This window comes from Panthera onca, chromosome E1, assembly GCF_046562875.1.
Source record: "Panthera onca isolate mPanOnc1 chromosome E1, mPanOnc1 haplotype 2, whole genome shotgun sequence".
In the NCBI taxonomy this organism is placed as follows: domain Eukaryota; kingdom Metazoa; phylum Chordata; class Mammalia; order Carnivora; family Felidae; genus Panthera; species Panthera onca.
In genome coordinates, this window is record NC_138352.1 from 55,578,536 (window position 1) to 55,707,527 (window position 128,992).

At 40.4% G+C, this 128,992-nt stretch overlaps 3 protein-coding genes and 1 pseudogene across 6 annotated transcripts in view; 2 read left to right on the forward strand and 2 right to left on the reverse strand.

Moving 5' to 3' along the window:
- GRB7 (growth factor receptor bound protein 7) overlaps positions 1-7,476 on the forward strand; it is a 9,597-nt gene extending 2,121 nt beyond the window's left edge. The window contains exons 2-15 of one of the 2 annotated variants that reach the window (XM_060646176.3): positions 2,084-2,240; positions 2,353-2,506; positions 2,702-2,858; positions 2,986-3,107; positions 3,199-3,276; positions 3,545-3,682; positions 4,024-4,134; positions 4,326-4,424; positions 4,669-4,749; positions 4,829-4,945; positions 5,131-5,185; positions 5,313-5,400; positions 5,506-5,599; positions 5,782-7,473. In XM_060646176.3, the coding sequence (XP_060502159.1) occupies positions 2,089-2,240; positions 2,353-2,506; positions 2,702-2,858; positions 2,986-3,107; positions 3,199-3,276; positions 3,545-3,682; positions 4,024-4,134; positions 4,326-4,424; positions 4,669-4,749; positions 4,829-4,945; positions 5,131-5,185; positions 5,313-5,400; positions 5,506-5,599; positions 5,782-5,928 (1,593 nt within the window). In that variant the 5' untranslated portion in view covers positions 2,084-2,088 and the 3' untranslated portion in view covers positions 5,929-7,473. Of the gene's footprint in view, positions 1-2,083; positions 2,241-2,352; positions 2,507-2,701; positions 2,859-2,985; positions 3,108-3,198; positions 3,277-3,544; positions 3,683-4,023; positions 4,135-4,325; positions 4,425-4,668; positions 4,750-4,828; positions 4,946-5,130; positions 5,186-5,312; positions 5,401-5,505; positions 5,600-5,781 lie in introns of both variants that reach the window. The other variant, XM_060646178.3, reaches the window with a different exon arrangement.
- Positions 7,477-14,865: 7,389 nt separating this feature from the next.
- On the reverse strand, positions 14,866-109,902 carry IKZF3 (IKAROS family zinc finger 3). Of its 2 annotated transcripts, XM_060646179.3 has the most exons (8): positions 109,693-109,902; positions 84,440-84,493; positions 81,953-82,054; positions 46,876-47,136; positions 45,794-45,961; positions 43,699-43,815; positions 34,071-34,187; positions 14,866-22,408 (listed from the first exon to the last, which is right to left on the reverse strand). In XM_060646179.3, exons 1-8 carry the CDS (start codon positions 109,697-109,699, stop codon positions 21,705-21,707), a joined length of 1,530 nt encoding a protein of 509 aa, XP_060502162.1. In that variant the 5' UTR covers positions 109,700-109,902; the 3' UTR covers positions 14,866-21,704. The 2 variants fall into 2 exon arrangements, with proteins under 2 accessions (XP_060502162.1, XP_060502165.1); XM_060646182.2 differs by lacking the exons at positions 43,699-43,815; positions 45,794-45,961; positions 46,876-47,136; ... (1 more) ...; positions 84,440-84,493; positions 109,693-109,902 and adding an exon at positions 34,303-34,557.
- Positions 98,519-103,349, reverse strand: LOC132687715 (ATP synthase F(0) complex subunit j, mitochondrial pseudogene; annotated as a pseudogene).
- Positions 109,903-113,495: 3,593 nt separating the features above from the next.
- On the forward strand, positions 113,496-121,689 carry ZPBP2 (zona pellucida binding protein 2). 2 transcript variants are annotated; one of them, XM_060646183.2, is made up of 8 exons: positions 113,496-113,720; positions 113,864-113,929; positions 115,063-115,188; positions 116,396-116,557; positions 117,137-117,355; positions 117,997-118,079; positions 119,781-119,961; positions 120,510-121,689. In XM_060646183.2, exons 1-8 carry the CDS (start codon positions 113,672-113,674, stop codon positions 120,602-120,604), a joined length of 981 nt encoding a protein of 326 aa, XP_060502166.1. In that variant the 5' UTR covers positions 113,496-113,671; the 3' UTR covers positions 120,605-121,689. The 2 variants fall into 2 exon arrangements, with proteins under 2 accessions (XP_060502166.1, XP_060502167.1); XM_060646184.3 differs by having other exon boundaries at positions 113,496-113,706.
- The last annotated feature ends 7,303 nt before the right edge of the window (positions 121,690-128,992 follow it).

Sequence of the window (128,992 nt, forward strand, 5' to 3'; positions counted from 1 at the left end):
TCTATCTAATCTGATTCTGATTTAGATCTTCTCCCCTTTCCCGGTCCAAACACTGCCCTGATTCCTCTTCCCTGGGGTGGAGGAGGACCCCAGTTTTGGTCTCTGATATCCTGTCTGGCTTCCCTGCACACCCCCCTCCCCCAGTCTCCCTCTCCCTGGAGTGAAGTCACCAGGGCTGATTGCCAGAGGATAAACGGGATGGGAGTGGGGACACTGCGTTTTGTTGTTGATGTTCTGGTGTCTGTTGATGTTCACTGGTGGGTGTGTTTTACCCTTCCCTGCAGGACCCTGAGCCCCCTCCCTGTCTCTCCCTCCAACCTTGCTTTTTCTGCCTGTCTGTGTCTGTCCTCTTGGGTGTCTTGACTTTCTACTTCTGCTCCTGTAGTACCCTTCCAGCCAGGACACCCTGAAGAGTGTGTCAGGAGGACCCTCATCCCCCAGGGTTGATGTAGAGGAGTCCTCTGAGCCACTGAGTCCTGGGTTCCAGGGGTGGGCAGCAGCATCAGAATGAAAGCCTGGTAGGCCCCAGCCAGGATAGAGAGCACTTCGTGGTTTCTTTGTGGTGAGTGAGGGCATCAGTGGAGGTCAGCTCCACTCCAGATGGGCCTTTGAAATCCAGGCCGGGCCTTTTTTCTCTCCTTGGGGGAGGGGGCTCCTGGGCTGGGTGGTGGCTACCAGATTGGGGGCTGACTTTGAGTCCCACCTGGACTGGAGGTGGGCCAAGGGTGGGGAGGAGAAAATGATGTCAGAGGAGCTGCAGGCCAGGCAGCTTCTTTCTCCCCCATCCTGTCCCTGCCCTGTGCCTCCCCCATTCCTCCTAGGCTGGTAGGTTGGGGGCGGGAGTGGAGGGAGGTGGGCAGAGGCAGGGTTGTTTGTGTTTCTCCTAAGCCAGGAAGTTGTGCAGATGAGTCAAGGTTGAATAGAGAGCCCCAGGCAGTGCTGTCCCGCCCCACCCTGACTCACCTGTCCCCCACATCCCCTCACTTAAGAGTCTGGGACCTACCCCATCCTGGAGGGTCAATGCCAGGTGCCCCCAGCAGCCCAACAGCGCTGGCCTAGGTCTCAGGTGCTCCCAGGTCCTCACCCAGCCAAAGGGGTCTTTCTTCCTGTGGAGGAGGAGCCCGTGCTGCCTCTGCCCCCGGTGGGCATTTTTGCCCCAGCTCTCCTGTCCTTACTTGTCTCAGGTACCTGTGCAGCACCTGTGGGTGATAAGACATGGGTAAGACCCTGGCCTTGTCTAGCAGTGCCAGGCGTCTTCAGACCAGTGGGTGGGTAAGACAGGTGCACGTAATTGGCACAGAGTCCCCAGCACAGTGCAGAGAGGGAGACCTTCAGTCTGAAGGTGGAAAATCCAGGAAGGCTGCTCAGAGGAGGGAGCTCTGGCATTGGGGCTTCAAGAAAGTTGGGCGGGAGGAGGAATCTGGGGAGGGCACACAAGGTTTGGGGGCTGCTGGGGCCAGGGCCCCCAGGTTAGTCCTGTCCTCACTGCAGCTGAGCCTGCCTCCCGCCCTCCTGGTTCCTATCCTGGCCCACCTCCTTCTCCCCTTCTGTGCATCACTCAGCACTTGGGCAGGCGTTGCCACAACAGGCTCTGGCAACCAGGTCTGGCAACAAAGCACTGGAAAAACCTGGGGCAGAGCCCGGAGGAGCTGAGTGCCCTGTGCTCAGAGCATGCTCAGAGACTGAAAGTCTGAGCCTCGAACAGTCTGTGGGTTATGGAGTCTGTTGCCCCATGGTGGCGGAGTGGGACCCTCTTAGCTCTTCCCCTGGGCAACCTGGGGCTAAAAGAAGGGCACTGGACTTGGAGTCCAAACACCAGGTTTTACTCCCTGACTCACCTGCGATGGGAGCAAGAATGCTTCCTTCTCAGGGACCTGAAGTCCCTTTTTGTAAATGGATTCACTCTACCCTTCCCCAGAGGCTCCAGAGAAACTCCAGTTAGAGGGAGAGCAATGAGGTGCTGTGCAAACTCTGAGGGGCCCCTTGGCAGCTGTGTGAAGTCAGGAGGTCTGGGTCCTCTTGGCCCCTCTTCCCAGGACAAGGGGTCAAGATCAGCCACTTCCAGCCCCCTCTTCTCCCTCAGATGTTATGGAGCTGGGTCTGTCTCCACCTCATCTCAGCAGCTCCCCAGAAGATCTGTACCTGACCCCTGGGACCCCTCCTGGGACTCCCCCGCCTCCCGATGCCCCTCTGCCTGGGGAGGTGAAGAGGTCCCAGCCTCTGCCCATTCCAACCAGCAGGTACGATGGGGTGATGGAGCTGAGGAGGGGCTGGTGGTGGGGAGGCGGTCAGCGCTGGGGTGAGACAGAAGCTTGCAGTCAACTCTTCTCCGCCCCTTACCTTGGGCCACAGGAATCTTCTTCGAGAGGAGGAGCTGCGGACAAGCTCTCTACCCTCCATCCCCAACCCCTTCCCTGAGCTCTGCAGTCCTCCTTCACAGACCCCCATTCTCGGGGGGCCCTCCAGTGCAAGGGGGCTGCTCCCTCGAGACGCCAGCCGCCCCCATGTGAGTTGTCTTGGGAGAGAGAAGGCAGGGATATGGGGATGCTGTGGATATGAGGGTGGACATGAGGGTGGATATGGTGCCACTTCCGTGGAGGCTGGGGAATTTGATCAGGAATCCCTGCAGGTGTAGCAGCAGCAGAAGGGAAATAACCACCCTTTGCCCTTCCTCAAGTCATCTGCAATTCCCGGGGCACAGGTAGTAAAGGTGTACAGTGAAGATGGGGCTTGCCGGTCTGTGGAGGTGGCGGCAGGTGCCACGGCTCGCTACGTGTGTGAAATGCTGGTGCAGCGGGCTCACGCCCTGAGCGATGAAAACTGGGGGCTGGTGGAGTGCCATCCCCATCTGGCGCTGGGTGAGTTGGGGTGGAGGGGGCTGCCTGGGTAGGGAGGCAAATGCTTCACACGTTGGGCTGGGCAGGTGGCTCATCTGGGAGGCCTGGCAGGTCTCCGCTGAGCCCTGCTTTTTGCCCTTGACACCAGAGCGGGGCTTGGAGGACCACGAGTCAGTGGTGGAAGTGCAGGCTGCCTGGCCCATTGGTGGAGACAGCCGCTTTGTCTTCCGGAAGAACTTCGCCAAGTATGAACTGTTCAAGAGCTCCCCAGTGAGTGTGGGTGAAGGGGGTCTGGGCATTGGGATACCGTGATCCCCAACCTGGGCCCTCAATCCCTGGCTCCTGACTCGTTTCCCCCCAGCACTCCCTGTTCCCGGAAAAGATGGTCTCCAGCTGTCTGGATGCACACACAGGCATATCCCATGAAGACCTCATCCAGGTAAAGGGATATTCCCAGTCATGATTCCTGTCGCTTTTTGACCCTTAAGCATTGTGCCTTCCCTGTGTGTGGTGGAGGGCTTAGCACGGTCCTAAACGACCGGACAAGTTACTTTTCCTGGCTGAGCGTCAGGTTTCTGCATCTGGTAAATGGGACGGTAAATCTATGTGGATCACCTTCTCTTATGAAGGCCTTTGTGTATGTGTGTGTGTATCTCCCTGTCTCCCTCTTGGCGTCTCACGCTCTTCCTGCTCTCTTCTGGCCTCAGAACTTCCTGAATGCAGGCAGCTTCCCAGAGATCCAGGGCTTCCTGCAGCTTCGAGGATCAGGACGGAAGCTTTGGAAACGTTTCTTCTGCTTCCTGCGCCGGTCTGGCCTCTATTACTCCACCAAGGGCACCTCCAAGGTGAGGTCTTGAAGGTTGACAGCCCCAGCCCCTAGGGTATCCCATTCCTGGTCCTTCTAGGAGTTGTCCCTTCCCTGTTGGAACTCCTGGACCTTTCTTCCCCTGGACCCTGAGACCCTCAGCTGCTCCTCTTTCCCTCCTAGCTTACCTACCCCAGGAAGTAGTGGTGGGAAAGGCAGGTGAAACTAAGTTCGAGCCCTGGCTCTGCTTCTGTTTGCTGTGTGACCTGAGGCACTTCTCTGCTCCTCTCTGGTCCTGACATCTCCCCAGCTGGCTTACTGGGACAATAATAGGGGGACAGGGTCTGCCTGTTACAAGTCCTGTCTACCCGTGCTGCACAGGATCCAAGGCACCTGCAGTATGTAGCAGATGTGAACGAGTCCAACGTGTACGTGGTGACCCAGGGCCGCAAGCTCTATGGGATGCCCACGGACTTCGGCTTCTGTATCAAGGTAAAGACCCTGGCCTGGCCTGGGAGGCAACGGGAGCTGCTCAGGCCCTGGGATCTTACCTAGGGCTTTTGAGCTCCCATCTGGGACACCCAGACTCCTCCCCCTGCCCTCTGCCCTGTGTCCTGCACTACAGAGACAGATATCTGGCCCTAATGGCAGATATGGGACCAGCTGGTTTCCTCTCTCTACAGCCAAATAAACTTCGAAATGGCCACAAGGGGCTTCGGGTCTTCTGCAGCGAGGATGAGCAGAGCCGCACCTGCTGGTTAGCAGCTTTCCGCCTCTTCAAGGTGAGACCCTGGGAGTGGCATGGGGGCATGAGTGAGGAATTATAACTCTGCCCCCAGGAATGAGGGGGCATCATAGCCTTGCTCTGTTAGTATGTTGGGTCCAAGGCTGGAGTCCTCACTCCGGCTTCAGAAAGCTCCTTATCCAGGGCAGAGATGCAGTCTTGCCCTTGGAGAGTTCTGGTGTGTGTGGGTTTCACAGCCCAGCTGCCAGCACCTGCTTGACCTTTCTCTCTCCAACCCGCAGTATGGGGTGCAGCTGTATAAGAATTATCAGCAGGCACAGTCTCGCCACCTGCGTCCGTCCTGTGTGGGCTCCCCACCTTTGGTGAGTGTACACAGGGGGGTTAGCTGGGGGTGGGTGCCCTGACCCCGTCTGACCCCTCTCCATCCTATCCCATCTACAGAGGAGTGTCTCTGATAACACCCTGGTGGCCATGGACTTCTCTGGCCATGCTGGGCGTGTCATCGAGAACCCCCGGGAAGCTCTGAGTGCAGCCCTGGAGGAGGCCCAGGCCTGGAGGGTGAGGGGCCTGTACCCATTTGCATGTTTATACTGGGAACCTTCTCTCCACGTGGGTTTCCATGGTGTGGGAGGAAGAGTGGGGTAAGGCGGGCCGCCAGGTGCGGAAAGGGTCTCTATGTTCTCGAGGTGCCGGGTGATACCTCAGTCACGCCCTGATCCCCTGTGTCCCCCACTGCTCTGCAGAAGAACCATCGTCTCAGCCTGCCCACCCCAGGCTCAGGCACGAGCCTCAGTGCAGGTGGGTGAGCACCCGGCGTCCCCAGGGGTGGGGGCTGCCGTGGCTTCTCTGAGCATTCCTGGTGGGGGAGGTTAGTGTGGGGACCTCCTCCCCAGAGTGACGGCCCATCTGCCTCCCCCAACTCCAGCCATCCACCGCACCCAACCCTGGTTCCATGGACGCATCTCCCGAGAGGAGAGCCAGCGGCTCATCGGGCAGCAGGGCCTGGTGGACGGGTAAGGGGCAGGGCTGAGCAGGCCAACAGACCCAGGGACAGGAGAGGCCCCGTGTCCAGGCGGCAGCTGTGTATCCTCGGGTAATGTTGCCCTGTCTCCTGGCAGCCTGTTCCTTGTTCGAGAGAGTCAACGGAACCCACAAGGCTTTGTCCTCTCTCTGTGCCACCTGCAGAAGGTCAAACATTATCTCATCCTCCCGGTGAGTAATCCCTGTCTCCTCACCAGGCCCCCTCGAGAAGCTCCCCGGCCCGCAGTGTATCTGGGGCCTCCCGCTCTCTCCTTTGCCCCTGCACAAGCACTGGGGACCTTGGCCCTGACCAGGAGGGATCCCCTCGAGTCCCTCCCTGACCTTCCGCCCCGCCCCCTGTGGCCGTCCCCCAGAGCGAGGAGGAGGGCCGCCTCTACTTCAGCATGGATGACGGCCAGACTCGCTTCACGGACCTGCTGCAGCTTGTGCAGTTCCACCAGCTGAACCGTGGCATCCTGCCATGCTTGCTGCGCCACTGCTGTACCCGCGTGGCCCTCTGACGGCCCCAGAAGCAGGCATGGGTCTCAGCCTGTTCCAGGCTGGCCACTGCCCCCGATGCTCACAGGGTGGACTTGGAGGGGGCAGAAGGTGGGGACAGGCTCATGAACTGGAGGGCTCCCCTACTCCAGAGGGTCTTCTCCTCAGCCCCTCTGCCTCCCTCAGGCAGAAAGTGCTCCTCACCCACTCCACCCCCGACCTGTCTCCTCAAGAGAAGGCACTTGGGGTGGCCCTCCCCTTCACGGAACTCCTGGGCACTGCCCTGGGCAGGGCATTTTGGGAGAAATGGGGTAGCCCAGGTGGTCTTATGCCCCACACTTTGTACAGACTGAGAGGCCAGTTGATCTGCTATGTTTTATACTAGTGACAATAAAGATTATTTTTTGATACATCTATGAGTTCTGTCTGGTAAGACCTGGCTAGCTGGAGTAGAGAAGGGGAGTGGGAGAAGAGGGCACCAGGCCTTGGCAAATGTGTCCGATGGATCCTGGCCAGGTACCCTCCAGCCTGGATGTTTCTTTTCTTTCTTTCTTTCTTCCTCTCTCTCTCTTCCTTGCAGAGAGGGAGAGAGAGGGGGACAGAAGATCCGAAGAGGGCTCCATGTGGGGCTTGAACTCATGAACTGCAAGACTATGACCTGAGCTGAAGTCCGATGCTCAACCGACTGAGCCACCCAGGCACCCCCAGCCTGGATGCTTCTTGAGGGCAGGGTGGTCTTGGTCATCTGAGGATCTCCAGTGTCCAGCACGGAGCCTGGTCCATAGTGGGTGCCTAGTAACTTCTTGTTTAATAAATGAATGTATAAGGGAATGTCATCCAGGTGAGATCTCCTGACAGGACCTAAAGCTGTGGGGGTAACTCAAACAGGCCTGGGAGCTGGAGTGGACTCTCATAGCATGTATCCTCTGCAAGTCCTGGGCCCACTGCTGGGATGAGTCCTGACAGTTAATGAGTCTACAACCCCTACTTGGACACGTGGCCCATCATCTCTCCCAAGTCCCCATGCCCCCATGGTCAACCCCTCTCCCTCCTGCTTTCTGTCCTTACAGTTCTGTTCCTTCCAGAAAGTCATATAATGGGTACACTACAACACTCAGCCCTCTGAGTCTGTCTTCCCCCTCTAACCCATCCTCCAACATCCAGAGTGATCTTTCCAAAATACAAGTCCAGATGGATCCTGCAGGGTCTGGCCTCTCCCCACTGCCCATGCTGGTCTGTTTTTGTCTAAAGAGTTTTGTCTAAGAGGGAATTTTATAGTCTTAGCTCTTATGTGACAGGAAAGCTTTATAACTCTGTCAAACTGGCAACACCCGAATCTGCCACTTGATTTTTAAATCACAAAGAGACCCTCTTTTCAGACACATGAACTCCGACTAGACATTATTTTTGCCAAAAAATAAAACCGCAGTCTCGGGGCGCCTGGGTGGCTCAGTCGGTTAAGCATCCAACTTCGGCTCAGGTCATGATCTTGCAGTCCGTGAGTTCGAGCCCCACGTCGGGCTCTGTGCTGACAGCTCAGAGCCTGGAGCCTGTTTCAGATTCTGTGTCTCCCTCTCTCTCTGCCCCTCCCCTGCTCATGCTCTGTCTCTCTCTGTCTCAAAAATAAACGTTAACAAAAATTTAAAAGAAAAACAAAAAACCGCAGTCTCATCCTTTGGATCCAGCTACTAATTCATCGGAAATATGGAGGACAGAGGGACGTGTGAAATTACACATGGGGATACAAATACCCAAATCAAGACTAGGAAACTACAGAATAGACAACCCAGTTTCTTCCACAATAGCAAAATTACAAGAAAAGATGGGGAATCTCTAGCTCTCAAGAAATGTAGACATATGTCAACTAGATGTTATGGGCTGACCTTATTTGATTCAAATCCAAACTAGCTAACTGTAAAAACATTTATGAGCAATTGGGGGAAATTTGAGCTCCGGTGAGATGTTTGATGATATTAGGGAATTATGGTTAACTTTTCAAGGGGCGATAACCGTATTGTGTGTGTGTGTGCGTGTGTATGTGTGTGCGTTTAAGTCGTCATCTTTGAGAGAGTCGTTCTGAAGTATTTACAGGTAAAATGATGTCTTAGCTTTGTTTTTAAAATAACTCCAAGGTTAGGGGAGAGGGTGTGAGTATAGTCATGGGTTAACCATGAGTTGATAATAGTTGAAGCTGGGTGATGGGTACATGGGGATTCATTAAATTCTCTAAATCTGTGTAAGCCTGAAAATTCTGTAATAAAAATTTTTAAGTTTTATTTTATTATTTATTTTGAGAGAGAGAGAATCCTAAGTCCCTGATGCAGGTGTGGGGCTAGAACCCACAAACCGTGAGATCACGACCTGAGTCGAAACCAAAGAGTCAGACAATCCACTGAGCCACCCAGGTGCCAACCCCTGCAGATTTTTTTAAAAGGAGAACCTGGGGCGCCTGGGTGGCTCAGTCGGTTGAGCGGCCGACTTCGGCTCAGGTCATGATCTCATGGTCCGTGAGTTCAAGCCCCACGTCGGGCTCTGTGCTGACAGCTCAGAGCCTGGAGCCTGTTTCAGATTCTGTGTCTCCCTCTCTCTCTGACCCTCCCCCGTTCATGCTCTGTCTCTCTCTGTCTCAAAAATAAACGTTAAACGGAGAACCTCTCCTCAAATCTTTGAGATGGGGCACGAGATGGTGGGATCCTGTTTTGCTGGTGAGGAAATTGACGGTTCAGTGAGGAGACCTGCCCCAAGTCACAGGGAGAGAGCCAGGAGATCACCTCAGGTCTGAATACAGGTCTGGGCTGTTCTGCTAGCCCTGCATGGCTGACTTCCAGGTGGGATTCCCAAATGGCCAGTGGGGGGTGGGAATGTCCTCTCCTGAAGAGCCCTTTCCTTCTCTGCAGCCCTGGTCTCTGGTGAGCAGGTTGTCCTGAAGTGACCTTGAGAAGGACCAGCCACCATAGCCAGCCCTTGGGCCAGGTTTGGCAGCCCCAGCAGCCACTTGTGACCGAGGCACCTTGGCTAATCCCAGGCTGGGGAGCCAGGCCTGTCAGACAGAGGTGGGTAGAAAGTCCTCATCCACCCTGTGGCCTGGAACCTTCCGGGGATCTACCCCGAAGAAATTACTGCAGTCAAGGCATGAGAGGGGTGCAGGTTTTGTTTCTTTTTAGCGGGAACCAGAGCAACCTGCTGTGTGCTGCCTGCCATGGATGGCTTCCAGAACCATCCCAGCACTGGCTGCCCCTCGGTCCTGAGCTGACTGGTGCTGGACGTGTGACTGGCCAGGAATGCCCAGGGTCACTTCTAAGGTGTGGGTGCTAGGGGTCCGTGCTGGGGTGGGAGTAAAGGGACCAGAATAAGTCACTTCTTAAGCATGTCCAGGGATTTAGGCTATATAAAAACAGGACCCAGTGTCTCCTCATAGTCTGAGGCACCAGGCAGCGGCCAGTGCCCTTCTCTGTCAGTCAGCTAATCGGAGTATGTGCGACAGATATCATTCTCACTTTACAAATGGGAAACTGAGGCTCAAAGCGAGGACCCACCTGAGGTCCTACATGGAGTTAGAGACAGAGGTCAGACTCAGCCCAGCTTGCAAGTGGTAGAACATAGCCCTTCTCTGCCCTTTGTTCTCTGTCCCCTCCGTTGTCGGTGCTGGCCACTAGGAAGGATCTGGGCCATCGGGGACCTTTCGAGGTGGCAGCTGGCTTGACCCTGAGCTGGATACTGGAAATCAGCAGCGGAACATCCTTGCTGGGTGGCTGAGCTCTCTGGCTTCTTGGAGGAAAGGCAGCAGCTGAGAGTGTGGGGGACAAGGGCCCCTCAAGATCAGCTTGCAGAGGGACCCAGGGCAAGATTCCCCAGCTCTGAAGACATGGGAAGAATGCTGTTCTCCTGCCAAAAGAGGCTGAAGCATGAGCCACAGAGGCCAGACAGCACAAGGGAATTCCAAGGATAGCTGCAGTGCGGTTAGAGGAGGCTTGTGGCTATGAGGAAGACTGGGCTGGTGGGAGGGAGGCAGGGGCACCGTGGAGAAGGTAGAGGCTGGCACCTCAGATACGGTCTTTTCCACATCGAGTTATTGGGTTTGATTATAAAAAGTATATGTGCCTATGAAAAAACATTTCAGAAATTACAAAGAGCCTCTGTAAAAGAAAAGGAAATTCCCTGTAATCTCCCTATGCTGAGGAGGACTCAGGCATTGAGAGAGGGCAATGGAGGGCCCACATCCAGGGGGCTGGCTCTAAATGGCCTATAGTACATCATAGACACCAGCTCCTGGGGCTAGTATGGCTGGTGTGGGCCTGGTGCCAGGGTATAGCTGTCTTTGGCAGCACCATGGGCCTGGAGGAGGGTGTGGCCACAGGGTTGACCTCCCTGCTTGGTCAAGCATGGAGGTCAGGGAGGGCTACTGCCAACTTTCTGGACTTGGGAACAGGTGGGCATGAGTCTAGGAAAGTCCACCTCCCATAGGCTGCCCTACGTGGGACATCCAAACAACGTTCTGGACAATTTATGCTCTCCCTGCTCCCCAGACATCCTGTTCAATGAAACCTGCACTGCCTCCAAGTTCATGGGTGGAGGCCCTCCTGGTGCCAGTAGAGGGTTCAACATTGGGTCAGTGATCCTGCCTGGCTCCTTCCTTGTGCCCATGCCAGGCACCCTGAGGAGGGAGGGAGGGAAGAATAAAAGGAGACAGGCAGGGGAGACCACGGCCATTCAGAGGATCCTTTCTTCCAAACTGTCTACATAAGCAGTTTACTACTGGCTTCCTGCTTCCAAGGGTTGCAGCAGGAATTGGGGGGCAGGTTGGGGTGGGGTTGGGGAGAGCATTGATTGCCTTTATATCTGGGAATTCCGCTTCATGGTGTATTTGGATAAAAGGCTTCCATTACTGTGTGACTGACTTGGTCTAGCAGAGAGGTCAGGGGTTGGTGGATCCAACTTGCACGGAGGTAAGGTCTGCGGCAGAGTCTGCTTTCCTGTCCTGCACTGTTGGACGGAACCCTAGCTTTGGGGCTGGGGAGTGAGGTGTGCAGTGTGGCCTCTTAGGACAGAGGATTCTGAGCTTCCAGCAGGGGTAGGGAGTTGAGAGAGGAGGGAAAAGACATTGGGATCTTGGGGAAGTTGGATGTTGCAACTGGAGGCTGGAGTCTACAGCCACAGGATGGGAGATCCTGGGGACGGAGGGGTTCTCCATGATCTCCATACAGGAAGGAGTGTTAGGAAGCGTGGGTGCTGTCTGGGCTGAGAAGGGTTGTGTTTTACCGGGCATTACTGAGGTCTGAAATTCAGTCCCATGTGGGTTGACCTGTCCCAAGGACGTATTCCTCTGCATCTACCTGCGCACCCCGAGCCGTGAGTTAGATTCAGGACGTGACAGCAGTGGGTATTCCTAGCAGACACTACTCCATTTTCCAAAAGATTCCAGGGGATCTCCTTTCTCCCAGCCCTCTTAACACCCATCAGTCCCGATACGGGTTCCCACCTTTTGGTTCTCTACTTCCAAGCTGAGCCACCGCGTCCCACACTTCTAAGGGATGAGCTGGGGGGTGCGGAGGGGCCGCTGCACGAGTAAGGCGAGGCCTGAGTCGGACGAGGCAGGAGTCAGAGTGAGAATCCAGCAGTCGCTCTGGCACCGCAGCACAGGAGGAAGGTGATCTGGACCCGCCGCCTGCCCTTTGGCTCCCTTCTCCTCGCCCCCCCTCCCCACCCCCGCCCCCAACGACGCGGCCTGCGCGTGGTTGCTGGGCTGGAGGGCGTCGAGCAGTCGGGGAGCTGCGGTCGCGGGGAAAGGCCGGCCCGCTTCGCCAGGGGGCGCGCTTCGGGGCCGCTGAGTACGCTTCGGTCTCTGGAACCCCTGGAGGAGGCTCGCGTGGCGCCACAGCAGTGGGCCCATCCGTCGCGGGGCCCGGGGTTAGTTTGTTCTTCGCTGCGAGTTGGTGGGCTGCGTGGGGGCCTCAGGACGCCAGGCGTGGAGGGAGGTCTGAGCGTCGCAGCCAAGCCTCGCGGGGCCTCCGCGGCCAAGGCCAGGCAGGACCTCGGGGGCGCGGCAGGCCCAGTGCTCCCGCTCCCTGGGACCCGCGCCCCCGCCTTCCGACGGCGCCCGAGCCGCTCAGCCGCGCGGCGGCAGTGACACCCAGCGGCCGTGGCGGGGAGTGCAGGCGCCGCCGCTCCGCTCGCGCTGTTCAAGTCCGCGCCTCTCGAGGTTCCTACTCGTGGTTACGCTCGGGCACCCCCGGGAGAGAAGGCCGCGCTCTGCAGACTGCCCCGCGGGGCACTTCCCCTCCCCCTCCCCCAGTTTCCTCCGCGGCAGTCGCCCGAGAGCTGGGAGATCCTGCCGGGCTGCAGTGCCCGGAAGGGCGGGGCGGGGCGCAGCGGCGGCGCTGGGCTGTGACCCCGAGCAGTTTCACTTCTGGATCCTACCCCGGTGTGATGGAAGAGCATCTGGGGTGGGGGTGGAGGGGGGACACACAGGCGTGCCGAGGGCTGGCGCTCGGGACCCCGGGGGAGGGATGACTTTTTACTCCCGGGGTGTCACGCGCCCCGTGCCTCCCTGCATTTTCCACCCCCACGCCATGGGTTCCACTCCGCTGTCTCCGGAGCTGCGGCTCCTCCCCAGCAGCCGCCGCCTCCGCGGGGGCTGCCGACCCCCGGAGAGGCCCCGAGCGGCGTGGGCGGCAGGAGGAGCGAGCTGTGAAGCCGCAGGCAGGGGGTTAGGCTGCGGGCTGCTGAGACGCCGGAGCTGTTTCTCAGAAGTGCAGCTGCCCCTCCCCTCACACCCCCCTCAGCTCCCACCTCGAGCCGCACGGCACCTCTTCCCCCTCCGCCTGGCCTTCGCTTTCCTCACCTGGGCACCCCCAACCCGGGAATCTGGTGTGGAGTCCACACAGAATTAAGAGAAACTGAGAGAGGACGGGACCGGGAGTTCAGACCCAGCCTCGGTGCCCATATTCAGAGGCTACAACTCCACTGTCACCTCCTCGTCCCCCACACTCCTGTGGGCCAGGATTGGAATTTCATAGAATGGTTTAGAAAGTGATCGTTTGGGAAAATCATAGGCCGCCATAACCCTAGCTCCAGCGCCGAACCTCCCTGTGAATACCTGAGGTGTGGTGGGGAGAAAAGGAAGAGGGCACGGTACCCCCTTTCTTTCCTCTTGTTTCTCGAGTTAGAGGAAGGGCCTGGCCAGAACAATGGGGCTGAGGCCAGACTCGGTCTCAGCTGGAAGGAACTTCAGAGATTCAGTTCCAGGGAAAAATGAAGGCCCAGAGAGGGAAAGCAAAATGCCCAGGTTCACCCAGAGAGTGGCAGAGCTGGGGTTGGACCGCAGGAGTCCAAGTACTCAGCTGGAGTCTGCACCAGGCTGCCATTTGCTTTACTGACATTTCAGAGCTTTGCTCTATTCATTGACTCTGTTTCCCCCTTCACCCCCCTCATCCAGGAGTCTAGGGAGGGTGGTAGGCTCTGTGAGTGACAGGGAGGCAGAGAGACAAATTCCAGTGGGGGTGGGATGGGGAGTGACCTGGTGGAAGGACAAGGCTGGGGAAGAGGTGGCATCTGCCCGCCCCTAGTTCCCACCAGCCACCCCCAGGGCTGTGGTTTATTTGACTAGGCAGCTCTTCTGGGCCAGGGGGCCTGGGGGGGCGGGGGGGAGGCGAGGTGATGGGAAAAGACTGCTCTGGGCTTCCTGCCCCACCAGTCCTGGGGAAGGGGGGCAGTTTACATCACCCACAGGCCCTCTAACCTCCATACTTTCCACTGCAGTGCTCTTTCCTTGGGTATGTTCGTGTTATTCTGGGGGAAGGTCTGTTATTTGGGGGGAAGGGAGGCAGCTGCCTACTTCACAGGTCAAGACAGAGTTAAAAACAAAACCGCAGCAAATTCAACGCCCCGTGTCCTTCAGGGACTTTCCATGACACCTTCCTTCCCCCTCTCCCCCAAGCCAGGGAGTACCTCCCCAGAGGGCCTCCCACCCCAGGTGCAGTGGCTTTTGGCTTTTATGCAAACAACTGTCTGACCGGGAATGCTCTGCAGCCAGAATTTGTGTCCTGGGCCCAATGTGCTCCTCCACCATCCCTCACCATTCCTGGCCTTCCCAGAGATCTCATCTCCACTTTTGCTCAAACTTTGGGTGCTAGGGAATGAGAGGCGAGGGGAGAGACACAGGTCCTTGTGCCCTTGCCTGCCCTTGGATGGCAGTTGCCTGCAGGTGGAAGTTTGGGCACCGCAGGCAGTGTGAATGGCCTGGTTGTGTTGAGTGATGGGGGAGGGGAAGGAGGCAGGTGCAGGTGTGGGGTGGCCTCCTCTGCCAGGCCTACCACCCTCTAAAGTGTCACATCAGTTCCAAGAATTAGGAAAGGACACTGTCCTTAGGCTGGAAGCCAATCCAGCCCCAAGCCCAGCACCAGCCAGCCTCACAGCTCTCTCCACTGCTCACTGGCAAATGGGATGGGGTCTCCTGGTCTCCCTTTCTCTCTGAGCTGCTCGCTTTGGGAAGGCAGTGGGGAGGAAAAGGCCACATACCACTCAGTTACCCAGAGGCCACTTTTCAAAGTACTTAATGTAATAATACAAAGGCGGGCTGTGACACAATTCCTCTCTCCCTTCCCTTAGCGCTGAGAGTGCAAAACCTGCTGGAGATCTTCCAGCAGTCTGGTGCTGTAGGGAAGGAGATGGTGCTGAGCGTAGAGACAGAGGAAGCTGCCCCCAACCTGGCCCCACCTTTGCTGATCCTAAATTTCAGAAATGGCTTCTTTCTGCCTCTCTCACAGAGGAGGGGAAAAGGAAGGCGTTTTGGAAGAGGTTGAGCAGAACACCAGATGACCTCCCAGTCTCTTTTCTGATATTTTCTAAGAGAGACCAGAAGATATCAAGACCAGGCGAAAGCTGAAAAATGTCTGTGCCATTCTCCTAGGACTTTCTCCCCAGCACCTTAGGTTTGGGCCTCCAAGTATCTTAAGACTATTTTTTTTAAATTTTTTAAAATTTATTTTTGAGACAGAGAGAGACAGAGCATGAATGGGGGGAGGGTCAGAGAGAGAGGGAGACACAGAATCAGAAGCAGGCTCCAGGTTCTGAGCTGTCAGCACAGAGCCCGACGTGGGGCTTGAACCCACGGACCGTGAGATCACGACCTGAGCTGAAGTCGGACACTTAACCGACTGAGCCACCCAGGCGCCCCTCTTAAGACTATTTTTAAATGCAGCTGGGGCGCCTGGCTGACTCAGTCGGGGGAACATGAGACTCTTGATCTTGGGGTTGTAAGTTTGAGCCCCATGTTGGGTGTAGGGATTACTTAAAAATAAAATCTTAGGGCACCTGGGTGGCTTAGTTGGTTAAGAATTGGACTCTTGATTTGGGCTCAGGTCATGAGCTCATGGTTCGTGGGTTCAAGCCCTGAGTCAGGCTCTGTGCTGACAGTGTGGAGCCTGCTTGGGATTCTCTCTCTCTCTCTGAAAATAATAAATAAGACTTAAAAAAATAAATAAAACCTAAAAAAAAGTAAGTGTGGCTGAGTTAGTGACTTCACTTGAACTTCCTGAGGTGGATGTTTCTGAGACCCTAGCAGTGAAAAAGCCAGGGCTTGCCTATCTTCTAGAAAGAACCCATGCTGGGAACAAGGGCAGAGCAGTGTCTTGGCACTGGGAGACACTGCAGTGTTGAGCCAGCCAAATCCAGGCCCCAACTTCCTTGGGTCCCCTTAGTGAACTAAGGGCTGGTGGAATGAGAACCCCAGTATAGGGGTATGGGGGCCAGCAACAGGATGCCAATGGCAGGCTCAGGAAGGCATCAGAGTAGATGTCTTATTTCAGTGATAATTTCATTCACCTTGGTACTTAGACTTAAGAAATAGCCACAGGGACTAAATTAAGAAAACAGTCCTAGAGGCAGAATTAAGTTCTTCCATTTTCTGACAGCTATAAATGATAGGCATGCACAATGACTAATTTTAAACACACCAGTATATATTTTTTTATTTTTCAGTGTAAAAATCAAACATGATATAGAAATCTTGAAAACTATCAGCAGGTTTTTTTTTTGTTTGTTTGTTTTTTTGTGTTTTTTTTTTGTGTTTTTTTTTTGTTGTTTTTTTTTTATGTGATGCACTCATTATGGTTCTGGCAAGGTTAGCATTGTTACATTTCAGAAGCTGACTTTCTTTAAACAGTCGTTACAGAGGAATAGGGCACCTTACGATGCTCTAAAATAGTTGGACTCTGGGTAAAACTTGAGAGAAGTTAAGAGAGAAGGTCACTGCTGGGCAGGGAGGGCATTTCTGAGAAACCCAGAGAGAATGCTATGAGCACAGGCCGTGTCGAAACCACTCAGCAAGGGCTCCCTCCCTTCCTCCTGGGGGGAAGGCCACTTTGAACCCCCAAACCAGGTTCCCTTCTTCCCCTGTCATTCTGCAGACAAGGGTCATCCACAGACCACATGTGTGGTGGCTTTGGCAACCAGAAATTAAAAATAACCTATGGTTTTTCCAGTAGCCAAAATGATCCCTCACCAAAGCTCATAGACTGAGAACCTGAGCATGCAAAACCACAGTCTGGGTGAAGGGATGTCTGCTTTTCAAATGACCTGCTAATTCTTTGCAACCCACAGTAATTTGGTTTCTGTGAACCCACAGAAGCAGGCCCACCAACAAGGGTTTTTGTCTGCTAACCTGGAAAAGTCCTTGTATAAATGAGTCACTGACAATGGGATCATTTTCAAGGCTGCTCCATTTTCTTACTATGTTAAAATGTTTGTTCTCAGTCTTTTTATGAGAGGAAGAAGAAAAGCAGCTTCAGAATCTGAAGCTAGGCCCCACAGAGGTGTGGCACAGGCTTGGGAGAAGGGGGGTTACATTATGGGACTGCTCTCCAGGCTTTCTAGAGTAGGGTCAATAGGGAGATGGATAGTGAGGAGCATTTGAGGAAACTCTAAGTTACTTGGGGAGTTAATAGTCAAGAGCTCATGAGACAGGGAGGGAGCAAAGCCATTCTACTTTCCTGGCTGCAGTGCCGTGAAATGTCTGTAGCATGTGGTTAACTCATATTGGTTTTAATATTCAGCATATTCTTTACTCTTATGAATTAAAATAGCATGAAGGAGACTGTGCTAGAGATCACATGCCTCCACTGACTACTGAATGACTGAACTGTGGTCCTAGTATGGCCTTGGAATATCTCCATGTCTTTAAATCCACATACAGTACACGTAGTGGAAAATTTGTAACCATCCAACATAATCCCCCCCCCCAAAAAAAACAGTAACATCACCCCATAAACAAAATTACATAAAACTTCATAACATCCTTGGGAGGTAGATATTCTGTCCTTACATTTTTTAATCAAAACATTAACATTCCGTTTTCAAAGAACAGCTCAATCAATATGAATATTCAGCAGTCCACTCTTGTAATATTTGGAGGAAACTTGCATTCAACTTTTTCAAAGTGCAAAGACCTGTTTATCATGTTGATGGCATGGTGGGGTACACACTATCTACAGTTGGGGTGAATGGAGCTACAGTCTTGTATTCTGAGCTCACACAAGTCTAAAGCCTACACTTCTTTTCCAGGCTCTTCTGAGTCCACGGTCTTTAGAGGCAGTGCCCAGCCCTGGGTTCACTGATTATTTGCAGAACCAGTCAGTCCTTTATCTTTAGAGAACAGCATCCTTTTCCTAGAGTGGCCCAGTTCTAGCCTTTGGTTTCAGGCCAAAATTGTCTTCTTCACAGGCACTGAAGTCTCAAATCCATTCTGCTTTTCTGAACTCTGCTTATAGAGAGTTCTCTGAACTGTACTGTCTGAACCTAAAAAATTAGCTCCCAATTCTTTAAAGGAGAAGTATCGCCGTATATCTCTTCTGCACAACTGGATGCTACTTCCTAGGGCAAAATTTTTATCACTCCCCTTTCTTTCTCTTCTTGAGCTCATAAATCTCAATTCCAAGCCCTTGTGAAAGAGGTTGGCTATCTCTGAGGATTCAAATGTTGAGGGGCCTGGAGTTTCCAAATCTCCACTGGAGACCAACAGACCTGTTCTCTGTGGGGGTACATTTTAAAGTTAGGACTCTAAGCATTTAACATTTCATTACGGTCTTACTGTGCCTGTGCTGGGATATTTATCAGCAGTATTGCTTTTTCCCTTAAAACACATTAAACCTCACATTTATCAGAGGGGAAAAAGCAGAGGAGGAGAATAAGAATAGTGATACAGAGACTACTAGGAAAAACTTCACGTCAGTGTGAGATTTGTTCGTAACACAGTGTTTCAACTAAGCAAAATTCTGTGTTTTCAGACCTTTTTCTTTGCAAAAGAAATCTGAGGTCATATTATATCTGGGCCACCACTATGAGTATGGGCCTAGCAAATGTTAAGCACTGCATTTGAAAGGTGAGAAATTTTGTCACTGACAAAATCAGAAGCTGAGTCAGGAACAGCTCAAAATAGGTAACAAGGCATAAGATTAGTTAGCTTATCTGTGTCAAGGCAAATATCTTTTGGGGAGAATGACTTAAAGAATCTAAAGACTGGTAGATTTATTTATTTAAAAAAAATTTTAAGTTTATTTATTTATTTCAAGAGAGACGGAGAGAATGAGCATGGGAGGGGCAGAGAGAGGGAGAGAAAGATCCCAAGCAGGCTGTCAGTGTGGAGCCTGATGCGGGGCTTGAACTCACAAACTGCAAGACCATGACCTGAGCCGAAACCGAGGGTTGGATGCTCAATTGACTGAGCCACTCAGGTGCCCCAAGACTGATAGATTTATTAATGTCTTTTTGTCCTTGGTGATGGTGGTGGAGGGTAATGGGGGAGATACTTCTGTTTAGTTCTATGTCCTTAGGAAATACCTGTGCAATGATTCAAGTGGTGGTAAGGAACATCTGGAGAGCCAGTTCTCTTCCTTTTCCGCCTCACCCCAATTCTGTCACCTTGGCTGCAAGGGAACTTTCCATGGGGTTGGCTCTTCCTCAGATTGTGGCCTCCTGGGTGTGTGGTGGGAAATGAAGATGAGCGAAGACCCACAACGTTCATGTTCAGAGGGACTCTGGCTGGGAAAGGAGATCTCACTGTCCAACATGGTTGAACGTGAATCCTGATTCTGCCCTTCTCACTAAGCAATCTTGCTAAGATTCTCCTTTACCCTCTTTACCAGCAAGCGGTGGGCAGGGACATTAATTGGTATAAGGAGTGCCTACAGAAGGAAATATTCACCTGTGTGGTGACAACCACTACTACATATTAACTGGTTCGACTTTAAGATTTAAGAATATGCAGTTTGTACATGCAAATTTTCTCTGGACTTGGTGTGTCCCAATCTAGGCCCAGAATGCTACAGTGAAAGTAGCATTTCTGAGTGGCCACCCCACTCAGAAGACTGACCTCAGAAGAATAGAAATCATTTAGAAAATCTATTAGTCACAGGGAAAATGAGGGTCATATCTACACAAAAGTCCCTAGGTTAGTGGGATGGGCCTCTTTCACTCTTAAGGTGCAAGAGTTGGCTTCTGCAGAAGGACTTTCCCACTAATCTGGTGGAAATGCCCGCTTTCCCAAGCTTTCTCTCCTACTAATTCTTGCTTCCAAATATTCTTTCTTTTGTCCCCTGAAGAGCCAACAGGATGTGCGGCATTTCAAGAGTATAATAAGCAGCTCCTCGGCCACAACGGGTGTAAGCAACCTGGCGTAGCTTGGGGTCTAGGATTACGGAAACATAGTGAAGACTACGCACTGAAATACGTCTAGTCTTTTAGCTGAAATCTCAGACATGTTGGGACTGTTACCATGGAATTTCACAAAGTCTTTTTTTTTTCCTGAGACAGACGCCATGCTACAAAGAAGGATAAGCCATTTGTGCAGTCTGAGGTGGAACATTTTAATTACTGGCAGCACATAAATTAGTTGAGTTGAAGTCTAATGCCTAAGCCCTTTCGAAATATCAAGGCAGATACATAAAACACTAATCTACCAGGAATTGGGGACTCCTGGCTCTGGTAGAAAGGTGCACAAAGCTGACTCTTAATGTGTAACTAGGCTCCATGAAGTTGTCCCTGGAAGCAGAATTTATTTTCGCTAACACCAGTTCTTAAAAAGGAGAGAGAGAGAAAAAAAAGGCTTTGGCAAGCAGATGCAGGTGCCACTTTGTGTATATACTTTGGGGCAAGATCAAAATACCTTCCTGTTTTTTGTTCCTCCCCACCATCCTCTTCACATTCACAACTCAGTGGTTAAAGGAAAAATTTAACAACACTACCATTTTCACACCAAAGCAATGTGAAACAGATATTCATATACATACTCTCTTGCTTAATACCCATGCATTAAGAGGTCTAAAAAGTAACTGTGGTTACAGCATAATCGCATACATTTAAAGCTGGAAGGGACCTTAGAGAATGTATAAACCCAACTGTTACTTTATGGTTGAAGAAACTTAGTTTTAAGAGTTAAGTGATTTGCCCAAAGTCATACAGCTAATTAGCAGCCAATATGGAATTCACAAACAGATTTCGTGACCCCTATTGCAATACTAATTTTACAATTATCCCTGAACTTTCCCTTGATAGCATATTTCCCATAACAGATGACAAAGCTGACCGATACATGTGCAGAATCAAGATCTTTCAGGAGTTTTCGTGGCATACAGCAGCTCCACTTAAAATGGAGAGAGAAACCCACCCTGCTTGATCAAGGAGAACCTGTCAGCAGAGTTGCCCCCTCCTCACCCCATCAGGAAGCTCGTCAAAGACCCAAACAACACACATGACATCTGTCCCTGATTCCTCTCCTGTGGGGAGGGGGAGACTAAGTCACTCATTTTGGATTCTTTGGTGGTTTTTTGTCAAAAAAAGAAATCATTGGTAAGTGTCTGTACACTAATGCTCCATGAAGGAGACCAAGAACTTTTAGGTAACTACCCATCCCCCTCACTGCCCCATGGTGCTTCTGAACCATTTCCCCCTCAGAGCCCAGTTCTGCCAGTCTTGATCATAGGAAATGGATGCCATCGTCCAAAGCCGACAACTTCCTGGAGTTTCAATGATGGTCTATGTTTAAAGCCATCTGTTCTTCTGATATAGAATTTCTCCTATTCATGACTGGTTTAAACCAAAGCAACTTTTAATTGATGATGGGAAGGTTAAAGGGTAGAAGCAGAAGTATCATTGGATGACTTGATTTTTTTCCCCTTGTGTGCTAAGAAATGGGTCTGCTGCCTAGAGACTTCAGTCTTCAGTTACTGGTAACAGATACTTGTTTTATGACTGTTCTTTTCCTTACCATTATAGTATAATTTGGGATGAGGAGACTATATCCTAGACTTTCAGCCTGTGTTAAGTACAGAAGGGCATGGCTTCCGAGCCAGGTTAGCTGGTGAGCTCTTCTTCTTCGTGGACCTAGGCAGATGACCAAAATGCTTTTCCACATATGGCTGATGTATCTATGTATCTCAGAAAGAATGTCTCTTGCAGCACAACTGGGGGATTCTTTTGAATGGCAACAAACTCCAAGGACTGCTTGTTCCATTGCTGCAAAAGATAATGACCAAATACTTCACTGGCTTTTAAATATCATAAAAATTCAAGTCCCTAATGAGAAAACAAAGGTTTAACAAAAATGATAACACGATATTATCTGCAAATAATTTCTGAATGAAGACAGCATTTCCCTGTTGCCCATGTGAACATGACTCTTTGGACACTAAAAATGGTATGGAAGGGAGTTTGGAAATGAGTTTGGAGAATAATTCGTTAGGTGGGGTATCGGTTTTTACAAATTATGTTGAATGCTCAGGCGTAAATCATCTTGGAGACCAGATGTTCACTTCAGCATGGCTCTGTGCTCTCCTCTGGCTATGTGAGATGAGAACTCATACCGATCATGGCTTCGATATCCACACATGTTACACTCAAAAGGGTCACGAAAGCCATGGCAACCCATGTGAATAGTGAACATCACATAATCCAGGAAGAGGACTCGACAGTGGTCACATCGATACACATCCATCACCTCCCCTTCTTTGTTGATCACTTTGATGGAGTCTCTTGGACAGATGGGTGGGGGCTTGAGGAGTTCATAAGAGCGGGGGATTTCCTTCAGAAGTGGCATCCCATTGCGGACCCGGGGAGGGACCATGTGATTTTGCTGGTAGATGTGATTCTGGCGTTCTTCATGGTTGCTATCAGTGTCTGTGGAGTCATGGCCACTATTGTTGGGGGAGAGGCCTCTTTCAGAAGGCAGGCTCTTCTCTGGCAGGTGTATATTCTTCTTTTCCAGGTCCTGGGGGCCACCATTTGGCATCTCCGCACGGGTGAGGGCTATGGGATACATGCTGCTGATAACTGGAACCATCTCAGAGGTGGGAGCAGGTGGTGTCTGGACTAAGGGGCGCAGGGCTTCTGCACCGAGATAGCTGATGGCATTATTGATGGCTTGGTCCATCATCCGGGTCTGTATCATCTCACTCTCTTTCTCGTACATATAGCCGGGATTATAGTTGACATCAAAACAGTGGCGCTTCTCACCTAGAACAAGTGAAAGAAATAATTACAAGAGGAAGAACACACGGGCAGAGAGTTTGTAAAATGATTCTCCAGAGTCCTTGAAAAGGGAGGAAGGATGTGCCACCTGCTCAAGAACACCCAGCCCTGGGGCGCCTGGGCGGCTCAGTTAGTTAAGCGTCTGACTTTGGCAGGTCATGATCTCACGATTTGTGGGTTCGAGCCCTGCATCAGGCTCTGTGCTCACAGCTCAGAGCCTGGACCTTACTTTAGATACTGTGTCTCCTTCTCTTTCTGCTCCTCCCCCACTCACGCTCGTCTCTCTCTCTCAAAAATAAATAAACATTAAAAAAAAAAAAAAAAAAGAACGCCCAGGCAGAATGGCTCCAATGGGTGCTGAAGTCTCAAGGGACAGTGGCTGACAGTACATGTTTGGACAGTCAAAATAAATTAAGCAGGCAGACAAAAGGGAGTGTCAGAGATGTCATTAAGTTGAGGCTACAACGTGAACTGTTTCCACTGCTCACATCAGAGGGGACACTGGAGAAAAGGAGAGAAAAAGAAGCAAGAGGACACTGGGGCAGGGTTCACGGGAGGCTGGGGAGCTACCACTGTGCAGGAGCATGGCACTTCTACTGTTCCTGGACTCTCAACCCAATCAATTCCCAAACTCTTATTTTGCTTGTAATACTAGAGAGCCAGGGGAATGGAAGTGCTGCAAACAGCGGGGATGCTCAGCAACTAGCCTCTGCAGCTTTTTAAATAGCTACAGGGGCAGAAAAAGTAGCCCCCAAACCTCCAACTTACCACTCCCCAAACAAATTGTCACCAGACTGAGATTTAAGTAAATGAACTTCAAATGTAGAAAGTTTTAGAAAAGCTTTCTTGATGAAAGATCACAGTCTTTATTCCTTTCATAAAGTATGTCATGCTTTTGTTTGAAAAAAAAATGTATCATTGATACACAGGTGATCATTAGGACCTATCTCACACTTAACTGAAAAATGTATTTGTGGTCACCCTGTCCTACTGCTCCTGTCAAACTGCTGAGAAATTCTGAAAACAGAGTTTAGCCACCTTTGGGGTGTGGGTGTTGTGTGTTAGAAAATAGAGGCTCTCTGGCCACAGGGAAGGCAGGAGCAGGGTCTGCAGTGATGGCAGATGTGCTCAGTGGTGAGTGGCTGGTAGAGGGAAGAGAGAACGGGTGGATGTGTCAAGCACTGAAAGTGAGGCTAAGGTATTGCTGCTGCTTTTTTATTTTGTAGACACTAGATTCTGGGGGGATATGCTGAACCAGATCCTCTCTTCCGTAACATTCCCTAGGCATGTTATGGTTCCAAAGCTTGTCCCTGCCATACAGTAAAGGGTCCAATAGTGAAAGAATTCAAGAAAACATAAGAATTGGAAGAACTGGTTTCTGTTTTTGAGCTGTCTCCAAACTAGTGGGAGAGAAACAAGACCTGTATGCATGGAAGCAGAGAAAAATAAATGTTAGAAGTCATGAAAGGACAGCTCTGCTCTATGGAGGTCTTTGATTTTATTCTAAATGCCATGCTTAAGGCAGTTAAGTAGGGGAGTACATGTCTTCTGTAAAAAGAATTATAAGGCAAGGGTAAGGCAGTCTGGTAGAAATTGTATATTTAAGTGTTAAGGGAATGAAAAACATTCAAGAGTACCTGGGGCAGCGAAAGCTTTCTTGGAAAACCCAGATTTTGAGAAGGGTCTTGATGAACTGGTATGACGTAGCTTTTCAGAGAGGTTGACGAGACATCCTAATTGAGGGAGGAGCATGACAGAAGGCAGAGAAGTGGGACTACACAGGACACAAGCAGGGAAGAGTAAGAGAGTATGGCTGTAGCTCTCCTTCAGGAAGAATGAAATACAGCATTTCTGAAACTTCACTTATTCCCTCACGTTCTGCAATACTGGCACCTCAGGGTGGTGTGGTGGTTGAGTGCCTGGGCAATAGGGCCAGATGAGACTGGATCTGATGCTGGCTCATCAGTTACCCATTGTGTGACCTTGGGCAAGTTACTTAACATGTCTATGGCTCCATGTCCTCATGTATAATGGGGATAATAATTGTATCTGCCACCCAGGGTCACTGGGAAGTGCTTAGAAAAATGCCTAGTACATAGAAAGCACTTGGTAAATGTTAGGATTTTTTGTTTTGTTGGAATCAGCTTGCCTTTTCTTTCTCTGTTTTTTTGTTTTTTGTTTTTTTTTTTTTTTTTTGCTAAAATGAATTTTCTTTTAAAAAATGTTTATTTATTTTGAAAGGGAGAGTGTGTGTGCCCGTGTGCCAGTGGGGGAGGGACAGAGAGAGAGAGAGAGAGAGAGAGAGAGAGAGAGAATCCCAAGCAGGCTCTGCTCTAGAAGCATGGAGCCTGATGTGGGGTTCTATCTCATGAACCTGAGATAATGACCCAAGCCGAAATCAAGAGTTGAATGTCTAACTGACCAAGTCACCTGGGTGCCCTGAGTTTGCTTCTTCTTTCTTTCTTTTTTTAATGTTTATTTACCTTTTTTTTTTTAATGTTTATTCATTTTTGAAAGACAGAGACAGAGCACAAGCAGGGGTGGGGTGGGGTGGAGAGAGAGGGGGACACAGAATCCTAAGTAGGCTCCAGGCTCCGAGCTGTCAGCACAGAGCCTGACGCAGGGCTTGAACCCACGAACCGCGAGATCATGACCTGAGCCGAAGTCGGACACTCAACTGACTGAGCCACCCAGGCGCCCCTATGTTTATTTACCTTTTGAGAGAGAGAGAGAGAGAGAAAGAGAGAGAAAGAGAGAGAAGCAGGCGAGGGGCAGAGAGACAGAGACACAGAATCCAAAGCAGGCTCCAGCTATCTGAGCTATCAGTACAGAACGCAACGCAGGGCTCAAAAACACGAACCGTGAGATCATGGCCTGAGCCTAAGTCTGACACTTAACTGATGGAGCCACCCAGGCACCCCGCAAGTTTGCTTTTTAAGTAAACTTTATATTACTAACACAAATGGAAAACCAGAATCACTTACCGCAAATAGAAGGTAGTTATGAAAAATAAAGACAATGAAATAGAGCAATTTACTTAAGTTTTGATCAGATACTGTGACTACTTGGAAACAAAGATCCCCTCTCTCTGCTAAAAACAGAGATTGGCAAGTGTGAGATTAGTATTAATGAAATCTAACATCAAATTAAGTCTAAACCTTTTTCCTTTGGTATAATCAAGAAGATTGAGAGAGAACTAAAAAACAAAATAATTTTCTTGCCCCATGGGCCTCCTGGCATTTTGCATTCCACATTTGGGGAGATACTGAAAAAAGATAACACATGGTGAAACCAAACGATGGGCATTCTGAAATTGGATTTGGATTTGAACAAAGAACAAACTGCCACATGCCCTTGAGCAAGGGAGGCTTGGGTCAAAATTTTATTTTCAGGATATTAATGGAACAGCAAAGTGTAAGATAGACCAGAACAGTGAGAAATGGGAGCCAGAAAGAGCAGCTAGAAGATCTAATGGAATCAGATGGATTTGTCCTGCATCCCCACTACCTTAAGGCCAACATGATAGTTTCTAGACAAATACCTGAGAGAAAAAATATGCAAAGAAAAACACCCTGCTTTGGCAACTCAATAAAAAGCAACAGAAAAGTAGACCTTTGCCAAAGTCATCAGCGGTTCTTATTTTCAGCTTCCAGATTGAATATATCTTTGATCAAAGCTGTTTGAAAGAATGAGGCTGAGAACATGAAAGCCAGCTAAGGTCACAAATATTCATTCTCCTGAACGTGACACAGAAATGATGAACTTTGGTTTCCTGGCCTTTTCAAGGTCATCGATGATTTTCCAGTGTGGCTGGTTCTACTCAACTCCCCAGATACCAGGGGTCTGTGAGAACCTTTTTATCTTTTCACCTAACAGAGAGGTTCCAGAAAGTTTCCGGGGTGGGGTAGGCACATCATAAACTCTGCTTTTATCCTTTCTCCCAAGAGTTCGCTTTACTGAACTAGGCCTACGGTTTCAGAGTCTATACCACCTGCAGCACATGTCAGAAAACAGCTGAGTGCTAAAGTTGTAAGAGGCAAAACAGTAAGAGGGAAATAAACCCTTGGATGAGTGGAAATATGTGACTGAGTTCTGTGGTTAACACAGACCATTGTTCATTGTGAAGATGGGAGAGCCTCAGATCTTCACGTGCACGCAACCTACAATCATCAGATCCCCTCATCTCTGAGTTACGGTAACTTGAGTAGTGCAGATGATTATCAGTCACCTGTAGACACGATGACTCAATGTGTATGAAACTCAGAAGGGGTAAGCTACAGTAATTGAAAAGCCAACAGCTCACGTTTCTTTAGTAACATACTCATAAAAAAGGTTAGTCAAACCACAAGAGTGTAACTTCTCCCAAACCTGCACGGAGCCTCTAGTCCAGCTTGTAGTCAAAATCGTACCACACCTTTGAATGATTAATGATAGCAGCTTCAGGCTGAATTAGAGGTTTCCTTCTGATGAAAGTACAAATGGCAGCAACAAGTTCTGAGTTTAGGAACCAAGGCTGCCTGGTTGGGCCATTACTTACCCGTGTTTCCTTTTAAAGGTGTCAATCCCTCAATCCCTACCATCTAGGCTTTGGTAACTCTAAACTGAGCAACTGCCTGACCTGAACTGCTGCGATGAATTGCTGCGATGTGGTGAGGGCATATGTTGTTGGCTTCTAAGTGCCAACTTGAAAGTACAGACAGAATCACAGCCTAGAGCTAAAAGGGACCTTAGCTGAGCACACGGCTGAGACCTCTGCCTTTGGGGCCAAGCAATACCCACCACCCTAATCTGTTTACTTCTGGGTTTTTTTTTTATTTTTTTTTAAATATTTTTATTTATTTTTGAGACAGAGAGAGACAGAGTATGAGCAGGGGAGGGGCAGAGAGAGAGGAAGACACAGAATCTGAAGCAGGCTCCAGGCTCCGAGCTGTCAGCACAGAGCCCGACGCGGGGCTTGAATCCAAGAACCGTGAGATCATGACCTGAGCCGAAGTCGGACGCTTAACCGACTGATCCACCCAGGCACCCCTACTTCTGGGTTTTATACTTCACACTACCTAGCACTGTGCCTTATATATAATACTAAAAGGAATAGCTACTATTTATTGAGCCCTTACTATATACCCAGTGCTGTCCTAGGTACTTTTTGTATATTGTCTCATTTGCCTAAGGTGAATTAGCGTCTCTTAGTCAGATGAAGAACCTAACCTACAAACAGGTTAATTTGCTAAGGTCGGTTAGTCAGTAAATGGAGAACTAGGATGCAATCTAAGGGCCTAAATATATCTGTCCATGAGCATTAACTGCTGTTTCCTGGATGCTACCTTGCCCATGGCTGCACAATCCCACCATGGACAGTGACTTCAGATTCTCTGCTGGGGTGGTTCCCAGAAGCAGTGGACCAGCAACTGTGCTTTATTCCAAATGGACCAGCAACGTGCATTCAAGAAATATCTATGATGCACAGAATTGTTGTGATATCTGTAAGTGCTTAAAAGAGTGCCTGGCAAATGTAAACACTTAATAAGTGGTAGATCATTTATTATTATTACTATTATTATTAGCCTCACACCATGTTACGTGCTTTGAGGAATATAAACATAATTGCAATCCAATAGGAAATGTAGCATTTATGCAATTTCATTACAAATCAGTACGCCTAATACAAAGCATACAGTAGTCAAGAGAGTAAAGAGAATAATATGGACAGCTTCTCAAATATGTCATGTAATGTGAGACAAATATTAATCTATTCTTTATTTAAAAAAAATTTTAAATGTTTATTTATTTTTGAGAGAGAGAGAGAGACAGAGACAGAGACAGAGCACAAGTGGGGAAAGGGCAGAGAGAGAGGGTGACACAGAATCTGAAGCAGGCTCCAGGCTCTGAGCTATCAGCACAGAGTCTGATGTGAGGCTCAAACTCAAGGACTGAGAGATCATGACCTGAGCCAAAGTCAGATGCTTAACTGATTGAGCCACTCAGGCGCCTCTGTTCTTTAAAGTCTCCTTGTTATCTGAGGTGGTGGCAGTGATTGTGGTGAAGACAGTTCTATATAGCACCAAACTGTTTAAGCTTGCCTTGAGTGCAGGGGGAGAACAGAGTAAAGAGAGGACTCAGGAGACTATGCGAATGTAGACGATGTGTGTGCTTTTTTGTTGTTGTTGTTTATTTATTTATTTTGAGAGAGAGAGCACCACGCAAGTGAGAGTACAAGAGTGGGGGACAGACAGAGGGAAAATCCCAAGCAGACTCAGCACTGACAACAGTAAGCCCAATGAGGGGCTTGATCTCAAGAACCAAGAGATCATGCATGACCTGAGCCAAAATCAGAAACTTAACCGACTGAACCACCCAGGCACCTCCTGACCATGTGTACTTCTTTTATTTATTTATTTATTTATTTATTTATTTATTTATTTATTTTTAACATTTATTTATTATTGAGAGACAGAGAGACACAGAGCGTGAGCAGGGGAGGGGTAGAGAGAGAGGGAGACACAGAATCCGAAGCAGGCTCCAGGCTCTGAGCTGTCAGCACAGAGCCCGATGTGGGGCTTGAACTCATAAACTGTGAGATCATGACCTGGGCCAAAATGAGATGCTTAACCAACTGAGCCACCCAGGCGCCCTCTGACCATGTGTACTTCTAAAGGCAGATGTGAGTGATGGTATTCCAGACAGACAGCATGGACAGAACCATTACATATAAGAGGGAAAGTATTACACAGAAGTGGAAGTAGTTCACTGTGGCTGAATTAAAAGATTACTTGGCTGAAATGATAAAATGAGAAAAGGTAACTTGGAGACAGATTGTGCTAGGCTCAGAACACCTGGGTGGTTCAGATTTTATTCCATTGGGAAGCCACTGAAAGGTTTTTTTGAAGATGGGGGGGATGATTTGAACTTTAGAAAAATAACACATTTCTACTATTATAGTAATCATGAGGGGTGATGTGAAATATTCAGGTTTTCTTTTGAAGTTTCTTCAAGTCACTGAAATGTATTTGCCACTACCTTCATACCATATCCCATGCGTATTATCGTTTACTCTTACTGCAAGTACATGTCAAAAAAAGGGAGGGGGGCAGGTAAGTAGGGTAAATGGAATATCTGATGAGATGATGGCTCTGATCTCAATCTAAATGAGACCAAAGTGACTAACATTTCTTCCAGGAGGAGGAAAGCAGTGGGGAGCCACAGAACAGGCAAGAAGGGGAGCAAACAGAGAGAGAGAGTGATGGGGGTGGCACCCCCCATGGGGGTGACAGCTGGAGACTGTTTTGTTGTTGCAGAAGCCTTGTCCTCTGTGAGAGGTACTACTGGATGTCATCAGTCCTGATGGAGTCACCAGGGGAAGACTTCTTTTCTCAAGAAAACACACCCTCGAGGGAGAATGATTGCCCTTCTTCAGGGACTTTTTCTTCCACCAGCTTTCAATGACTACACTCCCCACTGTCCAAAGCCCTGGTGTAGCACACATGACATGCACTGCTCCGGTTAACCTCCCAAGGAAGGAAGGCCTTGGACTGCAGCATGTTTTAGGCCTTGCCCTGACCCTGCTCTGTCACCTGCTAGTTGCATCTCGCCATCTCTCCAATTTTTCCTCCTCTGGTGAAAGAACTCGCTACGTGTTCCTGATATCCCTTCAAGCCCTAAAATGCTACGATTTTATAATGTTTACAGGATTATAGATTTCAGCCCTTTGGGAAGAGGTGGGAGAAGATACTTTTTGCTGTTAGAAACGAGTTTTCAAACTGCTTCCTGTCGCTCTGTTAACCAAAGCAGACAATTTCTCATTAGTTACTTCACAAGGAGAATCGATGGTGTTTGTTGAAGTGTCAAAACCTCACCAGAATGTTTACCGCGGCTGAGTGAGATCTGTTTTCATGTTCTTTTCAACATGAAAACTTCCTTTAATAAAGTAATACATAAAATTAAAAATAATAAGGAGATGCTATGGTAACCACTTTGGTCGGAATAACACATCTGTTTTTGGAGAAAGAATGAAAATCAGAAAAAGAAATATGCAGAAATGTAGTCATTTTCCTCCTCCCTCCAGGAGAGAAATCTGGCCTCTATTTTGAGCCAAGTATTTGAAGATGGCCTAGTTAGAAGTCTATTCAAACAAGTTTATAACAGGAGAATAAGATGCAGAGAAAGGACAACTCTTAAAAGGGTTAGGTGCTAAAAGTGAGGCCTTCGTGTCCTTCGAAAAGAGCAACTAAGAATTATTTTGATGATGTAAAGATGCTGATTTCTAATGAATGTGTGTTGATTTATGTCCTATCTTACGGAAAGTGAAATAAAACATCTTAGAGAATTAGGAAAGAAATTATTTTATTTTTCTCCTATGTAGGCAATTTAATTTTACTCCTATGCTTCAATACAGGCATGCTTTGTGTTTCCTTTAAAAAAATTTTTTTAATGTTTATCTATTTTTGAGAGAGAGAGAGAGAGAGAGAGACAGAGCATGAGCAAGGGAGGGGCAGAGAGAGAGGGAGACACAGAATCTGAAGCAGGCTCCAGGCTCCGAGCTGTCAGCACAGAGCCTCATGTGGGGCTCAAGCTCACGGACAGCGAGATCGTGACCTGAGCGGAAGTCGGACGCTTAACCAACTGAACTACCCAAGTACCTCCTTTGTGTTTCTAAATGCACCTGAGCTTAACCCAATCTGTCCCTCTTCCTCAGTTAATCTCTAATTGATGGAAGATGCTACCTACTGGTGATTATCTCTAGCCTGTTGGGAAAGTAACAGGCTGACCTGATGGTATAACTTCACCTTAACCCTCACAGTTCAAGAGGTCAAGGAAGCAAAGGTTGGTCTGAGTGCTGTGCAACTGTCAGCAAGGATTAAAGGGAGTGACTCATTCTTCCTTCACACTTTACCCTTTGCCATTTCCCTGGCAGCTGAATCTTTTCAGAAAATGGTGCCTTGGAGAGGAAATACAGGAGACAGAAGAGAAGAGGAGAGAAAATATTAGCCCCGATGTTTTGTAGCTCTTCATCTCATACACTGCAGTATCAAATGTTCCTTTTCTCTCCCCGATATTACTGTTTTCTATCAAAAAGGTCGATTCCATTAAATGATTCAATAAATAAAGGAAACCCTTTATTTAAAAATAATCTCTAAAAGGAAGAGATACAAGCTAATGCTAGAAGATTAGAACAGGGCTTAGGAACAAGAACATCATGGATATGGCAGGAGCACTATCCCCATTTCCTGATGAAAGAGCCAAAGAAGTAGCAATGCCCTCAGTAAGATATATGAATGTTGGCCAAATGCAGCTGTTTGATAGATTCTCAGATTTAACCACACCTTCCTAAAAAAAAAAAAAAAAAAACTAAAATATCTGATATGGTTTATAACATAAATACCTTGTCTGTACAGCCTTGAGAAAACAGTTACCTGAAGTTACACATACGGGTTTATAAACACAAAGTGGTATTCATAATTGCAGCCTTTGCTAATTCATCTCACTGACTTGTAGAATGATAGAGCTGGGAGGGACCTTCCCGATCACTTCATCACCTATTCAGTCTCCTCATTTCACAGATGAATAAACAGAGGCCCAGAAAGGTTATGTGATTTGTCTGAACACACAGAGTTAAGAAATGACTGAGCTAGAATCGGAACCTGGGTGATTTGGCTTCAAATCCAGTGTTCTTCCTACTGCACAACATACCACAATTTACCAAACAAAATTTCCCCCAGTTATTCAGGGCCTTGAAGTTGCTGCCTCAGCTCAAATCAAGAGCTAACTCTACTGGGTTTCCTGATGCCAGCATAGAGAGAACATGATGGTTCAGAAGATGAGAGAAATCAGCACCTACAAGCATCTCTCATGAGTCTGGAAATGAAGGAGTGGAAATCCTCTGGTCACAAGGGTAACAAATGGAACAGATCCCTGATGTAATAAGTAGAGTGGCATGGAAGTGAACACAGGAAATGTGTTTTCTTAAACCCATGAAGATAACAAAGCAACTTTTATTATATTTTTTATTATATTAAGTAGGGTTTTGGCTCAACTATTGCTATACGGCAGCTATACTAAGCACCTTCTCTCATATTTTAGTTGTCTTAGACCAAAACGCATTGACTATAATTGGATTGAAATTGCATCACTTCACATTTTTTTCCTTGCCCATTTCTCTCCATGTCCCTCTCCACATCAAGTACGGCCATTTCTAGAGTCAAAACTTTCCCCAAAATAAATTACAAGGTAAATTACACTCATAGAATAACAACTATACTCTCCCTTTGTTCTGACTCCAGTCAGAACTTCTTCACAGGAGTCAAGCTCAAAAGATATATGAGCAATGTCTTAAGATTGAGCCGTGGAATCACAATTGATCCACTGCTCCTAAACTCCACATGGATGTCACTGCATGCCCCTTGACATTTCTCACCAGGGAGGGGGGAAATGGTAATGGGGGTTGGGGGGGGGGGGGGAATGTGTCTTTCTAAACTGAAATGCACCAACTTTAGTCTGACACATTCTTAAAGTGATTAAAAGAGGATACAAAAACTTCTCAGCTAATCAAAATAAAATAAAGAAGGCATAAGTACCTAAATAAGCATAAATACAAAGCTAGGTAATTTTGAAACACATTAGTTCTTTCAATAAATCTCTATAATTCACATAAAATATCTGCCTGTAAAAAAATGACCTAGACCATAATAAAATTTAACCAGATTTAAAAACCAGGTAGGTACGTAATATCTGTAAAAGCTATTGGGAAGATTAAGCACAAAAGAACTGTAGTGAGAAATCAATAGCAGCAAGTAGCTTTGGAAAAACAGAATGACAGTCCTCTAAAATTTTACTGGTGTTGAGGGAGGTCTATTTTCGTGTGACAACTATTTTTGTTCAGTATCACTGAATTTCAATTTATAGCAAAACTGATACATTCAATTCAGCTGCCCTCTTCACAAATACAAATCTATTTTAAATACCATGGTCACATTTATGTAAACATCTGGGAGAGTTGGGCAAAACATCTCTGCTGTTCAGCAGTCCTAACACTTTAATGAACATAATTATTTTTTAGCCATCTCATTCTGCTCCATTGTTTGACAATGTGAAAACCAATGGCATAAAAATTAACTCCTGTAAGACAAATGATTGAATCCAGCCTAGTTATTTAAATCCATGTTCTCCCAACCACATTCTCTCAAAGCCAGTCCTCAATCAAATTCAAGAAAGAATGGCAGTAAGTTTTAGAGCATGAAAAAAAGTTTGGGCACAATTACAGAACCAACTTGTAAAATATAACTACAAAAGGTTACAGAAATGCTATTTCAAACATCTTACTGGTGTCAATTGCACAAACTTTGTCATGCAACATATGTCATTCGGAATAAAGAGGAAGGAACAGCATTTTTAACACCAACTCCATTTAGGAAATTGGATATCAAATACTTCCATCTTCAGGAGTTAAGATTATTCAGTTAAAATATCTTATTCTATTTGCCCGAGGTATCAGAATGAAGCATGAAGAATAAAAAGTGTACAATGGAAAACCAATTACCTTATTTTAACAGTGATTAAGCTAGGAAGGGCCTGTGTAATATATAAGCATCCTACGTTATCTCATTTAAACTATCTGCTAACAACAGCAGGAAAAAAAGGGTTGTATTCTTACCAATGAATTTCTGAGGCATTGAGCTTTTTCGTTTTGCCACATTGCTTGCTAATCTGTCCAGAACGAGAGCTCTTTCACTTCCCATCTCTGCTTTGATGTGTCTTGCCTCCGCACTTGCTGGTTTGGAAAAATGTAAAAAGAAGAGGGAAAAGAACACGGTGGTAAATGAGGGAGAAAAGGAAATAAACTGGAAGGAAAAGTATCAGACATCTGATGCACACTCTGTTGTTACCTGTTATTACTGCTCAGATTCTTGCCCGGGGTACCTGCTGTGGTCAGTGAAGCCAGCACCAGGGCACGTTCAAATCTTGCAGTCTTATGCTGAGATGGGAAAGCCCGACCCATCCCCAACCAGTATCTTCATTAGCAAGAGGAAGTATTAAATAAACAGCCTGGACGTGGTTGGTTGCAAAAAGATAGATAGATGGAGATCTTCTAACCCCCGATCAGCCTTCTTTCTGATTCTGAGTAACTGCGTGTGACACCTGCAGACTGATATAATTCTTCTAAACAACTTAAAAAAAAAAAAAGTATGGTGCCCCAGATTTACTGTTCTGTTTATGTTAATAGCACTTTTGAAAATAGATACACTTACCCAGACAGCAAGAAATCTACTCAGTGATTTGTGTATTGTAATTCTGAGTGGTTTTCTTTTTTCTTTCCTTTCCTTTTCTTTTTTTCCAGCATGTTCCTTTCAGTTCCTATCTCTTAAATTCTATTTCTCTGGGCTCTGCATTATCTGTTTCATATGCTCCTCACATTTCAAAATTGTCTCAGAATTTCCCTGAGCAACACTTCTGTCTTGAAATTAAAGAGCAATTTGTATAATGCATCTTTATTATATTTCTAATGAACAATGTAAATAAAAACTGCCTAAGAATATGGTCTAGTTGTTAATCCACGAATAGACCCCTAAATGGTGCAGGCCTGTGGTTCTCAGACCTGCCTGAACATTAGAATCAGCTGAAGAGAATGTAGGACACACCTATGTCCAGCTTCCCCTTCAGATCCTAAAATCAGGATCTCTGGTGTAGGCACCTAGGCAACAGTATTTTTAAAGCTCTTCAGATGATTTTAAAATTCAGCCAGAATTGAAAACCATTAGAATATATAGATAGTACTAACATCTAATCGATTAAATAGTAAATTGGAATAAGTATAGTATAATTTGCCCTGGTATAGCAGGTAGTACTCAATAACAGTCTGTATCTAAAGTTCAAAGAGATACCAGCTGATCTAGATGTAAGGCTTTACACTTTAGCAAACGATGCTAGCCCAAGCTACAGATCAGAAAACTTTTCTGTAAAGGGCCAGATAGTAAATATTTTCAACTTTGTGGGACACATCTAGTCTCTGTTCCATATTCTTTGATTTTTCCTCCAACCCATCACCCTTTAAAAATGTAAAAACCTCGTACACAAACAGTCTGCTGGCTACATTTGGCTCATGGGTCACAGTTTGTTCACTCCTGTCCTCCATAATCATATTGTGTTACTACAAACATTCCTCTCTGTTTTATCACAAGCATTTCAGGAGGTCCAAACTAAAATGATGTATCCATACATTTCTAATGTCTCTAAGAAAGAAGAAATTGAAATTAGTTTAAGAGACTAGAGTAAAAAGCAAGTGATGGCTGCAGAATGGATTTTTTTCTTCTCAAATATATGCACAGATTTAGGGATGGTCAGTGCTCATTCCGTAGTTGAAGAGTTTGCTGTGTGAACAGATTCTAATATACAGAAATAATGTCACATATTCCATGGTCTCTCAGACATTCAGTACCACAAATTGGTATGCCCAGAGAGAAGAAAATTGGCCACCTCTGCAAGTAAACAAAAGAGAAAAACCTCCAGGGCAGGACTGTCAATTATGGTCAGGGCAAGAAAACTAAAGTCAAATTAGAAAAAGAGAATTCAAAATACAAAATATGTTTCATTGTATTATTAGCATGTCTTAGTTTTTGGTTGCCAGTCATTACACAATAAATTATAAAGCTCACGGTTTTTAAAATTCAGGAATAAAATGGAATCTGGCTCCAAAAAGGATTAAGAGAAGAGGATGATAACCATACTTACTAGACTTTGTGAGTTTCTTGTCAAATATAATTATATGCTCCAAAGAAATAAGTCCCAGTCTCTGGTTTAAGCTATTAACAACACTCTATGTGTCAATGAAAACAGTAAGGGTCAGAATAAGGGGCCTGGGCAGCTTTGGGGCTGGTGGTAAAGCACTGTCACTTTGGCTGGCTGGCCATTGTAAATAATGGGTACTTCAGCAACAGGACACGTTGCTATTGAGTGAAGTGGGTCAAATTCTGTCCAGCACAGGGACAGGTTTAAATGACCAAACAGGAAACTATTATATATATTATTTCCTTTCACACAAACCACCACCAGATGTGGCACTACCCCGAGCCCCAAGAGCAAAGAGATGAAAGACAAAGGCCCGGGATTTGAAATCAGTTCCTGAGGCTGTTATAAGGAGGCTTTTTCTTAGAAACAGCTAAGGGTGCTTTGACTGGGAACATTCATTGTGGTTTGAGCAACTTTGGGAGGATTAAATCCACACCCTGCCCTCTCCCTACCCCCAACTGTGTATTATTATCAGAAAGATTTAAAGCGAAAGGAGAATGAAAAACAGTCCTGTGGGAATTTTTAATTCCACCCCATTTTACCCCTATTTGTATTGGTATCTTCAGTCACTCTTCTAATGGGCCAATCATGTCCCAGAGATCTTGTGCCTTCAGCCCCAGGACTCACCCCAAGCATTATGTTGCCAGCCTAGTTTTCCCATTGAGCTCTCAGTAGTCACTGTCTACATTTTACCAAGTCACTATCAATTACCACAAGCAACTTTCTGAGGACACATACTCAATATCTTCTATATTTGGGAGGATGCTAGAGCGGGGATACATGACCTAAATAATGTAATGAGGGCATGTCACTAAATGGCAACCTTCCGAGATAACATCATCTTTTATCCCTGGTTACTCACCAAGCTCCTCTTGACAGTCATTTCTAGATAACTCTTACTCTGTAAACCAGTGGCCAAATGCCTGACATTTAAAAAGATAACATTCTGAAGTGTGTGGATGGACAGATAATTGGGGACATGGGTGGAGACTTTCCCATTCCCACAATAGAGTGAAAGAAATCCTCTGAAGCGAATCGAGAGGGCTTCTGTCCCCCTAAGCCCCTCTCTGGCTTGTTCACTCAAAATAGCAACTCCAAGATCCCAACCGTCACCAGACATGTGAACACGCTCTAGAGATTATGTTCATCTTTACTGAGTTAACCATTGTCAAATCGGCAAGTTAGGCAAAGGCTAACGCTTCAATTCAACGTGCTGCACTCTTTCTTCCCAAACTGCAGGTCTTTTGCCTTGCAGTTATCGGTCAGCTGCTGTCTGCTCTTTAATACACAAAGAAATGCTCTGCAGTTAGAGGATCTCTTTGGGATTACGAGGAGTTTAGGCAGTACACTGAAAAGCAAACAAAGAGGACCACTGGCTTTTGGTCCTCTGCTTCAACTTGAAGACCCAACTGTCTACTTATAGAGTCTAGACTTGTTATCTTGCCACATCATGTCTCAAAAATGTAAGTGGAGGGAAACCAGTTTGGCAAGATAGTAAGGGGACAAGATAATGGGTTTAAATGATGAAATAGGAAATCCGTTCCTGGGTGGTGTTTGGCAGTTTAATGTTGCAAGGGGTGGGTGCGGGGAATACGGGATAGTGGCAAAAAGCAATTTACACACTTGGTTCATGAGTGAGCATAGGGGTAGGGCTGTAATTCTGGATCAATTCCCCTTCATGTCACTTGCCTACTACATAGTGGCTATACCAATTTTCATTAGCAAAATGATTTTAAAGACATGTTGAAAAAAATATTAAAACTAATATGAAGTCATAATTACAGAACAGGTTTCTACCTTTAATCGCCACACAAGTCTTAATTGTCTGTCTTTCAGTTAACTATTTTCATGATGCAATTTCTATCTCAAAGTGATTGCAGATTTAACTGTGTAATTGGTTGTGTTTTTGTGTTTGTTCCAAATCTGTCATTTGATCTTGAAGTGTTAAATGGAACTCAAATAAGAGGCATTGCTTCCTGTCTCTTCTCTGGTGTGGTCAGTAAGTAGCTAATGGACAGTGGAACAAAGGGGTGTTATTGTGTAACGAGAATTGTCTAACAAAAGATTGCTATCAAAGACTGAGGCAGGTTCTAACAAAAAAAGCTACATAAAATTGTTGCCTTTTTGAGCAAGTAGAATGAATACTACCTGTGAGATAGTATCACTTTTTAAGAAGAAAAATCAGTTGGGAAAATCAACTTTTAAAACATTTAAACTTTTTCTTTGGTCTGCTCCTTGGGAAAAATATAAGTTTATTCTAAAATTCTCATGCTTGTATTGGCTCAGCTGAAACAATGAGAGTGAAGATAAAAGGTTGTGACTCCCAGATTCATAAATAAATATAATTATTCAATTACTTTAAAAATCTTGTTATTGCTAGAACTCATTGTCATACAAAAATATGTCCTGCTCCAAGTACTCATAATCTGTGTGAAATGAGGCTAAATGAATCTCTATGCCAGCTGTTAGTCCCTTTCTGGGATAAGAATCAAGCTAATGAGAAAATGAAATCCGTGTTCTTCTCTATTTTTTTCATAAACATTCCATTAAGACAGCAGAATTGGATTATCTTGATGATGTCACTCATGAGGTCTGGAGTAAAAACTTGGCCTGAAGTAGCTGTATCACATGTACCTCTCTTAGACCTTTGTATTATATTAATAGATCAAATGCCCATTGCCTTGTTGGATTGTGATTTCTCCAAGGATAGGGGCTAAACTTTCATTCATTTTTACAAACAACTCTGCCACAGTTCTGGCACCTAGAGAATCTAACAAATGCTATCTGAGTAATAATAATAATAATAAGAAGAAGAAGAAGAACTGATTAGTGAGGCCAGAAGTCCTATTTCCCAACACAACATTCTTTTGCAAACTGGTCTCCAGTCCAAGGTCTTTTTATCTGTTCTGCTTCCATAAAGACCTGCTTCCTGATGGGAGCAGGTCTGTCTCAAAGCTTGGGTCTTAGACTAGGCTGCACTTCAATTTACACTAAGCACTTAATGGGGGCGCCTGGGTGGTTCAATAGGTTAAGCATCCAACTCTTGATTTTGGCTCAGGTCATGATCTCACGGTTCATGAGATCAAGCCCTGCATTGGGCTCTGTGCTGATAGTGTGGAGCCTGCTTAGGATTCTCTACCTCTCTCTCTGTTCCTCCCCCACTCACACTCTCTTTTGCTCTCAAAATAAATAAATAAACTTAAAAAAAATAAGTACTTGATGAATAAATGCTATACCCACAGTAGCACATTACTATCATTACTTTAAAAACTAGGGATGAAGGGATAAGATATACCACTGGTGATAGTATGTTGGTTAGGCTCAGAATGGAACATGATATCCAGACTGGGACTCCCAATTTTAAGAAGGAAACAAAAATGGAAACCATATAGGGAGCAGTGGCAGTAATTAAAGTTTGGTATGGCACCTGGGTGGCTCAGTCAGTTAAGCATCCAACTCTTGATTTCAGCTCAGGTCATGATCTCATGGTCATGGGATGCCCAGCATAGAGCCTGCTTAAGATTCTCTCTCCCTCTCTCTCTCTCTCTCTCTCACACACACTCTCTCAGGGTGCCTGGGTGGTTTAGTAGGTTAAGCGTCTGACTTTGGCTCAGATCATGATCTTGTAGTCTGTGAATTCAAGCCCCACATCAGGCTCTTGTGCTGACAGCTCAGAGCCTGGAGCCTGCTTCAGATTCTGTGTCTCCCTCTCTCCGCCCCTCCCCTGCTCATGCTCTTTCTCTCTCTCTCTCTCTCTCTCTCTCAAAAATAAATAAACATAAAAAAAATTTTTTTAAAGATTCTCTCTCTCTGTCTGTCCCTTCCCCCCTTGTACTCTCTCTCTCAACACCCCCCCCCCAAAAAAAAAAAGATTGGCTTGTATGGATAAACATTCTTTATGTTTTTGGGGGCACCTGGCTGGCTCACTCAGAAGAGCCAATGACCCTTGGTCTTAGGGTCATGGATTTGAGGCCCATGTTGGGTGTAGAGATTACTAAAAAAAAATAAATAAATAAACTTAAAAAAAATAAATTTTTTTTAATGTTTACATTTTGGAATTCAGGAAAAATCATGGGAACTATTTGAAATATAAAAGAGAATAATATATTGACTGACATGCAGTATTTATTATACTTGATTAAACTGACTTTAAACATTTTGTAACATGAAACCACCATTACAACATACTTGTTTTAAACAACAACAACAAAAATTAAAACTTGCTGACTCAGTTAACCCTTTATTTATTTGTTTATTTTTACTGAAACTTAAAGTATGTTGCATGCATCCATCAAACCACCCTATGAAATGCAAATTAACTCAACTTCTGTATTTCAGCATTTCCTGAATCACCTTAAGCCACTGAAGACAGCTAAAATATTTCTTTGATACTTTCCTAATTTGAAATTCCTAAAAATGATTGTGGATATGGGAAATAAGATGGTAACCTTACTTTAAAATCCATAATTTTGAACTTGCTACTCATAGGGGACAGTGTACTGACTTTTCCCCTACTTCCAAGAGAATCAAGACATACATACATGCATATGTGTGTGTCTACTCATATGTGTGTTACCATATTTCTTTCACTAACCAGATAATGTATAACCTTAAAAATAGCTAATCAAGCCATATTTTCCCAAAGTGGAAAAAAAACAAATGTCTATTAACTGATCAATAGATTTGTATTTTAAATGCAGTAAATCCATATAATGGAATATTATTTGGCCATAAAAAAGGAACGAAGTGCTGATACATGCTAAACATGGATGAGCCCTGAAAACATTATGCTAAGTGAAAGAAGCTAGACATAAAAGGCCGTGTATTATATGATTCTAATTATGTGAAATATTCAGAATAGGCAAACCCATAAAGACAGAAAGTAGATCAGTGGGTGCCAGGGGCTAAAGAGAGGGGGAAGAGGGAATGACTGCTAATGGGTACAAGGTTTCTTTTGAGAGTGATGAAAATGTTATGGAATTAGTGGTGATGGTTGTATAACTTTGTGAATATGTTAAAAACTACTGAATTGCACACTTTAATTTTTTAATGTTTATTTATATTTAAGAGAAAGAGAAAGAGAGAGAGAGTGAGTGTGTGTGTGTGTGTGTGTGTGCGCACGCGCAGGGGGTAGGAGGGGCAGAGAGACGGAGACAGAATCCAAAGCAGGCTCCAGGCTCTGAGCTGTCAGCACAGAGCCTGATATGGGGCTTGAACTCACAAGCTGTGAGATCATGACCTGAGCTGAAGTCAGATGCTTACCTGACTGAGCCACCCAGGCGCCCCTGAACTGTACACTTTAAAAGGTGACTTTTATGGTAAGTGAATTATATTGCAATGAATTTTTGAAAATAAAAAATATATTTAACCATGGGAACATGAGAAGTCCTAGTGATTTTTAAGCAAGTCACTGAATTTTTGATGAGTTTCAATATCCTCATGTCTAAAATGAGATGGTAGGACTAGATGCTCTCTTTAACCTTCTAGCTTTAAATACAATAATTCTATTTGGAATACAATTGGTGTTGATAACTTGGGAATGTCTCACAGTTAAGAGTACTGTCTGTTGCAAACATTTCTCTTTAGAAATAAGGAGGAAATCCAACTCCTTGATAAAACCAAAGATGCCATCAGGATAAAAAGCAGAAGCGTGCAAACCAACGGAATTCAGTTGGCCAGTTCCTAACACTGTAAAATAGGCTTTATCTAAAACAAAAGTTTCCTCTCACTCAAAATAGGTACAGCTAAGCTACTTATGATTTCCACTCCATTTCCCATTATTTCTGTCATACTTTTGTAATCTTTCTGCTTTAGAACCTTCAAACCACTCAACTGCACCTACTGCTGTCAAACAGCAAATCCCCTCAGGGTTTGATACTCTGAATATGCAACTGGTTCAAGTAATCGAATGAAAATGTCAGACAACCCAAGCTGCAGAACCAGGATGATGGTCAACTGGATGGGACAAAGGACAACTGCAGAGATGTGACACAAAGAAGTTTCATGCTATTTCAACTGAAGAATGAAAAGGAAATAAAACCATAATTGATATATGGAAAGGCATCTAGTATTTCAACCAATTTCTCCTAGGCATATAATTCAAAACACTAAATAAAATGTGAAACTCCCAAAGGCAAAGATAAGCATCACAGTAAATCATAGGAGTAGACAAATATATGATTTTGGGGCCTTGGACAAAGAAAATCCTTGTAGTTTTAACTGACTCTGCCCTAGCCATTCCTCAACCCACTCTACTCTCAATTGCTTTTTCAGTTAATGGCAACTGCATTCTTTTTTTTTTAATGTTTATTTATTTTTGAGAGAGAGAGAGAGAGGCAGAACATGAGTGGGGTAAGGGCAGGCTCCAGGCTCTGAGCTGTCAGCACAGAGCCTGACACAGGACTTGAACCTATGAACTGTGAGACCATGACCTGAGCTGAAGTTGGACACTTAACCAGCTGAGCCACCCAGGTGCCCCATGCAACTGCATTCTTCATCACATCCCACATCAATCTGTTAGGAAATCCTGTTGGCTCCACCTTTAAAGTATATATAGAATTAGAACATTTCTCACCACCTCTACCGCTACCAAGACACAATTTTCTCCTGCTTGAATTATTACGATGGCTTCCTAGCTGGACTCTCAAACAATTCCCAATTTTGCTGCAAATACAATCTATTCTCAATAGCAAGTAGAGTGATTTTTTTTTAATGAGAAAAGTGTCACCTTTCAGTTCAAAATGTTTTGAAGATCTTGAATTTCATTCAGAGTAAAAGTCAGCCTTTATAGTAGCCCACAAAGCTTGATAAGATCTGGTTTCCCATTTCCTTTCTGGCCACATGTTCTATTACCCACTCTGCTCCAGAGACACAGGACTATTTATACTTTGTCAAACTCAAGCCCCAGGGCCTTTGCACTTGCTATTTCCTCCTTATCTGCAGGGCTTTCTCTTTGTCCCTTTAAGCCTGTTAAAATGTCAGCTCCCTGACTCAGGTTCTGCCCCCAGTAGCTGCTTCATTTTTCTTCTTCTTTTCTTTTCTTTTTTCTTCTTTCCCTTTCCTTTCCTTTCCTTTTCTTCCATCCTTTCTTTTTTAAAGTTTATTTATTTATTTTGGGAGAGGGAGTGTGAGCAGAGGAGGGGCAGAGAGACGGGGGGAGAGAGAATCCCAAGCAGGCTCTGTGCTGTGGGGCTCATTCCCAAGAACCATGAGACCATGACCTGAGCTGAAGTCAAGAGTTGGATGCCTAGTCTACTGAGCCACCTAGGTACCTCCTTGCTTCATTTTTCTTAATAATACTTAACTATCTTCTAAGAAACGGTATATGTTACTTATTTACTTTGCTTATGGTCTGCCTTTCTCCACTGAAGTATAAACTGTGAGGGCAGATGTTTGTTTGTTTGTTTGTTTGCTTGTTTTACTTACTACTATATCCCACCACCTAGAAGAGCAGATGCTCACTACATGCAGATAGAACGAGTGTTGCATGAACTCACCGGTCTCACCCAGGTCCGTGCTCTGAAGAAATGTACGGCAGCGCTCCTTGTGCTCCTCAAGGGAACTTCTCTGCTTGTAGCTCCTTCCACAAAACTCACATTTATAGGGTTTCTCGACTATAAGGAGAGCACAAGGGGCACTCAGTGACCCTCACGGTTACAGAATAAATGATGTCTTGGGGTACTGTGCAAACTATCCTTTAGGAATGAGACTGCTGAGAGAAGCCAGGGTATTTGGATATTTTTGCATCTATACTACTTTTAAATTTAATAAAGTAAAATCAGGTTATGGTCACATTAGAGTTTTCTTCGGAAGGACAGCCTCCTTTCACAAATGAAAGGATTTGGATATAATGACTATCGCTGAGCATGGTGTTTTGGCTCCAGATCCAATCTCGTTTCTTTAGGAAAATATATAGGGCCTTTTTATTCTTCAAGGAGGTTTGTGTGGCTTAAAAATGAAACAGAAAGAGATTCCTTATTTTGTGACATCCATCTGGCTTGTAAGTAAAGAATGCTGGGAGTTAGCCATTCAGCCAGTTGATGGCCTTTTCAGAGCACTGACATATTTGGATAAATTTAGCTTATCCTTGCCAAGTGGCTATAGTGAAATCTGGGCTAAATCAATAAAAACTGAGCTAACTGAAGATATTTTTGAATAATAGAAATAAGAATGAATTACAAAAATGACTTTATCTTAATTTCTGAGATAAAGCAAACTTTCCTCAACAGTTCATCCGTAAAATTCAAGCCACCTTTGTCCTCCCAACTCCTCCAAGTGCTTTATTGCTTAAAATATGTAAGTAATAATTTCAACTGTGCAGGGCTGGTTTTTCTGATTTGTGGATAAAGCGTACCCTAAGAATTTGTCAGAGTTTTAGGAACTGAGACTTTTATTTTTTAATCCTCTTGCTCTGTTTAAAACAGAGTCTTTGGGACATAAAGCACTAAACAATCCCTCTGGAATCCCAAATTAAAATGAATGCAGGTTTGCTAGGGCTAAAATTGTTTTAAGTGTTCTGCATAAATTGGGGTCGTCTAGAATCTATCTCAAAAATGACCACTGTATTTGGATCTTACTTGAAAAAAGCAATAGACAAGACTGTTCTAATTTTTTGGATTAAACTCATCTTTAATTCATTACTTTGAATGATGAGCTGTAAATGAAACCTTTCTTTTGCCACTTAATATCTCTCATGGTGGGTTTCGCTGGGGCTGATTTGTTTAATCCTTAGTCTCTGAATTGTGACCAGTTGTGGGTTTGGGGCTGGGTTTTAGTCAAAGCAGTACGTGGATTGACATAAAAACAAACCTTTTTTTTTTTTTTCAATTAAAAGTTTGCCAGATAACATCAAGAACATGAGGTCCCAAATTTGAAAATAAACTCAGTTTTAGTTTTCTAGGAGGGAAATTCTAAATGTTGAAAAAAAATTTATTATCTTGCTTGGTTAAAATAAAATGTGAAAACATTAAGATAGAACATAGTTATTTGTTTTTTTTTAATTCTGCTCATCTTCTAGAGATTAAAAATAAATAGGCTGATCAAGAAAAAAGTCAGGTTTAAGAAATTTACCCCATGTACACCTAAAACTAATACAATGTCACATTGTCAGTTATATCCCAATTAAAAAATTTTTAGCCCAGAATGGCCAAAAGAAACCATCTGACAATTAATTACACTCAGTTTGCAAACTGTACATCATTTGCTTGTCCAGACTTCTGAATGAAAAGTGTGTGCATGTGTTTCTTAGGAAAATAATCTCTTAATAAAGTTTACCATAAGAAAATACCAATGACTATAATTTTTTCACAAAATTTTAAAAGGCATTTTTATAGGGCAGGCTCTTCCTGTCTGACTGTGTTGTTCTCTAAGGGAACAAGGATGGTGAGGAGATGATCATCTCCATTGAGCCAGACGGAGAGCAATTAATGCCTTAATGGAAGTGTAATTAGCCCTAGAGGTCTCTGCTGTTGTAACCCTTCAGGAACAGGAATGACGGATTAAAACCTCCATACTTAACTCTTTCTAGTTTCCTCAATGGGCACTGAGAAACACAAATTTACTAGATATGGAATGCTCATTGCTCTCACTTACCAGAATGTGTCCTAAGGTGACCTGTGAGTGCGTCTCTTCTCTGGCATGCGTAGTTGCAGAGGTGACACTTAAAAGGTTTTTCCCCTGTGTGCAGTTTAATGTGGCGGAGGAGGTTACCTTTCTGAGTAAAAGATGCCCCACACTGATTACACTGGAATGGGCGTTCACCTTTAAAAAGGACAAAAAGGAGACTTCTGATCACCCAGCAAGTGGCAAAGCATATGCACAGATTAGACGCCTATGGCAAAAGCTCATCTTTTAGACAATATCTGTTCATATCATATTGGGATCAGCTGGGAACTATATTTCAAGGCAAGCATACAACTTACTTCTAGAATTTTCTCTGTAGAAGAGAAAAAGCATTCATCTAGTAAGGCTATTTTAGGTATCATCTTGTCTTGGATCAGAGTGGGGGGGTTGGGGGGGGGAGAAAGATAGCTCTAGAAGTGCTTTCTAGATGTAAATTTGTAACATTACTTAGCATTCTATTTGAATATAATCTCAATCTGAAAAAAAGAATCACATACTCAAACTCTAATAAGGTATTGAGGGCCATAAATACCTCTTTTTTAAAATTTCATATCAAATGTCAGATGGAATCTATTGGGCTCAATGGGACTGTTGTGTTTGTATGCAGTTCTATAGACTGGCTGTTTATTTGTCTGAAGATAAAAATTTTAAACTGATAATAAAAACTATATCCTTTCATCTATCAAATTTGAACCCGATATAATAAGGAGGTCTGCTTTTCAAAAAGTTATGCAAAAATGTATGAAAGATGCTTAAGAAGCATATCACAAAATTCAACTCCTACTTATTAGCTGAAGAAAAATATTTGGCTGACCTAGAACACTGTGCTTACTATAGTGTTTTTATTCATGGCATATGCAATGTTTGCCAAATGCATAGTAAAGCAGGAATGAAAATCACTGGGTAAATGAAAATGCAGAGAGGGGGAGGTACATCAGTATTATAGCAAAAATCAATGAAAGTAATCAAAAGTCCCAAATTCCACCATTTCATTTCTCACATGGCTGCATTAGGACAGTTTTCAGAAGAATGGATGAAGGAAACTTATTTACCAGTATGGCTCCGCTTATGAACCATTAAGACATTGAAGCTAATGCAGGAGAGTCCACACACATCGCAGTTCATCTTGCCACTGGTTGGCCTGCTACTATCATACGAGACAACATGTCTTTCCAACTTAATGTTTTCATATTCATTATATTCTCTCGAAAAGCTGTATGGAATTTCAGGCTCTTCTGCATTTCCCATGGGCTCTGGCTTTAAAATATTCTCATCCCTTTCACTGTATTCATCTTTCACTTTCATTGAATCATCTGCAGGCAGGAAAATGCAAGGAATGAACAATGATTGTATTTGGAGCTATCAAAGCAGCTCAAAGAGAGAGACCCACAACTGACAATCAAATACCAAATGAAGTTAACATAATATTGTACATCTACAAAATAAGAAAGCACCATTAGGATGATCACTCATTATCTGAATTCAGAACCACAGTCAGGGGGAAACACACACACACACACACACACACACACGTGACAATGACTTGCACCATCCAGAAAATGAGACAGAATAGATTTAGCTGTCACTGCTCAAAGCGGCCATGAAAAAAACATTTTGAGCAACTCTTCTCCAGTACCAGGGGAGAAGAAAGGTTCTCAGTCTTAGTACCTTTTTTGGTGGCCGCAGTTAAAAGGTAAGGTGATGGAGCTCTTTGGTTTCAAAAAGAAAATACTGTTTCAGTCCTTCAAATGCATTCAATTTAAGCCACTAAGAGTGAGAGTTGAATAGTTGTTATGGTTTTTCTGATTTTAAGCCATGCTTTGCCTCTTCCCCTTCCATGTATATGCACTGCTAAAAAGAGTCTTATCTCTGTTTCTCTTGGAACTGATAAAGAAACAACATTGAATATAGAGGAAGCTGGCAGTACTAGTGAAATACTGTTGAGAAAGATAAAAGGAGAAGTAATTCTTTAACATAATCTTCTAAGGAGTCACTTTCATTGACACAGGTAAATAGAGCTCAACCTAAACAAGGGAAAAGGCACCTGTACCCATGTTAGGGAGGATGAAACTCAAGATCCTGGAACTGTATAGAACTGGAGAGGAGAGGAGGGACTGGCCCAAAAGAATTTGCTAACCAGGCAGTCTCTTAAAAAGAGTTGCCACACTCTTGAGTTGAAGAGCATAAGAAGTGAAGAAGGCAAATATATGTAGTGACACTGATAACACCTAAATATTTGCCTGATATTAATCTTAATAAACATTTGCAAGGGACTTTTCATATATAAGATAAACTGCTTACTTTTCCCAACATTTGTTCTTAGAAATTGGAAGTTATGCTTCCTCATGAGGAATTATAAGTCAATGGAATTTTAGGGCTGGAAGGGAATTTAGGGATCATCTAATCCAACCCCCTTTTGTTCTTCAGATAAGGAAATCTGACACCAGAGATATTTTCAGTGATTTGTCCAAGGTTACACAGCCACTTAATAGCAGAGGTGTGATTAGAATGCTGAACGTGGATTTGACCTCACACACTAGATGTAGAAAGTCTAAGTGGCTTCTTACTAACATATTCCACTCTCTCATCAATGGTGAAGACATTAAAAACCAAAACACTCTGAAGAAAAGATATTTTAAAAAAACTGCATCCCTTCCAAAAAAACACCAGTGAGTGCAGAGCTCCTGTTGCCACACAGGAGGAAGTACAACTGCAGCTGTGCCTGGCTTGCTACCTTCAACTCGAGTTTCAATTTTCACTTCTATCAAGGTTACCTTTTATCTATATTAACTGTGTTTGCTTAATAGAGCAAGACAGGGCCTAACCACCAACCGAGGAGCCATTGCTGCAACACTGTTCCTCTGCTTCTCACCACAGTTCATGGTTCATAGCCTTTCACTCTTTGGTTAGAAGAGATGCAAGGCTATAGGATCAGTCAAACATTTTTCAAATTTGTCCATTCTGTACATCTGGGTCATACATGAATCCATATCCATTTCCACATGGAAAGAGGTTCATTCCCTTCTTTCTCTGGATAGGTCTCACCTGCTTTCAGATGGAATTGGTTTGCTCAAGTGGTTTTGCTTTTTAAAAAAAAATTTTTTTTAAGAGAAGGATGCACCTGAGGCTTGTACCCTCCTCCCTTCCTCCATCACTCCAGCTGTGGGTGATATCCCACCAAAGCTTGAGTGCTCTTCAGTTTGCATGTAGGCGTTTAAAAGAACCTCAACGGAAAACTTCAGCTACTGAAAACCAAAAACAGCAGATAGGGGCCCGCAGAAAAAGATCCTTTTCATTTTGGTTATAAAATGTTAATATGAGCAAACTTGAGCCATTCCATGGTCAGTGACAATTAAAAACTAGGAAGATAAATGTGTTGGGTCTTTCTGAAAATGGCAGGACAAAAGAGAGTTGCTACTTCCCTCAGGACTTTGGCTTTAATGGGCTTGATCTAGAACTCAATACCACACCAACCTGGCCCAAGGGAAAAATCTTGGCTTTGGTCCCTTAGGATTTAGCTGTAGAACAAGGAAGATGGTATTTGAGACCCAGAGCCCTAAGGGAAAGCATAAGAGACTCATGGACAGAGTATTAGGAAAGTCCGTTGGACTTAATGGACCAAGAGTTCCTGGTACAGTTGTTGGTTTGCCTTGGAACTCGTACTTCTTTTCTTTTCTTTTCTTTTCTTTTCTTTTCTTTTCTTTTCCTTTCTTTTCCTTTTCTTTCTTTCTTTCTTTCTTTCTTTCTTTCTTTCTTTCTTTCTTTCTTTCTTTCTTTCGAGAGAGAACAAGCTGGGTAGGGGCAGAGAGACAGGATGAGAGAGAGAATCCCAAGCAGGTTCCACACTGTCAGTGCAGAGCCCAACACAGGGCTCAGTCTCATGAACCTGAGCCAAAATCAAGAGTCAGATGCTCAACCACTTTGAGCCACCCGGGCAGCCCAGGAGAGTTACTACTTTTAGATGAAAGACCTGAATGGCCTCTCTGCATGGTTACTGGGATCAACAATTCATCATGATTTACCATGTAAAGATACACAGAATTGAACACTAGAAAACATTAGTATCTAAGATATGAATGGGATTTCTGAGACATTATTGGGTTTAGAACCCAGCCTCCAAATACAGTCCACCAAAACGACTGGCACAGACACTTGTCTGCTCTAATGAAGAGATTCATTCCATCTCTTGGGAGGAAGATTTATTGCAGAAGAAAGGGGAGCATTCTGCTACTTAGTATCCTTTGAAAATATTAAAATCATGTCTAAAATCAAACTTGTCTAAAATCAATCATGTTTAAAATCATCTTTGAACCCAAGCTTGCTTCTAATTTATGACTTTGTTATATTTCCAAATGGCATCTTCCTTCTTCCAGCTTCCAAGTCTTAAAAATGGAATCCTTTTTCTTTCAGTCTCCACATCAATTCAGTCTGCAAGACCTATAGATTCTATGTCCTCAGGCTCTCTGGATGCTAATTCCTCTTTTCCATTCGCAGTGCAATTTAGTTTAGCCTCTCATCCTCTCTCAATACTCCTTTTTAGACAAATTTACTACAAAGTATGCTATGCTTTCTGCCTGTATATTCTCAAAATTGATGTAAAATTGCCTCTAACTGGGTTTCCGCTTCCATAATTCACTGATTCTACTCCCCTGAAGATCATCAATAATGTCCTGATTCCTAAATCCACTGGCCTTTTGTGTGCCATTCTCCCCAGCTTTTCTGTAGCCCTTGACACTATTGACCACCATTTGCTTCTATACTATTTGTTCAGTGAAACCGTAACTTCTTTCCTTACCTTTCTGCTGTGTTTTTTTTTCTAGCTCTTTTCCTTCCCTCTGCCTCATAAATACCGCCCATAATGTTGTTTTTTCTTCCCTTTACATCCCCTCCCCTGTGGCAATTTCACCTACTATTCAGGCTTCAACTAGTACTTTCTGTGATTAACTCCCAAATATATATATCTCCAGGTGTAATCTTTCTCTCCCCTTTCAGTCCTCTAACCTATAAGGCCTCCTAAGTATCTTTCCAGTTACTTAGGCTAGACTCCTTACAGACATATTTCCTTCCTCTTGTTTGTACCCCACATTTAATCATCCCTTGGTTCTATTTTTGTATCCTCTCTCCAGTTCTGTTTCTCCTCCCCACTATTGTGCATTCCTAGTATCCTGAATCTCAGGAACTTAATGCTCTCCACTTTGTTCTCCTTGCCTCCTTTCTCTCTTCTTTCCAGTTCATCCTATACACTACCACCACATTATTCTTCCTCAACTATAGCTCTGGTCATATCATGGCCACGTGAAAATTCTTCAATACTATACTGCCAACAAAATAAAGTCCAAACTCAGAAAGAATCTAAAGGGGCTTTCAGTATCTGGCTCCACCCCATCTTTGTAATGTTGATTTTGAATACTCAGGTATCTTTAACCAAACTAAACAACTTCTAAGTATTCTTGCTTTTATTATTTCCACTGCTTACATACAAGATCTTTCCCTAATGTTGTCATGGGTGGGTCCAAATCCTACAGATCCTTTAAAGCCAAAACTAGTATGCCATCTCCCCCCTGACACACACACACACACACACACACACACACACACACACACACACTCACACACTGATCCTCACCCCACTCCCAGCTGCAAAATAATCTGTTCCTTCTTTCTCTGAATTATTTATAAATTTACTTCATCTCCCATGTGGTCATGTAAGCTATCTGAGGTCAGAAGTTACACAGGTTTGTTTTTTTTAACTCAGTATCCCCTGTGACACTGCTTAACTTGTATCTGCTGATACAAGACTGTGTGGTTTTAACATAGAAATTTTGGGGGTCTACTAATTTGATGTGGAGACTGGAAATATGCATTAAAAATATGCTCCGTGGGTAAATCTTTTTTTAAAAGTTAATTTATTTTTTATTTTGAGAGAGAGAGAGTGCATGTGCAGCCCAACATGGGGTTCCATCTCATGAACAGGTCAGATCATGACCTGAGCCAAAATCAAAAGTCTGACGCCCAACCGACTGAGCCACCCAGGTGCCCCAGTAAATATCATCATCATCATCATTATTATGATTATTATTTGAGAGAGAGAGAGCACCCACAAGATGGGGAGAGGGGCAGAGGGAAAGAGAGAGAATCTGAAGCAGGCTCCACACTCATCTTGGAGCCTGATGCAGGGTTTGATCCCACAACCCTGGGATCATGACCTGAGCTGAAATTGAGTCTAACGCTTAACCGACTGAATCACCCAGGCGCCCCTAGCTCTTTGGGTAGTAGATCTTGTATACAATGGAGTTTGAGAACTGCCACTCTCTAGTTTGACACAGTATTCTGCATAAAGTACATACATAATAAATACTTAGTACATGAATATACCACTGCATTAGCCTCCTAAATGGCCCACAGTATATGTGACCTCTATTTTATACTATATCTTATTTCCAGATTAATCAACCTGTAGCACTAAAAATCTTTTTCAAAAACTTTCTATGATTTCATTCTATTTCTAGAACAAAGTCTAAACTCCTTAGCAAGACCATCAAGGGCCTATCCAGAACCTGCCCTGAGCCTTCCCAATCATCTCATTTCTCACTAGTCCTCTTGAATCAACACTTTTTCTAGACTAGAGCCTTGCTACTCAAAATGAAGTCCTTGGATCAGCAGTTCCAGCATCCCCAGGGAGCTTATTAGAAATGCAGACTCTCAGGTCTCACCCCAGACTTACTGGATCAAAATTTGCATTTTAACAAAATCCTCAAGGATTCCTATGCACATTAAAGTTTGAGAAGTATAGCAGCAATCTAATTGCAGTTTTCCAAGCCTCTTCTCTAGTCTTTTCCATACCTAACATGCCCTTCTCTGACATCAACGTTCTATTCAAACTTCCAGATGCTATTTAAATGCCATTTCTTCCATGCAGTCTTCCTTGACACTCTAAAGTAGAAAAAAATTCTCTTGTTTCTGTGCTTTCTCATATACCTACCTCACTCTCCCTTATATTTAGCATATCAATAAGCCTGTACAGATTCACCTTAATATAGGTGATATGTTCATAAAGTGTTGCATGTAAAACCAATAATATTGTTCCACTGATTTAAATTATACATCCAGAGATGTTTCTCTTCATTTTTCTATGATTTTCAGTTGTCAGTAACTGGCAACATGTGAACTGTTAGTGAAAGCAGAAAATCTTTAAAAAAAAATTTTTTTAATGTTTATTTATTTTTGAGAGAGAGAGAGAGAGAGAGAGTGAGTGGGGAGGGGCAGAGAGAGAGGGAGACACAGAATTCAAAGCAGGGTACAGGCTCTAAGCTGTCAGCACAGAACCCGATGCGGGTTCTGAATCTATGAACTGCGAGATCATGACCTGAGCCAAAGTTGGATGCTTAACCAACTGAGCCACCCAGGGGCCCCTAAAAGTAGAAAATATTAAAGATCTGGCAAGAAATACTTAAATACAGTGAAGAACTGTCCAACAATATCCGAAAGGTTTTGTAAAGTGAATAAACCTTTTGTAATGTGAATAATTTCATATCTTACTTTTGTAAATTCCAGTTTCCTATCATATGTATCAGGTTTCTTAGACACACAACTTAAATTGCCACTTAAAATACTATCAAGGGGCCCCTGAGTGGCTCAGTCGGTTGAGCGCCTGACTTTGGCTCAGGTCATGATCTCACAGCTCTGTGGGTTCGAGCCCCACATCGGGCTCTGTGCGGACGGCTCAGGGCCTGGAGCCTGCTTCAGATTCTGTGTCTCCTTCTCTCTGCCCCTAACCCACTTGCATTCTGTCTCTGTCTCTCTCAAAAATAAATAAACATTTAAAAAAATTAAAAAAAAATACTATCAAGAATCTTCACAGGCACTAGCAATATTTTATTTCTTAATTCAGGTGGTGGGTCCATGTAGTCTTGTTTTGTAGTTATTCTTTCAACTATACATGTAATTATATTTGCCTTTCTGTGTGTATGATATATTTCATAGTAAAAAATGTTAAAGGCTTCCTGAGTAAATTTTTTATAAGTGAACTTGTGGAGAAGAGAACATACCAAACCACAAATTGCTGATAAAGGTAATTGCTTAACATTCCCAGAGGGGGGAAAAATATGTCTAAATTGAATCTAACCCATAGAAAATTAGATTAAACTGAACTTCTTCCTAAAGGAGATACTCTGGGGTACAATTGCTCCCATCTTTGTCTATGTTATGGAGGCCTCTTAGGAAGATGACATACACTAACACACACACACACACACACACGCACACACACACACACCCCAGAGAGAATTTTGTAGGCTGAAGAGAACAAAGGCTTGGCTCACTGGGGCTGATGCACATGGTTTCATTTCCTGGGGTGATGGTTATCACATGAAAGGCTTGCACTCCAGAGTAGACATTTTTGGTTTCACCTGAGACACTGCAAAAACAATGGGTCTTGGAAAGGATCCAACATCTAAATCCTTCAGGGGCAATAGCACTCTCAGCCAACTGTGCCTCAGTTTGTTTTTACAGGCACATAAAATGCTCAGTTGGAGAGAAGAACCTATCAAAGATGGCAAATGGAACAGGCAACTTGGATGTCTTAGATAGCACGTTAGTAGGAATTTCCCAGTGCAGAAAGGGGGTTCTGAGTTTCCACTCTGAATTATGGATCTCAGAATCCAACTCAAAGAAGGACAAAGCTTGGAGTAATAGCCTTAAGTTTTCCAGAGATATTGCGGGAAGGGGCAAAACAAGATAGAGGCTCTTGAACAGGGAAGACACAAAAGGGTGATGTTGTTTAAGTGTTTTACAAGGATTAGGGGTCATAACCATGAAATCCTCAGCACATGCAAAAGTCAACTGGATAACAAAGAAGCTTAATCATCTTAATGTGGCATTTTAATGATGCCACTGATTTGCTATGCCAATTCAGAGATAATGAGGCCCTAATGCTACAGATGTTCAGCCAGGCTAAAAGAAAGGGGGGGTGGGCTTTTCTAGCATGCCATTTTCTAACTATCCAATTAAACAAATTGTGAAAGCATCTAAATAGTTTACCAGGTTTTGACAGCTGTTAATAGGATTTAGAAGCTTGAAGCACTAAAGAGCAAAACGGGAGATATATGTATTGTAGGTATTTAGCCTACAGAATTTGTTGCTACCATCCAATACAACAGAAATAGATCAACTAAAACAGTTTTCCTTATAAAATTAATATCTCTACTCCTTTCCTACAATGGTCTCTTTGTATCAGAAACAAGAACACTGAAATCATGGGTCATTTTCATTTTCTAATTTACATTTTTATTTGTAAAGTGAGGAGGGAGGAAAACCAATGTTATTTTGCCAACTAAAGAATACTAAGTTCTAGTATTTGCTAACCAGTAAAATTATAAAGCTTCAATGAAAGCAAAAGTTTTGGTCATTGATTTATAGGATCTATTATGTTTTCCTTTTTTTCTTCTTTTAAAATTTAAAATGATAGACATCTATTAATTTTTAAAACACCTATTTTAAAATTAGGAAAAAACTGGAAAAGGTGAACCAGATGGCTAAGAGATGAAATATTATATCTTAATAGCAGCAAAATAAGAGATAAGCAGTTTGGCTAATATTTGGTTTGGTTAAAGTTTTCATTAAAACATATTCTTATCAGACTTAAATCTGCCCTTAAAAAAATCTCAACTGTAGGGGCACCTGGATGGCTCAGTCAGTTAAACGTCTGACTCTTGATTTCAGCTCAGGTCATGATCGAGCTCCGAGTCAGGCTCTGTGGTGAGTGTGAAACCTACTTGGAATTCTCTCTCTGTCCCTCCCCTGCTCGTTCTCTCTCTCTCTCTCTCTCTCTCTCTCTCTCTCTCTCTCTCTCTCTCTCTCTTTCTCTTCCTCTCCCTCTCTCTCTCAAAAATAAATTAATGAACATTTAAAAAAATCTAAACTGGTAATTGCTAAATCATGTCGCTTCTTATTCAAAAACTTTAGCATGAAAACATGAAGGAGGTTTCTGTTGCAAAGGAACCATTCTCCACTTAACTAATGATGTTAATCTTTGTCTTATTATCTGACTATCAAATAGCTCATTCATTGCCATAATAAAACTAATTTTGTTTAATAATTTCAATGTGATGCTTTGCTTCCCTATCAGAACAAGAGATTTATTACTTTTAACAGGAATATACTACATATCAGTGGTAGGTGAGGTTCCAGCTGCTCAGTGGGCTAAATTTACTCTTCAGATGTCTTCATCTACAGTTGTGAGGATTGAAGAACATGGTGTGTGAAAGTTCCTTCTAAACTATAAAGCAGTATACAAATATAGTGGCTTTTTCATTTCTCTCTAACTATGAACTTTTCTATTGATCATTTAACCTATGTATTATTTTATATTTCTATTTCTGAGAAGTAACTACTATCCATTGAAAAATAAAGAATGAAAATATATCTAAAAAGATTGAGGTTTGGAGCGCTTGGGTGGCTCAGTTAGTTGAGCAGCCAACTTTTGATTTCAGCTCAGGTCATGATCTCATAGTTTGGGAGCCTGCTTGGGATTTTCTCTCCCTCACTCTCTGCCTCTCCCCATCTCATGTGCTTGCTTTCTCTCTCTCACTCTCTCTCTCAAAATAAATAAATAAGTTTAAAAAATATATTTAGAAAATAAAGAGGTTGAGGTTTAAGATGTTGCCCAATCAGAGATTGTTTACCTAGTAGACATTTCATTAATAAATACAGAAGAAAAATCTTTCTTTTCATTTATAATTCCTTTGTATAGAATATTCACTCTTTTTTGAGTGCAATTAAAACATTTAAAGCATATTAAAATAGAATACTTAGAAAAATTAAAAAATTATCGTCCAAATACAGTTAAATTGGCTAAAAATAACCTGACTGACACAACACTAAACTGAGGATCACAGGTAAAGAAAGGAATGAAAATGCCTCCACATTCACTACAGAAGTTCCTGGTATGCATAGTATGTGTTGTGTTACATGACAGTTAACATGTTTATTTCCCATATAGATTAGGAGTATCTTCAAGGCAGGGGTCAGGTTTTAATATTTAATAATATTTGTGTCCCCAGAAGCTTTCAGAGGGCTCACTTACTCTAGGTATTGAATGAATAAATGAATGGATGAATGAACTCTTTGGGCAGCCTGAACCAATTTAAGAGGAAGGGGGGCACCTGGGTGGCTCAGTCGGTTAAGCGTCCATCTCATGATTTTGCCTCAGGTCGTGATCTCCAGGTTCATGAGTTTGAGCTCCCCATCAGGTTCTGTGCAAGGACCACACAGGCCTGCTTGGGATTCTCCCTCTCTCTCTGCCCCTCCCCTGTTTGTACTCTCTCTGTCTCTCTCAAAATAAATAAACTTAAACAAGATGACGAAGAAGAAGGCGGCCAGGAAGGGAAGAAGGAATAAGCCACTTTGCTGTACCACTCCCTAATTTGTCTACAACACTCTGAAGCTGAGACGTGGTAAGCAGAATTTCTCCTCATGATACATTAGAAAAACACCCAAGCCCCACAGTGATAGATAACCAGTTCTCCAGTTGACTTCTTTGCTCATGGTGGTCAGCCTTTTGTCTCCCCTATTCCCTCACTTTGGAACAGGATGTCATCCTTTGGAATAGTATGACCAGTCCCTGCTTTTTTTTTTTTTTTTTTTAAGTTTATTTATTTATTTTGAGAGGGAGAGAGAAAGTGAATGTGGCAGTAGGGGAGGGGCAGAGAGAGAGGGAGAGAGATTGAATCCCAAGCAGGCTCTGTACTGTCAGCATGGAACGCTATGCGGAGTTCAAACTCATGAACTGAGAGATCATGACCTGAGCTGAAATCAAGAAATACTTAACTCACTGAGTCACCCAGGCACTGCCCCCCCCCCCCCCCCCCCCCCCCCCCCGCCCAGTCCCTGCTTCTTAAACCTCTTCCCTGAGCTCTATTCCTGCCTGATTCTATTCTACCTCACTTATTTGTTTCTTCAGTCTACTCCTTTTTCTTGGTCTCCTAGGTGTCAGTGGTCTCCTGGGGCCTGTTTCTTTAACCTTTTGTTTTTTCACTTTACATATTCTCCTAATCCAACCTTCTGTTGTGGATGACCCCCACATCTCTATTTCTAGCCCAGTTTTCCCTGCTCAGCCCAACAGGTACTTCCAATTACTTCTTAGATTTCTTCTACTTGTTCCACACTCAACAAGTTGCAACCTAGCTCATTATTTCTCTCTTTTTGACTTTCCTTCCAAATCTGCTCCCGCTATACTAGTCCCTGTTTTCCCCTTTACCTAGTGGCTGCTCATTGTCAATGTCTGTATATTATTCCACTAACAAACTTAACATGTAGCACTGTGCCAGGAACACAGTTTAGCTTAGTTACTGCTTACCAAATGAACAGAAGAAAGGAAGGAAAGAAGGCAAGAAGGAAGGAAGGGGTGAACAATTATTCTGTTCTTTGCTTCAAGTACAAAACTAAGGTTGGAGACGTTTTTTAAAAATTGCGCAGATTGTAATTTTGCCTAAGGTTAGCATGTTAGGCCACAGCAGAGGAAAACAACAAATTGTATTTCTAACTTATGGTATACCAACCAGACCCAAAGGATTTAAAGCATTCTTGAAAGAGAAGAAAATGAGTATATGGATTAAGAATTAGAGGATTCTTGCTCTTTTTAACATTATATTGATTAAAACAAAATACATATAAAATAAAATTTACTATCTGCTACATATTATTTGGACTTTTCTTCCTCTCTGCTTCCTCCATTCTCTCTGGTTTTCAAATAATGGAATTAGAGCACTAAGATACAAGGAAAAACTCAGCACTGACTTGTCCTAGGTGAATGTACAATGCTAAAAGCACATAAGGGAATAAGCTATCTTGTCACTGGAACATGCTTGTCCCTGGGGGTAAAGTATAACAACTGCTTAACAGCTGCCCAGTAACACACTTCAAGACTGCAAGCAAAGATCTATTGTTGCTCTACCAGAAACAGTGGAGGGTATAATGTCTGGCAGAATAAAACCAGGATGGAATCTAGCTGTAAACTGGAGTACAAGTCTTTTTCTACTTCAAAAGACAACCTCCAATGATAATGAATAGAGAGGTTTTTATTAACAGTATTCAAATAGCACCGGAGTGGGTACTGATAATTATAAGGAAAAGACAATAGGGTATTTCCCTCTTATGTTGCCCACTAAAAATGATTTGAATGTATTTTTTTTTAAAGTTCTGATGAAAGAGAAAAGGCTTTGGAGTAGACAAAATCTAGGTTCAAGCTGTACTCTACTTGTGTGATCTCAGCAAGTCGCTTGATTTCTGTAAATTTTCTCACTTGTACAATGATGATATTATCTACACCTAACAGGGCTGTTACTGTAATTACATTAGGCAAAATAATGTATATAAAGGCCTAGCATAGTAGCTGACACATAATATCTTTGTGACCTTGAGTTAGGCAAAGATTTCTTAGATATGATACCAAAAGCATGATTCATTAAAAAAATTTTTTTTTAACATTTATTTATTTATTTTTGAGAGACAGAGACAGAGTGTGAGTGGGAAAAGAGGCAGAGAGAGGGAGACAGAATCCAAAGCAGGCTCCAGGCTCTGACCTGTCAGCATAAAGCCCGACGTGAGGCTCAAACCCATGAACTGTGAGATCATGACCTGAGCTGAAGTCAGATGCATAACCGACTGAGCCACCCAGGCGCCCTCCTAAAAGCATGATTCATAAATGAAAACATCTTATAATTCAATAGTAAGCCAAATAATCCAATTAAAAATGTGAAAAATATTTGAATTAACATTTCACCAAAGAAATTATACAAATGAACAATCAGCAAATGAAATGATGTTCAGCATCATTAGTAATTAGAGGCATGCAAATTAAAAGTACAATGAAATGCCACTTCATACCCACTACAATGGCTGTGATCAAAAAGACAGCTATGAGTGTTGGTAAGGATATGGAGAATATGCACTCATAATATGCTGCTGGTGGGAATGTAAAATGGCACAGCCATTTGGGAAAAATTTGGCTGTGTAATAGATAGCCTTCTGAAATGGTTCCAAATAATCTCTGACTCCTAGTATTCATATCCTTTTATAATCTCCTCCCCTTGAATGTGGATTGGACCTAGGTGATTTGCTTCTAGTTAAAAGAACATGGCAAAAACGATGGGAAATCACTTCTGTTGTTAGATTATAAAAACCTATGATTTCCATCCTGTTCTCACTCTCTCTCAGGTGCTTCTCATGTGCTTCTCTGATGAAGTAAGCTAGAGAGCCTATGTGGTGAAGAACTGAAGGCTATTTCTAGCCAACCTACAGTGAGGAAACAAGGCCCAGTCCAAGAACCCTCAAGGAACTGAATCCTGACAATTACACGAATGAGTTTGGAATTTGATCCTTCCCTAGTCAAGCCTGCAGATGAAACCACAGTCTAGGTCAATACCTTGATTGCAGCTTTGAAAGAAACAGAGAATCCAAATAAACTGTGCCTGTATTTCTGAGATAATAAATTTGTATTGCTTTAGGCTGCTAAGGTTTGGGGTAATTTGTTACATAGCAATAGATAACTAATACAGACATTTCTTATAAAATTAAACATAAATTTATCATACAACCCAGCAATTTGACTCCTAGGTATCTACCCAAAAGAAATGAAAACATAAGTCTGCACAAAGACTTGTACACAAACATTCATAGCAGGATTATTCATGAGCCAAAAAATGGAAACAGTCAGAAGGTCTACCAATTGGTGAATTAATAAACAAAATGTATTTCATCAATAAAATAGAATATTATTCAGAAATAAAAAGAAACAAAGTACTAAAACATGCAATAATACAGATAAAGTTAAAAAAAAAAAAAAGAAACACATTTGGCTCAGGTCAATGTCTCACTCTTTGTGAGTTGAGCCCTGCATCAGGCTCTGCCCTGACAGCGCGAAGTCTGCTTGGGATTCTCTCTCTCTCTCCCTCTTTCTGCCTTTCTCTTTCTCTCTCTCAAAATAAATAAACATTAAAAAAAAAAATTATGCTAAGTGAAAGAAGCCAGAAGCAAAAGACTACATATTGTATTATTCCTTTTATATGAGATGTCCAGAAATGGTAAATCTATATAGAGACAGAAATCAGATTATTACTTGTCTTGGGCTGGGAATGGGGATTCACTGCAAACAGGTACCAGGGATTTTTTTAGGATGATAGAAATGTTCCAAAACATGGTGCTAGTTGCACAACTCTATAAATTTACTAAAAATCATTGACTTGAACACTTAAATGTATGTAAATTAAAAGCTTTTAGGGGCACCTGGGTGGCTCATTCTGCTGAGAGTCTGACTTCAGCTCAGGTTATGATCTCATGGTTCGTGAGTTCAAGCCCCATGTCAGGCTCTGTGCTGACAGGTTAGAGCTTTCTTTGGATTTTCTGTCTCCCTCTCTCTTTGTCCCTCCCTCCTCTTGCACTTTCTCTCTCTCTCTCTCAAACATAAATAAACATTTTTAAAAAAGCTATTTAAAAAAACTCTATAAGAATTAAAAAAAAAAAAACTAACCTGACAACTAATATCTAGCTACACGGATACTGATTCTGTCTCAAGAAGGTAGAGTTTAGCTACTTATTTACCAACTATTACAGGAAGCATTGTGACAAGTGTAGCTTTTGACCTACGATTAATCCCATATGACAAATCCTTATGAAACTAACTTTAACTCCTTTTGTTCCTGTGTAACTAATGTCATGACCTTCTCAAATAAATTAATAAGTATTGTGTTAAAAAAACACCAGGTGCATCTGTTACTTGGCAGTAGGAAAGAAAACTAAAGTAACTGTAAGAGTTGGCTTCATAAGACATTTCCCATACTTAATTATTTTATAACCAACCAGGTTGATAATATTTTATTATTAACTTCAGAGAATACCTAAGTAACACCGATTTTTGCTAAGTTGTGCTAAAATCCATAAATATCCAGATTTTCTAATTATATTACTTCCTTGTCACATTTTGTGCTTTTATGTCTTTTTTTGCTTTCATGTCTTACTTTCTATTCTGTTAGTAATTTAGTGTGCCTTACTAGGCTATGATTATTAATTAATTAATGAGGACTATCCCTGACCTACAAGTCAGCAGTGGTATAAAAGCCCATGGGGAAGCTCTCTGAGGGTTTACCCAGTGATGTGAGAGTTTAATTCTCCCATAAGAAAAGAAGAAAATAAATATTTTTTCCATATAGTCTCAGAGACAGAACCAGTACAACCTAAAGGACTAGAACCAGAAAACCAAGATGATTGTAATGAACAGTTCATAACAAAATTCCAGAAATAGTCCTGGGCTCCAAACAATGAAAAGAGGTAATAAACGTATAGTAAGTTGTGTCCAAGTTTGGGTGGATGAGAAGTATAGCCATAAGCTTAGACTGCCTTAAAAGAACCTAATAAAGAGGCTTTCCTATTGTCTCTAGGGCTGCCATGAACTTCCTTGAGGGGTAACAAAGGGTAACAAAGGCATGACTGGGATTTCTGCTTCTGTAGACACAGGTGCAAGAAAGCCTCGTTCTAACAAATCTTGTCAATGTTTTTAATGCCACCAGACTGACTAATATAGTGAAATATCTACCACAATCCCATTTTTACTTATTCAGCTGACATAATTAACAAATCTATTAAGGGTAAGGTCACAAATTATTTTTAATTATTAAACCATCAGTCTCCATATGTTACTGTTTAGACAGCATCACCCCCTGCAGAATAGAGTTTTCAAGACTGTCATTCTACAACCTCCAATCTAGATCCAATTGCAGTCGGTTAAAAAGCAGATTTCAACCAGGCAACTGAATGAGAAAACATCTGGACCTACCAGTCAGAATGAAAAAGGTCACATGTTAAATCCAGATAATCTCGTTTATTGGTGTTTGAAGGTTATACACCAAGGGCTGGATTACGAGGGTCCTCCTTTAGGCTTGGCTCTGACATCTTCACTCTTCTGCTGTGTGTGTGACACTTTAAAATCCAAAGCTTTCAAACTGCTGTGCTATCAGTCACTTCCAAATGTAATCTTCCTAATTCTAAGCCTGAAAACTATATCAACCTATTACTAGACCACTGAGTATTAGATGCTAAATTAGATACCACACAACAGAATTGTCAGGGGCAAATGATATCTATCTATTCTTTTTAAAAAACTGTTTAAAAAATTTCCATCTGGCATTTTTCTGTGGATGAAACATCTGTAACTTTCTTTATTAAAATTAAGAAAAAGGAAAGATCTTTGAATTGGCAAGGAATAAAATTAAAAGATTGCCCTACAATAGGTTTCAGGTCTGTGACAAAAAGGAGGATTATGCCTATTTCTTTAAAAAAAATTTTAATGTTTATTTTTGAGAGAGAGAGAGAGAGATAGTGCAAATTGGGGAGGGGCAGAAACAAAGGAGGGCAGAGGATCTTAAGTGGGCTCCATGCTGACAGCAGAGACTGACGTGGGGCTTGAACTCACGAACTGTGAGATCAGGACCTGAGTGGACGTCAGACGCTCAACTGACTGAGCCACCCAGGCGCCCCAAGGGGGATTATGCCTATTTCATGATTTTTTTTATTAGTATATGTTATTTTATATACATACACAGCTGACTCAAAATTATTTATGTTGGGAGCCATTCTATAGACCATTACATATGAAACTATTACAAAAACAGCAAAGTTAAGAAGGCTTAAGACCTCATACACTTTGGTCAGAGCTTTTTAATCTTTTGGGTTGTGGACTTCTATGAGAACTGTACTCTTGACCCAGATAAAAGGCATACGTGCCCATAAACTCAAAATTTCACATGAGAGGTTTCCCAAACCTTAAGATTTTGGATTGAGAATCTTTGTATCAGGCTTTTAAATAGGGTCAGGATTAAATTGAAGGCTCCTTTATATACAGTGTACTGTATATAATTTATATGATAGTGGCTGGCCTTCAAATTACTTGCTCAAGTATTCTCAAAAGAATTTTGAAAGTTATATATTTCTCCCCTGTACCCAGTGGGCATTAAGTGGAAATTAAGTTGACATCTACAATTTTTCATCTCTATCTATTTATTTACTTATTTATTTGATGTTTATTTATTTTGAGAGAGAGAGAAAGGGAGCATGCCCAAGAGAGAGTGGGAGAGACAGAGAGAGAGGGAGAGAGAATCTCAGGCAGGTTCCACACTCAGTCTGATGTGGGGCTTAATCTCATGACCTCGAGACCATGACCTGAGCTGAAATCAAGAGTCAGACGCTTAACCTACTGAGCCACCCAGGCACCCCTCATAATTTAAACATTTTACAAGCACACATTTTGTTTATACTAAATTATAATGGTTTAAACTGTTATTACACTCTTCCAGATATATCCAATGGAATGTATATATTAGTGATTTGATTTACTCCATCATAAATTTAAAAATTCATAAATAAGCTTTTAAAAAAAATCAGAAAATGTCTCCCTGAACTTCTATTTCCATTTCACTTTTCCTATAGAACTTCATCCTTATGTACTATTCTCTTATGCTTGAATCTCTATTGCTCATCCTATCATATGTCTCTACAACAACAATATATGTATAAATAAAAATGTTTTTGTTACCATGCAGTGCTAAGTGTTAAAAAATTTCTTCTGGATTGAGTTATTACAATTATCAGCACACAATTGATTAAAACAAAATAGGTATAATGCAAACCTTGATCAATAATTGTTAAATATAAAAACTAAAATTTGTTGGAAATGTATCTTTTAATGATATGGGTGGAGGGGTATGCATTTTATAAAAGTTTGATTAAAGAAATTATCAGAGTGCCTGGGTGGCTTAGTTGGTTGAGTGTCTGACTTTGGCTCAGGACATGATCTCACTGTTTGTGAGTTCAAGCTCCACATTGGGCTCACTGCTATAACAGTAGAGCCTGCTTCAGATCCTTTGTCCCCCTCTCTCTCTGTCCCCCAGCCACTCTCTCTCTCTCTCTCTCGAAAATAAATAAACATTTTTAAAAAATCATCTTAAAAAATAAATTATCTAAATGACCCCTTATTTGGCATCCTGGAAGTATTTACACCTTAGGGCAAAGAGTAAGATTTGGGATGGGCAAGAGATGTGTCTTTCTTTTATAAAGTGGAAAGGATCACTGTGAAAGGGGAGACACAGAAAAAGAACCTCAACTACAACAGCCTTGTAGAGCAGATCAGATTTAGAAAAGAGAACATACTGAAGTAGATCCTCTGAAAATTACCCACCCCTATGTCATCTTTGAAAAGTCTTCCCATATCCCAGTTTGAAGAACACAGCCAAAAAAGCCCCATTGCCAAACTGTATTCACATGCTCTTCTTCACTTTACTTAACCGAATGACAGTTATTTAGTGAGCACTTGGAACAATGCAGGGATGAATGGATAAATGGATGGTTGGATGGAAAGGCAGAAAGAAAAATGGGTAAATACTGAGTATTTACTACATACCCCACCTCTGGCCTAAAAGAAGAATAATACTAAAAAAGAGACTCTGCCCTTGCCATGTTGTCAACTCTTTGGAAGACAGTAAAGTACAGTAAGACCTGCCACAATGCAGTATGTATAAAATTGGATATAACAAGATTGGTAATTGCCTCCAGCTGTCCACTCATCCTCCATTCACTGACAGAAGCAAGCTAAAATTGTTATGGGATTCAGAAGGAAGTAACTGACTCATGATTTTTTGGGACATTTTAAGTTTAAGGTATGGTCAGTTGTGTCTAGTCTAAACCTCACTGTCATTGCTTTGTGCTTTTTGTAACAGTACCTCCTATTATTTCATTAACTTTACAATCATGTGATCCCCATACTGTAAAGATAAAATTTGTGGATCCTACCTACCATGTTGTGGAAATGTCTCATACTCTTCTCATCTCCAACACTATTTTCCCCCATGCAAATTACAAGGAAAAAGAAAAAGAAAAAAAGGCCCCTCTGACAGATTATGAAAAATGACAACCTGGCGAGCCAGAACAGGATTTCATTCAGTCCTCAGTCTAGTGGTATGCTGGTAAGTGCTTAAAAACCAATGCAGAGCGGGGGAAGAGCTTATTTGTAGCACTTGCTGATGTCAGTGGTATAAATACCATGGCCCAATTCAAGCTTCCAGTGTGAAGTCAACCGGCTGACAAAATTCCTGAAAGTTTAATAAGAGATTATAAGCTGACTCTGGCACACCACTGGGATTCCTCACTTATTCCTCAGCAGGGTGCCTTCATGTGGTTACCAAACTGCACCAGGGTACACAATGGCCCAGGTCACTATGCCTGGTGCCAAATTTAGTTTGAGCAGCTGAACTCACTTGGCAAGATCAGATCCTATGAGAGTTAGTTATCAGGCACACATGGGTGTTTCACGAATACAGATAACCAACTGGATTGGAATCTACATTTTATTTCACATGCATCTTGTTTCCACTCCAAGGAGGCACATGTACACCTGCTCCACAGTTAAAGAAACACAAAAGGAAGGGGGGAAGAGTCTTTGAGGACCCACCAAGGACAGTGAGCAGATCCATTTTTGTCAACCATCACAACTGTCCATTCCTCTTTTGCAGATGCCAAATATTTTCCTATTAAGTTCCTTTTAGTTCACTGTGCTACACAGCTTGGTTGGAAAAAAAAAGTCCAGAGATGTTTTCTGTTAAAAAGATTCAAGGAGAGGTGTTCTGTCACCAACAGAACTTACCCGTTTGACACAGTAGAAGCGGTAAAGCCTCTGCCCATTGTGAGCGCTTACAGAAATCCCCTGTGAGTGAACTTCTGCAGCAAAGCACTGCTGATTTTGTAAGATAACCCCTGCATCCCATGAGCGACAGGTCTTGATCTGGGCTTGAGAGATGTAATATTTTGATAAAAACGGCACTTCCTTTTGAAGCATATATTTGCGTGTGCTGAGCAGTACCACTGGAACCTCAGTGAGCACCTAGGCGAGGCTGACTTGGTCTCTCCCAGCTCGCTCCAGCCATAGACCCCTCCTTCACACATCTAAATGTAGCAGTAATTAGCATCCATAAACCACAAATGTGGCTTGGGTTTTTTCCCCCCCTTTCAGAAGCATCAAAGTAGTTTGTATTTCTCATGAGCGCAAAAATGTTGTACACCTCAAAAGAGACTGAGACTCTGATATGGAAAGCTACTGAAGACAGGCATTGTATCTTCTTAGGTCCTAAGGTGGGAAGAATTTTTTTTTCAGCAGACTTTCTTTTTTTTTTTTTAATATATTTTTTAAGTTTATTTATTCTGAGAGAGAGTGAGTGTTGGAGGAGGGGGGCAGAGAGAGAGGGAGGGAGAGAGAGAGAATCCCAAGCAGGCTCCACATTGTCAGTGCAGAGCCTGATGCAGGGCTAGAACCCCCGAACCATGGGATCATGACCTGAGCTGAAGTCGGACACTCAACCAACTGAGCCACCGAGGTGCCCCTTTCAACAGACTTTCTTTTTTTTTTTTTAATTTTTTTTTAATGTTTATTTATTTTTGACAGAAAGAGAGAGACAGACCATGAGTGGAGGAGGGGCAGAGAGAGGGAGACACAGAATCCCAAGCAAGCTCCAGGCTCTGAGCTGTCAGCACAGAGCCCAACGCGGGGCTCAAACTCAGACCATGAGATCATGACCTGAGCCGAAGTCGGATCCTCAACTGACTGATCCACCCAGGAGCCTCTCAACAGACTTTTTAATTAAATTTTTTATATTTCATCTAAGCATCACACAAGATATCACAATAGAGAAAATTTAAGGTCTATCAAAAATTATCAAATTCAACTTTTCTCATGGAAGCAGGTACAATCTTATATCTTACAGAAATAATTAAATAAATACTAATTGATCACCACTATATAAATAATTAAAAAGCAATCGATTTCATCTATTTTATTTAAGGGGTATTTGATAGTTGTGAAGATTAGAGACAGAAATAATGTAGTGCACTGAAGTATCTCCCCAAAATTCATGTTTGCCAGAAATCTAAGAATGACTTTTGTAGATGTTATTAGTTAAGATGAGGTCACACTGGATTAGGATGGGCCCTTAATCCAATGACTGGTGTCTATATAAGAATAGAAGACATACAGAGACATATACAGGGGGAAGGCCATGTGAAGAAGGCAGAGGTTGGAGTCACACTACCATGAGCCAAGGAATGCTGAGGGTTGCTGAGAGCCGGCAGAAACTAGACAGAAGCAAAGGAAGTTCCTTCAGAGGGAGCATGGCCGTGCTGACACCCTGATTTGAGCGAGACTTCAGGCCTCCAGAAGTGTGAGAGAATAAATTACTGTTGCTTTAAGCCCTCCAGTTTGTGGTAGTTTGTTACAGAAGCCCTAGGTAGCTGATTCAAAGGGTAAATGTGCAATTTAGGCAGGACAAACAGTGGTGTTGATGGATACTGAGGTGTGTTGTGTAATTTTGGGCCCCATTGCAGCTCCAGAACAAACTGCTTGTGTAGGCAGAAAGAGATGGTGGTTGTGAGGGGCTGCTGAAAATTGGGGGCTAGTAGTGTGTTAAATGTAGAGAATTGGGGGCCACAATAATTTTTCCTAATTATTCAAAGAGGAAAAGTAAAGCCAACAGCACATGCATGTCAAATCACAATCTCAAAACTTACTTGCTCATGACAGAATCTTTCCTTCCATATTCAAAGTGGGAAATGGCAAAGATGGGGATCCAATTTCAAAAGGAGGACTGAAACAAAAAGCTGTAAGGTTCTACCTCAGTCATTTTGCACTCGACTGCATTACTTTTTTTTACAGGGCCTTGCTGGGATGACATTCCACCAACTGTCTCATTTCTACCTAGTATATCCCTGGGTACACTACTATGAACCACACCTGATCTCTGGCCCTGATGTCCAGAGGCTTTTATTTTATTGTGTTCCTCAGTGAACACAAGAAATAGGGATATTCTTTTTTTTTTTTTTTTTTTAGATGTTGTAAATATTTCTTTAACTTCTGCTTTTGACATTATGGTTTCTCAATGACACCTTAGGTCTGACAGGAAGGTCCCAATGTCCTTCATATTCAGCGAAGTGTTTACAATACCCCTGCACTCATCAAATGCTAAACAAAAATAAAGACTTAGGGATCTTTGGTTATTTCCTACTGCTCAAGATCAGTCTGGTCACCACTGAGAAGAATAGAAATAATAATTATTCATAGGAGTCAATGACCAGGCTTGAAAAAGAACTCTGAACATCTTCAGGTCTTTTTTTTTCAATTAACTTGGATTATATCACCTCATAGGTAGGTATTTTTACAAAGATATAAATGTAAGCTATTAGGGCTCTTTTTAAAAAAAGTTTATAATGGAATTGGATGAAAGTTTGTCATGCACAAACAATTCCAGATACAGTATAATTAGGTGCTTAAACAAGTATTAATTAAACACACTCCAAAAACTCAGCCCTAAGACTACACTTGAGGGAGGCGGGATAGTACAAGGAGGCCTCATGGAGGAAATTAACTTGAATTGATGTAAATATTTCCAGTGCATTAGTCTATTAGATTTAAATTTTCAAGAAGAAAGGAGGAGCCAACTAAGTGGTAACACAACGTTTAATCCACATATTTTATTTGTGACCAATTAGTTTATGTACAGAGCCATAATCACTATATATGTGTGAGATAGACAAAGCTAGTAATGATATATATTTTTCTTTCCTCTTCTCAAATTTTTTAAAAATTAAAAAAAAATATTTTAATGTTTATTTATTTTTGAGAGAGAGAGCTTGTGAGCAGGGGAGAGGCAGAGAGAGAGGGAGACACAGAATCCAAAGCAGGCTCCGGGCTCCAAGCTGTCAGCAGAGTCCAACGCAGGGCTTGAACTCACAAACCGTGAGATCATGACCTGAGCTGAAGTCAGACGCTTAACAAACTGAGCCACCCTGGTGCCCCTCTTTTCTTTTTTTCTTATTTTTTTAAAATTTAAATTGATTTATTTACTTATTTAAATTTACATCCAAGTTAGTTAGCATATAGTGCTATAATGATTTCAGTAGATTCCAGTGATTCATCCCCTATGTATAATACCCAGTGCTCATCCAAACAAGTATCCTCCCTAATGTCCCTTACCCATTTAGCCCATCCCCTCCCCCACAACCCCTCCAGCAACCCTCAGTTTGTTCTCTTTATTTAAGAGTCTCTTATGTTTTGTCCCCCTCCTTGTTTTAATAGTATTTTTGCTTTCCTTCCCTTATGTTCATCTGTTTGGTATCTTAAATTCTTCTATGAGTGAAGTCATATGGTATTTGTCTTTCTTTGACTGGCTAATTTCACTGAGCATAATACCCTGTAGTTCCATCCATGTAGTTGTTAATTTTAATTTTAATTTTTTAATGTTTATTTTTGAGACAAAGAGTAACAGAGTGTGAGTGGGGGAGGGGCAAAGAGAGAGGGAGACACAGAATCTGAAGCGGACTCTAGACTCTAAGCTGTCAGCACAGAGCCCGATGATGAACTCATGAACCCTGAGATCATGACCTGAGCCAAAGTCAGACACTTAACCAACTGAGCCACCCCAGTGCCTCCCCTCTTTTCTTTTTTTATTTTATTTAAAAAAAAAATTTTATTTTTTAACATTTATTTATTTTTGAGACAGAGAGAGACAGAGCATGAACGGGGGAGGGGCAGAGAGAGAGGGAGACACAGAATCGGAAGCAGGCTCCAGGCTCTGAGCCATCAGCCCAGAGCCTGATGCGGGGCTCGAACTCACGGACCGCGAGATCATGACCTGAGCCGAAGTCGGACGCTCAACCGACTGAGCCACCCAGGCGCCCCCCTCTTTTCTTTTTTTAAAAAAAAGTTTATTTATTTATTTTGAGAAGGAGAGAGCGCACCACTTGCACACAAAGAGCCCAACACAGGGTTGGAACTCACCAACCATGAGACCATGACCTGAGCTGAGATTGAGAGTGGGACGCTTAACTGACTGAGCCATCCAGATGCTCCTATATTTTTCTAATTTAGAAAATAATAGTGTTAGACTCCCCATTAATGTCCTTTTGAAATATTTACATGAACATTGTTCCCTTCAAGGAGCAAAAGCTTTCTTAACTCATCATACGATAAATGTATACATTAGACCAGGAGTCAGTAAGCTATGGTCTGCAGGCCAAATTTGTCTCACAGCCTGTGTTTGTAAATAAAGTTACTAGTATGCAGCCATGCACATCATTTATGTATGTTCTATAGCTGCTTTACAGTACAACAGCAGAGTTGAGAAGTTGGCAACAGAGATCATTTGGCCACAAAGCCCAAGATATTTACTACCTGGTCCTTTACAGAAAAAAATTGTTAACTCCTGCACTAGGCTCCTAGGAATATATAGTAAAAAAAAAAAAAAAAAAAAAAAAAAAAAGATCATCTCTGGGTTGTGAGTTCAAGCCCCACGCTGGGCATAGAGATTACTTAAAAAACAAAACAAAAACTAAAAATTATCAAAATATCTGGAGGGTAGGAAATAAGTGAATTTATGTTAAATGTTACTATCTTTTAAAAGTTTTTTTCCAAATATTTTATTTTGTTTCTCACACAATAATTCCAATTGGTAAACACTCTTTCCCCCTAAAAAATTTAGTCTATCATTCCATAAGAGAAAAATAAAGTTAGCATTCTAATCTTCTATAAAACAATTTTCTTTTTCTTTTTTGATTTAACTTTATTTTTTATTTTTTAAAATTTACATCCAAATTAGTTAGCATATAGTGAAGCAATGATTTCAGTAGATTCCTTAAGGCCCCTTACCCATTTAGCCCATCCCCCCTCCCACAACCCTTCCAGCAACCCTCAGTTTGTTCTCCATATTTAAAATTTTTTTTTTTTTAACGTTTATTTATTTTTGAGATAGAGAGAGACAGAGCATGAATGGGGGAGGGTCAGAGCGAGGGAGACACAGAATCTGAAACAGGCTCCAGGCTCTGAGCTGTCAGCACAGAGCCCGACGCGGGGCTCGAACTCCCAGATTGTGAGATCATGACCTGAGCCGAAGTCGACCGCTTAACTGACTGAGCCACCCAGGCGCCCCTGTTCTCCATATTTATGAGTCTCTTTGGTATAAAACAATTTTCTAAGAGCTGGAAACTTAGATGCACATGACATTTCACTTTCTTTAACATATAAATCAGACATGATTACATTTATTCTGAATTTAAAATATTCCAAGACAGATCTTAGTTCTAAAACTTTTTAAAGAACATTAGAAAAAATGCTTCCATTAAACTTAAATAAAATCGGATCCTCTAAAGTATGCTTTTAAATTTGTTTATCATTATTACATTATAGCTAAATTTTCTTTAAAAAACTAATTCTAACTACCTTTAAAAGTATAATCCTAACTAGTCTTAATGCATCTCTATGCTACATATGACAGAAGTACCTTATTATGCAATAGGCATATCTTCTATCAGGCAATGCTACTTTTCAGTTCTATTATTTTTCAATTTAGCATGTATAATTTGTATGTACTGATCATATTTTATCTTTTTAAAAAGCAGAGACCTTGTAACATCCTTTTCCAAAGGTATATGATTCAGATTAAGTGCTAGCATTAACAGTACAATAATCAGTTTGGAGTTTAATAATGAAATAATAAAATAATGCTAAAGTTAGCCTGTTCATTTCTTTTTTTTTCTTTACATTTACTTATTCTTTGAGAGACATAGAGAGACAGAGCACAAGTTGGGGAGGGGCAGAGAGAGAAGGAGACACAGAATCCAAAGCAGGCTCCAGGCTCTGAGATGTCAACACAGAGCCTGACGCGGGGCTCAGGCTCACAAACCCTGAGGTCATGACTTGAGCCCAAGTCAGACGCCTAACCAACTGAGCCACCCAGGCACCCCTGTTCTTTTCTTTTTAAATCAGGCTTAAAGGAAACAGCCATTTCTTCTCTCTTTCCCAAATCATTTAGAATGATTGATTATATCTTCTAGTCTCTACCAAGAACCATTATGACACTCCCAGACCCCTAACAACTGAGAAAAATACACCAATATCCCAATCATCACTGACATCGAATTGAAGGTAAGGCAATAGAAATGGCACCAGAAGCTACAGCAGTTGAAGATGACCCAAATTGATTGAGTGGACCACAGAGACTGAATATCTCTCTTTTCTCTTTGGAAGCACTTCTGGAGCAGGGTCAAAATGTAGAGGACTGGAATCTATTGTATGGATTCCCAGAGAAGTGCTGTATCACATGAGTTTTTACAATATTTGTTTTAAATTCCTATTGTTGAATGAAATTCTTTGGTGTTTTGTTTATGTTTGAGTATTTAACCTGTTGGGTTGTTTTTTTTTTTTTTCTGATCACCTGAAAAACATAAAACTCACAGGCTACTTCTGAATCCAGAGCAAATTCTAACATAAATTATAAATTTCCTGATCAAAAGTTCAAACTTAAACTTAAATGGCATCACCTACCAGAACTCGGAAACACTAATTCAGAAAAATGCAAGCCAAAGGCACAGTTATTGTTTGCCTTATTCTGAGTGTGACTCCATGGATGGCATCTTCAAGAGGTTGCATAAAACTGATAGAACATTGTATGCCTTTCCTCAGCACAAATGACCACATCCTGTGCCAGGCAGCATTTTTTCAGTCTCTGTGGTTAAGAACTGGTACAAATTAATGTACAGCTAGGCAGAGCTGGAATGTTAGTTGAAGCTGTGATTTGAATCTCAGAAGTTTTAGACACAGAATTGTATTTCTTGGTCCCTTAAGAATCTAAGACAAAAGGAAAAGATCTCAAACATTCTTTTTTTTTTCTTTTCTTCCTTTATGAAACACATAGATACACATGTATAATTAACCTAATGTACTCATTTAGTTACTTATTTGACAAATATTTATTGTACACCCTACTATGAGCCAAGTACTATTCTAGGTGCTACAAATATCTAGCAGTGAAAAAGACAGCCCAAGATCCTGGCTCATAAAAGGTAGAAGGATAAAGAAATAAATAAAACTCCAAAATTATCCACGGTAAGTGCCATGCAGAGAATTAAAATAGGGTAGTGTGTTAAAATAACGACTGGATAAAAAAAGAACAGTCACTGGGTTGTTAGGGAAAATCTCTCTGAAGAAATGACATCTAAGATGAGATCTGAGTGACATTCATAAAGGAATAGTGATCAGATTTATCAACATAAATATTAGCATAAAATGTGTGCAATGTTAATATAAATATAGTGTTCCAAATTCACAAAAAGCCTAGAAGTTTTCCATACTGCTGATACAGACTATATTTGGGTGGCAAGGATAGAGGTGAATTTTTCTTTTTTCTTTCTATGAACTTTCCAAACTGTGGTAAAATATAAAAATATATTTAGTCTTTGTCCCCAGTTCCTGACAGAGTTCCTAAAACCCTTGGAATTTCCTATGTGACAGGAGTGTCTTTTGTTATTCATAACAACCTCCTTTCAATCATACCTGAGTTTATACTAATGAACTTAGGATGGGGTCCTTAGTTAACCTCAGGATGGGATAGTCACCAGGAAGACCAAGTGGTTAAGGGTTAAGGGTTTCAGTCACAACCACCAAGCTCTGGGAAGGGGAGTAGGGACTGGAGATTGAGCTCTATAAGTACTCTTGAATAATGAGATTCAGAGAGTTTCTGGGTTGGTAAACACATCAAGATGATGGGCGGGTGGTGTGCCCAGAGAGGGCATGGATGGTCTATGCCCCACCACTCCATACCTTTCTCTATGCATCTCTTCCATTTGGCTGTTCCTGAGTTGGTCCTTTATACTAAACTAGAAACATTAAGTAAAAATTTCTCCTAAATTCTTTGAGTCATTCTAGCAACTTATCAAACCTGAGGGGGGTGGGTACGGAAAATCCTTCATTTGTAGCCAAGCTGGAGAGAAGTGCAGGTAACATGGAGACCTGGTAGTTCCAACTGGTATCTAAAGTGAGGGCAGTCTTGTGGGACTGAGCCCTTAACCTGTGGGTTCTGTGGGACTGAGCCTTTAACCTGTGGCTTCTATGCTCCAGGAGTTAGTATGATAACTGAATTGAATTTTTAGTTGCCCAATTGGAGTCTGAAGAATTGGTTGTTGGTGTTGGAAAAGAAAAAAAAAAAAAAAAATCCCAGAATTGGTGTCAGGAGTGGGATTTGCTAGAGCAGTCTGGCTTGTGGAAACATGTGGTTTGGGAAGAGAAAGGAAGAAAGAGCAAGAAATTAGGGACTTCTGAGTCCTGGCCATGTGGTGACTCATGTTATGGTTAAGGAGCTATGTTATGATCAGTTACTAAAGGTAAAATTACCAAGGGTTTTCAGAAATGGATCCAATTCCTGGGGAGTGGTTCACTGGATTCATAAAGAAATGCAAACTAATCGGGAAAAGGTGAAATTGGTTACTATGAAAATGAAATGAAAAGAGAGTTTTGGCTCAAACCTTGATGTTAGACCAAGCTCAGACTTTGGCTGGTTTAAGCTTCAGCTATTAGGCTAAAAGCTTCCCCAAAAGGTAAAATTTTGAGGTAACAACAGAGAGGACCTCTAAGACCTCTGGTCACCAAAAAGAGAGTTCACATTGAGGGAGGGAAAAACCGAGAAACTATTGAAATCAGGGGGTATAGTGTGAAGGCATCTCATTTTGTGAATCAGTATCATCAGCTTCTTGAAGAACCATTACTAAAATGGACAGTAAGAGTGACTAATTTAGAGCAAGTATATTTGGTTTTGAATTCTACAGAGAAGAAGAACATGTTTGAGTTGATACCCAACCCACAACTCACTATGGAATAATCACAGATGGCTATACATGATCCAGACACACAGCAGTCTGGTGGACTAGATAAAACCACTCTAGGGTCTGTTTACCCTGAGAAGAGGACTGTCTGCCTCCATTTATAAATGCTGAGTGGAACACCGAAGTGTAACAGCTGATATACTTTGTATGTAAGCCATATAGGATTGGCTTTATGATAACAGACATATTCATTCATGGAATGTGCCTGTTACCCTGGTCATGGTAAATGCTGTGGTTTAAAGGGGTATTCTAAGAGCATGCATATTGGATATGGTATGGTGACGCTGGTAGAGCTATAAGAGGAGATGAGAACAAAGATTTGAAGGAAGAAGTTTATTATACTCACAGGACTCATAGAGGGGTACTGCCACATGCCACACGGGGTCACAGGGGAAAGCACCAGTGCCAGTCAGGAGGCAGAAAAGAGCAGTGAAGGAAATCCTAGGCTAGCGTTTTTATTGGAGTTTATGAGAAAAGGCAAGGTAGGCAGAGTAAATAGTTTAGGATTGGCTGGTTTGAATAATTCTGGAAGACTTTGGGACATAGAATGGTCTCCAGTTATCTGATATACTTCATTGTAAGATGATTTTGGGCAGAGGAAATATTAACTTGGTGTATGAGAGTTAGGTAAGAAGATGGGCGAGACATACAGACTCCAGATTGGTTGATTTGTATATGAAAAGCATGATCCTGGCTAACGCCTCTGCTATCTGTAAGAATTGGCTATCCCCGGGAAAAGCAGCCTTTCCTCAGGTCTGTAAGGACCCCAAATGTCAAAGCATCCAAAATACGAATATAAGACAATACAGTTAATAAAACTGGTCCTGAGGTGAATGGATGCCAAAGAGACAAATACAGAATCTAAGAAAACACAGTTTTCTGCCTTTTTGCACAGGCACCCCGTGTAACCTTCCTGCTGCAAAATCAAGTAACAGTCCAAGAAACCTGAGTGAATCTGCTGCCTTAGCTTCCCCTCTTGGGTTTTACAGATGCTAATAAAAACATTAGGTTAATTAACAAGAAAATGAGAAAAGGCAGAAGGGAGAGTCAAGGGACTTGTCCCAGCAAGGTGGAAAATTGTAAATGGTTATTAAGAAATAAGAAGAATAAAGCAAACATTGGTAAGTCCAAAGCAAAGAAGAAAAATAAAGGGGATAGTCAAAGGACTTATCTCAGCAGGGTGAAAATCTTCAGATTGTTATTAAGAAACAGGATAAAGGAAACATATTGATGGGGTTGAAACAAAGGTCTTAAGGTCTTAAGACAGCAGTGTGCAAGGTTGGGTAGACCAAAGGGACCGCCTTCCTTAAAGGGCCCCAAACAAGTCCACTCTTCTCTTCAGTGTACAGGAACTTACAAAGCCAGAAAGCAAAGATTACAAACAGAAATCTGATCTGAAATCAGCTAGGGCAATAGTCGGACAGATTAATCTTTGTCATGACAAAAGGGATGGGCTCAACTTCTAACTAGGGACCTAAAGTCTTCAGCATGTGAAGGGGTAAAATGGCTAGGAGGGTGGAGAAGAAAAGTTTCTGGGACTCCCTGACATGGAAGCCTCATTCACTGTGGCTTGTTATGTGAAGCCTTATAGGGGCCTTCAATTTGAGAGAATATAAAAATGTAAGGGTTGACAGGATTAAAGGGGAGGCTTGGTGGAAATTGGACTGTTTATTATTTTTAAGTTTATTTATTTATTTATTTTTAATTTTTAAAAATATTTTATTTACTTTTGAGAGAGAGAGAGAGAGAGAGAGAGAAAGAGTGAGTGAGCAAGCAGTTTAGGGGCAGAGAGGGAGACACAATCTGAAGCAGGCTCCAGGCTCCAAGCTGTCAGCACAGAGCACAACGTGGGGATCGAACTCACAAACTGTGAGATCACGACCTGAGCCAAAGTCGTACACTTAACCGACTGAGCCACCCAGGCACCCCAAAAATTTATTTATTTATTTTGAGAGACAGCAAGAGCATGCAAGGGGGGCAACGGCAGAGAGAGAAGGGAGAGAGAGTCCCAAGCAGGCTCTGGCTATTAGCACAGACCTCAGTGCGGACCCATGTAGGGCTCTATCTCATGAACTGTGAGATCATGACCTGAGCCAAAATCAAGAATCAGATGCTTAACTGACTGAGCCACCGAGGCACCCCAGAAATAGGCTGTATTTAAAGAAATTGTGCCTCTTTTACCTGAAAGTGTTATGGGAATGGATATTATGTCTGACTGGGAAACATCTCCCTTACTTCATTTTATAAAACTAAAACCTGTTCATAAAGTCCTGATGGAGGCTACAGTTAAGAATGGAAGGGTTGAAAGACTAATGTGAAAGTCTGGAGGAAAGCTGGTATGTTTGAAGTGGCTGCATCTCTTTCACCTGAATGTATCATGGGCATGGACATTGTATCTGACTGGGGGATTGTTTCCATAAGACAGAAGTCATGTAAATCTGTCCTATTAATCGGACATTCTAAATGGGGATGGATAAGCTTGCCCAAGCCCACAGTGTAGAAGAGAAGCTGCAGCGCTGGTGGGGACAGATGATGGGTCCATATGGAGCATAGACTGGGCTTTATGGCAAAAGTCTGCAAGTGTTTCCCAGTGATGACTGTTGGGATGGTGGAATCAAGAATTCCATTTTAGAGGCAATTAGTAGAGGCAATTGAAACTGCCCTATGACTGCAGAAAAAACAATCTTAACATCTGGCATACCCATGATATCTTAGGTGATGTCACAGAAATGCTCTAATGCTTCTGGGAGGGCAATACCCAAGACAGTTCCACAATAAAATGGAAGTGGCTTATACAGGATTATGCTACCTGAGGAATGCAAGCAGGAGGTACTGACAAGCAGTGAGCCTCTTCTCTCCTAGGACTGACTTTGGAACTGTATGAGGCTGCCAGATTCTATCATTGCTTAGAAGTGCCCGATAAACAGCTACTGACTGACCAGCAAAGAGCTGCTGGATAGCTGTTCCAAGGTAAATGAACAATATCCTGTTTGGAAGACCACCACTCTGATTGAAGATGTAAAAACATCAGTTCAGTGGGATGAATTACATGCTGTTTTCCTAGCAGTGATGGAAGAATTTTAACAATGACAAAAGCCTCCACATTTTGGTTTTTACCTGATTCATGAGTGATGGCCAGTGGCCAGGCCATATGGATAGGTAGAAGGAAAACTGGTTTATTTATTTATTTATTTATTTATTTATTTATTTATTTATAAGGATTATTTATTTAGGTAATCTCTACACCCAGTGTGGGGCTCTAACTCACAACCCTGAGATCAAGAGTCACACGCTCTACTGACTGAGCCAGCCAGGTGCCTTGAAAACTGGTCTTTTAAAGCGATGCCCATATAGGGTATGACCGTATGGAAATCACTACAGGAATCTGAGGAGTGCATTAAAGTAGGACATGTCAATGCCCATCAGAAGAATCCCCTTCCAGGTTTGGAAGGGGATTGGAACCAAGTGGATATCACAGTGTACTTACTTGAAGTGGCCAAATGGTGTCCATGAAAGGCATAGACATTTGGGGACCACAGAAATACAGAGGGCTGAATCTGGACATATTCCTTTTGCACTCTCTGAGGCTCAAAATGCCAACAATGACTGTTCTATCTGCCAACAAGAGAGACAGAGGCTTCCGATGGCTATGGGGAAGATTCCTCAGAGGCAAGGCCCTATACATAGCTGGCAAGTGGATTACACTGAACCAATGCCAGTAGCCCCAGGGGGCTTACAAATGGTTTTTGACAGAATAGACACTGACTCTGGACTGTGTATTGCTTACCTGGTTGTAGATGCAAATGGTCAGGGTACTAAAAAACAAAACAAAACCAAAAAAACCCCAAAAACAAACAAATAAAAAAACCCCACAACCCGGATCAGAAGATACTGCATCAATTTGGGCCACCAAATCACATTTCTTTGGGACAAGAACACACTTTACAGTCCATAATGTCAAATGATGGGCAGAGAGATACTGTCCTCAGAAGAATAGTTTCATAGAGAATTGGAACAGGCAACTGAAACACTGGTTGTTTGAAACGAGAACGTGTAGACATGAAGGGCTGGCTGGTTTAGTGTCTTCAAGAATGTGTGCTCACACTTAACATGAGCAGGATTAAGGGAATGTCCCTGTTGATATATTCCTGTTTTTCTGGTGAATCTGGGGAAGAGAGATGGAAGAGGATGCTAGTGTGACTATGCAATTTTTTCCATGGGGGGGGGGGGGGGGAGAAATATTGGTATGACTATAATTCTTCCTAAGAGGAGAGGACACTGGTTTCATGACCATACTTTTTTTTCTTCCTCACATCACCTCAGCTTTCTCTTTCCTACCTGATGCAGTAGTCATAGGACCAGCGCTGCAACAAATGACAGAAACAGAGATGATTCCTAAGCAAGAAACTGTAGCTACAGGTTTGTTGTTTATTTAATTTTTAACGTTTATTTATTTTTGAGAGAGAGCGAGCAGGGGAGGGGCAGAGAGACAGAGACGGAGATACAGAATCCGAAGCAGGCTCCAGGCTCTGAGCTATCAGCACATCGCCTGATGCGGGGCTCAAACTCATGAACCGTGAGATCATGACCTGAGCCGAAGTTGGACACTTAACCGACTGGGCCACCCACACGTCCTAAGTAGCTACAGTGTTAAACCTTTATGTCAGAATTCTAAAGGCCTGATAGGGTAGGTTGTGCCTTCACTCCATTTGGCAAAACTGAGGTTAACAGTGACTGCAGCTATACTGCTAGTGGCAAAAATAGCCTGCTAGTTCTGTACCTAAGTAACTCTACCCTATATGAACAGGAGTGGATTGAGGGGGAGGCACTTGCTACACTAGTATTGCTGCCTGCAATCTAGACCAGCACAGCAGCTAAACCTCATGTTCCTTCCAAAAGTGGAAAAGTTCAGGTAGATGAAGAGAAGAAGGAATAGTAGCTGAGGGTAAAGGAATCAATCAATGGATTATATAATGAAGGAAATGCAGTATTATATTAAAATGCCAAGAGAGGCTCAGAACAAGAAACTTGTAAATATTGTCTCTCAGTTCAATTATACCAGATGCTGAAAAGGTGAAGCCATACATTGCTGAGACCATTCCTGTTTTTGGAACCTGACAAAATCAAATGGAAGGCTGTAAACCTGAGTGACCTCACCCTGGGAGACATTTTCAACCAGAATAATTATTAATGACTGAGTGTGACTATAGTAATGTGCCAGGATCTTGACTTTTACGATCATTTTGTAAAAAAATTTTTAGTGTTTTATTTATTTTTGAAAGTGAGCAGGCGAGGGGCAGAGAGAGAGGGAGACACAGAATCTGAAGCAAGCACCAGGCTCTGAGCTGTCAGCACAGAGCCCGGTGTGGGGCTCGAACTCACAAACCACGAGATCATGACCTGAGCCGAAGTTGGATGCTTAATGGACTAAGCCACCCAGGCGCCCCTATGATCCTTTGTTACAAGAGATTCGTGCTCAAAGACCAGTGGGTGGCCTATGGTAAAATACAAAAATATATTTGGTCTTTGTCCCAGGTTCCTGGCACAAGAGTCCTCCCAAACCTTAGAATCTTCCTGAGCGATAGGAGTATCTTTTGTTATTTATAATAATCTCTTTTCAATCACACCTAAGTTTCTGCTAATGAGGCGACTTAGGGTAAGGGCCCTAGTCAGGATGGGTTCATCACCAGAAAGACAAAGTGATAGGGGGGCACTGGGTAGGTTCTGAAGATTGAGCTCTATAAAAAGTCTTAAACATACTTTGCCTTATGCATTTCTTCCATTTGGCTGTTCTTGAATTGTATCCGTTATGATAAACTAGTAATAGTAAAGCACTTTCCTAAATTCTCTGAGTCATTCTAGCAACTTATCAAACCTGAGGAGGGTGGGTGTGGAAAATCCTGCATTTGTAGCCAACCTGGACAGAAATGTAGGTAACATGGAGACCTGGTAGTTTCAACTGGTGTCTAAAGTGAGGACAGTCTTGTGGGACTGAGCCTTTAACATGTGGGTTCTTTGCTAATTCCAGGAGTTAGTATGAGAATTTAATGGAATTGTGGGACACCCAGTTATTCTCTGAAGAATTGGAGAATTGGTTGTTGGTGTTGGGAAATACCCCACAATTTCTATAATGAACATGTATTATTTTTACAACAGAAAAGAGTCAAATAAACATTTTAGAAATGAAGTTAGTATAACTTGAATACTGAATAAGCACCTTAAATTCTCAAAGTTTGCTGATACCCTTTAGCAAATTATTAAATATTAATATTCGTAAAATGAACAAAAATTACTTTCAACTCAACCCACAAATGCAAGTTTCTGATTTCTTCCACATATTTAGCCTCAACCATATCTATAACCATTTTTAGTCTGTACTCAATGGCTCACCTCCTATATCTTCATCTTCATTGGTTGGGCCTTCCACACTGTCTGCATTTTCTGTTTCATGAGGTTTGGTTAAATCGTAGTCATTCAAAATCACTGGACCTTCTAGGAGATAAAAAGAATTTTAACTATTCAGTCAAATTTTAAAGAGTTTTTATAAACATGTATTAAGTAGACTCCCATTTCAGCACAATATCTCAATGATAGACAGAATTCTTTCATATATACACCAAGTGGAATATATGTGATAACTCTTGAGGTTTAGAAATATGCCCAGGGTGCACCTGAGTTAAAATGTATTCATATTCCTTCCTGACAGAAATTCTCTCTCTTTTGATATGTCTCACAATATTCAGTAGGATGCTGTTGTTATTTATGACCAAGAAGTATTTGTGTAGTGATGGGAAATACTGAGCTCAAAAATACTGGCATAATCTGGTTTGGGAAGATGCTTTCCTAAAAGGAAACCCATATGCAACTGTATATCAAATCCTATTTTCCTTTTCTGTTCACATTATAAATGTGATTCTGTGGAAAACATATTGGCCCTCAAGTTCCTTTATTTCTTTGAACATTTACTAAATGCTGACAAGGCTGTAGATATGAATAAGTAATAATTCCTATCCTCAAGGAGCTTATAATTGGCAGATATAGATTAAGACAAGATCATAAGTATAATGCAGACTCAGACAAGAGAGTAAGGGAAATACAAAGTATTATGTGAGTTCACAAGTGAAAGGGAGCAGACATAATAAAAGCATGCTTAAATAAACAGCAAACTTGTTAAAAATCAAGTTTAACAGAAATATACTTTTGTACAATAAATATTGATATTATTAGACATTAGAAAAAAGGAACAATGTGGTGTATTATTTCATGTACAAGCATAGTAGCTTAAAAAGATATTAACAAAAGAAATAAACTAAAAACTTATTCATTTTCAAACTCTTTTCTTTTTTAAATTTTTTTTTAACATTTATTTATTTTTGAGATAGAGAGAGAGCATGAACAGGGGAGGGTCAGAGAAAGAGGGAGACACAGAAGCTGAAACAGGCTCCAAGCTCTGAGCTGTCAGCACAGAGCCCGACGCGGGGCTCGAACCCACGGACCGCAAGATCATGACCTGAGCCGAAGTCGGACGCTTAACCGACTGAGCCACCCAGGCGCCCCTCTTTTCTTTTTTTTAACGTTAATTTATTATTTTGAGAGAAAGAGAGACAGAGCATGAGCAGTGGAGGGGCAGAGAGAGAGGGAGACTTGGAATCCAAAGCAGGCTCCAGGCTACAAGCCATCAGCACAGAGCCCGACATGGGGCTTGAACCTACGAACCGTGAGATCATGACCTGAGCCAAAATTGGATGCTTAACTGACTGAGAGACCCAGGTGTCCCTCTATCAAACTCCTTTCTAATGTTTATAAAATATTTATTGAGTACCTACTACATACAACAAATAGTCAAAGAAACTGAATCCTGTGGCATTTACGCTAGGTGAAATAGGGGAAATGACTAGAAACTCTGCAGTGGTATTCCTTCCAGCTCACCAGTGACCGAACAGATGGAGCAGGACTTGTGCTGGAATACAGGAGTAAAATAGAAACATATTTCATAAAATCCATGACTAACAGATGCTGAAAATATGGTTATCATGGACTCATGTTTTGATTTATAAACACATTAAGCTCCTAACTTCTGCATATTGTAACATGTACTCTATGAACAATAAGACACTGTTCTAAATAGTAGTTCACTTTTCTCAAGCTTAAAATGATTAACATAAAGTGCACACCTGAACAACTAACATGAGGTCCTGGTTCAATTAAAATATAAGGTTATAATTGATAATAACAAAAAGGTACTCCAGTGGTTAATTTTGTAATGTAGCACAAATTATGATCCAAACAAAGTGGGTTAATCAATCTAGGAAACATGGAAGTTATTTTTAGGAAATAGATTATTTTAAATGTCTCTAGTTTATTCTGGAGCAGGAGTCAGCAAACTATGGCCTGAGAGCCACAAGCAATGGCTTGTTTTTATATGGGCCCAGGAAGTAGGAATGGTTTGTACATTTTTAAAAGGTTGCAAAAAACATAAAGAGGAATATGTGACAGAGATCCTATATTGCCCACAAAGTCTAAAATATTTACTATCTTGCCATTCACAAAAATTTTGCTGACCACTATCTAGAGTGAAAAGCACAAGCTGATGAAACATAAGCTACTACATTGGTCAACAAAAACTACTTTTATTTAAACTAGTCAGTTAAAAATAATTAAAAGGAAAAAAAAAAACAGTGATCAACATTAAGTTTGGCCCTATGATGCCAAATAATTTATATAATGTAAATGGATGAGTTATTTTTGTATCAGAAAGAGACAACTATGTTTTTTCCCAACACATTTCTATAGCATTTTTACTATAATCAGAATATTTATCTTTCTTTGGTAATTTCAGTAAAGGTATATTTCTAGAAAGGAAAGACCTGATGTTACCTGTGGGCACAGGCTGTTCCTGAGTGCTTTTCAGTTCCACATTTGGTTTTATATCTGAAAAGAAAAGGATTATAAATATTAGCTACTTAATTTTTTTTCAGATTTGAGGATTCTAAATTTAATAAGGATATTATTTTGGAAGCTTTAGCAGATTTCCCCTTCAGAGCAGGACTGTTCTTTTCCTCTACCCTCCCTAAAAAGTACCTCAAGGAGAATAAAAGGAATTATTTACACAGCAATTGTATTGTAAAGAGATTAAGAGGAAAAAAATTAGAACTTTATACTTAACATTTCTAGTACTTTTCTTTTTTTTCCTGAAGACTTGAGTTCCCATCTGGTATTATCTCTCTTCAGTCAAAAGAGCTTCCCTTAGCATTTCTAGTAATGCAACTATGTGAGTGACAACTTTTCTTAGTTTACATTTATTTGGAAATATCTTTATTTTGCCTTCAATTTTAAAGGATATTTTTACTTGATACAGAATTCTGGGTTGACAGTTTTCTTCCAGCACTTTAAAGATGACATTCTACTACCTTCTAGGCTCTATTGTTTCTGATGAGAAGTCAGTGATAGTTGTAGTATTGCTTTCCTATATACAATGTATTCTTTTTCTCTGAATGCTTTCCAGATTTTCCCTTTACCTTTGGTTTTCTGCAGTTTGACTATGATATGCCTACATATGATTTTATTTGAATTTATCCCACTTGGCCCTCTCTCTCACTGAGATTCTATAAAATTATGTTTTTCACTAAACTTGAGAAATTTTCAGTTATTATTTCTTCAAATAGTTTTTCTTCTCCATCCTCTTGCTCCTTTCCTTCTAGGACTTCAACTGCATATATGTTAGACTTTTTAATATTTCCCCACTTCCCCTGAGGCTCTGTTCTTCCCCAACCCCAATGTTTTATTTTCTCTGTTGTTCAGATTGAATACTTTCATTGATATACCTTCAAATGCACTTACTCTTTCTTCTGTCATCTTGATTTGTTGTTAAGTCTGTCCAATGGGTTTTCTATTTCAGATATTATAATTTTTAGTTCTCAGATTTCCATTTTGTTCTTTTGTCATAGTTTCTCTGCCAAGATTTCCTATTTGTTAATTCATTACAAGCATATTTTCCTTTACATCTTTGAGCATAAGTAGCATAACTATTTAAGATTCTTGCCTTCCAATTCCAATACCTATGTCATCTTGGAGTCAGTTACCATTGACTTCCTTTTATCTTGAGTATGGGTTACATTTTCCTGCTTCTTCATATGACTTAATAATTTTGGATTGTACCCTGGACATTATAAATGATATGTTACAGAATTTGTGGGTTCTGTTATGTTCCTCTGAATAGTATAGGAAGTTTTTTTTCTTTGTTCACTTTGCTTTTTAAAGCATGCAGTTAACTTACATAGGTTCAAACTTGAATTTTGTTTCATTATAGTGAGCAGCACTGAAGGTAACCAAATGTCCCAGAATGCCTGGGATTGAGGGTTTTTCCAGAACAGAGAACTTTCACAGTCTCAGGGAAATTGGTTGGTCTTGGAGAGGCATAAATCTCTGTTCAATATTTTAGCCTCAGATGGGCTGCTCAGAGCATGACCCATATATGTGTGGTTCAAGAATCAGCTAGAGATCTGGATTAGCCAGAAAATTTATAGATAAAAAATCCCTCTCTGCCTTTTTCACACCAGGATTTCCCTCCTTCCTTCCCAGCTGCTGTGGCTGCTATGACTTTTTAAGTCAGTATAACTATGGATTATCTACTCAAGTTTTGGTCACCCCAAGGCTAAAATTGATGCCAACCCTTGAGTTAAAACAAAGAACCATAAAAGCAGGTTGTTTTTGTCATTTTCCTATGCCTTCAGGTAATAGATTTTTTCATATTTTGTTCAGAATCTATCACTCCATTGCTAGAAAATCTTCTTTGTTCCTTATTTTAATAATGATCATATACCCAAAACTGTTCAGGATAGTATTAATTTCAAATATTCTATACTATTATCTAGTCTTATTTCAATTTTTGTCTTGAAAAATATAGTTACTCTGCTTACATTCTAATTTTAAATTTTTGACATATTATCCATTAGATGATAGTGCCAAAGCATAAAGGCAGGGAAAATACACATTTTTTAAAAATTTTTTTTAACGTTTATTTATTTTTGAGACAGAGAGACAGAGCATGAACAGGGGAGGGGCAGAGAGAGAGGGAGACACAGAATCTGAAACAGGCTCCAGGCTCTGAGCTGTCAGCACAGAGCCCGACGTGGGGCTTGAACTCACAGACCGTGAGATCACGACCTGAGCCGAAGTCGGACGCTTAACCGACCGAGCCCCCCAGGCGCCCCAATACACATATTTTTTAAATAAGCAAAGGGGCACCCTAGTATGGGGTGTCAAAACCCAAGATGTGGAAGAAGAATGTCCATGTAAGGAATGGAAGCAGCCCAAGGCAGGCTGTGTGAGAGTATGACTATATGGAGTGGGAAGTCTGAATGAAGTAAGGAGGGATTCTACATGGCAGACAGCATGTAAATCAGAGCATGAGTAGGCTAAAGAGGGCATTCAGGCTGGAGAATTGCCTCATGTGCAGTGCTGGAGTCCAAGAGGGATAAAAAGGGTATCCAAGATAAGGGATAGCCTAGTATGAATCAGAGCCTGAGCATAGTGAATAGGACATTTGTACATAGAGGTGGTCTGGTGTGGGTTTTCAGAGCCTAAATGGGTGTGAGCAAGGTACCCACGTGGGGACAGTGGGGAGAGCTTCTATGCACAGGAGCACTCCAGTGCAAAGTTCAGAACTTGAGAGGGGTGAAGAAGGGATCCACTTACTAGGTATAGTTTTACATGGAGGTGTCAGAGCCTGAGCAGTTGAAAAGGGTGTCCAATAGCATAGTGGCCATGGTACAGGATGTAAGAACCCAAACGAGGCAAGGAAAGCATCTGTGCTGATGAAGGGATGGTAGTGGCAATGGATGATTGGTTATATAAAGGAGGATTGATCAAATAAGTGACTACAATAAGGTAATAAGAGCCGGGTTTTTCTCTGTCAGAGAAGGGAGTTACAAATATGGAAGCCTGTGGTACTGTACTGGAAATGAAGGTACTGGTGTGAATGCATGGCTTCTACTCTACATAAATAAATATAAAATATAGATGTCTACGTGTATGTATGGATATACATACATATAATCCCTAGCCCTGTCCACTGAGAGCACCTGGGAGTGGTAACACTACACCAACTTCTAGCATCCAGATATTAACTTCTAAATTTTTTTAATTTTTTTTTTTTTTGAGAAAGAGAGAGCATGCAAGCATGTGTGGGGAGGGACAGAGAGAGGGAGAGAGAATCCCAAGCAAGCTCCACACTGTCAGTGTGCAGAACCTGATGCGGGGCTCAATTTCATGAACTGCGAGATCATGACTTGAGCCAAAACCGAGAGTTGGACACTCCACTGACTGAGCCACCCAGGTGCCCCCAGATATTAATTTCTAAATATCATTCTCCATTTAAAGGATCCAGGCTTCTTGGAGAAATGGCTTATTCTAGGGTTTGGGCAGGGAAAAGTACATAATGGGTCTGGAACATTTTGTTGTGTCACAAAGCATGGAAGTGCCTACAGAATGAAGAGGATATATTAGAGGATATAGACATTATCTTGAAGGGGTTTCCACTGGCCAAATCTGAGACAGGGAAGTATCAAAATAAAAATGATGGTATTGGATTATAACTCATTGAAAAAAAAAACAAATTCATGAGTCCAAATTGACATTAATAAGTAAATAAAATGAAAGTCAGATGATGAATGGAGTATTTATACAGTTTCAAAGTGTTTCTTCCAAAATACCTATTATTACAAAGATGAAAAGAGCAACCACATAGTAAACAACTTGGTAGACACCATGGTAATTGAACAAAGTGATCATCATCAGTAACACGACAAATGAAAATTATGTGCCATCCGAACACAGCATCACTTCTATGATATTGCTGCCAAAACACATAACATGAATCTAACCATGAGAAAATGAACTCTAACTGAGGAATAGTTTACAAAATAACTGGCTTGTAATCCTCAAAAGTGTCAAGTCACGAAAGACTGAGGAACTAAGAAACTGTTCCAGACTGAGGAGAGTGAAGAGACTTGACAACTAAATACAATGTGTGATTGTGAGCTGAATCCTCCTGCAATAAATAACACTGCAGAAACAAATGGACAAATCTGAATGGGTCTGAGGATTAAATGGTAGTAATGTATCAGTGTTAATTTCCCGATTTGGACGTTGTTTTGTGGTTATATAGAAGAAGTATACTTTAGTACGTTAAAGTATTCAAGGATTATAGGGCACTGTGTCAGCAACCTATTCTCAAAGCTTCTGAAAAAAAAATTTTGTACTATATCGCAACTTCTCTGTAAGTTTGATAGTATTTTTTTAAGTTTAAAAAAAAGCTAAATGTGAAACTTTTAACCTGCACACTAAAGGGATTCTTAACAGGAAAAAAAAAAAAGAAAAGAAAAAAAACTAGCTCAAAGGTTTCACATAAACAACCTTCATGTGAAAATATTCTTTACTTACTACAGAGCAAGATGGCTTTTAATTTGGTGACCTAAAGGAAAAAGGTCCCAGCCCCTGAACCTTTTAAACCCCCTGACAATGACATTTAAATAGCTCTCAATATTTTTTCAAGTGGCCTTTGTGTGCTACAAATAACACCAGAAACAAATGAGTACAGTTTCTAAGAGAAAAAGGAGATTCTGACTACCTTAGCATTCAGAACTTGAAGGAAACATTAAAACCATCTATTATCAGGCTACATGGATATTCTTCTTGGGTAGTAAAAAATATTTAAAACACAGGACAAAAGAAATTGAAGTACATTTTTTGCACCTGAAATCAAAGGTCCTTATAAAATGATGAAGCCCAGTAGTAGACAGACAGTGAAAGGAATTCCAACTGAAGACCAGAAACCTGTTAAATATTTCTAAGTACAGTAAAACTTTCCAGTTTTTAATGGGTCATTTTGTAATTTCTTTACACTTCAGTACAAAAAAAAAACGCTTCAAAATTTTTCTATTTGAAATATAAATATTTTTAATGTTAAATTACTGCCATCTTTTTAATATGTTGGCAGTCAACATAGCTTTACAATATTTTCCAAAAGAATGCTCTAGAAAGTTAAGAATGAAGGGTCCCTGTATTGCTTTTGAAATATAGTTTCCTGTACCAATGTTTATCATAACTGGTGCAGATGATAGAAGAATCCCAGAGTGTGTTAATTTTGTTTAAATATAAGTCTCCTCATTTTCTACATCTCTCCTGTTACTTGAATAGGTAAATCATACTCCTGCCTCAAGACCTTTTCATTTACCTTTCCTTCTGACCAGAATGCTCTTCCCCCAGATCACCATGTGGCCAGTTTCCTCTCTTCATTCAGATGTGTGCTCAAAAACCACCTTACCAAACAAGCTTTACCTAACTATCCTATACAAAAACATCATCCTCTGTTGGGGGAGGAGGGAGGGTGAAACAGGTGATGGGGATTAAGAGTACACTTATCATGATGAACATTAAGTAATGTATAGAATTGTTGAGTCACCATATTGTACATCTGAAAGTAATATAACACTGTGTTGACTCTACTAAAATTAAAATTTTTAACTTAATTAAAAATTAAAAAAAATAAAATGTCATCCTCCATTGTCACTTTCTTTTCTCTTACCCTGCCTTATTTTTCTTCATAAAATTTCTTCATTGTCACCACCTGACATATATACACATATATTTGTTATTTTTTTAACCTATCTCCCTCTAACAGAATGTAAGTTCATGACAACAGGAATGTTGTCTGTATTTTTTATTACTATTTTGCTGTATCTTCAGGTCCCAAAATAGTGCCCAACCATGATGGGCACTCAATAAATATTTATTGAATGGACACATGAATTTTTATACCTCTATTATTGATCCTTATAGACACTCTAGATCAAAGTTCTGCAAACTACAGCTTACCACCTGTTTTTGTATAGCATGGGAAATAAGAGTGGTTTTTACATTTTTAAATGGATAAAACAATCAGAATACTGTTTCATGCCCCTGGAAAATTATATGAAATTCAAATTTCAGTATCCAAAAATAAAGTTTTATTGGCACACAGCCAAACTCATTCATTTACGTGTTGTCTATGGCTGCTTCTGTACTCCAATGGAGTACATAGCTGAAAAGTTGCAACAGGGACTATATGACTCACAAAGCCTATAAAAGTCACTATCTTGTCATTTACAGAAAAGTTTACCAAGCCATGCTCTAGATCTATTACTAATACTAATACTGTATCATCCAATACAGTAGCCACCAGCCACATGTGGCGATTTAACTTTAAACGTAAATTAATTAAAATTAAAAATTTAGTTTCTCAGTTCCACCACCCACATTTCAAGTACTCAATAGAACATGCGGCTAGTGGTTACTATACTGGACAGCATAGACAAGGAACCTTTCCATCATCACAGAAAGTTCTACTGAATGGCACTGCTCTAGATTTTAGAATATCCTGCTGTTGCTTGGGATACCACTGCAAAGCTGTTTCTTTAAAACAAACATTAAAACTCTGGATCAGGAAAAAAATAAATCAAACCACATATAAAAATTAAATACCAAGAAAAAATCAAAGATATTATACCAGGAAACAATTTAACAATGGCAATCTTCTATCAATATTTCCAAAATTCCTATAGTTGGAATTTCAGGAAAAAGTTGTAGTTTTCATTAATGTAGTAATCAATGATATAAAGCATCTAGACAACACCTTCCATACTGACTGAAACATTAATGTGACTTTTTTGGAGGGTAAAATAAAATAAAATAAAATAAAACACCACATGATGCCAAACATCCAGATAAAATATTTTAAAGCATACTCACATGTATGTGCACAAATATACTTAGCATCATATTTCCATTAGGATTTTTTTGGTATCGTTTGATAAAACCAATTTTCTTATCTCATTTAAAAGCCAAAATTATAATCTAGCAGAAAACCCTAGCAAACACTCTTTTCATATCATTTGTCCTCCTGCCCTTCCTACAATAAATAACCAATCTCCTCATATGTTTTAATTAAATCGTTAGTGTTTTCCCTTGACCTTTAAATAACAAACGTTATAAAAATTATATCTATTCTATTACTGAGATGGCTGACAAACTAATTTGACTGGAAAATTAAAGGTTATTTCTTCTGTAGCTTTCCAAGTACTCCAGAGTCTCAAAGCTTTACTAGCAATCTCAAATTGTTTTCTACCAGTATTGAAAATAAGCCTTCATCATATGTTTGCTGAGAAATGACAGTTTCCGATTTGTTTTTATTCCTTCAGATTCTCTTTTCATTGGCGAAGATGCCATTTAAAACAATTTCACTAGTTAGAATTTTTGTTAAGATACTAAGATTTTTGGGGTCACCTGGGTGGCTCAGTTGGTTAAGTGTCTGACTTTGGCTCAGGTCATGATCTCATGATTTGTGAGTTTGAGACACGCATTGGGCTCTGTGCTGACAGCGCAGAGCCTGGAGCCCACTTTGGGTTCTTGTTTCCCTTTCTCTCTTCTCCTTCCCTGCTCATGCTCTGTCTCTCTCTCTCTCCTTCAAAAATAAATAAACATTCAAAAATAAAAAAAGATACTAAGATTTTTCTCAGAGATTCTAGCATTTTACGCACTGCTAAATGAAAGGGGGTAGATAACAAATAAAATTTAAACTTGGAAATGGCAGCAGTCTGGTTAATAGAGATTTCATCAAAGTTCACGTGTGAAGGTTTTTACTTCTTAACTCTAAAATAAATTATCTATGAACAAAACCAAATATTTTCATTAGCAACAGAATTTGTAACCATATTTTTAACTCAAGTGGTTGTAAACTTGCCTTTATTTTGATACTATTAAGTAACTGACATTCAATGAAGAATATCAGCTAACAAAATTCTATTCTTAGTTTCAGAGATCAGATTTTATTCACTATTCTGTTTTCCTGGTAGGAAGTGTAGGTGCTAAAGGAGAGCAAAATGTCAAATTTTAGAAAGAATCCTGTACCAAGTGCGACAGCTGCCTGTAGCATTGGTCCCTGACAGCTGCCAGAAAACTGTCTCTGAGTGTTGACACTCCTTTTTATCTTCATAACGGTAAACTGACTCCCCTATCCTCATGCCTCTTAAAAAAAAAACAAAAAAGCTTTCTCTTCTCTAAAAGGTCCACTTTTAATTCTTTTAACTAAAAGCTTAGGAAACTGAGTCATTGACTACAAAAATGTGTTCGACAATAACAAAATTAACACTTAGTACTATAAATGCGGCAACAGAAGGGTGAGCTACTATTTCTGAAAGGTCTTTCTCTAATTCTCTTAATACTACCAGGTATAATCATTCCTGAAATCTTACCACACAGGATTAGTTATGCTTTTTAGTTTATTTATTTATTTTTGAGAGAAAGAGAGAGGCAGCACAAGCACGTGGGTGAGCGGGGGAGAGGCAAAGAAAGAGGGAGAGAGAATCCCAAGAAGGCCCATGTGCCGTCAGCATGAAGCCCAATGGGGGGATTGATCTCACAAACCATGTGAGTTCATGACCTGAGCTGAAATCAGAGTTGGATGCCTAACTGACCCAGGCTCCCCAAGAATAGTTCTGTTTAATGAAAAATGATCCTTATAACCTAATGAAATTAAAATATAAGAATTGGAGTGGATATCTTAGCTATCTTACCTCTTCTTCCTCTGCTACCTGAATTTCCTCCAATACCCCCCTATTTGGGTTGCACAGCCTCTGCTTACACACTTCCAATAATATAGAATGTTATTCCTTGCCATTTCAGAAAAGCTCTAATGGTTAAAAAAAAAGTTCCTCCTTAAATATAGATAGCTGAACTCAAATTTCCTGAAATGTACATTTCAGGTCCAAGTTCAGCTCTCTGGAAACATACAGGATAAGTTATCACTCAAATGCTAACACTCTCACTCATGGTTAGAGCTTTCTTCTGAACCTGGTTTTGTTTGCTTGTGGTTCTCCAAAAATGTGACATCAACCACTTAGCCCAGTAGTACAAATGAAGATTTCATATTATCTCATAGCATCTCTGGAAGATAAACAGGTGCAATGGCATTTATTATCTCCCCATTATACAGACAAAATTCAAGACACAAAGAAAGACAAAAAATATAAAGTCATGTAATTGTCTAAGGGTACAATGTCAGTGACACATTAAGAAGCAGGATTCATGTCTTGAATTTCCCTTTTGTTTCAAAAAATTTAAATAATGTTTAAAGTGATTTCCTATATAGATTACAGATTTTAGAAGAAGGCCAAAACTAGAAAAGATTTCAGACCTAATAATTTCAAACACTTCAGTTGACTATGATTGAGGGGAAAGGAAGATATAAAATGAGAGTAATTCCTCTACTCTCATGAGGAATACTTCCTTTCATGTCATGAAATACTTCCTTTCCTTCTTCTACCTTGGACTAAGGTAAAGGTTAAGAAATATCAAGATTACTGGGTGCCTGGGTGGCTCAGTTGGTTAAGCATCTGACTTCAGCCCAGGTTCATGATCCTGCGCTTTGTAGGTTCAACCCCCGCATGGGGCTCTATGCAAACAGCTCAGAGCCTGGAGCCTGCTTCGGATTCTGTTTCCCTCTCTTTCTGCCCCTCCCCTGCTTGCACTCTGTCTCTCTGTCTCCCCCAAATAAATAAACATTAAAAAAATAAAAAATAAATAAATATCAAGATTACTTCTCTAAGGACACCAGATCAAATACAGCCCACATCACCATTCCAGTTTTTCCTACCTTATTCTTTTTTAATAAAATATCCTATTTCCCAACTAGATTAAATGTCTAATGAGGAAATTATAGACTGTTGGTTACAGGTCTAAAACAGCAAATTCAATATCTAGTGTTATTTTCCTTGGAAGGTCAATTACTCTAAAGTTGTAGAAAAATAAATACATATTCATTTTGCCACAGATATCACATGCCACCAAATGAATATATATAGAGAAAAGGAAGAATGGTATTTCATGTCATTGCTACTTAAAAAAATATGTTAGGGGTACCTGGGTGGCTCAGTCAGTTAAGTGTCTGACTTCGGCTCAGTTCATGATCTCACAGCTTGTGGGTTCAAGCCCCTCATCAGGCTCTGTGCTGACAGCTCAGAACCTGGAGCCTGCTTTGGATTCTGTGTCTCCATCTCTTTCTGCCCCTTCCTGCTCAAGTTCTGTCTCTGTCTCTCTCTCAAAAATAAACATTAAAATTTTTTTTACATGTTTGTGTTAAAATGATTGAATCCAACAATCTCCAAGTAAGATTTTCATTTTAATTGCAAAATGTCTAGTTTCTGTTATAAAATAATTGGGGTCAAAAACAGAATCAACAAAACAGATGAACATATGGGAAAGGAGGAAAAAGACAGAGAGAGGGAAGCAAACCATAAGAGACTCCTAATGATAGAGAACAAACTAAGGGTTGATGGAGGGAGGTGGGGATGGGCTAGATGGGTGATAGGTATTAAGGACAGCACTTGTTATGATGAGCACTGGGTGTTATATGTTAAATTCTACTCCTGAAACCAATATTACACTATACACTAACTAACTGGAATTCAAATAAAAATTTGAAAAACCAGAATCATTAAAGTGGGTAATAAACCTAAATGTGAAAGCTAAAGCAATCAAATTTCTAGAGGAAAACTCAGGAGAATATTTTTATGGTCTTAGAGTAGGCAAGTATTTCTAAATTTTTTTTTTTTCAACGTTTTTTTATTTATTTTTGGGACAGAGAGAGACATAGCATGAACGGGGGAGGGGCAGAGAGAGAGGGAGACACAGAATCGGAAACAGGCTCCAGGCTCCGAGCCATCAGCCCAGAGCCTGACGCGGGGCTCGAACTCACGGACCGCGAGATCGATCGTGACCTGGCTGAAGTCGGACGCTTAACCGACTGCGCCACCCAGGCGCCCCATAGAGTAGGCAAGTATTTCTAAACAGGATGTGAGAGGCACTCAATCCTCCCCCCAAAAATTTAATATATTAGTCTTAGTTAAAGTTAAAAAAAATCTATTTATCAAATAGATTAAGAAAATAAGCAAGTTACAAACTGGAAGAAAAAATTTGCAATACACATCTGACAAAATACATGTTTCTAAAATATTATTTTATTTTATTTTTTATTAAATTTTTTAATGTTTATTTTTGAGAAAGAGAAAGAGAGAGAGACAGAGCACAAGCAGGGGAGGGACAGAGAGAGAGGGAGACACAGAATCTGAAGCAGGCTCCAGGCTCTGAGCTGTTAGCACAGAGCCTGATGCGGGGCTCAAACTCACAAGCAGTGAGATCATGACCTGAGCCAAAATCAGATGCTTAACCAACTGAGCCACCCAGGCACCCCATCTAAAATATTTTTTTAATGTTTATTTATTTATTTTTGAGAGAGAGAGGGATACAGAGAGGGAGACAGAAAATCCCAAGCAGGCTCTGTACTATCAGCACAGAGCTTGACGCAGGGATGGATTTCACGAACCGTGAGATGATGACCTGAGCCGAAATCAAGAGCTGGCCGCCTAACTGACTGAGCCACCCAGGTGCCCCTAAAATATGTTTTAAATGCCTACAAAATCAATAAGAAAAAATATAAACAACCCAACTTAAAAAAATATACAGAAGGCTTACAAAACTTCAGGAATGAGGATATCTAAATGGCCAATAAACATATGAAAAGGTATTCAACATCATTATTCATCAGAAAAATGCAAATTAAAACACAATTTAATACCATTACACACCCACAAGAATGGCTAAAATTAAAAAAAAACAACTGATAATAACAAGCGTTGGTAAAATGTGAAACAACTAGAACTCTCCAATATTGCTAGAGAGATGGTAAACTGGTCCAACCACTTTGGAAACTATTTGTCAGTATGTATCAAAGCTAAGTATACACCTAACCTATGACCCAGAAATGCTAGCCCTAGATCTATATCCAAGAGAAATAAATGTTTATGTCCACCAAAAAGACATGCATATGAATGTTCATAATATAGACAAATACTGGAAACAATCAAATGTCCATTAAGAGTAGAATGAGCAAATTGTGGTATATTTACACCTTTTAATAACAAAATAAAATAAACTACTAATAAATGTAACAATATGAGTGGATCTCAAAAAGTATGTTGAGCAAAAGAAGCCAGATACCAAAAAATCATGTACTATATGATTCCACTTATATGGAAATCAAGAATAGGAAAACTGAACTATGATGATAGAAGTATGAATAATGTTTAAATGGGGAAAAGTGCTGATACCAATTTTAAATGAGAGCAAGGGAACCTTCAGGGTGATGCAAATGTTCCATATCTTGATCAGGAAGGTGTGTATATAGGTAAAAATTAATCAAGCTATATAACATAAGATGTGCACTTCATTGCATAAGTTATTCCTTATTTTTTATTCTTCTTTTTATTCCTTAATTTAAAAAAATCTATTGAACACTCAAACATTTTCAAATATCTAAAATCACAAACCTTAGCGATGCAATTATAATACTATCTTCCCGCTTTTGAAAAAAGTGACTTTCAAGGGTTTCTCATGATTCTTCTACAGAATACAGATTATATCTATACCAACCATCCACTAAAAAGGGCAGCATATATCTTAAAAATTCTCATGGTGAGGAAATGTATTTAAATGTTATGTGTCAAGTATATATAAAGATATTTTCAGTGATAGCTAATACTCCAACCAAACTTCCCTGAGAATTGAGATTTCAAGATTTGTTTTAATTTTGGTGCTTGATATATATATATATATATATATATATATATATATATATATATATATATATATATATATATATTACAGATGGTTTAAGTGTTATTAGTCTTTGGAAAACAAAACAAACAAAATCTCTTGATCCACATTTCTCTCCAGCAACATGCCCACTTATTTCTCTGCCTCACCTCCTAGCTAATTTCTGGGGAAAATAGTCTGTATTAATGTTTCTACTTCCTCTGTTCCCTCCATCCCCACCACTCCACAAAAACCACTTTTGTTAAGGTCACTTAGCAAGTTTTATGTTGCCAAAACCAACTCACACTTTTTGTCCTCGCTTTACTTGATTTTTCTGCAACATTGAACATAGCTGACCACCTACTCCTTCATGAAACACTCCCAACTCTTGAATTCCATTACACCATGCTCTGCTGGTTTTCCTCCTGTCTTGCTAGCTGCTCTTTCTCTTTTGCTGGCTCTTCCTCCTCTATCTGACCACTTAAGTTAGATGTTTCTCAAGGCTCAATCCTGGGCCCCCTTCATACAATACATTCTCTCTTTAGGTGATCCCATCCATTCTAATGGCATTAAATATCATCTATGTGCTGAAGATGACCAAATCTCTATCTCTAACCAAAAAAGAGTTTACCAACTCTGTCCCTCACCATTAATCTCCATATTAGCACTCTTTTTATTTCCTTCACAGCACTTAGTATTTTAATTATTTCATTTGTTATTTACTTGTTGGGGGCCTGTCTTCCTTACCTGACTCTAAATTCAGTGTCAGCAAAAGCATTGCCTGTCTTGTTTACTACTGTAATGCCAATATTTTGCATATGTGGCACATAATAGGCATTCAATAAATATTTTTTAAATGAAGAATGAATGAAGATTTCTGATTTTTGGATTAGGTTGTGTCACAAATGTATGACAATATAAGTAAAAAAATAAATGCTCTAAAGCTTTCATTGTTCAACTATCTTTTAAAATCAGCATTTAGGGGTGCCTGGGTGGCTCAGTCAGTTGAGCATCTGACTTCGGCCCAGGTCATGATCTCGCGGTCTGTGAGTTTGAGCCCCACATCAGGCTCACTGCTGTCAGCACACAGCCTGCTTCAGATTCTCTCTCTTCCTCTCTCTGCCCCTCCTCCACTTGCTCTCTCTCTCTCTCTCTCTCTCTCTCTCAAAAATAAACAGTAAAAAATGTTTTTAAAAAATAAAATCAGCAATTAAATAAAATATATATTCCAAATACATATATAAAGATGATCCACTACTAATCAAACATGTGCTATGAGAGTGATGATAAGCTACACTGACACTTTTCAAACTGTGGGCAAGGCTGATAAGATTTCAAATTTTTTTTTTTTAACGTTTATTTATTTTTGAGACAGAGAGAGACAGAGCATGAATGGGGGAGGGTCAGAGAGAGGGAGACACAGAATCTGAAACAGGCTCCAGGCTCTGAGCTGTCAGCACAGAGCCCGATGCGGGGCTCGAACCCACGGACCGTGAGATCATGACCTGAGCCGAAGTTGGCTGCTTAACCGACTGAGCCACCCAGGCGCCCCAAGGCTGATAAGATTTCAATATGCACAAGAATTCCCTAGGAACTTTGTTAAAATTCAGATTTTAATTCAGCAAGTCTGGCCTAAGATTCTGCATTTGTAACAACTGCCAGATGTTGCTGATGCTGGTCCACAGATTATATTTAGATTGGCAAGGGTCTAAAGGATACCTGTAAATGATTTATGAACTAAAATAAACATTTGCTAGACCTCAACTTTGTGTCTAGTACTATACAAGATGATTTTCATAAACATTATCTTATTTAGGCTGTGGCTGTTCTCTTGTAGTACAGTAAACTTAGAAAGATTCTCAACCTAATCTATCAAGGCCAAGTGTCTTCCTTTTATTTTTATTTTTTATTTTTTGCATCTCACAGTTACATCTATTCATGCCACAAAGGAAACAACATGTCTACAAGTGTACAGCGATGTTTCACGTTTCTATCCAACAGAGCACAGAACTAACTTACTGAGATTTATAGACAGACTGACGTTCCAGCTGATGTGTATTCCAAGTAAACCTGGTTAATGATGACCACAAGCAAGTGCAGGACTCAAAGTTTTCAAAGCTTTATTTCTTTTATAATCATTCCCGATTTTATAAACAATGAAGCCCATCAACTCCATTCCTACCCAAATCTCCTGGTACACTTGGGTATAGTAGGGCTTCATGGGGACCCAAACATTTTTAAAAAGGCTTTGAAGCATCTTGGTGAAAGACCCCCAGCTCAGACCACTCTGATGCACACAGTCAATGACTCAGAAAGAAGTGGTCCCCCTTTTAGAAAAAATATTTTGTAATACCTCTTTTATCATCATGAATTAAATATAACCTATCCACACATGTGAGTTTTTTTAATAAAGCCCCAACTGTCATATAAAGATAAAAAAATAACAAAATAATTTGTCTTTCAATATGTAAATATCCCAGCACAATCATTCTAGAAAACATAATATTATTGTAGTCAGATATATTTGTAGAGTCACCATGAATGTAAGGGCTAAAAATGCAGAAGGATACAGTTGCATCAATAATGGCAAAAGAGTCTTGGCTCTCAACATAACAAAGAATCATCTTCTCTTCATTTATATAGTAGTTGCATTGCTAGACAACTTAGGCTGTATTAAAACCATCCAAAAATACTTCATGTTTATACATAAAATGGAGTTAGGTTCTGGCAGTCATTAGACATAAAATGTTACTAAGTTTCAGAAAAAGGGATAAATTCCAACCTGGAATGAAGAATGGCTTCCTAAAAGGAATGGCATTTGTGATGGAACATAATGGATGAATGAGGATTTCAATGGGATTGTGGTGCTATTAACAGTGTTGAGAAATCAGGAGAAGTTGGTTTGGATTGGAGAGACAGACAATGAGTTAATTTTTGGACTTGTTGGGTTTGAACAACATTAGAAAAATGGGGAGTTAGGAAAAGTAATGCATGTTCAGGGAATACTAAGCAGTCCAGCATAACATTAGAGGACAGACGTTATCTCTGACAAGGCATATTGAAGCTACATTGTGGATTATCTTAAATGTCTTACTAAGAAATCCTTAAAATGGTTTTTTCAGTAGGGGAGTGACTTGATATTTTAGGAAGATCATTCTGGCAGCAATCCTCAAAATGGATGGATTGAAGGAGGCAAGTCTATATACAGGATTACCAGCAGAAAAAAACATGTTAACAGTCTGAATGGATAGTTTTCAAAATGTGTTCTATGGAACTCCAGGGTTCCAGAGGGCTGCCACAGGTGCTCATCTGTGTCAGGAGAAGGAAAGGGCCAGCAGCTAGGTAGGCCTAGCAGTAGTCTCTTGCCTTCTCCCTCCTCTTAACTGGAACATCACACTTGCATCTGTCCCACATAAGATTTTTGGACACAAGGGCATTCTGTTGATAAAAACAATTTTTTTCCTGTTTTTGTGTCTTATCCAAATTCTTATTTAACTGTGAGCATGACCATGGAATATCCCAAGGAGCCATCATATAATCATCAGTGTCATTGTATAGAGTACTAGCTACAAGATCTAAGAGTCATTACATTAATTCTTAATATCAACTTTTTAAAATCATTATGTGTCCCGTTATACAGAGTATGTCTCCATCCCTAAATTAGATTACCTGTAAAAATTCTCCAGGTTTTCTTAGGTTTGGGGCAAACAGGACTGTATTAGGTCATTGATGTCTGCAATGGAAAACTGTGGAGTCCTTTGAGAATCTCCAAATTTCTTTTATTGAGATGTGCATTGAGGCTGTTGGCTAGGATAACACATAAACTATATACTTGTGTACTCTGGTCTCTCAGTCCTACTAATTTAAATTTGAGGTAGATGGCACAAGAACAGACACTCAGATCAATGGAACAGAATAGAGAACCCAGAAATGGACCCACAAATGTATGGCCAACCAATCTTTGACAAAGCAGGAAAGAATACCCAATGGAATAAAGACAGTCTCTTCAGCAACTGGTGCTGGAAAAACTGGACAGTGACATGCAGAAAAATGAACCTGGACCACTTTCTTACACCATACACAAAAATAAACTCAAAATGGATGAAAGACCTAAATGTAAGACAGGAAGCCATCAAAATCCTCTTGGAAAAAGCAGGCATAAACCTCTTTGACCTTGGCTGCAGCAACTTCTTACTCTGGAAGCAAGAGTAAGAAGGGAGGCAAGGGAAACAAAAGCAAAAATGAACTACTGGGACCTCATCAAAATAAAAAGCTTCTGCACAGCAAAGGAAATAATCAGCAAAGCTAAAAGGCAACCGACAGAATGGGAGAAGATATTTGCAAACGACATATCAGATAAAGGGTTAGTATCCAAAATCTATAAAGAACTTATCAAACTCAACACCCAAAAAATAAATAATCCAGTGAAGAAATGGGCAAAAGACATGAATAGACACTTCTCCAAGGAAGACATCCAGATGGCCAACTGACACATGAAAAATGCTCAACATCACTCATCATCAGGGAAATACAAATCAAAACCACCATGAGATACCACCGCACACCTGTCAGAATGGCTAACACTAACAACTCAGGCAACAACAGATGTTGGTGAGGATGCGGAGAAAGAGGATCTCTTTCGCACTGCTGGTGGGAATGCAAACTGGTGCAGCCACTCTGGAAAAAAGTATGGAGTTTCCTCAAAAAATTAAAAATAGAACTACCCTACGACCCAGCAATTGCACTACTAGGTATTTATCCAAGGGATACAGATGTGCTGTTTCGAAGGGGCACGTGCACCCCAATGTTTACAGCATCACTATCAACAATAGCTGAAGTATGGAAAGAGCCCAAATGTCCATCAACTGGTGAATGGTTAAAGAAGATTTGGTTTATATATACAATGGGGTATTACTCAGGATGAAAAAGAATGAAATCTTGCCATTTGCAACTATGTGGATGGAACTGGAGGGTATTATGCTAAGTGAAATTAGTCAGTCAGAGAAAGACAAATATCCTATGACTTCACTCATATGAGGACTTTAAGATGCAAAACAGATGAACATAAGGGAAGCAAAAATAATATAAAAACAGGGAGGGGACAAAACATAAGAGACTCTTAAATATGGAGAACACACAGAGTGTTACTGGAGGGGTTGTGGGAGGGGGGATGGGCTAAATGGGTAAGGGGCATTAAGGAATCTACTCCTGAAATCATTGTTGCACTATATGCTAACTAACTTGGATGTAAATTAAAAAAATAAATTAAATTTTAAAAAACCAAGTAGGATATATAAATAACTTCTTCAAATCAGTAAGAAAAAAGAAAACCCAATTAAAAAATGTGCAAAAAAAGGTGAGATAGGACTTTTATATACATTATCCTATTTAAACCTTTACAAAAGCCCTAACATTTACAAATTTCCACATATTATTGTATTCCTTCAGGATCACTCACAAAGAGTCAAAACAACAGGTTATATTCACAAATGCCAAGCGTCTATCTTATACTGAATTATTGTTTATCAAACAAGCTCACAATCTTATTTCTACAATGCATGAAAAATGTTAAAATAATGACTCATCCTAAATCGTTCACCCACTGAATTTTGTTTTTATGGTAGTAAGCAGAAGTGTGTTGGTTAGGATGGTCCATAAAGTCTTTTGTCCTGCTGAAATAATTCTCAAACCAAGACAGGTAGCAAATCCGTGGTTTACACCAGTTACGAATAACTTCTCTCATTTGGTCCCCTTGAATCCACTGGCACACAACTACTTTAGACAAATATCTCATGCAGCCCAATGGGCCAACTATTTCTCAAGGTTTGAATGGTACAACATAACATCCACAGTACCAAAATGAAGTTAGGAAGCTTAGCCTTAACAAAGGAAGTTGTAGAACCAAGGGAAAAGGAGTTTAATTTCTAACAATCACAACTTACAGAACTTGCTGAATCTTAGACAATACTGGCTTCCAGAGACTACTTAGTTAAAAAGCATCTATTTCTATCCCAGGAGTTTTTAAAATTGTTTTTGAAGAGAGACTTCATTTTTCAAATGAAATCTTACAGAGATTGCCATACATAAAATACATAGAGGAGTATCTTAGTATACAGTATAGTAAGTTCAAATATGTAATAATTACCAAAAGGTCAAACAATGAGAACAATATGCCTTTTAATAAAAACTAAAAATCTATAGATATGGATGAAACTTACAGCTTTATATCAGCATCAACACATACATTATTCTATATTTTGTCTTGTCAATATGAAAAAAATGAAGATGCATATATATAAAAACTGTTACCACTTGCAAGAGTTTCACCTTATTATTTCAGGAGAGTTTGTTTGTTTGCCTAGTAGGCTTCACACGCAGCACAGAGCCCAGCACAGGGCTTGAATTTATGACCCTGAGATCAAGACTAGAGCTGAGATCAAGAGTCAGATGATTAAGTGACTGAGCCACCCAGGCACCTGTATTTCAGAATAGTTTTTAAACTATCTTTGTTTCAAAGTTGAATCACTCAAAATATTTAACAATTCTTCACATTCTTTAACTCTGAACATAAAAATAAGACAAGAAGTACCCCCAACACTTACAATAAGTATTTTAAAAATTTATAATATATAATCATGATGTGTTTTTTTGTTATTGAGCAGTTGGTTACTACACTGTAGCAAAAGCATGTCCCAACCACCTTAGCCTGAGCCTTTATAGGTACTTAATTAAACACAGGGAATAGAAGAGTTAATGATGTTCTTAATTCAATAATTTTACATGAGCAAATATGCACAGGAAAAAAACCAAGAGGGCAGAACCGTAATCTTACTCATCACATTTATAAAATGCTAATATTTCAAAGAGTTTCAAAGAGTTGATTTAAAAAAGTTTCACTTTGAGGTCAGAGTATAAATTTATACATTGATAATCTTCAACACATTAAAATTTGGTAAATGATAACTCATGAAAGTCAAATGAAATTTAAATCAAGTTAGCCTCTGATGCACATACATGGTACTGTCTATACTGCATGCAAGCATAAAATCAACTATTAATGAGTATTAGCAAGTCCTTTCCTAATTACAGATAAAGATAGATGATAGCAAAAATGATTAGTTGTTAAATATTATAAAAATTAGTTACTTAGTTTTCAGACTGGAGCTATTATTATATATTAACTATGATGTAATTCCACATCTATAAAAAATTTTTGTAGGTTTGTGAGCATGATCTTTTTTCATACCCACAGCCTACATGACTACTATTACAGGAAACTCTTCTGATGTGCCAAATATTCTGATAAGTTAATAGTCTCTCAAATAGATATCACTTTGCAAGTGAACTGATATGCTGTGTTAGAGAACTCAAATTAAGTAAAGTATATTATTGTCAACTTTAAGAATCAAAACATTTGTTGTGAAAAATGGTTTATTGTGGAAAGTGCAGTGCTTCATCGACATAAAGAATGCTGCAAAAATTTTAAACAAATCCATAAGTTAGAGGGCACTATATTATTTTTCCCAGAGTAGAGTCAATATTGGATTAGAAAAAGATGGTACTATTCATATTGTTAGATTTAGCCAACATTCCAGACTCTTCTACCAAACCTTTTACAGTACCTCTGACAAATTAACCAGCATAATTATCTAGTTTCAATGTCATTATTTTCTTTACTCTCTTTGCCCTAAAAGCTGAACAAATAAATAATCAAATGACGAAACACACAGGCAACTCATTCATTAATTTGTTCAATAAATATGACTGTTGTTGTACTATGTGCTGAGGAATGGGCTGATGATAAAAAATATGCCTATGCTTTGGAACCTGACAGTCTAGGAAGGGCTACAGGTATGTTAACAACCAAAATAAGCAAGAAATCTAGTTAAGTAATCTTTTAGATAATTAGGAGTTATAACTAAAAAATGTAGCTTTGTATTGTTTCATCAGTGATGCTACTGAAATGTTTTCAATTTCTCTTATTTTAAAAAGTTTCCTTTATAAACCCACAAATAATCTGAGGTACCAAAAATTTCATCTCTAAGAACATACATTAACAAATACAATTTGTAATACGCTGCCAATTCTATTGATACAAAAAGTCAGGAGGTAAGTGTTCCATTAATACATTTTATTCTGTTTCATATCTTTTATTAAACACTTACTTTTTATGTCTCTTAGATGAAACACATATCTAATATAATATGGTATCAACTCCACATTATTTTGATTTACTCTACAACACTTTGGACTCTAAGAACTTTAATTTTGGATGCAGAAAGCAGATTTCAATTAAGACTGAAAAAATTATTCATAATCACTGGGGATTAAAGTATTTTGATAGGCTATATAGTAATAATAACTGTTATACATAGATTACATTTCAAATAATCTACATATAATAGAAATATAATTGTTTCATTATTTCATCTTTTTTTAGTGATTCAAAAGGCCTTAGAGTCATCCTTATGCTTTTTAATTATTATAAATTTACCAGCTAATGAAGAGTTATATTTTTAAAAAGCTAGATAGCAGAATGCACTCTATGTCCTTGTGATGTTTAGAATCTCTTTTCACAATAATTAATGAACCCTTAGCATGAAAACATCATTTATTAAGCACCTACTACAGGCAAGTTTCTGTATTAATCACTCAGTTCTTCTCATACATGGTCTACATTGAATGACTGATAAAAGATCTATGACTAACATTTTAGTACTAAATAAGTGAGTATATACAGTTAATATATTGACAAGTTTATAATAATGTATTAAAAAGGTATTACTGGAAAGTTGTATGCTAATTTTACAGTGTCATTTCTATCTTACTGACTGAGAAAGCAAATTTCTGTTCATATTTGATCCATATTTTAATAGACTTACATGTAATCCTGAAATCTGCTGATGTATAGCTAATAGATAAGATTTTGCCTTAAGGCTAGTTTAGCCAAAAAAAAAATAATAATAACATTTTTGTTTTCTCTGTTTTTTCTATTATACCATTTAATTAAATACTTTAAAATTTTTCTGAGTTCTATCAAAGAATTGCTAGCACCAATCTCCTACTCATAGAAATTAATTAAATAAAAGGTGTCATATAAACATAATGAAAATTACTTTTCAGCACTATTTTCTTAATTGAATGCAACAAACTGTGAGGGTCTTTTATGAACAGAAACTATTTCTGACACCGAGCACACAAAAATAAAACATACTCTCTGCCCTCTAAGAGCTTAAAGACCAGTGGGGTTAGAAACATTTAAAGCAATAAATACAACTGGCAGAAGTGTGTACAGAAAGGAAAGGACCTTGGCCTAGGTGAAGGGAGGTGAGGGACCAGTAGGGAGACCACCAGAAGGCATCAGAGAAGGTCATCAGAAGGAGGGCACCTGCAGAGCGAAGGATGAGTAAGCATAACCAGGTAGAAAATGGGCTGAAAATCTTAGTGAAGACATGGAAGTGTGAAATAGCATATTGGATCATAGGAAGTACACACAGGAATTTTCTAAAATTATATTCTGTCAGGATCCTGTGACCTTTCTGTCATTTTTGTTCCTTTGAACTTTACCATTTCATCCTTCATATGCTCATAATGGAGGGCTAGTAAACTCCACCATTTGGAGGCTATATCTCTGTAAAACTCAACCATCCAAAGCATAGAAAGGGACCTAGAAGTGAAAAATGGCTTCCACAAAAGCCATGTGATAAGAAGCAGAAGCTGACATCAAGGAAACAAAATTTGTTCAATAACCCTGGAATATTTAGTGTAGGGACATTCAGCTCTGCACAGTTCAAATCCCCCATAAGAATATACTATAGAACATTACCTGATGGTCAGAATAGTGACTCAAGGTTACCAAGATAAAGTGATCTCTCATGTACTTTGTTTATAAGACAGGGAGGAGGCTGTGTAATAAATGCACTTAGAAAGATCTCTACCCAATATCATTTAAATAGAAAGGTTTTATATTAAATGAGAAACATGCCAATACCTATGAAATCCATTTTTGTGAACCACCTCATTTCTCAACCATAACAAAAAGAAGAAGATACTGTTATTATAACACAAATTACAAAACTTAGCAACATCAAGAGTCTTTGGATAGAAAATACTTAGGATCAAAGATTGTGAGAAAAGAAAAAAGTTACAGCTTTTGATTTATTATATGCATTAACTTTTCATTTTTACATGACAAAATTTCAATTTCAAAGCTTATTTCATCTGAAATCATAATAGAAAGTCTCAATAAACATCTATTGATGAATGAATTTGAAAAAGATTTTATATGTTGAAGGAATGACTAAACAGCTTCACATTTTGCAATAAACTATAGCATGTAAATTTTACCACCAAATTAGGCAGAAAATAAAGGTATTCCATAAAGTATTCTACTTTCTTATACTACCAAGAAATGAGAGGTATACATTCCAGGTCAAATTTCTTTATATTGAGACCAAAATGTCAAGATAATATAAAAATATTTTAAATATCAAACACATGGACCAGATTAGTCAATCTCGGGTGGCAGTAAAGAACTAGATATTTTACTGCATCAAATACTCTGTCCTCAGGGACCTGATGTGAGCACAGCCAAATTCATATCATTAACCTTTTCTTTTCTTTCAAGTTTTTGCATTAAGCATACTATATACCATCCATCTCTACGGACCTATGAATTTAATCTAGACATATAAACTCACAGTTGATCACTGCCTATATTCCAGATTCCATCTCTTTCCATTTATAGTTTGTGCATTCTAAACCAAATTCTATACAAGTTTTCATTCCTTTCTTTTTCAGAGAGCCTTTATTCAGACTTATCTAAAAGTCTTTGTTAAGGGCATTACTATCCCAAATTATGCTATTTATTTAATAATTTCTTTATTTCACATTAAATAAATGAATCCAAGAGTATTAACATTTACAGGGAAACACTCTAGTTTCCATGGATTTACACTATTCTGCATGTTAGTCTGGAGAAGTGAAATGATTAGGAATAAGAAAAAATAGTGTTGAATATTGATTTATGACTTCACAAAATAAATTCAGCAATTCATTTATAATAATTAAAGCATGAGAATTTTTAAAATTATTTTTTCATAGTGTACAGTGACCTAATTTTTTTTTCCTGTTCTTGGTCAACAAAGCCTTTACATGTTAACAATTATACTTCATAGACCATTTTTAAAATATTCACAGTGTCAATTTTAAGAGTTATTTTTTTAAACCCTAATAATTTAACATTTTAAAAGCATAGTTTTTCATAAAACACTTGAAGCATTATTCATAATGGCTATTTAAAAGTTGTCATATCCATACTAAACACATACTGTTTATTGACTTATTGTTTGACATTCTACTTAAAGAAAAAAATTTTTTTATATGGGCCACAGCAGTTAGAAAAATTGTAAGCATACCCAGGTACAAACTGAAGATTCAGGACCACAATATTGCACTTAATTATATTTTGAAGAAAAAAAAAAAAGTTCTGCCACATGTATCTTGTGTCTCAAAGTAGTTAATTAAATTTAAATAACTTTATATACTCTAGATCTAGAGTTGCCAAAGATCAATTCATTAATATGAAAAAAACATGTTATTCATAATATTTATCAAATTAACATTTCAATTAGGTGTCAGTATCTCATTTATTAAGAGAATGAATCCATTTCTCACAAATTCTAGTTTTCCAAATATCAGCACCTTCCCCAACTTGAAATGCATTCCCCAACTTGAAAATCTTCCATTTTCAGAGTGTAACAAACCCTTGTTGAAAAGTTTACAACAATGGTGTGAAATTTTAGTTATCCCAAGTAAGTATATACTGAAAATTTTTGAGAAGTGAGGATAGTTTCACGACTCTCAAAATTAATTCAAATGAAACTTTTTAATTGAGCCTGGTTTTTGCTTTGGATAAAGGACCATTAGAAGATCGAGTTCCAAGGGAACCACAAGTGCCAACCAGTTTAAAATTTACCTTCCCCATATGACAGCATTTACTCTTAGAAGAAGAAAAACTGTTAAGTTTAATTCTAAATAAGTCACTAAGGTTAGCCTGAATCCAATGGACACTGAGGCCATGGAAGAAAAAAAACATCCAAAAGAATCAATTATTCCAACCCAGGTTTGCTGCCATTTCAGGGACGCCCCATAAGTACTCTTCCTCTGCAGACTTCGAGTTGAGCCCTCATGTCTGACAACCCTTAAGACATAAAATTGCGGAGAAATTATCACTTCCCAAAGTTAGGTGGGGGTTGGGGGGGGGGGGGCAAAATGAGAGATGTATAAGAACTACACGCTTTGCCCTCTGAAATGCCTCATATTTACTTTTGACAAAAGAAATAAATAGAAGCAAAACCGAGATTCAGAAGGTACTCTCTCTGCTGCGTGCACCGGTCGAGCTTTTCAAAGACCCTTAGAAAAGAAGCGGGCTGGAGGCTCACCTTCCATCTCGCTGCCGGGCTGGGTTGGGCTGGAGCTGCCGCTCTGGCTACCCGGCCGCTCCACGTGCTCCTGCCGTCGCCGGGACGCAGCGCGCAGCTGGCGGGAGATTCCCGGCGCGGGGAGTCCCCGGGATCGCGCCGCCGCGTCGGCGCAGATTGAAAGGGGCAGGAGCGGGCGACCCGCCGGTGCACAGGGTTACAGCGGCGCTGGCTGGCGGCGGCTTTAAAGCACGTTCACCGCGGAGCGCCCGAGGTTCCTCACCTCCAGCCCCTTTTTGAATGTCAAACCCGAGAACCCAGATGGGATGGAAATGGCCCATCAGTAAATTGTCCCAAAGTGTCTAAGAAGGATAACGGATAGGAGCGTAATATATGGGGGAAGAGGGGCTCTGGATTGTTTCTTACAAGTTTAAGTTCAAAGAGGTTTGTCTTAAGTGTAACAAGATCTGGAACTTTTGGTCTAGATTGGGGGATGATAGCCATGAATACTATCAAAGAGAACACACTTCATTTGAAGTATTATGTTTTTCTTCTTCAGTTTTGCTTTTCACGTGATAATTCTTCGTCCAAGTTTTCAGAAGACTCTAAGTTCAAAAGGATTTGGGCACTTTTATCAACTCAACTTTTTCATTTCGCGAAGCAAAAATTCTCTCACTTTTATTTTCCTGTCTGAGAACTGTTGCCACCACTCACAAAATACTATGCACTCTATTTACGTGTGTTTATTTTCTATTACTCTGACTTCTTCAAAGGAGGATCTAAGACAGCTTACCAAAAAATGCACACACACACACACACACACACACACACACACACACACACACACGCTGTATCAGAAAAGTAAGTAAAGTAAATAGAGCTAAGGGGGGGGGGGTGATAAGATAGTAAAATTAACTCAAAGATGTTACTGCACAAAAGTGTACCAGTCAACATCTTTCCCCAACATCCCTCCCTCTTTATAGAGGTAAAGCACAAATTTGACTATAGGAAAAGGAAAGGGGAAGTGACCACATAACAATATTTCAAAAGCAGAACTTTTCTTCACATTGAAGTCTAAGGGACATTGTTTTGGTGAATCCTTATAAAGATATCCATTGTTTTGAATTGGACATGTGAATGATTCTCAAAAAGGCCACTTCCACCCTTGCTAGAAAATTACATTGTTAGTGTATATTTCAGACTTAAGGTTGGGAGTTTGCGCATCAGCAGACCATATCAAAAGAAACCCACACTTACAAGTTAAAATATACATGTTGTAATTTTATGAATTTTAGTTTATTTTAAATATGCCTTGGTATAGGAGGCATACACACACATACATATAGGCATGTGTATCTACATACATACACATACATGTGTGGTGGGCAATTTTTCTTTAATGAGTAAATAAGTTGCATTGGCTTTGTTTTAATATCATGACACCAGTGTGGTATCTCTGTAGCTTGTAGGGGTTGGAGTTCTACAGGATAGTGTCAATTTTGGAGAAATACTCTAAACACAAGTCTAATTATAGTATTGAAAGGGGAAATTTGTTGTTTGTTAGTTTCTAAAAGCAAAAATAGCACATCAAAAGTAGCAGAAGAGGAACTGTAAATTTTCACAGGGATGGTTTAAGGATGAATAGTTGTTTGGTTATTAAAAGGATGTAAAAACTTTTATTACACTTAGCAGTGGAACATGTTACTACTCTGTAAATTATTAGTTCAAAATGGAGTATTTCAGACTCAGAGAATGGTACTTAAGGGAATAGATAAAAAGTAGATGCATGAAATAATTTACCTAGCTACTCCATCCTCAAGGAGGTGGATCATAAATCCCCAATCTTTAAGTGTGGGCTGCACATAGTGACTTCCTTCCAAAGTGCACAGTATGAAAGAGAGGAAAAAGAGTAACTTTCGAGTAGAGAAACCTGACAAACACTACCTTATCCAGATGAGCAAGATAACATCAAGAGTGATAAAGCATGTTGGCAGTATGTATCCTTAATATGATGTGATGGGAATGGCACTTTACCTCTATTGTCTTCCACCCCAGTATCTATAACATTAGTATAATAATGAGAAACATCAGACAAATTCCAATAGAGAGGCATTCTGCAAAGTAGCTAACCAGTGAAGGTCAGGTCAATGTCATCAAAATTGTCATTAACTGTCAAAGTTATCAAAAATAAGAAATGTCTGAAAAACTGTCACAGCCAAGAAGAACCTAAGGAGACACGATGACTTAATGTACTATGGGATTCTGGAGCAGAAAAAAAGGGCATGAGGTAAAAACGAAGGAAACTAAATAAAGTACATGCTTTATTTAATAGTAATGCATCAGCACTGGTTCATTAACTGTATGAAATGTACTGTACTAATGTAAGATGGCAATAGGAGGGAAAACTAAGTGGGAGCATGTGAGAACTCTGTACTATACTCCCCATTTTCCCATAAATCTAAAACTGTTTTAAAATTAAAAGTTTATTTTAGAAGAATGGACACGTACTTGCAGCAAACAACCACGACTCGTTTAGTTTAGTCTCTCCTCACAGTAGTCAAAGTTTATCACACAGGATTTATAAGGATCGATTTACTTATAATAACTGGAAAGCTACCAAAGGTACTTTGACTAACACTGGAAAGTCAAACTACTAGGGAATTAAAGATAATGCCTAAATCTGTCTCCACTATCACCACCTTAAGAAAGGAACAGTTGAGACTAAACCATGAATCTAGACACAGTAACTGACATGGGTGGATCTGACTCACTGAGTCACATTTCATGGCTTCAGCTATGTAGGTATAATTAACAGTGACTCAAAATGAAATCACTGACAAAGGTTGCTCCTGGACCATCTGAGATAGTCCAAGTACTGACTTGGCTCAAAGGAAATAAAACTGAAAACTCTTGATCTCACCCCAAATAATCATTCTGCACCCTGTCTGAACCTTGGTCTCTTTACCCACCAGCTTACTCAAAACCACCACCCAGGGTGTCCCACCGCTAAGAAATAGACAACAAACAGGCCACCAAACTGGTAGCCAAGAAGGAACCATGAATGACGGGGCACGGTCTCTTTCAGAGCTCTGTGATCTCGACTCATTTGTCATCGATCCCAACAGGGAAAGCAGAGCTGGGGATCTTGCCCTTTCAAATGGGTCCGTTTTCAAAAGATTACTTCACAACCCTAGATAAATTTGCATGGGGGTCTCCCCACACCCTCTGATACTGGGATGTGGAAAATAAAGGTTAAATGTTCCTCTCGAGTGGGAAGGGCTGGAGATGCCTTGTTGGCGCACTAGTGGTTCCTCAGGTTCTTCGTTTGGGGGGTAGGAAATGCAGTTAGGTAAAAATCGGGTGGAAGAGTTTGGAAAAGATTGTGCACACAACTTCAGGCAGAATTCATGAGAACCAAGGCACAGGAAATTTCCACAAGCTCTTTGTGTCCTGTGGGGAGGAAATTTCTCCGACGCTTCTCCCTCTCTCCGGTCCTAATGTAATTGCATCTCTCACTTGCCTTACCCCATCGTCCCACTGGGAGCCCGCAGTGTTCCTCTCGTAGATCTCTTCAGCCTCCAGAAAGGTTAAGTAACCGAAACGTGCAGCCTTGACTTCTTTAACTTTACTCCTTCCTACTCCCAGGAGCCGTTCACAGAATTAAGTCGCGGAGAGCGCGGGAAAATGACACCACCAGTCGCCAGGCGTGAGGCGCGAGGCACTCGCACGAGGGCGGCCGAGTGTGCGCGAGAGGGCGGGGCGCTCGCCTCCGGCGCTCGGGCCCAGCGCGCGCCGGCCCCGCCTCCGCGCGCGAGCTCCCGGAGCGCGCACGCGCGCTCTCCTGGGCGTCCGCTCCGCGGTAGCGACGGACGGGTAGGGGAGCTGATCCCGGCGGTTTGCTCCGCTCTGTGGAGGAGAGATGGGGAGGCGTTGGGCTGGGGCTGAGGTAGGAAGGAGCCCGCCCCTCGACGCCTCCCTCGACGCTAGCCCCTGAGCCGTGATGCGAGCGTGGGTCCTACTCTCTGCGGTGCTCTGGTACCTCACTGGAGGTGGGGCTCCTCCCGCTCTGTCCTCCCCCCACAGCCTTGTCCCTCTTCCCAGTCCTGTCCCCTCCGCTTCTCCCCGCCCTAACCCCACTGTGAGCCCCGGCTCCTCTTCTACCGAAAAAGTCAGTGGTTTCTTTCTTCCGCAGCTGGAGGTCGGCGTTCTTCGGAACGCACAAGCAAAGGTTTCATTTATGGCAAGCCCGGACACCCAGGTACTAAGGACTCTTCACCCGCAGAGTCTGTCAGAAGAGCGGGGGGAGCAGTGGACCTGCTTAAGGTTCTTCCAGCAGAGGGAAAGGGAGAGAAAGTTCATTGACCATCCACCTGGTGCTTGGCACTCTCGTCCTTTCATCCTTACAGAGACCCTGCTACACCTTAGTGTATCACCTGGCCTAAAGTCGCACAGCTCGTCAGGAGCTAGGATTCAATCCAGATCTTTCTCTGATGCCACCTTTCTTCCAGGCATCTCTACTGCTTTGCAACATGCAAGGCCCACTCAGAGTGATTTCCGGGGCTGCAAGTCCTCTGTTTGGAGTTCCTACACATCCTTTAAGGCTCAGCTCAAATGTTGTTTATCACTATGATAACACTTCCCCACACTCCCCAAGGAAAAATTGGTCGCACAGGCTAACTTGAGATAACTTTGGGATAACTTTGGGCATTTGTCATGTTTGGAAGCTCTCCATGTTTGGAGTCCCTCCCCTTTTCACCACCTGCCAAACCGTGGGACGGTACCTTCTTTGTATGTTCAGGGGCTGGCATTCAGTAGACTATTTTTTTTTTTTAATTTTAAAGGTTTTTTTTTTTTTAATTTATTTATTTTGAGAGAGAGTCAGTGCCAGCAGGGGAGGGGAGTGCAAGCATGGGAGGGAGAGAATCCCAAGCAGGCTCTACCTGCGGGGAGCCAGACCCAGACAGAGCTGGATCCCAGGACTCTGGGATCATGACCTAGGCAGAAACCAAGTAAGCATCTGACGCTCAGCCCACTGAGCCACCCAAGGGCCCCCCTTTTCTGATCTTTAAATTGATTCCACTAACCCTTCAAAAAATTGATTCAAGTGAGTTCTGAATCTGTACATTAAAATGAACTAAATGCATCATGTACATTTTTATAAACAAAACTATAATATCACAGAAAAAAATATTTACTATCAATCTAGAGTTTTAAAAACTTGTAAGAAGCAAGAAGGAATTTATATTCGTATTCTAAATGTTATAATGATAGGCTATTTTTTCAAATAGGGAAATCCAAAAAGAATTAGTGCGTCCTTGAGACAAAATGGTAGGACGTGTATTTCTTAATTTTGCTAATAATATGGCTATATGTTATTTTATTTTGTCACAGTGAAATTATATGTAAAATTACATCATCATAGCCCAGTCCTTGTCTGTATGGATTTTAGACGTGCTAAAAAAGAAACAGTGGACCCCACCTACATATGGATTGGGCCTAATGAAAAGCCATTAACAGGTAATTTGTTTGATATCAGTATCTTCTTTTAAAATGATATGGACTTTTTTAAAAAGAAAAGCACTGTCACTTATTGGAATGAACAAATTGAAATTTAATTTTTTTAGTGTTTATTTATTTTTATTATTATTTTTAATGTTTATTTATTTCTGAGACAGAGACAGAGCATGAGTGGGGGAGGGGCAAAGAGAGAGGGAGACACAGAATCCGAAGCAGTCTCCAGGCTCTGAGCTGTCAGCACAGAGCCCAACTCGTGACTCAAACTCACAAACCGTGAGATAATGACCTGAGCTGAAGTCGGTCGCTCAACCGACTGAGCCACCCAGGCGCCCCTAGTGTTTATTTATTTTTGAGAGCCAAAATCAAGTCAGTGGCCCAACCGACTGAGCCACCTAGGTGCCCTGAAATTTATTTATTTTTTAAATTATTTTTTTAAAGTTTTATTTATTTATTTCAAGAAGACAGAGACAGCGTGAGCAGGGGAGGAGGAGAGAGAGAGGGAGAGAAAGAGAATCCCAAGCAGCCTCTGCACTGTTAGTGCAGAGCCTGACGCAAGGCTCGAACTCACAAAACCGTGAGGCCAACCTGAGCCAAAACCGAAAGCTGGATGCCTGGGCCATGCAGGCACTCCTGAAATTTAATTTTAACTGGGGTTTCACTTGCTCCATACTTAGACAAATCATGTTATGTATCTTGCTCTGTGCCTTATTTTCTCTGTATGTAAAAACCAGCATGCAAACCTTTTGTACCTTACTTCTCAGAGCGGTATTAGTTCAAAAGTTTTTATAAAACCTAAAAGTTATCTTTGTAGTATCTGTATTGGAGATGAATATCCAATATATACTTTTTCATGATGTTAGAAGAGTTTTGGAGAATATTAGCATTAATTTCTGTTTTACATGAGGAAATTGTGTAGTACTACAGAGCAGTATAATTTCATTTACTAAGTTACCAGCACAAACCAATTGAAATTAGAGGCCAAGAACCAAGTTAAAGAAAACCATAATATATTTCAAAAGTGTGCTTACCTCATGTGGCTTTCCACAAGAGTATAACAGAATTAAGATTTCTTTTAATTCTTGAAGTTAAATGTTTAAATAGTCCATTAATTTTTAAATTTTTGTATTTATTTGTAACCCCAAGTTTACTAAATAGTGTCTGAATTGTTATATGTTAAACAACCAAATAATTTACTATTTCTGTTTAGGAAATAATCAAATAAATATAACTAAAACAGGAAAGCTGATGGTGAAAGATTTTCTGGAGGCTTTGTCTGGACTTTACACATGTACTCTTTCTTATAAGACTGTCAAAGCAGAAACCCAAGAAGAAACAATAGTAAAGCAGAGATATGACTTTATGATCTTTGGTAAGACTATGGGCACATTTTAACTTATACATTTAGTTTGGATAAGAATTAAGTGTATGGTCTCTTCATTTAGTGAGAATGACCACACAAACTCTTAAATTGACATCTAGATAGTATGTCCTTAACAATCCTCTTTCAGCCTCCCACTTCCCACCCTCTAGGTATGCAAGTATAATCTACCATATCACAATTTTGCCAAGTAATTTAAAAACTGATGTTAATTCTATAAAAGCAAATTGATGATCCTTTTCACTGGACTGTGCTGAGAGCAGTGACACTTTCTGCATTTTAAGCTATTCCACCATTTTATTTTTTTATACTGTTAACATATCTATCTATCCAGCCATTTCTTCTCTTGTACTGATTAGATAACACATCAGATGAAAACAACCTTTTTTCATTAAAGTTATTAGTTTTATATATTTTTTTAGAACAAACTGATAAAACGTTTTTATTAGATAAATTTCTATGCTGATTTGCAAGATTAATGGGATTTCATATTACATGTTATTTTCAAGTTCTTTGGTAGAAGAAATTAATGGTAAGCACAATTGTTTTTATTCTCATAATTTTTTAAAGCCTATCGGGAACCTGATTACTCATATCAGATGGCTGTACGTTTTACCACAAAGTCTTGTGAAGGAAGATATAATGACCTGCTTTTTAGAGTGCTGAAGAAAATCTTGGATAATTTAATCTCTGATTTGTCATGCCATGTCATAGAACCATCATATAAATGCCATTTTGTTAAAATTCCAAAACACGGCCTCATACATGAGCTATTTATAGCCTTTCAAGGTAAAAAAATTTTTTTAACGTTTCTTTAATGTGAGATATCTTACAAATAGTAGGCCCTAAATGTTTGTTATGCACTAAAGTATATTGTTGGTCCTAGCCTGGTTATGGTTTTAAAAATCAATGTTTTAATTATTTACCTTAAACGACAATATATTTTTGCTTACCTCTTTTTAAATTTTTTTAAATAGGCTCCATGCCCAACATGGGGCTTGAACTCACAACCCCAAGATCAAGAGTTGCATGCTCTACTGACTGAGCCAGCCAGGCACCCCTGAGCAGCCAGGCTGCTTATCTTTTAGAAGTCAATATCACTTTATAAATATGGCCTTTAACTATGCAGCTAATATTTAATTTATAAATTCTTATAAAATTTTAAATTGTATTTTTGAGAAGAACTTAATAAAAGAGAAGAACCAAACCAAATTTATTTCCATTCATTTTAAACCCTTGTAGTTACTTTGATTAGCCCCCAGATGGAGTGAAATAATAATGTATAAATTATTCAACTTGTGTATTTTACTTTATCACTAAGATTAGGTAAACACATGTACACATGCATACTAAATTCAGCACTGGAGGCTTTGTTGGAATGTTTGGAACTTTTCAGAATTCTTTCGTGAAGGTATTTTATTTCTCTCCAGTTAATCCTTTTGCACCAGGGTGGAAAGGTGCATGCAATGATTCTGCTGACTGTGAAGATATCACTAATCATAATATCCTCCAGGTAAGAATTTCAATGTAGGGGGAAAGTATTTGAATAGTTAACAAAGCTGTGTAAAAATTGTTGTGAATACTTTATTTTATTAATTTAAAAGTTTCTTCAAAAATCTATTCCTCCATGTTGTGAATATTTATCAATAATAGACATTCTAAGCAGGTAGATTTAAATTATTCTTTTTAAAAATATAAAGTATTATTGATTTTTGGCTTTAGTTTTTTAAAATTTTTTTAATGTTTATTTATTATTTTTGAGAGAGAGAAAGAGAACACAAGGGCAGGGACAGAGAGAGAGGGAGACACAGAATCTGAAGCAGGCTCTAGGCTCTGAGCTGTCAGCACAGAGCCCAATGCGGGGCTCAAACTCACAAACTGAGAGATCATGACCTGAGCTTAAGTCAGATGCCTAACCCACTGAGCCACCCAAGTGCCCCTAGTTTCAGTTTTTACTTACTATTTATTTATTTGTTTGTTTGTTTATTTTTGAGAGAGAGAGAGAAAGAGTGTGAGCAGGGGAGGGGCCGAGAGAGGGAGACACAGAATAGGAAGCAGGCTTCAGGCTCTAAGCTGTCAGCACAGAGCCCAAAGCAGGGCTTGAACTCACAAAGGGTGAGATCATGACCTGAGCGGAAGTCGGATACTTGACTGGCTGAGCCACCAAGGCGCTCCCCCCCCCCCGCCCCCCCACCACCAACCACTGGTTTCAGTTTTTAAAGCAGAGATTGTGAGAGTCTGGGCCATCTCAAGATGTTTTGTTTTGGAATAATACATCTAGAATAATATGTAGCTCTCCAGGTTAATATTATGTATTTCTTCTATGATAGAAGAATGGACCCCTGGTTTTGTTTCCCAAATGGCAGGGCAACTAAGTAGCATCTTGAAGAACAACCCCACAATCATGTAATCCTAGGTTAAACCAGTAGTTCTTCCAAAATTGTATCTATGCTGGTCATTATAGTTGCTTTCCCTCTGCCATTCTCAGAAGCTAAGGACATAATCTTAAAAAATCCCTTTACTCTCCTGATTTAGTTCCTTGAGCCCTTAATATTGTGCATGGCTTATGGAAAGCACTCAGTTAATATTAATTATTATTGGGGCGCCTGGGTGGCGCAGTCGGTTAAGCGTCCGACTTCAGCCAGGTCACGATCTCGCGGTCTGTGAGTTCGAGCCCCGTGTCAGGCTCTGGGCTGATGGCTCGGAGCCTGGAGCCTGTTTCCGATTCTGTGTCTCCCTCTCTCTCTGCCCCTCCCCCGTTCATGCTCTGTCTCTCTCTGTCCCAAAAATAAATAAAAAACGTTGAAAAAAAAATTAAAAAAAAAAATATTAATTATTATTAAATTCTGTGCTCAAAAAATAAAATGTACATTATTAGTTTTAATGCTGATTAGAGAACAGTTTTGGTTTCCATTTTGCTTGGCTCTTTGGAATAAGAAATAATGAACTCTCAGTTGTCTACACATGGAATAGACATGCTGCAAATAATTTAAACCTCAATTTAATTTTTCTTAACCATTGCACATATGAATTGACAATAATTGATAAGGTCAAGGCTAGACTAATTTTCGTATTTACACACAACTTTTTAGGAATTCATCTGTTGCATAAAGCATGACATGTTTGTACTATGTTTCATTGCCTCTGATACAGGAGGATAAATTTGGTTCACAGTTTAGTAATTGTACTTCTCTCTGGTATTTTAAAATCTTAGGCAAGAGATCGGATAGAAGAATTTTTCCGGAGCCAAGCATATATTTACTACCATGACTTTAATAAAACTATACCAGCTATGCATTTTGTGGACCACAGTTTTCAAGTAGTACGTATGGATAGCTGTCGTCCAGGCTTTGGAAAAAATGAAGGTCTACACAGTAATTGTGCTAGCTGTTGCGGTAATTATAAAATATAAATATCTAAATATTTAGATTATATAGTCAGAAGAATAGATGAATAATTCCCTTAGGATAATTGAATATAGTGACTCTTTCACAAAAAGTTATATTTAAAGGGAAGTAAAATTCAAAGCCCAGATTTCTAAATATAATTATCTTCATGTATATTAATTTTTCCTAATTCATTCTTTTGTATTATGATACATCTCTATAGTATTCTGAGTTAAGCTGCTAGGCTATGAAGGAAAATGACAGAATGGTCCTACCTAGAAAACAGCATTAGAAATAGGAACTTGTAAATGGGGCACTGCAAAAGATACTATAAAATGCTGATTTTAAAGGAAAAAATAGGATTCTGACTTTCTCCTACCTTTCCTCAAATTACAATGTTTCAAACTCATAATCTTTCACAACTTAATTGGCTGAACATTACTCAGTATAACATGGGTATAGAAACAGTGTGATATTGAGGGCAGATTTATATTACTAGTATAAAATACCTCTAACTGAAATTATAATAATCTACTCCATGTTTTTTTCCTCTACAGTGGCTTGTAGTCCTGGGACTTTTAGTCCTGATGTTGATGTTACTTGTCAAAACTGCGTTTCTGTCCGTATTTATGGAGCTAAATCTTGCACATAAACTTCAAACAAAAAATCGTAATATGAAGACTAGAGGTGAAAGTATTGTTACTTGCTTGTGGAGGTGGGGAACATAAGATAATTTGTTCACATCCCAGAGCATCATAGATCCATTAAGTAAGATCAGTAAGACCAGAGCATTGGAAAACATACATTTTAGGAACTTTAAAAAGATAGTTGACATGGCATTTGCAAGAAGGAATTTAATATCTCCAGTGTACAAAGGAAAGTGTTTTTAGTGGATGATTTTCAATGAAATATGTTTTGCTGTTTACAAACTGAATTTGTTGCTCTGTACTTAAGGCTATATTAAGATCAAAAAGAGTAGCAAAGTATAATATAATAAAAAACTTTATACCTCCCATATATTAATTTGTTTGAAATCACTCTGATATGATATAAAGGCCTATATTTTACCGTTGTAATTAGAACCAAAAAAGTTATTTATTTTGGTCCCTTTGCTTTTAGTTTTTAAAATAATTAAGACTTTTTAAAAATACAGTTTTAGATTTATAGAATAACTGAGATATTAGAGTTCCACATACCCACTCCAGCTCATGCCATCACCCCTTTCCGGTTTCCTCTATTATTAACCTCCTGCGTTAGTGTGATACATTTGTTACATTAATGAACTAATGTTGATACATTATTATTAACTATAGTTCATAGTTTACATTAAGGTTCATTCTTTGTATTATACAGTTCTGTGGGGTTTGATGAATGCATAATGCCTTGTGTTTACCATTACAGTTTCATACAGAATAGTTTTCACCACCCTAAAAATCCTGTGTGCTTTACCTATTCATCTCTCCCTCTTGCTCCACAACCCTTGACACCACTAATTTTTTTATTATCTCTATAATTTTGCCTTTGCCCAAATGTCATGTACTTGGAATTATATAGTGTTCAGACTTTTCAGGCTTGCTTCTTTCACTTAGTAATATGCATTTAAGATTCCTCCATGTCTCTTTGTGACTTGATAGATCATTTTTTATTGCTGAGCAATATCCCATTGTATGGATTTATAAAGGACATCTTGGTTGCTTCTAGTTTTGGTTGATTATGAATAAAGCTGCTGTAAACATTTGTGTGCATGTTTTGTGTGGACATAAGTTTTCAACTCAATTGCATAAATACCTAGAAGTGTGATTGCTGTGTTGTATGGTAAGAATATGTTTAGTTTTGTAAGAAACTGACAAATAATCTCCCAAATTGGTTTACCATTTTTGTGTTCTCACCAGCAATTAATGTGTTCTTCTTGCTTCTCATCCTCACCAGCTTTTGGTATTTTCAGTTTTTTGGATTTTGGACATTCTGAAGTATATAGTGGTATTTCATTGTTGTTTTAATTTGAAATTTTCTAATGACATCTGATGCTGAGCATCTTTTCATATAATTATTTATGTATCTTCTTTGATTAGGTGTCCAGATCTTTGTTCATTTTTTTTGTTGGATCGTTTTATTCTCTTATTGCTGAGTTCTAAGAGTTCTTTGTATATTTTAGCTACAAGTTCCTTACATGTTTTGAACATATTTTCTCCCATTCTTTCCCTTCATTCTTTTAACAGTGTCTTTCATTAAGCAGAAGTTTTTAATTTTAGTAAAGTCCAACTTAGCAGTTTTCTTTCATGGATCATGCTTTTAGCATCATACCCCAAAACTCTTCACCAAACCCAAAGTCATCTAGATTTTTTCCGTTATATTCTAGAAAGTATATAGTTTCATGTTTTGCATTTAGGTCTAAAATTAATTAATTTTGTGAAGAGGATAAGTTTTGTGTCCAGATTTATTTATTATTTTTATTTATTTGCATATGGATGTCCAGTTCCAGCATCATTGGTTGAAAACACTATCCTTCCTCCATTGAATTACCTTTGCTCCTTTGCCAATGATCGCTTGACTACATTTGTGTGGGTCTGTGTCTGGGTTCTCTATTCTGCTCCATTTTTCGATTTGCCTATCCTTTCATCAATACCATGTTTCTTGATTGCTGTATAGTACATCTTAAATTTGGTCAGTATCAGTCCTCTGACTTTGTTCTTCTTTAGTATTGTGTTATTCTGAATCTTTGGCTTTCCATATAAACTTTAGAATGAGTTTGTTGAAAACCCCCAGATGACTTGCTGGGCGTTTGGTTGGAATTGCATTAAATCCATAGGCTGACTAGGGGGAAACTGACATCTTAAAAATACTGAGTCTTCCTATCCAGGATCATGTGATAGCTCTCTATTTAGTTAGGTCTTCTTTGATTTATTTAATCAGAGTTTTGTAGTTCTCCTCACATAGATCCTGTACATACTTTCTTAGATTTCTATGTCTAAATATTTAAAGTTTTTGGTGCAAAACTTTTTTATTTCAAATTCCAGATGTTCATTGCTGGTATTTAGGAAGGCAATTGGCTTTTGTATATTAACTTTATATCCTGTGATCTTACTGTAATTACTTATAAATTCCAAGACGTTTTTTGTTGATTCTTTGGGATTTTCTACATAAACATTCATGTTATCTGTGAACAAAGACAGTTTGGTTTCTTCATTACCAATCAGTATATCTTTCATTTCTTGTCTTATTGCATTAACTAGAACTTCCAGTATGATATTGAATAGGAGTGTTAAGAGGGGACATCCTTGCCTTGTTCCAGATCTTAGAGAGAAAGCATCCAGTTTCTCACCAGTAAGTATGATGTTAGCTATAGTTTTTTTTAGTAGATGTTCTTTATGAAGTTGAGGAATTTCTACTCCATTCCTAGTTTCCTGAGAGTTTTTTTTTTTTATCATGAATGGGTATTAGATTTTACCAAATGCTTTTTCTGTATTTACTGATGTGATAATATGATTTTTTCTTCTTTAGCTTGTTAATGAGATGGATTACATTAATTGATTTTCAAATGTTGAACCATCCTAGTATATTTAGAATAAATCCCTTTGGGTCATGGTGTATAACCATTTTTATACGTTGTTGGGTTTGATTTGCTAATATCCTGTTGAGGATTCTTGCTTTTATTTTTATGAGATGTTGGTCTGTAGTTTTCCTTTCTTGTAATATCATTATATGATTTTAATAATAGTATTGTTTAGTATCAGTATTAACATTGTAGACATGTGAGCCAGTCAGGATCCTCTTAGGAGTCAAAAAACACAAAGTAATTTGAACAGGAAAAGTTTAATATAAAGAAGTACTACTATAACAGAAGATTAGAATAGCAAGGAATTGGCTAGTAAGATATAAAAATAACACTAAGAATATAGGAATAGCAGATATAAAGAGCAGCTACTGCCACTAGGACTGAGATGGAGTCTCCAAGAAAGAGCTACCATCTCCCAGAGCAGACATCCAGACCTTATTGAAGAGGGCACAACCATGGGTCACCGAATAGCAGATGTCACCGATGCTGGAAATTCACTCTCTGTAACTTTCCAGAGATCCACCCTCTAGGGTGCCAAGGAAAAACTGTTCATGGGGAAATTTCTCAGTCTACAAAATCACACAAGGAGGAGAGGTTGTTGGCAAGGCTGCTGGCCACCATGCACTGTGGCATATGGACACTGGAAATATTACACATACTACAGGAGCCTGACAAGGCAATAATCCAGAACCAGAAAGAAAGTTCCTTTCCTCCTGCAGTGTCACTCCAACATCATCTTCTGACTAAATTTAACACTGTGCCAGCTGGTGAAGGAAAACATTTACAAGGCCCAGATCCATTTTCACAAAGCAGACAAAAAGGATATATTTGGAGCTGAGAGGCAATAAATAATAACTGGCATGATGCAACCCTTTAGCTAGTCAGCTTCCATATGCACCTTTGATTAATTTTTTTAATGTTTATTTATTTTTGAGAGACAGAGAGAGACAGCATGAGTGGGAGAGGGCAGAGAGAGAGAGGGAGACCCAGAATATGAAGCAGGCATCAGGCTCTGAGCTGTCAGCACAGAGCCTAACACAGGGCTCGAACTCATGAGCCGTGAGATCACGACCTGAGCCGAAGTCAGACGCTCAACCAACTGAGCCACCCAGGCACCCCTCCATATGCACCTTTGTACACATGTTTGAACTCTTGTGCATTGACAATTTATATTTCTACCTGAGGAGATACAGCTATCCATCCTAGAAGTATCCACCATTTCCTAAAAACAGAGACACATAGTCCCAGTAGTCATTGTTTTTATTCCTAGCTATATTAATTATTCCTCAAATTCATTCACAGAACCATTCAGTTTCCTAAGAACTAAATTGTAAAATTAACTTCCAACAACTTGAATATAAACTAAAAATCATAAAAAGTGAGAAAATGGATAGCAAATTAAAATAAATATATGGGGGGGGGGGGGCACCTGGGTGGCTCAGTCAGTTAGGCATCCAACTCTTGATTTCAGCTTAGGTCATGATCTCAGGGTCATCGGATCAAGCTCCACATCAGGCTTCAGGCTTCATGCTGGGTGTGGGAGCTGCTTAGGATTCTCTCTCTCTGCCCATCACCCACTCATTCTCTCTCTCTTTCTCTCTCTCTCTCAAAATAAACTTAAAATTTTTTAAATGAATAAATAAACATATGGGGGCACTGGGTGGCTCAGTCAGTTGAGCATCAGATTCTTGATTTTAGCAGGTCATGATCCCAAGTTCATGGAGCTGGGCATGAAGCCTCCTTGAGATTCTCTCTTTCCTTCTGCCCCTCCCCCACTTGTGCATGCAATAAATAAATGAATAAATAAATAAAATAAAACAAAATAAACATGAATATAGCAAGCAAATAGAAAATATGCAAAGCTACTTGGTTTCTATAATTGGTCCTGAGGTTGTAATTGATACCCATGTATTCCTTCTTCAACTACTCATTCCTTATTTTTTTTGCCCTCAGCCAGACAGTTGCTCTGGTTCTTTATCTGGTAGAATAACCAAAACCTTCATTCCCAAGGGGTATGGGTCCTCATATTCTGCCCTTTTTTATTGTTGTTGTTGCTATGTAGTTTTCCATTAACTTTTATATTAGGCAAGGATGAACTAAGAGACACCCCAGAAAATCTCCTGGGTTCCAGAAACACTCCTTCTTGCCAACATTTTGTAGCAACACAGTTATCCCTTAGTAATCAGGATCATCACTCCATCCAGTAGGTTAATACCCCACCTCCCTTTTTTCTGGCCATAGCATATGGAGCTTAAATGTCCAGGTGGCAGTCTAATCTTCCAATTCAGGCAAGAGCCATTGTTTCCTGGTGGAAGCATCCCACATTTGAGGGCAAAGATCTCCAAACCAGTAGAGCTCAGTATAGGAAGCAAAAATTCTGCAAGTGGGTTATTATGTATAATTTCCCACTCCTATTTGCACCTCTGATTTCTGAACTATTCTGGCTATGAGGGAGACAGCACTATATATTGGTCTCTGATTCAAAGCATATACTGCATCCTGTGAAACAGAACCCCTTCATTTCAGGGTATTGTCTCCCAAAGGACACTGTAACTGAGATTTTTGTAAGCCATTTTTCTTTCAGTTGCTTCTGAGTGATGGGGCATGTGGTAAGATCATTTAATTCCATGGTTATGAGCCCACTGCTTCACTTCTTTTGCTTTGAAGTGAGTTCCTTGATCAGACACAATGCTGTGTGGAATGTCATGATGGTAGATAAGGCATCCTATGAGTCCACTGGTGCTGGCAGAAGCATTATGAGCACAGAAGGCAAATCCACACCCAGAATTTGTGTCTATTCCAGTAAGGTCAAATCTCTGCCGTTTGGACAGCTTTACTCTGTCAGCATTAACACATATTAATGAATATAATGTTGCCCTGAGATAGACTACTGCATTATTCTTTTTTATTTACAATAGCATTGTCCCATTTTTAAACAGAATTTTATAAAAGTGAGAAACAGAATATGAACATTTTAATGATTGAATTCTAAGGGGAAACTTCTGCCCCCTCAAGAATTAAATGTCTCCTTGAAAACAGAACTATCACCGGGACCATCCTAGAGAGATAGATGCCTAGGGAATTCAAAGGGAAAAGCTCCATCTGCTCCCAAATGATAGCTGACACATGTATAGCACTGTGTACCAGGTACTATTCTAAATGTTTTTGATGTATTTATTCAGTAGTCCTCATGCTCATAATAGTAGGTACATACTCATTATTCACATTTTATAGAGAGCAAACAGAGGGACATAATTGTTAAGTAATTTGCCCAAAGTCACACAGCTAGTAAGTGGTAGAGTTGGCATTGGAAGCCTCCAGCATCTAGGCTCTTAATAATTAGCTGTTCCATTTTTCATAGGAAGTTTTAGCTTAACAGGTAATAACTATTCCTAACATTTTATATGAGCTCTTCATATAAAAGTTTAATAAAAGTGCCCATTACGTAAATAAGATATAAACAAAATACAAATTTTAACCAACCCCAGTGAGGGAAAACTAACAGTACAGGTTAAAGGGATAAATAGCAATGGTGCTGAGTACATAAGATTGCCACCTGCTGCTTTCTGATGATGTGAGTCGTGACTTCACTTTCCTTCCCCTGCTCTTTAGATAATCTCACAGAATGTAGGCCCTGCTCTTAAATTTGTGAATTTTTTTCCTAAGCCCAGAAACTATTTTCTCCTTTTACATATTGTTTTTCATCCTCCAGTGTCCTTTTACACTTTAGATTGTTGACATATTGCATCTTAACTGTGTTCACCTTTGGCAAGCTTTCCTTACCCCACAGCCCGTGCATGTGATAAATGTTTCTCAGGGCCCTTCTTGCCTTCCACGTTCAGTTTCATAAGCTTGTCAGTCCCTCGGAAGGAAGAATGTCAGTAGATAAATTGACAGATTAGTATGATTACCTTTAGCTCTATGAATAGAATAGTTTTAGTCAAAAACAAAACTTGATCTCAAGAAAAATAATTTTTAAGTTACAATAATGGGTAAAAACACAAGATTGCCAGGTTTGTGCAGGTGTCAGTGACCTAGAGTAGAAATTATTTTCTTACCATAGCAGGCTTATCATTTCACCAGTAACCCATTTCTCAGAATTGAAAATTAAGTAGCCAAGAAAGAACAAATTGTAGCTGTTAGGAAGTAATATAAATTCAGACAGCTATGGCACAATAATGATTTATGTAGGTCTGAAGCTCCTGAGGTTGCAGAAACATGATTGGTGCCAAAGTATCGTTCCAGAGTGTCAGCGTTTATTATGAAGACTGCTAGAAATTTGAGGCAGTGTTTGGATAAACAGATACTATGCTATCACTTTGGATCATCCCAGGGTAACACATTGATCATCTGGTATCTGAATCCAGAAACAAATAGAGAGCAATGAAGGTGTTTGGAAAACAAAAAAGATAAGGAAACAGGAAGCAAAAAAGAGAAAGAAGTGGTTTAAACCACCAACCACTGATTAGAAAAGGTTGCACAACAACTCAGAGGGTAGAGGAAGTACACTTCAGTCCAAATTTTAGCTTGAAGTCCATTTCTTGCAGACATAGATCACACAGCTTTTGACTGAACAGGCTCCTGGGCCCTCCATCATTTCTGTGGAAGTTTTCTAGAATGCAGCTCACATAGAAGGAAGTCAGCCAAATTTTAAAATGCAGAAGAAGACTAAATTGAGGATAAAGATGCGTGCGTGTGCCTCTCTCTTGTTTCCTTCTGACCCAGCTCTCTTAGAGTCTAATATTCAATGGTCTTTATTTTTTTTTTAATATATGAAAGTAATTGTCAAATGGGTTTCCATACAACACCCAGTGCTCAGCCCAAAATTCAATGGTCTTTAAAGCATCTCCCAAAATATGTCTCCCAAAGGGTGCCTGCGTGGCTCAGTTGGTTAAGTGTCTGACTCTGGATCTTGGCTGAGGTCTCTATCTCAGGATCATGAGTTCAGACCCCACACTGGGCTCCATGCTGGGTGTGGAGCTTACTTTTAAAAAAATAAATAAATAAAGAGGATGCTCTGTAATAATAATTCTCTTCCTTTTCTTGGAGTTTTACCACCAAAGTGTAGACTCCTAAACAATATAGTTTCCCAATTTTTGAACATTATGTAGAGAGAATCATATTAAATATATTCTTTTATGCCTTGATTCTTTCTAAAGGTTAATTTCATGTATCATTAGTTCATTTATATCCATTGCTGTATAGTATTCCATTACATAGGTATACAGTAATCCCTCCCCCGTTTATCTGTGAAGGATACATTCCTGTGAGGGATACATTGTAGATAGTACCAAACATATCCATTAGGATTTTCTCTTTTAAAAAGTTCTATAGAAGACTTTTATCTATTTTTCTGTTGGGTCATCTTTTTTAATTGATTTATACAAGCTCCCTATACTGGATACTTTGCTTTGTAAGTTACATATGTTTTAAATATCTTCTCCCACTCTACTGTTTGTGTTTTCGCCTCTTTATGATACCTTT

Coding starts and splice junctions, on each gene's coding strand:
- IKZF3 (XM_060646179.3), bottom strand. Junction 43,816..45,793: donor TCACCTTAGGACACATTCTG/GTAAGTGAGAGC, acceptor CTCTCCTTATAG/TCGAGAAACCCTATAAATGT. Junction 22,409..34,070: donor AATGCCTCAGAAATTCATTG/GTAAGAATACAA, acceptor CACTTGTTCTAG/GTGAGAAGCGCCACTGTTTT.
- ZPBP2 (XM_060646183.2), top strand. CDS start 113,672: ATGCGAGCGTGGGTCCTACTCTCTGCGGTGCTCTGGTACCTCACTGGA. Junction 113,721..113,863: donor GCTCTGGTACCTCACTGGAG/GTGGGGCTCCTC, acceptor TTTCTTCCGCAG/CTGGAGGTCGGCGTTCTTCG. Junction 113,930..115,062: donor TGGCAAGCCCGGACACCCAG/GTACTAAGGACT, acceptor ATTTTGTCACAG/TGAAATTATATGTAAAATTA.